The 144,179-nt window shown below is 37.8% G+C and overlaps 5 protein-coding genes and 2 pseudogenes across 11 annotated transcripts in view; 2 read left to right on the forward strand and 5 right to left on the reverse strand.

Moving 5' to 3' along the window:
* The window catches only part of AAE18 (acyl-activating enzyme 18), a 9,812-nt gene extending 1,938 nt beyond the window's left edge, over positions 1 to 7,874 (reverse strand). Inside the window, exons 1-12 of one of the 5 annotated variants that reach the window (XM_088720979.2) lie at positions 7,491 to 7,868; positions 5,636 to 5,832; positions 5,487 to 5,519; positions 5,260 to 5,404; positions 4,880 to 5,081; positions 3,194 to 3,234; positions 2,242 to 2,370; positions 1,027 to 1,103; positions 711 to 931; positions 523 to 617; positions 216 to 432; positions 1 to 117 (exon numbers count right to left, since the gene is read on the reverse strand). The exon at positions 1 to 117 is cut by the window's left edge and continues 9 nt beyond it. In XM_088720979.2, coding sequence (XP_088577105.2) covers positions 1 to 117; positions 216 to 432; positions 523 to 617; positions 711 to 931; positions 1,027 to 1,103; positions 2,242 to 2,370; positions 3,194 to 3,234; positions 4,880 to 5,081; positions 5,260 to 5,404; positions 5,487 to 5,519; positions 5,636 to 5,832; positions 7,491 to 7,765 — 1,749 coding nt within the window. In that variant the 5' untranslated portion in view covers positions 7,766 to 7,868. Of the gene's footprint in view, positions 118 to 215; positions 433 to 522; positions 618 to 710; positions 932 to 1,026; positions 1,104 to 2,241; positions 2,371 to 3,193; positions 3,235 to 4,879; positions 5,082 to 5,259; positions 5,520 to 5,635; positions 5,833 to 7,490 lie in introns of all 5 variants that reach the window. The other 4 variants (XR_015982150.2, XR_015982151.2, XM_008790892.5 and 1 more) reach the window with 4 other exon arrangements.
* An 8,367-nt stretch (positions 7,875 to 16,241) lies between these two features.
* LOC103706713 (O-Glycosyl hydrolases family 17 protein) lies at positions 16,242 to 22,509 on the reverse strand. 2 transcript variants are annotated; one of them, XM_039116215.3, is made up of 5 exons: positions 22,070 to 22,509; positions 20,092 to 20,231; positions 18,010 to 19,266; positions 16,529 to 16,556; positions 16,242 to 16,437 (listed from the first exon to the last, which is right to left on the reverse strand). In XM_039116215.3, exons 2-5 carry the CDS (start codon positions 20,153 to 20,155, stop codon positions 16,311 to 16,313), a joined length of 1,476 nt encoding a protein of 491 aa, XP_038972143.1. In that variant the 5' UTR covers positions 20,156 to 20,231; positions 22,070 to 22,509; the 3' UTR covers positions 16,242 to 16,310. The 2 variants fall into 2 exon arrangements, with proteins under 2 accessions (XP_038972143.1, XP_038972144.1); XM_039116216.3 differs by having other exon boundaries at positions 16,242 to 16,432; positions 22,070 to 22,401.
* A 10,393-nt stretch (positions 22,510 to 32,902) lies between these two features.
* Positions 32,903 to 82,704, forward strand: LOC103706723 (RIBOSOMAL RNA PROCESSING 5). Its single transcript, XM_008790941.6, has 40 exons — positions 32,903 to 33,338; positions 33,443 to 33,654; positions 35,708 to 35,848; positions 36,074 to 36,250; positions 39,723 to 39,819; positions 40,133 to 40,245; positions 40,360 to 40,482; positions 40,579 to 40,650; positions 42,767 to 42,859; positions 43,389 to 43,502; positions 43,621 to 43,743; positions 44,215 to 44,400; positions 44,544 to 44,618; positions 44,806 to 44,942; positions 46,618 to 46,752; positions 47,472 to 47,617; positions 47,705 to 47,770; positions 55,818 to 55,924; positions 56,147 to 56,227; positions 56,314 to 56,388; positions 56,473 to 56,574; positions 59,465 to 59,633; positions 59,725 to 59,858; positions 60,086 to 60,169; positions 60,284 to 60,384; positions 63,949 to 64,102; positions 64,200 to 64,274; positions 64,378 to 64,531; positions 65,217 to 65,862; positions 67,210 to 67,270; positions 75,145 to 75,290; positions 75,373 to 75,556; positions 75,634 to 75,732; positions 75,889 to 76,253; positions 76,351 to 76,527; positions 80,141 to 80,237; positions 80,311 to 80,466; positions 80,531 to 80,761; positions 80,850 to 80,933; positions 82,272 to 82,704. Exons 1-40 carry the CDS (start codon positions 33,170 to 33,172, stop codon positions 82,377 to 82,379), a joined length of 5,769 nt encoding a protein of 1,922 aa, XP_008789163.4. The 5' UTR covers positions 32,903 to 33,169; the 3' UTR covers positions 82,380 to 82,704.
* A 3,364-nt stretch (positions 82,705 to 86,068) lies between these two features.
* On the forward strand, positions 86,069 to 88,741 carry LOC103708106 (UPSTREAM OF FLC protein (DUF966)). The gene is made up of 6 exons (XM_026804202.4): positions 86,069 to 86,213; positions 86,329 to 86,398; positions 86,477 to 86,601; positions 86,690 to 87,212; positions 87,301 to 87,390; positions 88,570 to 88,741. The coding sequence occupies exons 1-6, from the start codon at positions 86,081 to 86,083 to the stop codon at positions 88,739 to 88,741; spliced, it is 1,113 nt and encodes a 370-aa protein (XP_026660003.4). The 5' UTR covers positions 86,069 to 86,080.
* Positions 88,742 to 94,400: 5,659 nt separating this feature from the next.
* Positions 94,401 to 97,520, reverse strand: LOC103706732 (small ribosomal subunit protein eS28). Of its 2 annotated transcripts, XM_088720980.2 has the most exons (3): positions 97,401 to 97,468; positions 96,442 to 96,541; positions 94,401 to 94,779 (listed from the first exon to the last, which is right to left on the reverse strand). In XM_088720980.2, the coding sequence occupies exon 3, from the start codon at positions 94,776 to 94,778 to the stop codon at positions 94,581 to 94,583; it is 198 nt and encodes a 65-aa protein (XP_088577106.1). In that variant the 5' UTR covers position 94,779; positions 96,442 to 96,541; positions 97,401 to 97,468; the 3' UTR covers positions 94,401 to 94,580. The 2 variants fall into 2 exon arrangements, with proteins under 2 accessions (XP_088577106.1, XP_008789172.1); XM_008790950.6 differs by lacking the exon at positions 96,442 to 96,541 and having other exon boundaries at positions 97,401 to 97,520.
* Positions 97,521 to 115,018: 17,498 nt separating this feature from the next.
* LOC103706743 (small ribosomal subunit protein eS28 pseudogene) lies at positions 115,019 to 115,508 on the reverse strand (annotated as a pseudogene).
* A 5,669-nt stretch (positions 115,509 to 121,177) lies between these two features.
* Positions 121,178 to 123,729, reverse strand: LOC149768503 (uncharacterized; annotated as a pseudogene).
* Positions 123,730 to 144,179: the final 20,450 nt, after the last annotated feature.

The raw sequence follows: 144,179 nt of genomic DNA on the forward strand, positions 1-144,179 counted from the left end.
GTAAGTTGGCATTCCATCAAAATAAACCTTCTTGTGATCAGCATTGAGTAACCTATCAGTTGCGCCCATGTATACAGGAAACAAACCCACTTCGCCAACACAAGGTTGATCATCTGGCTGTCATGCATGGTGTAAATTTTTATTTGTCTGACCAAACAAAATGCTTATATACATTATTTGCCAGCAACTCTCACATTAAGAAAAAAGATACTTACATAAGGGATCCCATGTTCATCAAAAATAACAAACCCTGTTGACATTGATGGCGTGCTGAATGCTCCAAAAGCTTGTGGCTGCAACAGGCTTCCTTGAATGTAGGATGACGCAAGTTCAGTCCCACCACAGCATTCAACAATTGGTTTATAAGAAGCTCGTGAAGAAAGCCATAGGTCATCATCCTTATCAGAGGCTTCCCCTGTAGAACCAAATGCCCTGCAAGGATAATATTATGGATTTATTTTCTCTGTTATCAGGGTTCATGTATGACATATTGTACTTAAAGGGCTTGTGATTCTGAATTGCCTGATCTTGGTCCAATCAAGTCCGTCCATGCACTTGCTGTTCTTCCAGGCTTTCACTAGGCTTGGTACTGTTCCTAAGATAGTTACAGCTGCATCCTGAGCGAGATTCATAGAATTATCCATGGTGGTCAAATGAAAAAGATCCCTTGAATGTAGAAGATAGAAAACACAAAAGTTCGCAGCAGCTACCTGCACAAATTTGCCAAAGCCGTGTCCAAGTGGGGAACCATGATAAAGAGCCAGAGTAGCACCAGTTAAAAAACATGAATACAACAGAACTGGTCCCATCACCCACCCCAAATTTGTTGGCCAGCAACAAATATCTCCTGATTGGACATCAATATGTGCCCATGAATCAGCTGCACATCTTATTGGAGAAAGTTGTGTCCATGGAACAGCTTTTGGATCTCCTGTATAGGAAGTCATACACATGGATAATGAGTTGGTTGAGATAAATACAGTGTAGCTGAAGGAAGAAGAAGTATGATGGTGAATTCCAGCTTACCTGTTGTTCCTGAAGAAAAAAGTATATTAGTCACATTCTCCGCTGGCAGATAAATTGGAGAATAATTATATGGCCTGCTGAAGGGAAAACTATTATTACATTTGTATATCCCAACTCATATTACTTTTCATCTGAAGTAAAATGCGAGCATTCAGAAATAGATGCATTTTTTAAGATTCCAGAATGAATTATCAACTAACAAGTAATATAAGCATTCTTTACACTACAATTTTATGCCACATGAGGAACTTTAGCTATTAATATGGCAGGTATCAGACATTTTAACAAGTTTCTACCAAAACAACAATTGCATTCTGCTGATTTTATCATGATAATGAATGAAGAAAGATAATTTTAACTTCAAATTTCAAACACTATACCATTCTGTAAGGCCCAGCATTATAGACCAAAGTATGATCCATGAAAGTAATGTGAAATTCCACAGCCATCTCTTAACCTGATATTGACCCTGTGGGATGGTGCCGAATTTGGGATCAAGGCAACTTGACAGGAGACTGGCCTGCCATTATGCCTGAGACACTAGATGGTAAGAAAGAAGCTCTAGCATACTGGTTCCCTTATTTAAGATCATTCAACCAAGTAGCCAGGACATAGAACCATATATCTATGAATTAAATTCCAACTCTGCTTGCTCTTGCGCTTGTTTTACCATGACACAGAACAATAGTTGTATGGAGAAGGGTCAAACTTAGAGAGGGAGATGTGGACTAACAAATAATAGTAACAAGGAACTTAACAAGTGCCAACACAATATCACTAGGCTATTCAATTTTTTGACTCAGCGGTATCCTTGTCCACAATCATTAACATATTGTTTAAAACGAAATGTAAGAAGCATGATATATTTAGTTAGCATAAAGCTGATTCTAATGGGTATATATCTCCATCATACAAGCATTAGAAAATTTCAAAGCACGGAGAGCAGGATTGCAAGCGAGAGGGCGAGTGTTTCTGGAATTGATGCAGTACCAAAGGCAAAGAGTTTTGCAACTTTGATCTTAGAGTTATCTTTTGGCTCCACTTTTGCATGTAAGTTGAATATGACTATGCATATATTGGCATAACTTCTTGCTCAGGTCTTCATTTGGATGTTTAACACTAGTGTCATATATAAAAACTATTATAATGGCTTATAACAAATTATTTCAAAAATCATAAATAAAACTAAACTAATAGAACTGAACTTGGGGATACCTTGGAAGGCCAGCAGCACGTGATATAAAATCTTTCCATGACAAATCATGACTTCTTAGTTGAACTCCCACATCATTTCCCAGCACAGGTACCACAATAGCTTTACAAGGGGTTCCCTCTCTAACACGGCTGATCAAAAGAAAAAGCAATTAACTTGTTAGATGACTCTCTAACAGAAATGGTTTGGCCATATTCTAAAACAAATAAAAATCAGCCTTTTTATTCATTTATAACATTTCATAAACTAAAGGAGGTCAAAAAAACCATTTGAGGTGAGCCTATCTAGAAATCTCACTTCGACAATGTTTTACTGCATATGCGAAAAGTTAGGAGGGAAAATTTAGAGGACTATAAGTATGAACAATTCAGCTTACTCATGCATATGTGCATAGTTTTAATGCCTAGATTTCAAGCTCCAAATGTTGCACTAATTCTCAAAAGCAATTGCACGGACTAAAAGAAAAGACAAAAGCACTGGATATTGTATATAAATCTCGTGTTTAGATTAAGGAAACAGATGTGAGATAGTCATCTATACTTCCGTTAAAAAAAAGACTTGGAATCTGGCCATACATGGCTGACCTCTGAAGGCTGAAGCCTTCCTTCCGTCACACACCCTGTGCCCAAAAGGAGTAGAGAAAATGTGGGATATATTTCCTATGTGTGTGCCTTGGCCTTTGTGTTTTTTCTTTGTATGCCCTGACCAGCAAAAGAAAGGTGCATTGCACATGCAAGGCACCAGTGCATTAGTAATGTTCATCACTCCAGACATGCCAGTGTTATACTCAGGTAGGAGGTGCTAATGTTTGCACATGGTAAATAATTAAATATGTAGCAAAGTTTGGTGGAAACGGAATGCAACTTCATGTGAAAAAAAGTTCATACTTTAGATAATTTTCAGAAACTTACTGCAGCATTGAAGTGTAAAAATCAAGTTATGAATCAAACTTACCCGTACAGAGGAAATTTTCTCCCTCCTCTAACTATGAAATCCTGAAATGCACAAGCCCAGTGTATCATGTAAGGAATCTTTCTATGGACAAGAGATGTGTCTGAGAAAAAAATAGACATGAGAATTAAATAATATAATTTTCTCTACACCATCATGTCCATTGAAGCATGTTAAATTTTTTTCGTTATACTGGATTGTGGATTGTACTATGAGGTAGTAATTTTTTTGAGTATATTTCTAGAGTCGTCTTTCAGTATCAGAAGCACCATTCTTTCTTTCCACCTTCCTTTCTTTTTTTCTTTGTCAGATGGAACGCAAGCATCTTAAAGCAATTTCCGTACTTCCTTGTAAATCCTATAACTTGAGGACCATGTGTTGGATAAACCTAAATTCATTCTGGCATCAGCCCAAAGACACCAAAATTTATAAGATTCATATCAAATGAGCGTCAACAGACAATTGTGCATATGTGCAGGCTCTATATAGCATATAGCTCAAATGAACTTAGCCAGAGAATGAACAAATAGAGACCGAGTGATAAATGTAAAAGCTGATAGAAGTGACGCAAGGATCAAGATATCACTTAAAGAGGGATAATGGTGTAGTCACAGAGAAGGCAACAATATAAGCAAATCAAATTGCTCTAGGTTCGAGATAAAAACAAAGTTGGAAATCTCACAGTGAACCAGTAATCAAATTCTAGTTGGATTCCATAGGACAGGAAAAAAATAAATATATATGGAGATCAAGTAAATTTCTCAACAATCAACTTATCTTGAAGCTTAGGTCATCAGATTTTCGCATGTTCAGGCTATACTGCAGGTCAACAGTACTAACATGAAGAGGATGAACCAAAGCATAAACCCTGTGGAGGTAACGAGTTATGATTATTTAAATCACTAGTAGTCCTTTTTTTAAAATGAGAAAATTAATAAAAGAATATTTTACCTGCAATCCTACTCTAATCTCCTTGTCTTCCTCAATCACTATTTGAGGGTCTTAAGTCTTAACTGGTAATGGAAGGGCCAAGATATCATGTTACTTGAAGAGCAGAAGTTAGCCAATTGCACAAATGCATACCATTCATTAATGGAGGCAGTACACTACGAATAACACAAGCTCCCCAACAGGTTGAGACATTATGTTTCATTAAAAACAACAAAAGAAGAAGAAGAATAAGAAGTGCATTTATGGATACACATATGAAATTTAACATTTGGAAATAAAAATAATTATAACATCATTAGTCTCCATCACTTTTCAAAACAATAAAACCTTAATCACATCATAGAGGTCAATTAAATAACTTTGATCAAACCCCTTAGGAAAGAGGAAAACCTTGGTGAGAAGAATCACAAACCTCCATCTAATCCTTCCCATTCTAACCTCACCTATCAATACAAATTTTGGTCTCTCAGACATGCATCACATGTGGCCAATAGATGTATACAATGCAAACATGATTGATCAATGTGATAACTTCAATATTTTCCCCCAGTGTCAGATTAATACTTATTTGGCACAAGTCAATCTTCTTTCAGATATCACCATTTGTTCGCTATATAAAATGAAATTCTGTGAGATTTAGATGTTTGAGTTCCTTTACTTTATATCTGAAAAGTTACACTAGACAAGGCAATTCAATTTTAAATTGTAAATGAAGCTAAAAAAATTGAAGATATTCACCTGAGTAAATATTCCTTTTGCTTTAGATATCTTCATCCGAGTGCCAATTTCATTTGCTGTAAAGCTATCAGCTATTGATACAACAACATATCCAGCAAGGATGATTGCAAAATATATGATGACTGCTGTGCATGTCATTGGCATGTCTATGGCAATTGCGTCTCCCTTTCTAAACATTGTATCAAGTGCATTTGCAACTATCCTATGAAGCAAAATTATGGTATATCACCATCCAGATTAAATAGAAGAAAGATATCTAGGATTAGATAATAAATTTCACCATATTTTTAATGTTTGATGATGTATGATGTTATTGCTTCTAGTAGGATTAGATATTAAGGGGGGAAAAGTGAGATGTTAACGATGCAAAATATACATACATAACTTGATTGCGGAGCTCCTTTAGAGACATATAATTAACTGGGGAATCATCGGAACCTTCATTCCGCCACACAATAGCCACACTGTCATCTGTTCTCTTCGGAGAATGCATTGGTAGCAGACAACATTCAGCTATATTTAAAACTGCACCAGGGAACCAATTTCCACCATGCTTAGACTTGTCTGAAGTATCAAGAATAGTTTTCGGAGCTTCATGAAATATTACCGAAAGCTCTTTCACCACAATTGACCAATAGACCTAAGAAAATCATATTAAAAAAAAACTCAGTGCAGAAAACAATGTCTCATAAATAAAATTTCTTAGCATGGATATCCATTGTTGATATAAAGAGAGACACAGCCAACATGTCTGACCGGTGGTCACTGGATGTAATTTGACAAGAACTCTAAATATGCAATCATGAAGGGTATGGCAAGCCACCTCTGGATGATTAGCCGAGAACTTCTGAAAGAGGCCAAAGCTTGAAATGGGATCACGATATGATGATCCTAAAAGCTTAAAGCCATTATTTTCCAACACTCGCCCAATATTTGTATGCTTACAGTAGATCCTGACAAAAATAATCACTTTAGTAGACTAGAAAAAGATTTGCATGCTCACACTTTCATGTTAAAACAGGGAAGGAACAATTTTGTAGTTTAATTTGAAGCCTTAGCAGGTTGCAAACAGAAAAGAAGAATAATCACTATATGAAGGCATGATAAAGAATTTCAGAGTTCTGGTCTCATAACAAGTCAGATGATCCACTTGCAGCTTAAGCTAAAAGCTATCTGTCTACATTCAACGCCTTGTTGCTTCAAAGTTCCAATCCCCATTAACTCTAGAGCTGCTGAATTTGCATTACTTAATTGCATGTTGAATAATTTGATTAGTATTTTATGTTAGTTTTGTTCTATTCCTTTTTCAATCTCACTTGGATGGTTGTTTTGCCTTATTAGTTGTTGAGGGGCTCTTGCTCTAATTAGCTCTTTTGTTCCTTAAATCTTCCACTAAAGTATAAGGAGTTCTGTCTAGAGTGCTTAAGGTTGATCTATTTGGGTTCTCACCTATCCTATACATCTAACTTAATCATATGTTACATTGTTAGTCACCTTGCATGCTCATTGCAATACAATTTGTCTAGAATGATCTAGAGAATCATTTTTTTCGGGGAATGGATAGTTAAATAGCCTGCTCCGCATCACTTTTATTTCTTATTTTTATTTTTAAAATAAAATAACAGGAAAAGAGAAAAACCATGTTTGGTGTTATTATTTTTATTTTTTATTTTCAAAATTACTTTAGTTATTTCTTAAGAAAAAGAAGCTAAGAAACTCTTATGTTAAATATTTTTAAAAACAAGAAATATATACTTTTCGACCATCACCACCAACATCACCTCAACCACCACCGTTGTTGTATCTGCTACGACCACATTCGTGATTCATCGCCCCCACCCTACCATTGTTGTTGCTTTCATCATATGATTGCCATCATCATTGCCGCCGCCGACATATCAATGGCATGCCCACAGCCACCACATCACCAGCATTATCATCATCGCCTCTGTTACATGGTTGGCACCCTTGCCATCACCATCACCACTGCCATCACCACCGCCATCATTGTCTATCACCTCCACCACAAAACCAATGCACTCGGCACCACCACCATCGCCACATCGCCCCCTCTACCATTGTGCCACCTGCCGCCCTAGCCACCATCACCATTTTTATATTTTTAAAAATAATTGATTATACCCAATATGTTTAGAAAAATTTAAAAACAGAAATGAAAATTTTTATTTTTCTGTTTATAAAAATAGAAAAAATAAAAATAATGCGAAAGGGCATCTACAATGTTGAAAATATTTTCAAAGAGGCACGACAATACTAGCCGCGCAATTCAAGCAAATTTGGTCACATCATCTATAGCCAGTTTGTTTACTAAACAACCCAATTTCAGTGCAACCCGACCCGATTTAGACCTGAACCAACCAAATCTCACTCGAGTCTATAATTTCTAGTCCAAAAGTAATGTAAATTTAATTCGGTTAATTCAAGCCCAGTCTGGCCGAGTCGGAAAAAATATGCATCAGATTTGGTTTGGATGAGAACAATACAACTTAGTTATAATAAATGAGATCGGTTAGGTTAGCTTTCGATACCAAACAACTGTTTGTTTGTGTGTGTGAGAGAGAGAAGTTGGGATCGATGTCGGTGGCCTTACGGCGATGGGAACCAATAAGGGGGCGGGCCCCTGGTGGCGGTGTCCCAGGTGGCGTATATCGAGTAGTAGACGAGCTGGTGAAGGGCGTGCGGGTGGTCCGGCCGCAGGACACCTCCCTCCGCCACCGCCCGCCATATTTCCGCCTCGGCGCCCTTCCGCAGATGCGCGTCCGCCGCCCGCCGAAGCGCCGCGTGGAAGGCCCGGGCCTCGCCCGGGGACAGCCCGGCGCGCTCGACATCCTCCACGCCGATCTCCCACACGCTCCCTCTCGCCATGGCCTCCGCTGCTCCTCTCAATCCTTTCCTTTTCTTTCCTTTCTCCCTTCGCGGCGAGTTTAAATTGATTTTAATGTTTGACGGTCGAACCGGGGAGAATGGTTGGTGAGCGAGCCCGAGGAGACGGGGAAGTGGGGTAGTTGGGATGGTCCCAAGAGTGCTATATTTTTTAATAAATTTTATTTTTTATAAATATTAATATAAATATATACAGATAGCTATTTGTTCTGTATTCGAAATTCAATTTTATTTATAATTTTATTTAATTTTATATAAAATTTATAAATATTTAAAAATATATACTTATATTAATATGCTATTAATTTAATTTATCATCTATTTAATAATATTTTATTGTTCAATTTATATTCATAATTTCAATATATAGTTTATATCTGTATTCAGTTAAAATAAATATATATATATAATTTAAATTTATTAAATAAAATAAAATTAGGTAGGAATACACTGGCATCCAATCTAGTTTTAGCTATATTTTAGAATTTTTCTTTGGACCCATTAATTGGGCTGGGCGAGCTGGTCAAACGTGGGCTGATTATAGATTTGGTTCCAGAATCTATCCAGATGCTATTTACAGGAGATTTTCAGATTCTGAGAGTAGTGCAAAGTGCTAACTACCAATCATACAAGGCATCGAATCTCTGATAAAATGTTTTGTTAAAAAATGATTTGATGTGCAACTAATGTTGCCTTGGAGTATGACTATCAGGCATCATGATCTAGTTTGATATTGATAAGCATTAGACCTCTTCCATCTTGGTTGGTCCTCAATGTCTATGATTGGACATAAGATCCATACTGTAGTTATAATTTGACATTTGAAAAAGATTTGACTGCGGATGAGACTTGAAATTTGATGGCTATGCGAAAAATCTTGAAAAAAACTCGAGTAGTTAAAACTAAAGAAAAATTGACCAAAGTAAAGAATGTAATAATGTCAAAATAATTATGTATATTCATAGAAATCCAATGATAAGATGAAAATGATAAATACTGAAATATGTTTGTCGGCTCATAATTTCTTGTACAATACTAGCGCTAAAAAGTATGATAAAGTTTTTGATTAATATAATGGCCATGGTCCCGTCTTGATTTATTATAAAATAAAATAGGTTATAAAATGAACACGAATTTCTACGTTGTATCTTCTTTCTCAACGTTTATCTGATCTTGCATGCTTCTGGTCTTCAATTTATTTTAGTTTATGAGGTGGCTTTGATGACACCCATCTCCTATTTCCTTAAAGAAAACAACTATAATAACTAAAAAAAAAGGTGGCCATGACTATTTTAGTCTTTAGTCTTTAGAAGAATGGTAGTAAGAGGACCCTTTACGTGCCAACTACCAACTTGGAGAGGCCATTAAGCTGAGGCCAGCGACCAATCTTTACAGATGGAAGAGTAGGATCGTATCCATAAATCAGTTTAAATCAGATTTAAAATGAAATCAACCAAAACAAACAAATAAGTTTATAACATGACCAGACCTTGATTGAGTTTAGCTTTTTTTTTTTTTAATTTGATTGGTGGGGGATAAATTGTTCAACCTTGATTAAATTCGTGGTTTCAAGGTCAGTTTAGGCCAGGTCATCTGAATCAGCTCAAATTAGTACCTATAGGTCTTTTGAATTCTGTTGATCATCATATATAGTTCTCGTTGGTAACAATGAGAGTCCAAGCGGGTCAGAGTTGTCCACATGGCTCTTGGCCTTTCAAGATTGAAGCTAGTTTGGCTAGAGTAAGCTTATTCAGTGGGGTTGTAGCTCAATACCCTAGACTAAAGAAACCTAACGGGAGCCCAAGACTTGAAATTTTTAAAAATGCAACGGTAACCTGGAAATTTCTCTAAAAAAAATGTCGCTTGCAGCTCTTCCTCCATTTTATTAAACCAACTCAAAAAGAACAATGGAATTTCAACTCATCAGCAGAGTTAGATTTCTTGGTTACTCAAGCATTTTTTGTAAAATCTGCAATATGTTTGTATATAAAAAATGCAATAGAACGGTCTTAAAAATCGCAAAAATAAAAGATAAGAAAAAAGAGAGAACACACTTTTGTTGTGTTTCTTTTCTTGCATTTTTCTATTACCCAGGCAAGAAATTCAAGTCACAAGAACATGCTGCCAAGCTTGCTTCTTCCATTAGATTTGTAACCTGAAGCTTAAATCCATAGCAAGAATGAGATGAAAGCAATAAGACTAATACTTAAAAAAAAATAGCTATCTATAACTCTTTTGAAATACCAAGTATGCACCACCCATATAATCGTGATCGTGGCTGTAGCTTGAAATAAATCATAAAAGACGTCATCGGAGATGTACTACATCAATAGCTGGACCCCATTTTTCTTCTTCGAGCTACGCTTCACCTTGATCAAGTGGTTCAACACCCTCGAATATCGACTCACCAATCCGGCCATTTTCACTCCTTCGATACCCTCATCTTGCTTTCTTACTATAGGGAGGTTCTTCTCTGCTGGTGTTTCCAAGAGCTTCATACCATCTCGGTTGCTCTCTTTCATCAACTCCTTCAAGGAAACATGATGGAAGCCATTGTTGCTCTTCTTCTGCAGCAACTCATCTTCATCCTGAGAGCTTTTGGTGGTGCTTGTGGTTGTGGGCGACGTTCTTGTTCTTCTGGACATGCTCAGGTCGAATCGACGTTGCTTGGTTGGTTCCCATTCACTCGCCATTATCGTTGATTCAAGAAGACTGCCAAAGCATAGGGTGATTTCCTCCTTCAAGAGGGCAGGTGTTATAAGGCTTCTTTATGGGTAACTTATGCTTAGGTAAGGAGGGGCAGGTTACTTCATAAAAGGTGGAGTATCAGTTTCCATGGTGGAGTTTATTGATGGATCAACATCTCTTTAATGGCTGTTGGTTGGAATTAAGAGTGAGTTTGAAGTATCCTAGAGACTGATGGGAAATACTTCGCTGCGTGAGAAATATTGTGCACTTAAACCATTTGATCTAAGAATTTTATCAAGTCATTTATCACAGCATAGGCTTCAAGCATTTGATTTGCCTTCACCTACAGTTTCATCTAGTCATTTGTCACAACATTTGGAATTTTATCAAGTCACTTACTCCTCCACCTTTCAGATTGTCGCATCTTACTTTCGCCATGACTCTGGACTCTGTTTTGTTTCTACTTTCCCATTCAGATAAGAAAGGAGACTTAAGGCACAATCTTGAATCTGAAAATTCATTTATGATGCTTAAAGAAACGTCATATATTTGAGGGTTTTCCATCAAATGCAATGCCTATTGGGATCCCAACAATAGCCCACATTGACAAGTGGCGTCAATATGGTCTGCGTGGAAAAATGTTGGATCCCATTAAGTTAAGGCCCACATTGACAAGTGTCTCGTGAATTTTATAATTAAATTCTCAACAAGGGCATAAATGTAATTTCAGAGTCATAAAGAGTCATTTTAATGAGGGGTGACTTTTCACGGATGCAACCACCTGAGGCAGTTGGTTTCTAGAAAAAGCTTTAAATAGCCTGTGGGGACCCCTTCTCCAAGGCGCCAATACTGGCTTTTTGACTGTTTTAATTCCTTTGGTGGGAGCGCTAAAGGTGAGGGACAAGCCTGACCCGCATATGCCATTGAGATGGTATTGATGGTGGGTGAAGGGTTTAGTCCTACATGACCCAACCAAGGTTACATCCACTGATTTAAGTAACATGGGCTCTCTCTTCTTTACAGTTTTCATATAATAGTGTCCTCCTTTGAGGGATCTCTATTTTATGGTCACTACATGGCTCTGATGCCAATGATAAAAAATTTTGATGAAAAAAAGATGTTACCTTGAGTCATCCAATCTATAGAAGCCTGTCGCGCTTTGGGATCCGCAAAAAATTCCTTCCAAAAAGAGTCGATTAGAGATTGGCATAAGTTTTTATAAAGAGATAGCTCTGTATGATAACTCTTCACCACTATGAAATTACAATTTATGCCTTCATTGTGATTATCAAAATTTAATTATAAAATTCAAGAGACACTCGCCAATATAGGCCTCAACTTAATGGGATCCAACAATGCCCCCAGCCAACTATCCATCTTGCAAGTCTAAGAATATCACTTCGGATAGATCGCATGGGACAACTGCACCGATTAAGGCTGATGAGAAAATGCAAAAACTTTTCAATATTCTATCAAGGAAACCATTATCAATTCCCATGGCAAGAAAACTTAGTGCAATTGCTCTGGCTGGAAGAAAAAAAAGTGTTTTAAGATGCTAGTGGATTTATTATGCATTTGACTGGTATTTCCTTTTTACATTTTTTCTTGCAGAAAAAGACAGATCTTCCAATAACAAAGTCAAGAAACTGTTCCAGTTTGTAGACAATCAGTGTTCAAGACGCCAACGAATACCATTAAGACAAGTCATATTATGGGAAAATTTGAGGTACTAAGCTAGTCCAAATAGCCGAAGTTGCCAGGTGCCTTTGCACTGCTCATATGCTTGAATTATTGACTATAAGATGTCCATTTACCAGCATTGTAATCAACAAACTTTTAGATTTCTGATAAAGGTCATGGGTTCCTAACGGTGGTCTTCTATCATCCTTTATTATTACAACATATTTGATGACCAGACTATTTAGAAACCACTCTAAAGCAAAGAGTAAATGTTTGAAGCCCCAAAACATGATGCTCATTTCAGAAGTTTGTATGCCTCTTACGAAATGCTTTTACTCACCAAAGGAACAAGTTCGCAACAAAAACAAGACCATTCTGCTACATCTTAATAGCAGATAGAAATTGTTCTTTTGATTCTCCCTCACAGGTCATGCAAAACGACAGAGCTCTTAACTGAAAGAGCAGGGGAACAGACTATTTCCAGCTAAAATCTACGCCAAACAACACGAGCAGAATATAAAGTTAGTTCAGTTCCTTGTCACAGATGTAATGATCATCAGGAGGGCTGTATCTAGCTTCTCAAACTATTGCAGGAAATTTTCTTTCTGCAATTGTAGACCTCACCAATTTATATTCATTAGCTTTCTGGTTGTCTGGAAGCTGAAAACTTCATCTGGAAAAACTCATAGTCCACTGGCGGCAGTTTCATCATATTTAGCTCTATCTGTCAAATAAAAACGAGCAATGCTTGATACCAACGAGGTTGTCACCCTTGGGGCTGGCGGAGCAGTCGGCAGGGAGGGTCGGCGTTGAGCTCCAGCATCTCCTTCTGGATCCTCTTCTTCCTGCCACTTTTAAGTTTGTAGTCAGGATCATTTGGTTGGCAGGGAAAGGAGGGAAGGTGGGTCAACAGAAAAAAAAAGGAGGAATGCTTTTTGTTGGACAGAGTTCTAAAAAAAAAAAAGCTTATTTATTAGAATAAAAATTTCAAATTTCATGAGATATATAAAAAAATTAATTTCTAGAAACTGGTATAATTTTTTTAAAAAAATACCCTTAAGTTTTAGTTAGAATAGAGTAAGATATTTCTTTTTATTAAGGGTATAACAGATATTTTACATAACTTTTCTCGAAAAATAGATGCTCAACCAAAAATAAGCCACTCTAAAATATGCCACTTTTTTATGGTCAATTAAACATCTAAAAACTGCTTTCCTATACATCATATACTCATACATCAGTTTCATAAGAAAAATATTTTAGTAAAGAAAAAAAATTTCGTGAATGAAACGAGTCTTCTGTATATATCGAAGATGAGAATCAGCTCTAGCATTAAAACAATAAAAAAAAACTTATTTATAATTATAATATATTTTAAGTTTAAAATGTATAAATTGCAAATGTTGAATTGAACTAGTGCGGGCTAACGAGCAAGACTCTAATTAAGAGATAGGGAGAAATGTATGAGAATGCAAATACATTGAATTTGAGCTAATCCCGGCATATCGCTTGATGGGGTTGGTTAAAATTTGATTGGAATGGTTCCGCACATGATTGTTATGGTATTTGTCCTCTGGTCATCTTAATATTAGAAAAAGGCCACAAGCAATCTTTAACCATAGGGCATTATGATGCATAAGCAGGGATAAAATTTGAGGGGGGGAGAGAGAGAGAGAGAGGAGAAAAAAAAAGGAAAAGAAAAACATTCATGTAATGTAAGCCTCGAAGGTTGCCATCTAACAAATGTAAGCAGGGATAGAATTTTTTCTTTTCTTTTCTTTTCTTTTTTTAAACTATAGAATGCCTCGTTCACTCACTCACCAGTCACCCTGCCACCTCGGCTTAGGGCAAGGATATAAATGGGGTGGGCCTAAGCCGACAGAGACTAATTCCAGCCCACTTAGCATAAAGTTTGAACTCTTGGGCTTATATATAATTATGGTATATTTTAGGGTTAGAATGTATGAAATGCAAATGTTGAATTGAACTAGCGCCTGCTAGCGGCTTGACAAGAGTAGCATCATGATAGCAGGAACTCCAATTAAGAAACATTATAGGGCGAAATGTGTAAGAATGCAAATATACTGAGTTTGAGCTAATCCCGGTACTTTAATCGACAAGGACCAGTTCAATGTAGCACAAATAACCCTCTATTCGTCTTGGTATTAAGAAAAAGGTTTCTTATCTTACGTATGGTCTGCTTTCTCTACTATAATACTTGGACAACTACAGGTCTTCATTCTTCATCCATGCATTTCATGTCTTGCTCTATGCAAGGGAAAGAAGCATGATAGATGGACCAAATGAAACTGGAAGATTATTTATTGGGTTGCAAAAAGAATGACAACCAGTCTTTAACCAAAATAGTGATTATGACCATCTAAGTTATTCTTTCATTTCCACTGCAAAACGAAAAAGCACATACATCTTGTTCCCTTACTGACGCTAATGCATGCGAGGTTTCTTGTCTCCCTTAGTCTTCATAGAAGTGGCAGTGTAGATTTGCATGTGAACAAGAGGACACTATTGAAAGAGTAGAGCTGAATGCGAATCTGAGGTTCAAATCTCAATGGTAACATTGAAACAGTGGAACTGCCAATTGAACCCATTTCTATGCTTGTTAATTGTCTTTTTGGCCCAAGGTGATGTAAAGCTAGATCTTTGTCCAATCGAATGAGACTCAAACTGCAAATGGATCTAATCATTTCACCAAAAAAAAAATCATATCATTAGATTCTGCTAAAGAAGAATCATATCATTCGCTCTGTTGAAAATTCAAACAAGTACATTGCTAGTCTGCTTTGACTCTTTTAAATGTGGTCAGCATCACTGACCACCGTAAAATGATCAGACAAAATAATTGGTCAAGAGGAGGCTGTGATGAGTAAAACTTCTAAAGACAAATTCTGAGTGTCCTATAGTTTCACCTGGCAAGGCCAGAGGGCATTAGTGTAAGCAAGTACTTGACATACGGACCCAAAATCAAACAAGTGGAAAGCAAAGTCTGTCTGCAGCTGTCACTGATTAAAAATAATTCATTCGAGCTGCATTAGTTATTTTAAACAAGTTTTTGTTTAAGCGTGGAGCAGTTAAGACCTGAAGATCCACTGCATGTGTAACCTGAAAACAGAAGACAAGGAGCGCACTGGCCACCGGGTGGCTCTCCCAGCTAAACTCTGATGGTTCATGTCATGATATCAGTAACAGAGGCAGTGACATTGTTGGTGATCTTACAGAAGACCTCGCAATGCTAAAATTACTCCACATTCAGAAGCCACGGCCTTTTACATGTTATTCAAAAGGTTGGTATAGATTCAGGTTCAGAATTCTAGTCGGCATGTCTTAACTGTACAAGAAAGACATTCTATAAGCAAACAGCTCTGCAACATAGTTATTGAGAATCTTTGGTTCAAAGGTTAGTAAGCCATAAAAAAAATGTGACAGGCTTATTTACTATGAAATTGAAGAGGACTGAAACTTTAAAAACATTAGGAATGGAATCCAGTTAAATTAATGACAGTTTTACGGGGAGCAAAAGCAAGCAAAATTGGGGGAAAATGACAGTTTTCTGATTTCAGTCACCCTAGTGTATATTGGGCCTTTAAAAGAAAATTTCAAATATTTGGATTTGCCTTCAAAATTATTGGGAAGTAGGAACTTAACAATTTTTGGCTCCTTTTTCTATATTTTAAATAATAAGCAAAAAAGCAATGACTGGGACAAAAGCAGAACAAGATTTTGGTTATGAAAAATGGTGAAGCTAAAAAATGCAAAATATGATCTGAACAGTTATTTGGTTCTTTTTCAAAAAGAACGTGTAATAAACACAAAATATACAAATTTAATAAAGAGCACCAAACTATTACAGAAAGGAAAATTTAACTGGTCAGCAGAAATTTAGGGTTAGACAAGGAAGACTACCATCCACACTGCACAACCTATTCGTAGTTTCATTGAGATAGGTGACCTTACCTGTTTTACAAGTCAAACCGGATAAAAGATTTTCAAGACCAACAAATATTGAAGAGAAAAATAACTACTCAACTGAGGCTAACCGCAAACAATCAGACTCTACAAACTCATCATTACATGGGGGGGATAACATAAGCAATTTTTGATTTCTCTGCAAAACTTGGTTGTTGAGTAGAAATGTTACAAGTCAAACCAAAAAAAACAATATTATTGGAATGAGAAAGGTAACACAGAGAATTTGCAGCATTGTAGCACCACTGCTAGGGCTTACAGGTGCGAAAGCTGTACCACCACCCGTGCTGTTCGATCCTGAGCTGCAATTGCGATCAAATTGTCATTTATATGGAACCAAAATAATTTCTATGAATAAGCAAATTAACCTTAAACAATCTTTGAATCACTCACCTTCCTGCAAAGATGCACGATCCATGACCTAAAAGTTTCCGAAATAGGAAAGACATGGCCGACATTAGTGTTTTTAGAATACTAAAAAGGAAGTGGAAGTTTATGTAAGCTGAATTTATAACAAAAAAGACAGGTAATTTCACTTCCATTACTGTCTCATTTACGAAACCTCTATAATATTGCTAACTGACCATGATCAACTAAACAGAATCAATTTCTTGATGTTTTATGTTTTCAACATCCGTAAGTTCCCTTATGAACAAGCAGTAATAACTCTACATGTCAATCACCTTAAGACTTATCCAAGGCTTATATATTGCAGATTCCATACCCGGTTTCAAATCACAGAATCAAGGAACCAAATTATTGTTCCTACAAATAGCACCTCTACAAAAGAAAAGATTTAGTAATGTCAAGCCAACAGCTAGAAAGGAATCGATGGAGAAGGGAAGTGTCAATGTCATCATCAAAAAACCACAAGAAAGCTGTGAAAAGAAAGATATCCTGAATCAGCGTGTCATTATTGTCACAGGATATTTCGACCCCTAATGTAACAGGATCCCGCATAAACAACAGCGGAACCAGCACCACCCCATAATACCATACCACCCAGTCAACTACCACCCTAATCCAAGCTCCATAAAGCCAATTATCATCTTCCCTGCAACCTCACTTAAAGATGTGATAGGATAGAGGAATGGTTCGAAGAGGGATAGTGGAGATGATGGAGGGGCATTGGGGCAAGAAGAGATATGATGGACAACAAATGAAAACAACGATAGGGAAACTACGAATAGATTGTAGCGGTCTAGAGGCGTTATGGTGCATCTTGTATTTCGAAGATCCACCAGTAAAGGGCCTCTCCTTGAGCCCTAGGCCAGTGGCTGAGGCCCACTGTGAGGGCCATAGGTGCCTGTATATGTATATTTTCACCCATCCTAGGGTTTTGAGACAATATCTTTGTTATTGGGGTTTCGAGTGCTGACGAGATTGAGGGCTTTGTATTGGGTTTTCCCCTCATCTTTCTACTCTTCTGATATTAGCAAGCTTTCTTCAATCTTTGTCCCTTGCATATGTTCTCAGTATGCTCAAATAATCTTTGATCTAGATCCTTGGCATAACAAGAGGCAATGCCAGAAGGATGTCCATGGAGGAGGAGGAGAGGTGACCAGCAAAGGACGAAGGTAGGATGGGAAGAGAGGGAGGGTAATGACAACAATAACATAATGAGTGATGCAGAATGGACTGTTGGTGAATAGGTGATAATAGAAGCAAAGCAGTGGGAGCTATAGCCCATTGGTTAAATTAATGTATGATGGCTGATTTACATGAACAAGAGAATCAAGAGGATAGCTTATCCTGATTCTCATCCATGAGCAAGATGAGGATGCTAGCATAGCAGATATCCATATGTAAATTTTATTACATTAAGAAGCAATTGCTGTGTTGTTAAAATTGCAAGAAAGTATTCAAAAACTTACTGGGATCTGTGGTGGTAATCATGGCTGTGTTGTTGAAATTGCAGGTCCCACCATTTGCCTGTGTTCTATGATAATAATCATTGTATGCATAGGAAGCAACATCTACAAGATTGTCAGATTCATAGCATGGCTGCCCGGGCTGGATAGCACTACAGTTTGCTGAACCAGCCCCGCAAGCCCAGTCCAAACCTTCCTTCACTTCATTGAGGTCCGCACTAGAATTTGCTACACAGAAAAGTCCAACCAACCCTGATGAATCTGCACTTGGGTCAGATAAATGCTCAAATGTCAAAGAATATACTGTAGTCCCATTTGGAAAGAATACACCCCAGTTCTTCTCAGAAATAGGCCCAGGCCGGAGGTCCTCATTAAACAACTCATGGATATACGTGTTAACTGGTAAGGTTGGTCGACTTGGTGTTCCAGAACCATTTAGCACATGGCGGATCAGATTGCCATTGTAGGCCAATGCATTGTCAACAGTAGCATCATGCTCCTTTGCCCCACCAAGCCATGGCCACCCAGTTGCCGTCACAATAACAGGAATGTCAGAAAATTTGAGTGCTTCCATGGAGTAATAAGCAGCATCAACCATTGCATCAAACATATTGGTGTAGTAGAAATTTGTATTGGGATCCACAATCTGATTGTTCGGATTGAATGACCGGAATAGTGCATAGTCTAATGGGAAGATACCTTGTCCTTTGGTGTAACCATAGTACGGCTGTGCATTTAGCATGAAGGAAGATCCTGTATTCTTCAAGAACTGGAGATACTGATACATTACTGAGTTCCATGTTGAATTGAAGGTGGCTGTAAAGGGGGGAAATGATTTTGGCATGACATCCATGGATTGGGGGCTTGAAACTTTCACCTGGAAATTAAGGTTTGCAGCCACAAGAGCAGACTGGAGGAATTTCATTGCTGGGACAAGAACAAGAGAAGCATTCGGGATAGTGGAGAGGACCTCATTGCCAACAGCAATATAAGTAATGTTGGTTGCTGGAACAAAGGAAGCAACGTTTTTGTTGATCCAATCAGCTGCCACTGTTCTAGATTGTCCAACACTTAGTAATTGGTCATTGGGAACCCCAACCATAACCTCTATTCCAGTATTTGCAAGAGCATTCAGCATTTGATGGTCCGTATCAAACAACCGTACATGTTTGATGTGCTGAGCTTTAAGAATTGATACTATATCTGATGCTGATGGCAAGTTGGACATATCTGTGCCAATAGTAATCCCGACAAATACACCTAAAATGTTTCGCAGAATTGTCAATTCGAATACACACGGAAAATGGAAGAAAAAGGAACCAGTTAAATAGGAAAATGATATTGCAAAAACAAAACAATACAAGAGTAAAATAAGTTCTTCTAAGAACTGAATAAACAAGGCAAACTAAGAGGAACAAATAACATCAAAATTTTTCAAAAGGTAGACTAAATCTCGAGAAAGTAGCTTCTAACGAGAATGACCACCCAAAGAAGTCAATGGACAGGTTAGACAATCTCAGCATAAACATTATTTTCCTATCAGAGTGCTAACAGAAACATCTACTGAAACATATAACCTCACAGAAATGGTAAATACCATAGCTAAACAATGAAGAATAAATGACCTAAACTAGTACTGAAAGAATAACGTTATATTTTTAACCTAAATAGACATTGGTTCTTGTACCAGGAAAATAGACCATAGTTTGCCATAGTGATTTCAGTCCCCATACTAGTACCATGCTGGTGGTATGGTATCAGTACAGGTCGATTTGTGGTACCAACATTCGATACATCTCCTACTGAGTATTGGTCGGTACCAACACTCGGTACGCCCCTACCAAGTATTGGTTCACCACCAGCACAGTACAGTAACCGCCAAGTATGGATGGTACGGTCCAGACAGCAAATTATGAAATAGATCAATCTCTATTTAACCAAAGTACATTATAATTCTCATTTAAAAGACACATAACCAAAGTGCAAATTCTGCAAGTTAATTAGCAGTCAAGAGAATAGACAAAAATATAGACTAAAATGTTCATTCCTGTGAACAAATTGCAAAGTAAAAATGAAATGCAGTACCTGATACATTTGAGAAAAAAAAGAAAAGCAACAATAAACTTCCATTCCATTTTTCAGGCAACATCTGGCTGAACAGAATTCAGAACTGACACAGTAACAGTTCAATGAATACTTTCTGCTCTTCTGATTATATCAAGCAACTGCAAAATCAAGATTCCTGGAGATTTAGTACATCAAAATTGAGAAAATAAAAACTTTTTACAAAAATTCAATTTAAAGTACATATCAAGTCATTCAAATGAAAAGGAAGATGTCAGAGGAAGAAACAAATATTTCTGTAAATATCATTCACTTTTTTTTCCTTTTCGATCAATACGGTGATAATGTGCCACCACCAGGATTTGAACCCCAAATATGTCATTCACATGTTGAATGACATATTTAAAGTTTTCCACAGCATGCTTATTTGCACAAGGAAACACGAGTGACTATTAGCTTCTGAGGTTGTGTTGTAATGTAGTGGCACAATATTGAGAAGGCATTCCAGACTATTTCAACGAAGATTTATCAAATAATAAGCAAGAAGGCACTTGCTGCTCAAGAGGCAGCAGACACAGCTTGACCCCACCCATTCAAGGAACAACCATCAAAATTTCTGATTCCTCGGGAAATGCAAATAGGTGGTAATGTTCCACCACTAAGTAATGTGCCGCCACTAGGATTCGAACTCCAAATATGTCATTCACATGTTGAATGACAGATTTAAAGTTTTTCACAAAATATTAATTTACACAAGGAAAAAGACAACTTACTATTAATCCAACACAGTAGAGGCTGCAGAATCTTGCATGGTAGAGATAAAGAAGCATGTGTGCCATATAATGGCATTCACTGTAATCTTAAAAACACAAGTCAGGAGTAGCTATGGAAAAGACCATCATCTCTCTCTCTCTCTCTCTCTCTCTCTCTCTCTCTCTCTCACACACACACACACACACACAATCGATCACAATCTAGGAATTGATGTATGATAAACATTGATGCAGTACCTGAAAACTGCCGTTGATGTTCTTCCAGTAAAGAAGAACAACCAGATTGTGTTTGCTCAAATAATTGTCAAACCCATTTCCCAGCTCCAAGACAAATGGCTACCGATAAGTTTCCATACCAGTTTTCATCAAAATGTTCATGATTATAGTCTAAAAAAAGAAAAAAAAAAATCCACTAGTGATCTCTTCAAATGTTGATGAACTCCATATCAATGTATGGTGTTCGCATTCTTTTCCTTCCAACAGTCAACAATATGAATTCACAGAAGCCATGGTTGCAGTTATTATACCATTGCCGTGCTCCTATCTCCATTCCCAAGAGTAGCTGCCGAACTTCACAACATTAAATTTTTCTTTCTTACTCAGAATCCCCTTTCAATTTCACTTTTCAAATTCTTGAATGCGGCTAGAAAGGAAAATTCTTGCAGCATGAGAGTTAGCAGTATTTAACATTTACTGCGAGCCATATACATCAATAGTCCATTTACATATTTTCTCAGATTCAGGCCAGAAAGGATAAGTAACCCAAAATAAGTTGCAGTGTGCTAATAGTCTGCAAATAGCATTCAGTCGAAGTGACCAAACACAAACACATCGAACTTTCCCATGAATACTCTTTTCCTTATTCATACAAACTTTATTACCCGTACTGTATAGAGATTAAAAAAAAAAAAAATCTATGATTCAGAGACTGAGATTTTAAATCGTTGCATCCCCAAATGTAATAGAAGTTAAACTAAATAAACTTAGGCAGAGCATTTCCCATTGACCCACAGCTTTGACTTCACTTCCAGCAAAATAAAAGGACTCAACTACAAATTTTTTGAAGCTATCAACAAATCCCCCCACCTTTAATTTTCAAACATAAGTCCCATACCTGTTCTAAGTGCCAAGCCACATGGTAAAACCCTCAAACAAAGTCACCATAACATCAAAAATCCAAAAAATAGTATTAGGGGGAGAGAGAGAGAGAGAGAGAGAGAGAGTACCTGTGAAGCCCTTTCCGGGGACACTATAAGCAGTGAGCGAGTGCGGCTCGCTGAGAAGCCCTTTCGAGAATAACAGGCTTCAAGCCTTAAAACCTTAAAAAGGGGCAGAATTGATAAAAGAGAGAGAGGAGAGGAGGGAAAGGGAAGTAGAAGACAAGGGGATACGGAGTTCACGAGGTGCGAGCCGGCCCATGGAGAGACGTGGAGGGAATCTCTTGAGGGGCTTTCCAGCAGCAGCGCAGCGAAAAGGGAATGAGCAGTGAGAACCAGAGAGGTTTATGGGGGAATCCAAAGAGCCCTCGCTCTTAGATTGAAAGATTAAATAAACAGCAAATACGTAAGTGGAGATTGACTTCACGTATTCACTATTCATTTGTACATCTGCAATGAGGACGATGAAATCCTAACAACAGGTTTGCATGTCAGGTCTTGAAGCGGCCGCGAGTTTATTAAATTTATATTCCACAATAGGTGCCATTAGAGTGATAAATTTATCGCTATTGTTGTTAAATGCACCCCATGAGAAAGATTAAAAAAAAAAATGGTTTTGATCATCACCACAGCTAACAAGTGCATTCGCAATGCTCAGCGAGTATTACGGGCCGGCTTGATTATATTAAAGGATCTAGAATGTCCGAGCAGTAGTGGGTAGGTCACCCCTGCTTCGAGATATCTGGACGATGGTGAGGAATGAAGTGGTCTTTCAGACCAAGCATGTATTCAAAGAGATTAAAGGGGCCACAAACTGGGTGGCTAATTACATAGCCAGTCACTCTACAGGCACCCTATGGGCTATGGGTTGAGGAGGAGTTGTTTTGGGCATTTCGTGATCTGTTATTTTCTGATTTTGTTGGGTATATCTATACTTGTACTGTATGATATACTCGCTTTAGCAAAAAATAAATAAATAAATAAGTTTGCATGATTGTTGCCATTTTTAATTTAATTATTTTTGTTATATTATATATTATATCTTAAATTCGAGAGATGTATATCAGAGTTATTTTGGAATTTGGAGCATAAGTCCTGCAATCAAGGATTCTTTGTCTAAAATTTGGTTAGACTTAATAGATGTGTTTTTATTTTATTATAATTACTAAAAACACAAAGTATGCAATGTTTGCTTGACTGTTGTCATTTGATAATCTCTTAAACTTCAATTTTTGTTAAGAATAAAAGTGTTCTGGACTGGGAGTGCAGTAATTCAAAAGAAAGACGTGTATCTATCAGTCTCCAATTGGGTAAAAGGCGGTTCGAATTCACTGGGCGGGGTGGGAAAGGGAACATAAAGGGTCTTTCTCGACCACAAAGTAAATCTCAGGACATTTGGATACTAATACCTATGCGGGCCCGGATCCACCGTTGATATTGCCCTCCCGGAAATATGCCAAACTTTCTCGTCCGTTCCTTTACGGAAGATTCCGGAACTCGCATACAGACATTCCCATGGAAGCCACTCCTTAGTGCGAACAGGAGCGCTCGGACCCGCAAAATAAGGAGGCCCGAATCTAAAAGCCGGGTTGTGAGCAAGCACTGGTCTCATTTGCCCATGAGGCGGACCCTGGGAACACTTTGTGGCCCATGGTCAGAAGCTGGCCTTCGGAAATTTCCGAGAAAGCGAGAGCAATGAGCTCGCAAGAGAACTTTGGTCTGCTAAAGTTCTAGCCTTATATTGTGGCGAGCTGTCTCGATCGTATATTAACTCTAGAATTTTGTCAGGTTTCTAGCTCTAGTGCTGCACATGTAATTCTTTTCCTATGATTGCTAAAGCTCATTGGCTGCCTTTTTAAGTTAAAGCTGGGTCTTAGGTTGCGGATACTGTATGTGGGTGCATGCAGCCAACCACCGAGGCGCATTTCCAATAGATTCAACTTATCTTGGTGATTGACCCATAGAAATGCGCATTGGTGATGCATGGCTACGCCCGTGCACGTGGTGCAGACAGACGATACTTTTGGGGGTTTGAGTTGTAACTTTATAATTGAGCTTCTTTTGCATCATCAACCATTAGATTGCATCTCATACGAATTTCAAAGCACTCTAATTTTTTTTTCTGAAACGAATGTATCATACAGTATGGATCGTATAAATACATCCAAAAAAGTCAAAAAATAATAGATTTCAAAATGCACTAGACAACTTTTTATTCAATCTAAAGTATTTTCAAAATGGTTGGCCACCACATATTTCAGCCTGAAGAGGTTTCCAACTCTCCAAGTGAATGTCATGCGATCTAACAGCAAATCAATCTTCGGCGCGAAAGATGCGCCCAGATGGTGAATCGTTCTTTCGTGGGAAAGATACGGCCCGAATTCTTTTTTTGGGTAGTGGGTGCAAAGTGGGCGAGTAAAGCCAGGGGTGAAAGCGGACCCAGAACTTGTCCCTTTCCTTGGCAAATGGGCCGAGGTAAATTTTTTAGCAGCAAAAGAAAAGAGGTAAATTTTTGACATTGAAGGACAAAAGAAGAAAAAAAAAAAAGACAAAAAAGGTAAAATTTTTATGCATTTTTTAGCAGCAAAATATAGGAACGACTCTTCCCAAAAGCCTGCCGACTCCCTGAAACTTGGCTAGCTTGCGAGTGAAAAATGTCATTGGTAGAACCACCAAAAAACTTCAAATAACGTATGTGGTAGGTGGAGAACTAGGTAAGAAATGATAGCCAACAACTTTATAAAAAAAAAAAAAAGGGTGTCGGTACAATTGGTAAGAGATTTAAAAGTTATATCAAATGACTTGAGTTTGAGTCTCACTTTCATCCAAGTCCAGTAGTGATTCCTCCTAACCTACTTTTTCTGGAAACAAACTCTCAATAATAAATGGCAATGGCCACCCAAAGCTCATAGCAACTGCGATATCTTCATTAACTCAGCCTGAAACTAGTAGGAATGCTGAAAAAGAAAGAAAGAAAGAAAAAGGAAACAATTACATGTGTTTTCATATGTACTTAGCATGCAACTGTGGTTTAAAATCATGCATACCCGGTAATTAGAAGCTAGCATGTGATTATGATGATTCTCAATGGAATATGGATGTGATTTTTTCTCTTTAGCATTTTGATCATTGTTTTAACTAGTTTAATGTTTTCTCATTGTGCTAAAGAGAGCATGATAGTCAAGTGCAATTTCTTGTTCGAGAATAACAGATCTGGATCTTGCAATGTCATCACTTTGTTGAAAAACCCGGTTCTCTTTTATTTTCTCCCTATTGTATTCGGGCTGGCTCACTCCAAAACTATTTCTAAATACTTATGAATAGAGGCCTAACTTAGTCCATAATCCTAAGATTTTGCTAGCTGTACTAATCCAATCTACGATCCAATAGAATTTTTGTCTCAATCATCCAAACATGCCTTTGATTGTCACCTAAAATGAATGAGAACTATGGAAACATCTGTTTGTTAATATATCAGGATAATAATATTCATTGTGATTGTTTTTTGCTTCAATTAAGGGTATGTTTGGTTGTTCCTATAAGATTAGGATGAAAATCTTGTAGAATTCATAGATTGAGCGGTCTATTTAAACATAGCCCTATATCAAGCAAACTCTACCCAACTCAAAAATCGTAGGAAGAAAAAAAAAATCATAAATCTTTTTTTTTTTCCTTCAGCCTACAGGCTTGGATTTGAGCTAGGTTTGGATAGGCTTTTAGAAATTGTAAGCTAGATGGGCTAATAAATCCAATTTCTATAAAATTTTTACCATAATCGTATAGAAATATCCAAACAGTCCCTAATTGTTAATTTATCGTACCTTTCTTGCCGCCCCTACCCAACACATCAAATGGATTAGTGTTAAAAAAAATAGATTATGGAATAATTTCTTGCATGTTGCATGTCTCCTCATAATACAACAGTACCTTTACAATACTATGCAAGAGCATTCTATATATTTCCATTAGATGAAGCATGGATGGCGGGATCCCCATTTATTTATTTTGCCTTCACTAAAGAGTATCTCGATGGATACATTTTGATTTCTATAAGAGGAGAGCAAGATGCAATATCTTGTTTAGTCTAGTTTCTAGGCATACATGATGCATGTGAAAGTAAGCATGAAAGATTGTGATTCGATTTTTCTTCATTAGTTACGTGAGCTAATAAATACACTCAGGCTCTGTTTGGGGGAGCTGTTAGTGGTAGAGCTTTTGGAAGTAGAGCTGTCTGAAGCAGAGCATTTATAAAAAGCTGTTTGCTGTTTGGTAACTACATTTCTAAAGTGCTGTGGCACTTTAACATGTGTTTAGTAAACAAACTGAGAAAGTAGTTTTGTGTGACAAAATGACCATAAAGGACATTACTAGTATTATAAAACAGAGCATAATAAAATATAATATGTATTAATGCATAAATATATGATATAGTATAATATTAATGTAATGTAATATAATATTATTATAATATAGTACTATAACATTATGTATTATAGAATAATAATTTAATATAATATTAAATTATTTAACATAACATATCAATGTATTATGATATAATGTAATATAATATTATATTTATAGAATAATACAATAATAAATATATAAAATATTATAATTATTAGTGTAAATTAATTTTTCATCCTTCTAATAACCATTTATCTCTCTAATAAATTTTCTAGCTAGGTGATAAAATTGGTTAAATAATTACTAATATTATTTATTTATTTAGATCAGATTATTTGCCACTCACCCATTATTTTTCTTTTTATTTATTTTATTTATTTTATTTATTTATTTATTATTTTATTTCATTGAAATATAGAGGGGTCGCCGGCCATGGGTGGTGGCTGGCATGGTGGCTGCCACCATGGGCAACCACAAGCTCCCAAAACAAAAAAAAAAGAAAAAAAAAGAAGAGGAAGAAGGAATAGTGACGGCGGCGTTGAGAGGAAGAAGAAGAAAGAGAAGGAGAGGAAGGAGATGGGTGAGAGAGGAAGAGGCGGGATGAGGGTTTTAGGGAAAAAAGTGAGATTTAAATGGGGTATTTTGGTCAAAAAAATAGCTTCCCAACAAAGCTGAAAACAGCATTTTCGGAAAGCTCCAAATTGGAGCTTCTTCTCAAAAGCTGTTTTCAGTTTTCCGCAAAAGCTGAAACAACTTTTCGAAAATTTTACCAAACACCATTTTTTATCTGAAAGTGCTTTTGAAGGGCCAGAAAGTGCTTTTTGGCCCTCCAAAAGCTCCCCCAAATAGGGCCTCATTCTTTTAGGGCTTGTTCGGTTTGCGGAAAGCATTTTTCCTCTTAGAAATATGATTCCTGAAAAGAAGATTTATAGGAAGAGAATGCATGGGAATGTACTTTTAGCATGTTTGGTTAAACATGGAAAAGTGACAGATTTCCAGAGTGTTTATGTTTGGTTGACCATCCACTTTTCTGAAAAGGTTACGTGTAATTCATATTATATCCTTAATAAAAATTAGGTCTTTAATGCCTCTTTAATGCTAAAATGTCTTTTTGGAAAAAAATAAAGATAGAGTGATTTCTGCCTTATGGGAAAGTAACTTTTCTATGTTTCTCATGGAAAAGACTTTTCCATTAAATATGGGAATCATATTTCTATGTGAATACAACTTTTTCATCTCTCCTTTGAAAACAACAACCAAACAAGAGGCATCTCATTACTTTTTCGTAAACCACACTTTCCTCCCTTCTATTCCCGCGAACCAAACGAGCCCTTAGTAGTAGATTCCTCTTATTTCTCTTTTATACAAGAGCAAATAATTAAGTCAAAAAGGTTTTCTTATGGAACCTAATGCATCTACAAATTGCTGTGACAGAGGACGCATGAGGCATTTAATCCTCCAGGAGCTTATTAGTTAAAGTTTAAACTCATAGATTGAACTATTGTGGGCAAATCACTTGGCGAGGATATACTAGCATATGCATTTTAACATAAACCCTCCTTAAAACAAACCCAACCCTTCTTACATCCCGGTCCTTCATTTATTTATTTATTTATTTATTAAGCTGGATATGTTAAAAACAAATGAAGGTGGCCTATATTAGAGACCATGAAGTAATATTTTCACCATTTAAGGATTTATTAGTAAATGGACATACAAAATCTTGCATGCATTTGCCAACAATGCTATGAAGAGTAGGCTAACCCGTTTGATCAAATTGTTGGCCGGTCGAGGTGTGAATGGATCCATCAACTGACGATCCTGATTATATAGGATTTGGATTGGATTGTTTGCACTGGAGAATAATTGATCTTCTTTCACGAGCCAAGTGTCCGATAGCGCCTAGCACTTTAAGATGAATATGGAAAGCTTAGATCCAAAACTTGATGCTTGGCCATATTGAATTTATTTTTCTTTAGACATCCGATCTAATAGCGATGGAAAAAAAAAAATCATCCATCCCCAACGTCCTACGCCCTTCTCCATCCTCCTCCTTCTTTGCCCATAGTCACCCTCCCCTCTGAACAATTGATTTAATATTGAACAATGTACTTTTTTAAAAAATTTTCATAAATGGTGACATTTATCCCTACATAATATTTAGCCTGCAGCTGTACCGGAGTGCATGCAACTCGCAGTTCAGAGGCGTTGCGGTGTGTGGGTTACAGTTCCAGAGGAGACAATGTTTGGGTCATCAGAGCTTTTCATATGGTTTATTTTTTCTATTTATATGTTGCTTCTTTCATAAAGATATAATCTAGGTATAATCTAGGTACACAGCATTTACGTATCAGGCCATTTGTCTATAATGATTTTATTTCGAACCGTATCAGCAACATTGAACATCAGAGCAGTCTCTTATTTTTTCATCATATCAAGCGCATGGTTTCTTGTGATAAGAGAAAAAAGAGCTGTTTCGAAAACTTCGTGAGCTTGTATTTTTTAATTTTATTGGATTTATTCGTACATATATTATATAAAAATCCGTCAAAAAAAAAAAAAAAAAAAAGCAGCGCATGGTTATCCATGAAGCCTATCTAGAAACAGAGAAACCTAAGCTCTCAAATTGCTGAGGATACGCTAAATCCTGATATGATTTTCTTGGGCCAGAATTGTGAGCTGTTTTGGGTTAGCTTTGTTTTGTTCCCATGAAAAAAATTACACCCTGCAGGACTCGGTAGCCGGAGGCATCTTGTCAGTCTTTTGAGGATGGACTTTCAAATTTTATCACCGTACAGCGACCATAAAATTATTTCGTCAGACCAAGACTTTGTTGTTTGGGCTGGAGTGAATTCCCTGCCATTATTCCTGCCCTTCTCCCTCAGTCCTTCTTTCTCTTATGTACGCCATTTGCGTCATTTCATTTATCAATAAAGTATGAGGGGGGCTTGAAAATAGACCACTATTATGTGAACCTCCAAATTTTGTTTTATTGTACATCAAAAAAGTATTTTAGTTACTACATAAAACATAAAAAATAAAATTTGATGAGAGATCCCTCAATTTATATTTTCAATTTTTCATACAGTATTACTATGAAAGATAGAGCCCGTCTGGTAGATCTGTCCGCCTTAGAGTTTTCAAAAATAAAACTTTTTGAGGTAGCAATTTTTTTTTTTTTTGAAGCAGAGCTTTCATAAAAAAAACTATTTATAGTATTATTTTTTTAATATAACATAATAATAAAATATAAAATATTACAATAATTATTATTATATATTAATATTTTATTAATATAATAATTTTAGAAATTAATTTTTTAATTATAATATTTTATTATGAGTATTTTGGTTTAAAAAGAAAAAATTTCAGAAATCAAGATAGGATACATGCTAAAAGTGTTCTTCGAAAAATAATTCATTTTAGAATTTGTTCCAAAAATCTGTTTAGCTTTTTGACAAAACTAAAGCAGCTATTCGATTTTTTTATCAAACACTCCTATTTCATTCAAAAGTATTTTGTGACCCACCGAAAGCTCTGCCAAATGTAGCATTAGAAATTAAATTTGACTATAAGTTCCTTGATTAACATAAGGCTCGGTTCTTATGTTTTGTATGGTGATCAGAAAATGTGGTCATTCTGCAGTCCTCAACCCACATTTGATCGATGTCATTATGCTTGCTCGGCGCTTATTTGTTTCTTAAAATGAAAAAACAGCAAAATAAGGGATTTGCAAGTCAAGGAAGTAGTTGTTTGAAGCACTGCAAGAAATGAGAGATGGAATCGAATTAAAAAAAACCTAAACTTGCAAAATACAAAGTACACCATCCAATTAGTTGGAGAAGGCATGAGATAGCGTGCGATTCCCAGCATCAAGACGACTTCGCCCCCGCTTGGGGGAGCTTTTGGGGGCCCTCCAAAAAATACCTTTTGGTCCTCTAAAAGCACTTTTGGATGAAAAAAAAATGTTTGGTAAAAATTTTGGAAAGCTGTTTTAGCTTTCCCAAAAAGCTGTTTCTCCATTTTGAAGATTTCCAAAAAAGCTGTTTTGAGCTTTGTCGGAAACTATTTTTTCACCAAAATACCCCTATCCAAAAGTTTTTTTCCTCTTAAAATATTCCATCCCTCCGCCTCATCCTCTCCCACCCATCCCCCTCCCTCCTCCTCTTCAATGCCAAAGTAATCCCTCCTCTCCCTCTCCCCCGCTGTCGCCCCCGACGCCCTCCCCCTCTTCTCCCTCATCCTCTGCCACTCCCTCTCCCCCTTTGCAGCTCTCTCTCCCCCGCCGCCGCCCCCCGGTACCCTCTGCCTCTTCTCTCTCCTCCTCTGCCGCTTCCTCAGCTACTCGAAGTCGAAGAGGCCATGGGAGTTGAGAGAAAGGACCGGCTCGCCTGATCCCTTCCAGTATACCTGGATCTCGAAGGGGCCGTGGATGAGGACGGCCTCGAAGCCGTCGGCCAGGTAGAAGAAGGAGGAGGATCTGGTTGCGGGAGAGGAGAGGCGGGGGAGCTGGAGGTGGCGGTTGTCGAGGTCGGCGAGGAGAACGTCGGAGACCTAGAATCGACGGCAGGGGGCGGAGGGGTCCTCGTCAATCTATAGGCGGAGGATGCCACCTGGGTAGATAGATAGACGGAGGAGGAGGGGCGAGGAGGATCACGGTCGGACTTGGGGTCATCGCTAGTGGTGGCCTGGCGGAGGGGCTAGGATGGGAGGAGGCAGGCGGAGATGGCTCCGTTGGAAAGGGAGACGTCGGCGACAGAGAGGGAGGGGATGGAGTGGGGCTTACGACCGCAGGCGCGCTTGCAGAAGGGAGTCTGTTCGCAAGGGAGGAAGAAGGGAGAGGGAAAGAGAAGAAAGAAATCTTCGGAAAGGAAGAAGAAGAAAGAAGAGAAGGAAAAGAAAAGAAAAAGAAGAAAAGAAATTAAAAAGAAAGAAAAAGAAAAAAAAAGGAAAGAAGAAAAATAGAGAAGAATAAATAAACAAACAAAAAAATAAAGAAAAAAATATTAGTAATTATTAATCATATTTTATATCTTTATTATTGTATTATACTATAAATATAATATTATATTAATCATAATATATTGATATGTTATGTTAAATAATTTAATATTATATTAAATTATTATCATATAGTATACAATGTTATAGTACTATATTATAATAATATTATATTTATATTACGATAATATTATATTATATCATATATTTATATATTAATATATATTATATTTTATTATGCTCTGCTATATAATACTATGTAATGTCCTTTATGGTCATTTTGTCACACAAAATTACTTTCTCACTTTGTTTACTAAACACATTAAAGTGCCACAACACTTTAAAAATGTAGTTACCAAACAGTAAACAACTTTTTATAAAAACTCTACTTCCAAAAGCTCTACTAGTAACAGCCCTTCCAAACAAGACCTTCATCATGGTCATGAGTTGTGCTGCACTCGAGACGCAATTCAAATTACATAAAATTGTAATGGATCAAAAAGGTGGGTAGAGATGGAGGAGGATGCCGGGCGGCGGAGATGGAAGAGGGCTGCAGGGAGGGTGGCGATCGATGGGGATGGAGGAGGGTTTCTCTTCCATCACGATTAGATCGGACGCTAAAAAAAAAAATCTAATATGGCTGAGTTCCAAGTTTTGGGTCTGGGCTCTCTCTTTTTTTTTTTTTTTGCTAAAACCGATGATTCATACTATTCGGGTACGAATGCACCTAGAAGAGTCAGCATACAAAATCTCCCGGATAGCACCAGGTAAATCACCCTCACCGACCCATAGTGAGCCGCCTGAGTGGCACACAACAAACGCCGCCACCCAGTCTGCCGCACCATTGGCCTCCCGATATACATGCCCAGCTCGAAAGAGTACCCCCTCCCTCACCATCAACCATATATCCCAGAGCAGTGGGTGAACTGCCCTCTCGCTATACGGGCCCTTCCGGACCCAACTGATCACAGTGGTCGAGTCTCCCTCCAGGATGATGGAGCTCGCTCGAAGAACGGATCGCGCATATCGCAACCCCATCCAAGCTGCCCGCAGCTCTGCCCCCGGAACCGAGATGTCGAAGATCTGATAGCCTCCTGCTGCCACCAAGCAGGAATCCGGGCCCCTGATGACAAACCCAGCACCTCCCCTCCTACCACCATCCTGGACTGAGGCATCAAAATTGACCTTGAGGAAGCTCGGGGGTGGGGGCTCCCAGGTGAAAAACACCACATGAGGAGCTGCCGAAGCAGAGTGGGGGCCCCAGATGTCCCGAGCTATCATAGGTCCAAAGTCTGAGTCTACATGGAGGAACTCCGCTGCCTGTGCCCGAGTCCGCTCCATCACAAACCACGGGGACAGACTGATATCACCAAAAATACGACCATTTCTGGCCAACCAAACCTGGTAAGCTGTACATGCCGCTCTAACGGCCAAATATCGCATCGGTGGGGATCTAGACCAGCCCCGAACCTCCTCCAGGAAGCCGTCCCTCGGTCTGGGCTCTCTTCCCGTACTCATCTGGCGGCGCGAAGCGCTGTCGGACGGCCGGGCTCGCGAAAGAATTCTTTCGCGCAAAAGATACAACCCGAACCCGTTTATTTAAGGCTCCGAAAACCTAAAACCCTGTTTTAGCAAAAGAAAAACCTAAAACCCTGTCACCGCCTCGGCGCCGTTCCAGCACCCAAGCCCGACGCCGAGAGCCAAGAAAGTTCTCCTATTTCCGTCTCTTGTCCTGTCTCGCTTCCTTCCTCGCTCCCCACGAAAATGGTGGCTCTCAGTGAGAAGAAGAAGCCCCAGAAGAAGCGGCCCATCGACGGAACGAAGCCCCACAAGTCCTTCAAGAAGCCGAGGAAGGAGAAGACCCGCCCCCCCGCTCCATCGGAGCTGCCCTCTTCCCTCCTCGTCCAAGACGACGATCCTGATTTCCCTAGAGGTTTTTTCTTGCCCATTCGTTGATCCTATCGTTTCAAAAACTAATCTTGATGCTAAAAGAAAGCCCTTTCTTTGTTCTTGGGTGATTTTTAATTGCGGGATCAGGAGGAACGAGCGTTCTTACTCGGGAGGAGATAGCAGAGGCTCGGGCGGAGGCCGAGGAGGAGTTTGTGAGGGAGTCCAAGAAGAGCAAGGGCGGAAAGAAGAAGAAAGGGACCAAGAAGTCGTTGGCTGAAGCCGTGGATGATTTTGGATCCCTTTTCGGTAATGGCGTCACCGGGAAGCTACCTAGGTTTGCCAACCGCATCTCGTTGAAGGTATTCAGTGCCTTTAATTCTCTCTGCGTTAGATTTGTGAGCTTTTTATTTATACACACGAAAGAAAAAAAATTCATATGCCTTCCCAGATACTATCTGCATCCAACTTATGGGCTGTTGTTGTGTCAATAGATCAATCTTCTCATACACACTCTATGCAGAGTAATCCTTCTTACTTCTGTAATTCTTGTTTCACAGAATTATTATTTGGATTCCTTGAATTTGATAATTAACAAACCTTGATGAATCTTTGCTCATTACGAGCTGTATTGGAGGTACATTCTGTTTGCAAACGTTACATGATGGTCTAACACATGGTTCTTGATACATGTAATAGAGTTATTGGTGTTTGGTGGATTTTGTTGGGTGCACAGTCCATGGGTATATGACGGTTTCTTGTAAAGCTATATAACCCAATCTATCTTTGTAAACAAACCAAGAGTTTATGAATGTTACCCGTCAAGAATTGTAGGACTCCAACAGTTTGTTATTTATTGATTTAAAGTAAAGAGATGGAAATTAAAATATCGTGTAAGGAAATGAGCTCCAGAAATTGCGCTCAACACGTAACAGTGTAACACTGATGCAACAATACTCATGAATGACTATTTCACATGAAGTGGAAAGCAATATATGAAGCACAAGACACTCGATATTCAGTCTTTTATGGAATTATTGGTGATCACACACCAGTGCATAATGTTGATCCATTCACCCTGAACACTGTCATATTAGAAGCGCTTCATGTTCAAACATCTTAAGATTTATGGGGTTAGTAGCAGTCTCCAATTTGATGTTTCTACATGGACAAACATAAGTTACTGCATTATTAACATGCGAAAGCCCGTAATTGGAGCAAGAATTAATGGTAAGTATGGTCTTTCCTTGTCACCCAGTGAATCAATTCCCTGAAGGAAGCTGTGCCAACTGGATTAACAATTTATAAAAATTGACTGTAGATGTGAATAGCATATATTAATAATCTCAATAGAAAACAACTATTACTACTCCTTGTGTAAATCCTTTATTTCATGGGTTTTCTAGGCATAGTCCAGCCCCACCCTGCAGCCCACCCCCCCACCCCCCAAACCAACAATTTCTCTTGGATATGTCTAGATGCTTTGTACCTTTAAAGTATTCGACCTATGTTATATTGTACAAGTTTCTTTCATTTTTCTTTAGAAAACTTGGTCCATGTGGTCCTTCCTTCAATCATATTTCAACTGTTAGTAGACTAATCTGTTAATTCCCTCAAACAAATGCTGGACACTAGGTCCTTCAACAAGGTTTCCAGTGGGTAAAATTTTTGAGGTTATTACATCCCTCTCAGGAGCCTTAGCCATATTGGATTTCTACCAACCGACCATGATCACAGAGTCCTCCATGAACATGACTATGTTGGTATGAGCAGTGGGAAGATGCAGTTCAGATCTTTCCAAAGCAGCATGGATTTCTTCCTTTATATGCATATCTACGTATATGCATACATATATACATTCCCCATGAGATTTTACAAGCAAGCTAGAGTGGTAGTTTCATTTAGTTTAACAGCGAGCAACAAGAGGCTCACTGCCTGCAGCAAATATTTCACCTCCCTCCGATGATGAAGCTTGCATTCTCTTGATTTAATAAATTAATCACATCTTTCATGGTGTTTCATTTGTGGCTATCAGATTAGACTGACGAAGAATTCATAATTATAGATTTACTGAAATAAATTTTCAAGGAGTTCAAACTGCATCGATCATATTGTTATTGATTATATAGATAAATATCTGCTGTATATTGGTACAACAATAATTGCCCCATATGTCGTGTCATGAAGGGATCCCTGTCAATATTAAGAACAATGCATGCTAAAAAAGTATACGAGGATTCGTGTCGTCATCAAGGGCTTGTTGCATACAATGTGGTGTGATAATGAAACCATGAGATATGAAATGTATAATCTCATATTTTTTTTCGCTCCTACACACCATTTCTGATTCTTCAAAATCTGCAACTTGTTTCATAAGTTGCTTAGTAATTGATACCTTTATTACTTTCTGGCCAGAATATTTCACCAAGAATGAAGCTTCTGGGAGTCGTTGTTGAAGTAAACCCAAAAGATCTTGTAATTGGTCTTCCAGGGGGGCTGAGAGGATATGTTCGTGCAGAAGAAGTATCTGACATTATTATAGATGATGGAAACAAGGTATTTATATATAAACACTTCAAATAGAATTTCTTGAGGGCACTAAAATGATATGCTCCTCATGACTGCTTTCTTTCTCTCCTTAAGAACTAGTTTACTACTATTTACTTTGACATCTAAATTATGTCAAATCACTTTAAAGTTACTGTACTTAAACTGAATTTAACATTAGAGACATGCTGTTGAGTTAGTTTAAGACCATTTGTTTTGTTCTTAATTTTGCAGGATTCTAAAAGTAATTTGCTTTGTAGCATATTCCATGTGGGGCAGCTTGTTTCTTGCATAGTGGTACGGGTGGATGTTGATAAGAAAGATGGAAAGGGAAACAGAAGAATTTGGCTGTCACTTCGCCTTAGTTTGCTGCACAAGGGCCTTACGTTGGATGCTGTTCAAGATGGGATGGTACTCAATGACCACTTAAGGGAATAAAAATTGCTAAAAATTCTTTTGTTCTTAGAATGATATAACCGACCCTTGCTTTATCTGTTCTTCTAAATTTTGGTTTTTCGGTCATTAACCTATTACTAGCCTATTACAGATTAGACTTAGTCTATGCATGCGAAATTCTTATCTTGAAACAATTAACTGAAGTAGCAGCATAGAACTTCAGATCCAAAAATGTGCTTCTGTGTTGGTGGGAGGAGATACCACTATTTTGAAATTACACTTAATGATCATGTAGTCTAAGTCCAGAAATTTGTATCCTGTTAAAGCATAGAAAAGCCACTTTTGTTATGGAGAATTGCATCTTTGTTTCAACCTGAGGTAGACATTAGAAACATCTTAGTTGTATAAACAATAATAAATTTTAGAGTTGCGATATATTTAGAGTTGTGATACCATGAATGAGTTTTAGATATATTATTATTCTTTATAATAATCAAATAGAGCTTTGGCTATGCCATTTCTTCCATTATATCAAATAATATACTTTAATGAAGCGCATACGTCTTTCGTGAGGTAACCTTTTGCTACAAGAAATTAAAAAAATGTTATATAGGGTATATTATCAAGATTATTCTAGGTTTATAGCTAATTGACTTCTAGCATGCTGGTCCCTCACTAGCACTGCTATGGCAGGTCGGATGCCCTATGGCTTAGCTGGCCAAGGGATGTTTTTCTCATTTTTTAGATTTGTTTTTTAGACCTTTTATTGGCTAGGCAGACCACATCTGATGCATTAGGTATCAAAAAGAAGTTAATTTGATCCTGGATTCATGCTCTTACTGTATGAATAAAAAAAAAAAGAACCTAACATGTTGCACCCCCTCATGAATTTCCAAAGTACATGATTTTGGTATGCATTTTGACAAAAAAAAACCAAAAGAATTGGGTTATAGAGCCATTACTGAGCTAGCAATGATTAAGTGATTTCTCATTAATTTCTTACTCTATATCGCTTGATTACTACAAATTCTGGTCCAAGCTCCCTCCAGCTGAAAATCTCCCTCCTAATGTTCAAATGAGCACAAGGAAAAAAAGAAGTATTTTCTCATCTTTAATCTCAGTATTATTGGTTCAGAGCAGTTTGCTAACGAATTGGTGTTCAGAGTGCTGGTTGCTTGTTTTTGGTGGTGCATGTACTACATCTGTTGACACCTGCACGAACAAGTGCCACCCCCCACCCCACCCCACCCCCCCCCAAAAAAAACAAAAAAGGGGAAAAATGCTATTTGATGGAACGAGGAGCTATTCTGAAAATGTGAAAACACTATACCCGTTTCCATATGATATTAGGATTAGATTTTAGGTCTCCTCAAGTCATTCTAAGCTTTCAGGTTGATCTCTCTCTCTCTCTCTTAAAACCATGTAAGCACCTATTCCTTAAGCATTTGAAGATCACAAATTAAAATTTGTAAAGACAAGCAACTTATCCTATCCAATATTATTTATGATTTTGGTCTAACAATGTTAATTTAGTAAATGATATTATGGTTTACTCAGGATACTAATAATTATTATTGCCATAATTTAGATATATCTTTCTTGGTGTTCACCTAGTGACCTCTATATGTCCCTGTCAGTTCTATTCAATCTCTTTCTGAATATACTTTTGGTCTCCTAGTCTAAGGACCTAAATAATTTCTTAATCAATTCCTAGTCTTCCATCTTATCTTTTGCTTGTCCCATAACGTTACAATGAGGTCAGTATTTTAATGCTGATCTAGTTGTTTGATTTCATACTTTATTTTATTTTTATAATTTGATGGTTGATTGCATCACTATTTACCAGCATTTGATTGTCATCAAGAATCCATGAAGTTAGCTAGCTGACTATTCCATCTTGCTTTTTCTTGAATTTCATTACTTCTATTTGTATCTTCCTAGTGATAGTAACTTGCTCATGCTAGTTCACGCATTTGCATTTACCTTTTTCCCCTAACACAATGCCTAATCAAGAAAAAATTAGTTATATGGTCAAGAGAGAGGCATCTCCTAACTTAAAGTGGCGAGGACAACATGGTTAACCTTGTTCAAGTATATTTTATGCATTTTAACTACAATTTGTGCATGACCGTGTTGGCGGAACTGAATTGCCCGGTTCTCGTACCGAGCCATACCAGTGGCAGACCGGGATAGTTCCAGCGTACAGAACAAGAAATTGATGAAGGAGGGGGAGAGGGAGAAGGACATAGAGGAAGAGAGAGAGGGGGGGAGCGAGAGGGAGGAAGAGAGGGATGATGGCAGATGGTTGATGGAGGCCGATGAAGGGCCTCTGCAGCCTCTCCTTGGCCCTCTGCAGTCCTTCACTGGCTGTTCGCCACCCTCTATCCCTCTTCCCCCTTCCCCCTTTCTCCCTCTTTGTCTCCCTCTCTCCTCCTCTCTCTTTTTCTCTCTCTTGTTTTTCCTCTCCTTGCCCTCACTACCATGTTGGGCCGCTTTCCACCGGCCTCTACTGGCCTTCTCCCTCCCTTCCTCTCCTCTCTCTTTTCCTCTCTTCCATTCTCCCATTCCCCTGCCTTCTCTGCTGTATCGGTATGAGTCCGATATAGAACGACATTGAGGCATACCGAACTGCGCCACCGGGCAACATGTATGGACCCGGGTACTGGCACACCGATCCTTTGTGTAAGTTATTGAAAAATCCACCAACTCCCCCCCCCCCCCCCCCCCCCAAGCCTTTGGATGTGGATGTTGTGATGCAAAAAATAAGAAGCATGGCTAAACCTGCAATCTCTTATGGTCTGAAATCTATTTTAGATTTGAATTTTTTTATATTTTTTTATGAAATATTACCATATTTCTTACAAAATGTCGTGGGAATAAGTCCAAACCAAAATTGAAAGAATACTCATTTTGGAGGCTGTTGTAGGAAACGAGAATAAAAGTTGAAGAATGAAGGGGATGGGATTATAAAGGACCATAATTTTTCCATAGTTACATCAAAATGCTAAATTCTCAGTATTTTTGCCCTGCTGTATATAGCCCTTTCTTTCTTAGGAATCTTATATGTAATCTAAATCATTGATTTAACTAAATTAACCTTGAACCTCAAACTAAAATTGTGATGAAAGGAAAAGAAATATCACAGTTACAACTTACAACTCTAATTCTGTCACACCTTTAGGTCAAAATAACTTGGTTAAAATGGGCTCTTTGGTGAACCTAACACATCCAATATATGCACCTGATATGGTATCTCCCAAAACCAGTGTAATTTGGTTTACATAGGCTCCAGAATTTCAAGCTACTACCCTTTATGACTGTATTTGCAGCTAATAAGGAAGGTTGAAAACTAATTTTTAATCTGAAGACCCATTTAAACCTAAACTGCCAAGCCTTCGCTGCATCATTTTGTCATTTTGGTGCTGGCTTTTCCTGATGTCCCTTAAATCAGAAATGCTTATCTGTTGAGCATGTTTGTCCATTTCAGGTTCTGACTGCACAAATAAAGAGTATTGAAGACCATGGTTACATTCTTTACTTCGGAGTGTCATCTTTTACTGGTTTTTTGCCAAAGAGTGAACAAGGTAGTGAATGCCAACCTGCCCAACTGTTCCATCATGCTAGTTTATGTACATACACAACTACACATGGAGATGCATGCACAATCTCTCTCTCTCTCTCTCTCTGTGTGTGTGTGTCTCTTTCGCACGCTTGTTTATGTATCTTGTATACTCATCCCTCTCATGCTTTTCCAATTGTTGATCATAATTTGTTCATGGTCCTGTAAGCACTAGTCAATATTATGCACTTTTTTTGGTGGAGCCTGGTAAGGGTGCCAATCAACAAATTACTTTATTAATATACTTCACAATCTTTTTTCCTTTTCTCTTTTGGCAGATGGTGATTTATTTATTAGCGGACAACTTTTACAATGTGTTGTCAAAAGTATAGATAAAGCTCGAGCTGTTGCTATTGTGACTTCTGATGCCGATTTGGTGTCTAAAAGTGCTGTATGTTTTCACTTGTTCCTTTGAGTTCCATCCTTGAAGTGCTATGTCATTTCTAGTTCACTTCTTTCTTCATACATTTTCATTGGATGTCAAATACCTCTATGATTTATGTAGATGAAAGATCTAAAGGGACTCTCAATTGACCTTTTGGTTCCTGGCATGATGGTTAATGCTCGTGTCCACTCTACCCTTGAGAACGGAATTATGCTGTCATTCCTCACTTATTTTACTGGAACGGTGAGTTCTTGACTGCCTTTGTGTTATTGATATATCCACAGCTAAAAGTTGAATAGCAATTCAAATTTGTTCTTTAATTTACTTGTTCCTTTTCAGGTAGATATTTTCCATCTGCAAAACTCCTTCTCCCGTGCAACTTGGAAAGATGACTACAAGCAGAATAAGAAGGTATCTAGAATTCCATCACTTTCTAGGTTATTTACTCCATTGTAGTCTATCATCTTCAAACAAAATAACCTGTAAGTCTTTTTAGTTTTAACTGTTTAGAATCTCTAGATAGTTGTCTTCTTCCCTTCATTTACATTGTCAATGTTAATATTTAATACTCCCTCCCTCAAGCACACACGTGCACACAACACATACTCCGAAAAAACCCTCCACACAGAAAAAAAGGAAGCGCAAACTAACCTGCTCTCCAGTATATTTGTATATGTTAGTGCACATTTAAACACCAAAAAATGAGATTTGTCAACACTTTGAATTGGTATAGGCTTTCAAGGTGTAAACTTTTGAAAGTAATAAAAATTATAAGTTAATCAAGCAACTAAACATCGTCTTTCTAATAATTACAATTATATACAATTAGAATATTTTTCATTGGAAGTTTTACTGAGGAAAGTATTGGCAATTTTGGTAGAACAAACTATATAGTATATAGTATATACTCCTGGCCTCAACTTGCTCTCTTTAAAACAGTACATACACATGTTTGTTTGTGTATCTATACATGTGTGTATATGCCTATATACATATGTATATCTATCTAAGCCCATGAATATGCTTATATGTATGTACTTTTATGTAGATAGATATATTACATATAGTTTTGTATGAGTACATATATATATACATATACATATATGCATATGCATATACGTATATGCGTATACATATATGTTTATAGATACATGTATGTATACATATATGTTTCTAGATACATGTATATATATATGTATGTGTATACATATATATATAAACTACTCACTTCTCTTGTGAAGTCTTGAATTCTGATCAGACTGAAGAAGACAGGGCATGAACTATTCGATCAATTTGGCAAGTTCAAAACTTCTCGCCCTTCTTCCCGTCCTTGCCTTAGAAAAAGCATTCTTTTCAATTCTTGCTGATCAAATAAAATGAGAGATCGGTACCGAGACAGAGGTGTGAGTTCCATATCCTAAGGAAGGGGAGGGGGTTTGGAGGAGGGGACTCCCATCCCCTGATCCCAACGAAAAAATACATCAAAAATTAGGAAACCTTATATCTGCGCAGTGAACTGGTTTTCTTAAAGGTTGGAAGATCTTGCCAAAGAAGTTGATCGCCTTGTTCATTCGTTCCCATGGTTCGATCCTTCCCAGTGGATGCAGCAATTTCCTGACGCATCAGTCAAATACCTTTCCGCGGGCCTTTCAGACCACTCTCCGGCCATTCTCTCCATGCAATCTGCCAATATTCTGCCAAAACCCCACATACATACATACATACATACATACATACATATACATACATTATATGTATGCACATGCATATATGTACATGCATATATGCGTACATAGATATATGCATATATGTATATACATAGATATATGCATGTATATTTTTTGTTACATGTACATATATAAGGACAGACATGCAGACCTGCACACAACACCGACATTTGCATGCGCGCAGGTATATATACATACATATATACATTTCTGTTTGTCTATCTATCGACCTCATTACCTGTGTCAGGCCTTTAGTTATATTGTGTTTTTTTTCCCTTTGAAGGTATGACACACTTGTAATTCTTCCCTTGTTCCTATTATATTCATAGCACTACGGGGAAATGAATAATGAAAACCATAAAAGAAATAAAAAGAACATGGAGAAAGCGATGCTTAAAATTAATCAGCATATCTTTGGATAAATTCACTACTCATAGAATTTGTATGAAAATTTAAATTGCATTGTATATTTGTATGAATTGAGATAGTCTAGAAGAACTTTTGGCCCATCAATTTCTTTTGTCAGTTGCCATATTCCATCACTGTCATCTTGTGATTCTTGATTGTCAATGAAACCTGGCTTCTTAGTTGCAAGATGTGTTGTTATTCTGTATTTGATATATTAACTCTTGAATGCTGTTTTCCTCATTTCGTTTCCATATTACAGTCACTTTGTGTCAAGATATTCTATTATAATTTTAAATATCCTGATCATCATTGTCTATGCTATACATATTCTATCTTTAAACTTTATTCATCTTACAGTTTTGTCTTATGATGTGTACTCATTATTAATCTAGGTGAATGCTCGGATATTATTTATTGATCCATCAACTAGAGCTGTCGGACTGACCTTGAATCCTTACATTGTTCAAAATAAGGCTCCTCCTGCTGTAAGTGGCATAATACTTTTATGTTGTTCTTGTTGTTCTCTTCTTTTCTTTTTCTGGAAAAATGCAGACCAACTACAGTAGTCGGAACTGGTGATTACAGTTTTGTGGTTACTGTCTTACTGAGCTGAAATCTCTCAATTGGAATAACTTTACTAAAAGGAAAGGAGACTTGGCAATGAGGATGTATCAGAAAGCTGGAAAGAAAATAACTATTACTTGGGTTCATATTTTGCAACATCATAATGTGATGCAATATTGGATATTATTTTTTTTTTTTAGTTCTGGCATATTTTATGTATGGAGGTCTGTTGATTCTTAGTAGCCAGAATCTTATACCTAGATAATGCACTCGCTTCGAAAATTTTCCAAATCCCGAACCTCCACTGGCATTTGAAGAGCTTCTTTGCTAAAATTATTTATTGTCTGCTTCACCTGCCCGCATGCCTGCTTCTGATTCTGGCAACTAAGTGCTGGTTATCTTAATTTTTACTTGTTTCTCTTTCTACTAATATCTAACTCTTATCTGTAGATTGTCAGAACTGGAGAAATTTATGATAATTCACTAATTTTAAGGGTTGATAGAGGGATTGGTTTTCTTCTTGAAGTACCGTCTTCTCCGGTTCCTTTACCTGCATATGTCAGTGTAAGTGTATCTTTTAGTAGTTTGATGCTTTCTGGTGCTTTGGTATAGGTTTTTGGGCACTTGTTAACATGAACACACCCCCGCACCCCCACCCCACTCCACTTTTCTGTTTTGGCAGATATCTGATGTTTCTGATGAAAAAGTTACAAAACTAGAAAAAAAGTTCAAGGAAGGAGATTATGTTCGCGTTCGTGTTCTTGGAATGAGGCATTTAGATGGACTAGCAATGGGCACCTTAAAGGTACTACTTAATGCTTTCTTTAACTTCTCTTAAATAAGCCAATAGGACGTGGTCGTTTACAGGCATCGTACTATGCATTCCATTTAGCTATTTTCTGTACCCTGTAGCTTCATCAGTATTATCCTGTTTTAATCTTTTGACTAATGCATCAGATATACTACATAGACCAAAACTAAACAAAAATGTTACAAGGAGGAATTAACCTGAAAGCCTACTATGATTGAATCATGGATAAACTTTTAGTTGCACGTGTTGCTAAATGGTGTACGGTAATCATGATATTCCCTACCTTGGATGGGTTATATCTAAGGTGGGGCAGATTTGTGTTTTAAATTTGTCTAATACATCATTTATTCAGATTTTTAATTTTTAATATTCTTGAAGGTAGCTTGCTTTGTGGTATTTTTTTGCATCACTTTTAGAGAAAAATCTGAATGCAGGACCTTCTCAATCATGTTGGTTTGCTTACAGGCTAGTGCCTTTGAAGGGTCTGTTTTCACTCATTCAGATGTCAAGCCTGGAATGTTGGTCAAAGCTAAGGTCACTGCTGTGGAAAATTTTGGTGCAATTATACAATTTTTTGGTGGTGTAAAAGCTCTTTGCCCCCTTCAACACATGTCAGAGTTGGACATTCTAAAGCCTCCTAAGAAGTTTAAGGTCCTTTCTTTATTTCCATTTTCTTTTTACTGATCCATGAGTCTCGAAAAGTAACGTGCGCCAAATATCCTTACCATCAGAAGCTTAAAGTTGACTGTTCCTCGTCTTTCATATTTTTGTTTTGTTATTCTTTTATCCTGCAGGTTGGGGCTGAGTTGCTGTTTCGCGTGCTAGGTTGCAAATCCAAGAGAATAACTGTCACACACAAGAAAACTCTAGTATGTTTTATTCCACCATAACCATTAGAGCTTTCATACTGTTGGTTCTGATGTCACTATCACTTAAAATTATCATATCATATGGATAAAATTTTATAATGCTTTGATTTTTTAAGTTCATTTATATTTATTTACTTTTTAGCTCTAATAAAACGTCTTATTTTATTTTATTTTTTATTTCTGGCAGGTTAAATCAAAGCTGCCTGTGTTTGCTTCATATGCTGATGCTACTGAAGGATTAATTGTGCATGGATGGATTGCTAAAATTGCAAAGCATGGTTGCTTTGTGAGATTTTATGGTGGAGTTCAGGGTTTTGCACAAAGGCTAGACTCTCTCCCCAAGTTCTGTCTTATAAGTTATTTTTATTTTTGTATATAGTGCTATTACTTGTGGAGATTTGCAGCCTATTAATTTTACTCTCTCAGTGATTATATCTATAGCCCTTTTGTGTGATCTGGTGAGTCCTTGTGGGCTGCACTTTGCCACAATATAGGTATCTTGTGCTGGTTTTGTAGGAAGTCTATGTTCAGCTGCATGTTTTTGCTTGATAGTCACCTGCATACTTCACCTTTTTTTCAAAAGATTTCTTGGTCAATTCAAATTTATAATGTGAAATTGCTGGATTATATTATAGAAGGAAGGTTATTTTTGAAAGTTGCACTTGTTTAGTTGTACGATATTAACAAGGATAAATTGTGGACTCATATCCCATGGTTTTAGACTGATGGGTGTAATATGGTTTACATACCAGATAAATGAGATCTTCATGAGGATATTATGTTCCAATGGAGGTTATGGGCTATCGTGTCCTTTTGCTAGTGATAATGGCAATATGCAAGAATCAGCTGGAGTTTTTTTTTTAATTTTTTTTAAGAAACATTAAGTACAGAATGGAGCTACAAAAGATTATCTTGGATCAAATGTTGCTTAAGTGACACAGCTTTTGAGCAATGTTGACTTTTGTCGAGATCTTCTTCCTTGAGAAATACTTTGGAAAATAATTAATGTAGAGAGAGAGAGAGAGAGAGAGAGAGAGAGAGAGAGAGAGAGCATACAATGTAGTAAAATGGTTGATGGTTTGATGGGTGATGAATAATATGAAATAAATATGTTGGCAGCATTTGACGTGCACGAGCAAATTTGTCGAAGTTGTGGTGAAATTAGCTGCATCATAGGCAGGAAATTGGCTGTGAAATTTGTGTTTGGACCATGTAGATGAACTGGAACGGCTTTCATGCTGAGGATCTCTTAATATTTGTTTTTATATTGGTAGTTTAGTAAGTAATGGTGCTAGGGTCCGAATGCTTGTTTAACTTGCATTGGGTCTTATTGGAGGATTGGGGTCTGAATTATTTATGTGAAATCGAAATACATGGGTGAAAAATTCTGTGAGATGTTAAAACAGATGGCATTTTGTACTACTGGTAAGGAGACATCCAGAGTAACAATCATATATGTTTAAAATTAAGGTACTCTAGAGTAGAATAATACACTGTGACTATGCTAAATTTGGATTGATGGTCATCCAGTGGAAACATACTTTTGGTCTTTAGTGTTATCGCTTCACGTGACAAATTTGTTAGGCTACCATCTATTCATCTTTCAAGATAGGTGATGTAAGCAATGGTTTTATTTTATGCTGAGATGCCTTGGTTCAGGATTGACATTGAAAGATTAGCTAGTTGATGCTCCTCAAGCCCTTGTTCATATCAATGAACAGGAACAAAAGTACCCTTGTGAACAATTCCAAAATTTCAGACTGTGACATTGTGACTTTGTTGTTGGAATCTGCTGTTTAAGTGGAGGGATGAACTTTAAACTGGACCTATATGTGTGGAGTGGATGCTTATTGGCTGTAGTTTCTAATGTACAATTTGATGCTTCATTGGTTTTAGTGTTTCCCCATTCCATTTTATTCAAATTTTAGCATATCATTTTCTGTTACATGAGTGATGCATATGTAATATGTTCTTTTATTTCTCTATACATTTTAACCAGATCAGAGCTTGGATTGGAACCAGGAATTGAGGCAGATGCTGCATATCATGTTGGACAGGTGGTCAAATGTAGGGTAATTAGTTCAGCTCCAGCTTCGCGAAGAATCAACATTAGTTTTGTTATATCTCCGAAAAGGTTTGCAAAACTCTTACCTGATTTCTCTATTTGTGTGTCAAAGAAAAGGAGGATGGAGCGATAATGTTCATTTGGGCGGTCATGTGCATGTGAACATGTACAAACCATCAGATTAGAAAAAGGGTTGTACTGGTTCTTACCAGTTGGGCATACCATATCATATTGAGTAGGGAACCGCTACTTGGTATGATGCTCATATCATCCTGATACACTGTAGTTGGTGTCACCTTCACTGTGCTGGCATCAACTACATTTCCATGTGTATGGTGTGTGCCGATTGCCAACCCTCTTATGGGTACTGGTTGTAGTAGTTAAAGTGGAAAAAGCTTGTTTGAAACTCTTCAGCCAATTAGTTCACTCAGTGTTGCATCAAACAAAGCTTTCCTTCTTCAACATTATTTAAAATGGTTATTTCATTCTTTGTTCGAAGTCAATTTAAGCTAGAAGCTTCTTTTTGCTTTCTGGGTGCATGGCTGTGCATGTAGTTTCATGCTTGAAAATTTACGTGTGTCTGCCTGCAATTTTAGTTTTTCGCATAACCTGCTCAACAATATTATATTATCAGTATTTCGCATAACTGCTGCCTGTCCATCAGTTTCCTTTCAATCATGCTGTGCTTTCTGTTTTAATGCAAATCTTCTGTTTTCAAAATTTCAGCATGCTTGGTGTAGGTATACATATCAAGAAGCTATTCCTATAATTCATTATTTTTGTGGCAGGATTTCTGAGGATGACATTGCGAAGTTGGGCAGTATTGTTTCTGGTGTTGTTGAGCGACTTACTCCTGCAGCAGTTATTATCCATGTGAATGGAAACGCTTATTTGAAAGGGACATTATTTGATGAACATTTAGCAGATCACCAGGGTACTCATTTGATAAAACATGCTTTTGATTTTTATGCTATGACTACTGGCATGATGTGTGACATGTCTCCATTCATATACTATTCAGGGCAAGCCGTTCTGTTGAAATCTTTATTGAGACCTGGATATCAGTTTGATCAGCTTTTGGTGCTAGGTATAAACTGTTTCTTATGGGTTTCCACATTCTGATTGCCGTAGCTCATTTCAATTTCTGCTTCTTTATAATTGTTTTAAGCATGCAGAGAATCCTTCTTTCTTTCTTTTTTAAAAGAAATATAGTCGACAAAATGGTTGAGGACACAACACATTATTATGATGATCTGAAGTTCTGAACTTTTAGTTGCATTTAGATTGTATTTAGTCGCAATCATAACCATCAAATCATGTGAAAAGAACTTGGAAACTTTTCCAAATTCTTTACTGCAACTTCCACCTTTCCTTCTGTAGGCCCACTTGTCTTTTCTGACCTTTTGATGTGGGTTTCAGCTCCTCTCTTTACTTGGGCCTCCTTATAGCTTCTTCATGGATCCTTTATTGCTTTTTCCTTATTTCTTGCAACACCTATGCCTTGTCAGATACACATCCATTAGTTGGTTGACCGTCTTTTCCAGTTTTACCTAACATTTTCTTCTTGTCATCTTTTTTCCTCGGCCCTCTGAAATACTTACCTTGCTGAACAATACCAAATTGTGTGCCTTATTGCTGTTCCACCAATCTGGCTTAAGTTGCCAGATCATTCATTCATCACAGAACAGCCCTAGAGCTCCTTCCTACTTCATTTGCCAAGCTCAAATTATATTAGATATATTTGCATGCATCTCTCCTCTTTTAGTATGCAACTGGTGCATATTATGCTGATACCGCACCCACTAACGTGGAAAATATGCAAGTTTTGCAATAAGATTCGTGATTGGCATTCTATAATTGCTAGATTATATGCGTATGATTTATCATAGATAATTAGATTAGCGAACAAATGAATAACTACATAGAGAAGAGGATTCATATGTGGCCTGGGTAGTGGGGGGTGTGCCTGTAATGTTGTCCTCTAAAGTGCATCGAGATGCCTCTCTAAATTTTGTGACATTTCAGTTGTTTATTTACTCTTGAGGTACAACCAATACTTGCCACTAAATAATCCCTCATGAAGGAAAAAGGAACAATGGTACTTCAGACTGCCTCGTCTCTAAATTCTTTGAATAAAAATTATTTGTAATAAAGAGGAAAAATCTCTGGTTTGTATACGTAATTTTTCATCTCTCTTTTATCTTCCCACCTTTCTCCACAATAAAATTATTTTCATTCTTAATGCATTTAGTTTGTATATAAACCAAGGTTTACCGTAGCGGTCGGTATTATATAGTACTGGTATTGAATTGGCATGAAGTCTTATACTGTATCGTCACTCAATTCACCTCGTTGTTTCTCATCGTACTGTGTAGCAACACTGTAATAGAATAGTATTGGTACGGGGTTTGGTACCAAGACGATAAACCTTGATATAATATGTATTTCTCTTCCTCACAATAGATAATTATAGACATCTCGTTTCCTTCGTTGAAGACTAGTGTTCCATCGTAACTAGCAAGTCAAGCTTAACATTTTTCCATCCTTATCCATTTCATATCAGTATTGATGCTGTAAATTTCTGCCATTTTCTTAATTTGACTTAATTTCCTTGATTACCTCTAATATGTCATTATTTCGATGAGATGTTCCAATGAGATTAGAAGAGAAGATATTGGCGAGGAGCTGGCGAGAAGTGACTAGTTCATAAAGGGATTTGGGTTGGAATACAAACTAATCGATCGAGAGGCAAGAGAGATCTGGTCATTTCTTTGGGTTCTTCTAGCTTTGATCCCGGGAACAAGGGCCATGTGAGGGTCCTAGATCACAGCAAGAGAGACTTGTCTTTTGAAGGGATGGATTGGGTAGAACAACTTGTCTTCGCGATGGTAGGTTGCTCCTCCTAAGAGGCATCAACTTTCCAAGCCAGATCCTTCTAGCCATAAATCCTCTTTCTTGTTTGGTAGTAGAAAGGTGCATTGGCTTTCCAACCTGGAACCTGGATCTTTTTAGCCATAAATCTTCTTTCTCATCTAATAGCAAAAGGTGGACCCCTCAAAGAGGGCTAGTGCTAAAGCATTGAATTACCTAGTTAACCTCACTTGCCTCAACCCGCTCTTTTGTTACAAAGGGATCATGTTTTAGATGCAGGGAGAGGGGACATACTAGAAGTGCTTGTTGAAATAGTTTATTCTATCCTTTTTGTAAAGATTTAAACCACTCCTTTGCAACTTGGAAGTGCCGGCTAGTCTCGCTGAAGACAAGGATGTTCATCCAAGGGAGACTAGATAATCTTTTTGCTTTTATCCCAGTGATAGAGAATTTGCATTGTTAGACTAGCTGTTGTTTATCTATTAGGTCCATATCTTCTTTGAGGAGTGGTAGAGAGTTGATGTGATATCAAGTTGCAAAGGCCCTTAATTAGCTTCTCAACGGTTATGAATGGGAGCCGAAGAAGTTGGATGACCATCGGTACATTGTGGAATCTTCTAAGATCCACTCTCATTGATAGTGGTGCAAAGGAGGTGATTAATACTAGAAACTTTATTTCCCACATTCTCCCGTCTATCATGGAGATGGTTAGCCACATTGGCTCGTTTGTAGGGGTACGTCTTCATCTTTGGAGAGAGCCTATTATTTGTTGGGAGGTGCAAGATTTTCGTCTCGACACCAGACCCCATACCGATACCACCTATTACAGTGTCGGTATGCGATACAGTACGAGATGGTGAAGCGTATTGAGTATCGGTATGGTACGAAGTCTTGTACTGGTTTGGTATCGGTACGGTACAGTATGCTCGGTACAGTACGATACTGACCGGTACAACAAACTTTGGGGAGGTGGAATCTATTAGATCTACTATTGCTAATTTTTTCTTCTTCGTCGGGTTACTCTAACGTTCTTGTAGAAATGGATCATGCCAACCACGAAGTTCTCGCTCTCATTGAAAATCCCACAAGGATTCCATATTCGAGTTTGGGTTACTCATGGAGATGATCAATATCAAGTCTTCGCGGATCTAATCGAAATCTATTCTAGAGATCCCCTCCATTCGCATGCCCCTCTTTCGGATCTTCAGGCTTAGAGCTGGGGTGCTGGTCAAGCCTTGGGGTGACAGCCTACATGGAGGATAATGCTTTCAATCAAGGCCCCTTCCTAGTCAACCGAATGACTCTTAAGGTGTTGGGCCTAGTGCAAGTTGTCGGTGATCTTACTATTAGTAGATGGACTCTGTGTGAGCACCAAAGGAGACGACTAAACAATATGAGGCTTAGATTCTTGACTAATCCTACGATCCTAAACCTGAGACTTCGGGCATGACTTGTAATTTGCCTGGCTTCCCTCCAGTGGTTGCTCGCTCTACTTCAATGTGCATCCCCTTAGTTCTAGCGGTTGCTTGCTTGACTTCGGAGCAGAGCATGGTGGAGCCATACACTCCTCGATAGATCAGTTTGTTTCATCTGTTGGTGCCAAGAAATTCTTAAGACTTGCTAATCATTTCTTAGTTCCTCTCCAGGTTGCAATTTCCAAGGAAATCACCATGACCACCCACGACGTGTTGCCTAGGAGAAGCGTAAACCAGACCACATCTGAAAAAGAGGCCTAGGAGATCTGATAACACTTGATGATGATAGAAACAAGATCCCTTCTAAGATTATGGAGGTTGTAATCTCTGACACTTCCTTAAATAATGATCGGAGTTTGAATTTGGGGCCTATGTTGGTGGCTGAGTCTATTTGGCATGTGGACTTGGTGGGCTTGAGCTAATAGGTTGATAGGTGGACACTCACCTTTTACTCACCTGTTGGAAAAATTGCCATGTCTTTCCCATCACTTGAACCTTAGTTTTCTTCCTCAGATTGGGCCATCCTGTAGACTTGGTCCACTGATGTCATTGCAGAAACCGAGGGTTAAAGGAGATGGAACCAATTAAAGTCTCCTCTAGAGCCCAATTGCATTCTTCTTTTAGACCCCAGGGCGGGCTAAGATGAAGGCTGTCAAAAGAGTGAAAGCTGCAATTACCAAGTTGGTGCCTAGGAAGAAGAAAAAACCTCAACACAAGCTTCCATGTGCTAGAGGAATAAACTCTTCATATCTATGCATGGCATCCTTCTGGATCAACTTTGTGAATGAGGGAGAAAAGTGTGGTTTTTTACTTTTGATGGCAAGTAGGCAGAATTGGTGATCAAGATAGTTTTGGCCCTTGAAAAGGAGAAGGCATATATTAAATCTACTTGATCCTCTCTTTTTTTTTCTCATATTATTTAATTTGCTGCTCATGTATCATTTTTATCTTATCATGTTGCTACTCAGTTTCTATATCTAATAGTGGCCAAGTGGTTTTCTAATTGTTTGCAATGAAAGTATTGTCTTGAAATCTGACAAAGGGGCAATTCATAATTGACTATTGATTGCCCAGAGTTTGTAGGTTTCATTTTAAAACTTATTAATTTGGATCTGAAAGGGTGTGATTTTACCTGGAGCAACTTGAGAACCCACCCACTGGCAAGACTAGACTGGTTCCTCATTTCCTCTAAATGGGATGATAAGCTTCCCCTTACAACCCAAAGGACGATACCAAATATTGGCTCATACCATGTACCGATCATTCTTGAATCTGGACTACCTCTAAAGAAATCCAATATCTTCGTTTTAAAGTCTGGCGGACAGAAGAACCTGATCTTGATGATGTTATCAGAAACAACTGGATTTCTGTGGGGGCTAGTGACTGCATGACAAGAGGCTGGGTAAACAACTTCTAGCATTGGCAATTAACACAAGCGATGTGCAGGGCGGAAAAAAAAACCAAGCCTGTGAAACTGAAAACAAATTGATACTTGAGATTGTTCAATTAGATAAGAAGTGTTTGACCTTGCTGATCAAGAGCTGGCAACTTCTAAAATCCTGAAAGACGAGCTGTGTAGACTTTACTAGAAGGTGATTGAACTGATTACTTTCACAGGGTTGCTTCTGGATGCAAAAGAAGAGACACTGTATTTTCCCTTGTGGAGAATAACATGTAGTACTTACTGATGATGACATAGCCACTCGATTCCTGGAGTATTATATATAGTTATTTTCTTGCACTTCCCTTCATCTTGGAGGAAATCAAAGATGCTGTTTTCTCCTTAGGAAAATAAAAAACACCAGGGTTTAATGGTTTTTCAATGCCATTCGTCCAGCGCCACTAGGATCTCCTTAAGGATGACTTTGCAGTTCTTTTCAAAGAGTTCCCTAAAGGTAATCTCAATCTTCTAAGATCACACTTTGCCTTAGTTGCTCTTATTCTGAATATTGCTTTGCGATAAAAGGTTCTCCTGTGGACAGCTTGGGCCTGTCCCTACGATGGGGACGCACAGGGATATCTCGCTTCCCCGGGGATCCCTTCGTCTATTTGGGTTGTGGTATCTGGCATAGGGAATTGATTTGATGGTTCCATTAGTGTGCTGTTTGGGATTCTGTCGAGTGGAGATTTTAGACCAATTTGTCTGTTGAACAATATGTATAAGATAATTTTGGAAGTATGTCATCTAGGTTATCCAAATTTCTATTTTTGCTCATAAATGACGCTCAGATAGCTTTTACAAAAGGAAGGTCCATGCTAGATAGTTTCTTGGCTACTCAGGAAATCATAGCTAACTACAAGAGATCGAAGGACAAAGCCATAATACACAAACTTGATCTTGGAAAAGCCTTTGACTGGCTAGAGTGGTCCTTCCCCTTTGAACTGCTCAAGGTTAGGGGCTTTCAAATTGAATGGATTAGGTGGTTAAAGTCCCATTAACTACGACTCCAGTTGGGGTGCTTGTGAATGGAATTGTGATAATTGGATCCCTTGTAAACAAGGAGTTAGACAGGGAGACCTCGTCTCCTGGCCTCGTTATTGTTGCTACAGATGTGCTATCCAAGCTCCTACAGCAAGCCGGGAAAGCTGGACTAATCAAGAGGATTACCAACCATGGAATTATGGGCGACATTCGAAGCCTCCAATTTTGCAGATGATTCCATATTACTTTGCAATGGCACAGTGTCAGATCTGATAGCTTGAAATGTGTTATCGATCTCATTTGAAAGTGTCTTAGGGCTGAAGGTGAATATGCACAAAAGTTCCATCATTTGTCTCATAGATATGATAATGAAGCCATCCAATTAGCCCAGTTAATGAACTGCCAGTGGTACTTTTCTGTTCACATTTCTGGGACTGCCTATCTGTGAATAAAGAACCTTCCCAAGAATGCTTGGCTCCCACTGCTAGATTAAGTTGATATCAGGTTGGCTGCTTTGAAGGACAAGTTGCTATCTTATGGAGGTGCACTAACACTTCTGTATGTAGCAGTAACAGCTCTTTGGTATTTTATAGCCATTTACAAGCTCCAGAAATGGGCCACTAACAGGATTTTGATGCAAGAAGTATGGCCTTCTTCTTGAATGGTAAAGAGAAATTGAGGGGATTTAACTATTTGATTAATTGGCTTAATGCATGCAAAATAAAGCAGGTGGGGGAACTCGGCATTATGAAGCCTAAGGATTTTAACTTAGCTCTTCTTGCTAAATATGGTTGGAAATTCTTAACAACGGAAGAAGCAACATGGAGGAGTGGGATAATATACGTTTCTGGGAGGATGACTGGTTGACTAATATGCTGTTGTGCTATTTATTTTCAGCTTTGTATGGATCAATTCCTAAGAGAAATATCTTTGTAGCCTCTCAATGGAATCGGAGGGAAGAAAAGTGGAAGTGAAGACAAGAAGGCCTTTAAACAAGCAGGAGGATAAGGAGATATATGGACTTAATACTCTGCTATTGGAGATTCAACTGGCAAGGATAGTGGATAAACCAATTTGGAAGCTAAGCAAAGTAGGTCCTTCTCTGTAGCCTCTAATTACTTGTTTTTAAACAGAAAATTGTTATGCCCCTGTCAAAGGAATCTTTGGAAGACAACAGCTTCTGAAAAGGCAGAAGTATTTTAATGTGGCTTGCCTTCTGTAAGAGAATTCAATCAAAGATCTATTGTTGAGAAAACGATGGAGTCTAGATTGAACATTCTGTATCTAATGATGCAAGACCTGAAACTGCCAATCACCTATTCATCCATTGTTCTTTTGTTAAGAACATTTGGAGCGTTACTAATAACAGCTTGAACATTAAAGGTAGGATGTCGATCTTGTTGTCATTATAGACCAAGTGGAGAAAGAATAGAGTGAAGAAGAAATGGGGAAAGGCTGCGAACCAGCTTGTTCTTGCAGTGTGCTGGCAGGTGCGGAAAGATTGTAACGGATGTATTTTCCTCCAGAAGCAAGCCTCTTACAAGTCAGTTCTGATGATACCTATCGGATTATTCAAATCCACCGGTGGGTTGGGGGGGGGGGGGGGGTGACCTGTGCTCTCATAAGGATGTGGGAAACCATAGTTTTGTACTTTTGAGCAACTGCCTGTAACCCTAACTACACCTGAATGCATGTAATACTTCACTTTTTTCATTCTTTGATAAATTGCTGGGGTGTTGTTCCCCTTCCTTTTGCTCAAATTTTTTTTTTTTCATTAGATACAGAGTATGACACAGCCACAATTCCTTTGGCAACTCATTTCTATAAACATGCCATTTGATCCTGCGTCCTATGCTATAAAATTTTTGAGTTATAATTTCCTTATATAATTTACAGTATTCCTTCCCATATCTGACTACCTTGCACTTGGTCATTTTGTGGTTCGGTTTTGTTTCTTCTTTCTCGTAGCATAGACATCTACTACTCCTAGTCTTAGTTGTTTGGGTAGGGTATTGGGCTTTCTTCTGGTGTCACCTTATAAATGATCGCATGTTGCCATCTTTTCTTTTAGGAAAAAATGTGTTATCTGCTAAGCGATTTATCCATTCTAAAAGAGTAACAAAGTGCTCGTTTTCTCTTATTTAAATACTTTTGTCATTGCCAGATAAAGGGCAGCTGTGATATCTTGTTTCAAATAATTGATGGCTCTCTAAATAATGATTCCCTGCTTGCCAAGGAGTCCTACTCTGTAGTGTTATCAAAAGAATTATACAACAGCATAGCTTAAAACTGACTTCAGGTTAGCGAATGTCCTGTTGTCTTGCTAACTTATTATTGTTATTTTTTTGTAAATTGCTTGGATGCAGATACTGAAGGCCAAAACTTAATTCTTTCGGCAAAGTACTCTCTTATTAATTATGCTAAAGAGATACCTTCAGATCTTTCACAAATTCATCCTCTGTCTGTGGTCAATGTAAGAATATTCCTTTTTTCTCTGATGCCTGTATTGTTAATGGAATCTTTACTTTTCAATTGATATACCTATACATATAAACAGACACATACATATACGTACGTACATATGTACACATGTAACCTACATGGATACATACATAATAACATTTCTTCACTCATCTTTTGATTCTATGTAACTGTTGATAACACAATTTTGTAATACTTCATTGACTTAAAACAGGGATATGTCTGCAATATAATTGAAAATGGCTGCTTTGTTCGTTTTCTTGGACGTTTGACTGGATTCTCTCCAAAAGATAAAGTAAACATTACCCATGATGTGCATGTCACTTTCTTTCTTTATACTCCCTTGTTTTTCAGCTAATCTTTTCTTGCTTGATTCGAAAGGTTACTGATCAACAAATCGATAATTTATCGGATGCATTCTATGTTGGCCAATCAGTTCGTAGTCACGTCCTAACTGTGAGTAAAAAGTTTGATTGTAGGTTTATTTTGATCTTGCATTGTTGATGTTTTATGTAAACAGTCTGAACTTTCTGCGTGCAGGTTAATGGTGAAACTGGTCGGATTAAACTATCCTTGAAGCAGTCTTTATGTTCCTCATCGGATGTTTCATTTGTTCAAGGATATTTTCTTCTGGAGGAGAAGGTTTGGGTCACAATTATTTCCCCAACATTGCATGTATTGGATTGCATATTGTTGTTTAATGATCTTCATTGAGTATGGTTTGTGTATATTATTTGACATTCTTCAAGTGGAAATTGTCCTGTATAATTTTAGATGGCTTTGGTGGTTCAATTTCTGGGTTTTTGTTTGAATAATACATAATTTGTGAATACTTCATGCTTCAATATATTGTTGCTTGGTCTTCCCTATTAATGCTTGAAGATGCTTATTTGTTGACTTCTCTCTGGTGTTTGCTTGCTTGTTCTTCATTTTAGTGAAATAGTTATATTCCATATCGTCTTCAATAACATGAGGCTAATTTGTTGAAAGTTGAATCCATAATACTTCTACAACTTGGCTAGTTTATATTTATTTCTTTTGTTTCAATCCCTGCTGCCTCCTCTAACTTTATATTTGGCCTAAGCTTTATAATATCAAACTAAGCTTGCTTAGCCAAGTCCCAATCAAATCTCCTAGAAGGTACAATCGGAATATTTCAGGGTGAAATTGCAGTGCCTGAGATTAAATCTCATGGACGGATTGTCATTGAACAACTATAAGATGACGTGTGACATGATTTTCTTAATATGCATCTTTATCCTAAACTTACTGTGTGAAGTTTGCATAATATGAGGTACAAAAATCAAGTCTATCATCATTCTCTTGATATGGTTTATGTTTCTCACTTTCCTATTTTTCAAACTTTTTCGGTTGGAATTGCTGAAACTGGGGTTGAAACCCCCTGAAATCATCATAATCGAACCATGTTTGGCTTTATTGAACCAAAAAAGTGAAACAGATGTTTTTAAATCTGGCAAGTTGGAAGATGGGTTAGCTAAAATGTAAAAGTTGGATTGCTAGATTATGATTTCAATGATATATCAAGAAGAAGGCGAAGGGTAAGTAGATGTCAGGTTAGGATAAAAAGTGCTATGTCGTCAAATATGAGAAAAGATAAAGTTTTGTTACATTAAACCCATAGAGAGGGAGGATAACATGCTCCTCTAGGATTCTTGACCGTTTACATGAGAAAGGTGAGAGTACTAGAGTGTTTCAACATATCCTAATTTGTGGAAGAATGGAGATAAGTCGAAGATAGGGAGCTATGTATTAGTTATTGGATTTCATATCTGTAAAATTTTAATCTAAGCGTTGCCTATGAGGAAAAGGGAAGAGAACAACTCCTATTTCCCTTTAGATAGATGCCTTGGTCCGTATTTAACTGTTTTGCTTTGCCCCAAGTCAACTTTTCAGATATGAAACCCTCTTCCTGCATCATATTGGCAGCATTACCTCCTACTTCTAGAAGTAAATGTTGTAGTACTGAAGGAAGAAAACATTAGCACTCCAAAATCATGCTAGCTGGTTTAATGACACTAGTATATGTGAGGGAGGATGCCACTGTTGGGAGAGCCTTGAGGTCAAAGATGGACATTTAAATTGATAGGACCATGAGACCTGGGGGCCCCTTTGAAAATAGCAAGTTCCATATGACTGAATAATCTTGGTAAGTAGCCAGCGCTAACCTGTTTTATCATCCAAAATTGAGGGCAGAGAGAGGAGAGGGAAGGGGGGGGGGGGGGGTTAGTAGTCTGGATTTTGTATTTGTCTATTCTGTAATGCATAAATCCTAGCAATACCCCAGGGAACCTTATTAAGCTTTCTAGATGAATTAAAATAGAAGATGAGAAAGACTTTCATATACATATTGATCTGTCAGGAAACTACTAAAATTGTGTCCCATTCGTATCAATATCATAATCTTAAAAGGACTACAGGTTGTGTATCCAGTGGAAACATAGTTGCGTTGAAAAACTCATAGATTCCCGATGCCGAGCTACTATTGGTATAGTTTCCAATCCCAACCATGGTGCACGTAAGCTTAGAAAAGCAAGGAGGACGTTGGGGATCTTCTCCTTGACTTGGGATTTCCTTTATTCATAGAGGAGAAATGAACCCTAGGATATTTAAACCTTAGTCTTGACTTCTCTATTAAACCCATAGAGAGGGAGGATAAGATGGTAGACATGAATCACTTGAGGATTATCTTATGCTGTTATCCATAGTTCAAGGTTCTGCTTTTACTTGGATATGTGTAATTGCTTCTATGACTTGCAACTTTGAAACAGAAATAATTAATTGTTTCGTGATGATTTTGTATAATCAGTTGGTGTATGTTAATTTAATCTGTAAAAGTTGATGCAAATTTTCATACTGACATATTGCTAGCTTTGTGTTCGTAAGAATTCTTTACTGCTTACAACTGACTACCGAGAAATGGTTGTCCTCGATTTTAATTGCTGGTGGTGGTCTGAATGCTGGATTGTGATTGAATGGTCACTAATTCTTCTTTTTCTATTTTTTCAGTCCCAGCTTTTGTTTTATGCTGCCTTCCTTATCTTTAGGGCTTTTCTTCACTGTATCATGTATGCATAATCTTGATACTTCTACACTGGTCAGAGATGTGATTGGCCAGCAACAAGGAAGTGTTTCAATTTTCTTTGTTTTTTTAATTCAACCGATCTTTGCTCTTTTCATTAAAATTCTCTTTAATTTTCACTTGAATGTTTTGTTATGCAAGCTAATGCTCTTTTTTTTTTCCAAAAAAACTAGGTTTTTTGCATTGGTGTTGTCTTACAGTGACCAGACAACTTAAATCTCATGTCCTAACTGTTCTTTTATATTTCTTGTGTATCCATGATTATTCATTAACTTTCCATCTAATAATCCTTGGTTATTTATGTACTAGTATCCTCTGTTTTCCTCTTGACCATGTCATTTTGTTCATTCCTTTTTATTTCTTTTGTGTGATCGGTTTAAAAAATTAAATTTAACCTTGGTATGCTTTTAAACATTTTGCTTTGTGGTACAGATAGCAGCATTGCATATATCAGATGCCAATAATCCTGATTCAAGTTGGACGAGAAGCTTCAGTATTGGCAGTTTGGTTGAGGGAGAGATTCAGGACATAAAAGAATTTGGTGTTGTTGTTAACTTCATAGATAATGGTGATGTTGTTGGCTTTGTTCCACATCATCAATGTAAGTCATTTATTTATTTATATATGTTGATTTATATTTTATATATTTTGCCTTCACATAGTGAACACTTGGTTATTTTAATGTTCTACAGTGGGTGGAATTAATGTGGAAGTGGGATCTGTTATTAAAGCTTTAGTTCTGGATATAGCTAAATCAGATGGCCTTGTTGATCTATCCCTTAAATCGGAGCTGGTGACAAGTGCTTGTGTAGATGGAGCTAAGAAGGTTGGGTCTTGGTTAAATTAGCTTTATTTTAATGCATTTTTTATTGGAAAAGATTGAATATGTGATGATGTATACAAATGTATATGAAAATGCTTTCAGCTCTAGATGATCTGGATTTGTGTTGGGTATGAACATTCCATGGTCTTTATCTTTGTCTATTGAGGTGTCAATGCAATCAACTGTAAATAAATTTTTTCCTTAAGTTTTTATCTTTTTCTTTTTCCCAGAAGCGTCGTCGAAGTACATCTACGGACTTGCAGCTGCACCAAACAGTAAATGCTGTGGTGGAGATTGTGAAAGAAAATTATTTGGTAAGAAGATCACTAGAGTTTCTGTAGGTTATCTTTGTTACTAGATTTTGACTTGGAATAGCTTTGCTTTGCTAATATGACGCTCGTCTTAAATCCCATTTCCCCCATTTGAAGGTTCTTTCGATTCCGGAGTATAATTACGCTATAGGATATGCGTCAATGACTGACTATAACATGCAAAAGCTTCCTCACAAGCACTTCTTGAATGGACAAAGGTGAGCATGGTACCTGTTGTCACTAGTTTGTAGTAGTTCTGATTTTTAGCGTGTGCCTTCAACTTTGATATATCGGCAAAGACAATCACTCACTAGTTGCATCAACTTAAATTACATGATAAAGATGATATATTCCCTTTTTTGATCCCTGTTATTACTGTTGGTGCCAGCTTTTCCCTGCCCAATTTAGGTTTCACATGATTTTTTTCCCCGAATAGATGGTTTGCCATGAAGTAAAAACCATGTGAGTTATGGTCCTGAAAATTTTCATGTTCTAGCTGTGAAGTTTGACTTTTAAATTTGTTGTGATGAACGCCTTTTTGCATGTTCTATTCATGCCAGGATCAATACCCTAATCTTAAAAAAAAGATGAACACCTTTTTGTTGCATGGTTATCTGCTGAGTGTGAAGTCTATGAGGGCCACCTTTGATATTTCAATTCCTCATATAAATCAAAGATACAAAGACCCAATGTGCTACAACAATTTTTTCTTCTGCTTTATTATCATTTTTTTTTTCAGTTAAAAAACATTTTGAGTAAGTTTTGTCCCCTATTTTTGTTGCTAGATGCCCTAACAAATTATGTTGATGGGTACATGATTTGAGTATTTAGTAGGGATTAGCAAGTGTTGTTTTGTGAAAGTAGGCATAATTTTGCTATTAATTGTATGGTTATGTTATACTAGAAGGTGATGTATTTGACCCAGGATCGGCGAAACCGTCTCGAAGTGGACGGTTTCGGTCGTTCCGAACCGTACCGGTGGCTCACCGGTATGGTTCCAGCAATGGAAACAAAACCCGTTGCTGGAGCGGAGAGGGAGAAGGAAAGAGAGTGAGTGGGAGAGGGGGGTGGGAGGCCGCGGGAGTGAGGCTGCAGCTGGTTTTTCTGTTTCGAAAGAAACAGGGGTCCGGCTGTGGCATAAAAATTTTGCGATTTTTAAGCGAAGTTGGCAAGCTGGCGTCCACCACCCTCCGCCGGCCTCTCTCCCTTTCCCCCTTCTCTCTCTCTTTTTCTCTCCCTTGGTCTGCGTGTCGTCTCCTCCGTTGGTGCGGGCCTGGCTTGGCACGACCCGTACCGACTCGTGTCGCCGAAGAATCGGTACGGTGCCTGGTACCAATTCCGTCGACCTTAATTTGACCTTTCAGAATCTTGCTGTAAGCATGGATATGCTCCATTTGCTGTAACTTAAATCAAATTGTTCTAGGTCTTCAGCCTATATCTTGGAATCTTGGCTGGTCATCATGTGACATTTAATTTTTCATTCTCACTCTTTGCATTTCCGTGCACCATTTTACTAAATTGCCTATAATAGGTTTCTGTTTCCTATCTGTCATCATGGGTTGTTTGCACCCTCTTTGAATTCCAATAGTTGGTTTTCTCCACTATTTATAAATGACGATAGTTGAAAGTGATGAATGTTGACTATATTGTTGACTGGGTCAGTTTTTGCATTTTCATCCTCTTTCTCCGGTCAAATTCATCAGCATGACTAAACAGTAGTGATTAAGTGTGGAGTTGGAGGTCTATAAGCAGTTGCATATTCCTCTTTTCCCTTGGGACGAAATTTTGGTTTCCTATTTTTGGCACCATGGTTTAGGCCATATCTATCTCTATCTCAAGACTCATTTGGTATCCTAGATTGTATTTTTCCCATTTGTCAAAAACATAAGGTTGCAGGTTTGCGCTTATCTGTGCTTCTTTAGTTGTTTTTCTTGTTGTTTGTTTTTTTAAAAGTTATAGTTTTTAATATTTTTAATTAAAAAAACCTTTTTTATTTTATTTATTCAAATTAAGCTTTTTATTGGCACCTTTTCACTTTCATTTCAGTAGGTGGAGGCTAGCCTCTTGCCTTCTAATTGTGGCTTTGCCATCTTTTTTATTCCTTAAAGTTATCTTTTATTTGAATTGGGCTTACCTTATGTGCCTTTCTTTTGCTTGGATCATAGGAAATGGACTCAGCTGTCTTTTTAAAAATATCATGAATTATTTACAAACCACAATAAAAATGCAACGGAGTTGTTTGATGAATTATTCATTTATTCATAAATGGATTGCAACTAACTGAAAAGTTCATGAATCTTGTGAAAAATCCAAGAGAGGTCAAGGTGCTTGAGCATGTTAAGAGACCAGGTCGCCCTCTCATGGATGGGTGAAAGTGCGGAAGAAAATAGGCTGGTTCTCAGAATTTGGGAAAGTTAAAGATTACCATGAACCCCATCCCACATCCTAATTTTCTCGAGGAGTCAGTGCTCAATCTTGCTCTTATCTTTTTCTGGAAAACTCTTTGCTTGAGTATTTTAACTTCCTTCTATATTTTTGAAACAAAAATGTTTTTTTCTCTTTTCCTTTTATATGCTATTAACACAGAGAATTGGCTAGGAGCTTTCTTTTTTGGTTGTGGCATAAAATTGTAAATCCTTATATAAATCCCAATTCAAACTTTACTATGAAACTGAGGAAGTGACTTTACTATGAAAACATGTTGGCAGTGATGAACTTATATACTTATTATTATTTTTACAAATATTTTTATTTGGATATTTATTATCTATCAATTTAATTCTGAATTTCTCCAGAATTTTATCTGATATGCCAGATTTTTCCATATTCTGAAATTTTCAAGATTGCCAAATAAGTCGCAAACACCAAACTTGTGGCTGTGGCTTGGAATTGTACTTTTTTAGTCATTGATTTGGTCCTAGTAGTCTTCTTGTCTATGTCTCATTTGAAATTCATATTGTTCTACTATGCTGCACTATTTGTAGTATTCTTTTGGATGTTTATGAACAAAGTCAAGAAAAGCTAAGTGATAGTGGTGTGTCGCAAAACCCAATTAAGATCATTTTTTTCATGGTGTGATTACCATGCTTGCCATGGTGGTCTTTCATTTATGGTGGATGCATGCCTTCTATTTTCTTGGTGCAATGCGAGAGAGGTGGGACTGTGAGGTTGCAATGATCTGAATAACATAGGGCTGTTGAATTGGCTTGATTGGAAGAGGAAGTGGGCATGAGTCAATTTGCAAATGATTAGCAAGCAAAATGCATGTGGTCTGAGGATGTGGAAAAATATTTGATCTGAAACTTCAATCAGATGGTTTAGGATTTGAAAACACTAAAGCAGTACTTGTCTTTTAAGAGGAGAAAAGTCAACCTCATACAAATGCATATATATTATTTCCACAATAACAATCACATCTGATGCTATGTCAAGCTAGTAGCTGATAATCATAGATGCGATATTCCAACTGCAGTGCTGCTGATTTGGTTAATGCATGATATTGGATGTTGATCAGTCTTTCTGGAATCTTCCATCTTTTGGTTGCTTTTCATTGCGGTGTCACTTCATTTGGCATTAAAATATTGAAGCTCATATTTGTGTCTAAGACTCTATGAACTGCCTATATTGTGCATATATATGCTTTTTTGTATGCCTTCTGCAGGTTTCTATAGCCTAGTTTTTCTTTAAGGATAATTATCTAATATTCATGTCCTTTACAAATGATCATTGTACAATTTAACATGGCATTGTATTTATTTCTTTTAATGTTCTTGGAACTTTAGTGTCCTTGTGACTGTTGGGGCACTTCCAAGCTCCTGTCCTTCTGGAAGACTATTGCTGCTGCTTAAGTCTACGCGTGAGGTTTCTGAGACTTCTAGGTCTAAAAGGGCTAAAAAAATGTCTAGCTACACAGTGGGCTCACTTGTTGCAGCCGAGGTATAATGCTTTTCTCTTTATGAATTACTAAATGTAGATTGTCCTTTAATTTGCAAATTCAAGCATCACTTGATTAATTCTCATTGCTTTGATCCAGATTATTGACATAAAACCTCTTGAACTTATTTTGAAATTTGGGACCGGGTTTCATGGGAGAATTCATATAACCGAGGTGAATTTTACGTATGATTTTTGTTGATTTACCAAATTTCATGTTATTTCTTTTAACTACGTCTGTTGTTGCTTTAATTTGAATTCAATTTTTGTATGTGTAGGTATTCGACAATAATCATGATATGGAGAATCCTTTCAGTAAATTTAAAATTGGACAATTGCTTGATGCACGGATTGTTGCGAAGCCTGAGCAGTCAGGAAAGAGTGGAAAAGGATATCGATGGGAACTGTCGGTTAGACCCTCACTGCTTACAGGTGCGTTAGGTATCTTTTCTTGGATTTAGTTTCCATTATATCTTGAATATGTAAATTATCTTCCAGCACCTTTTTATTACTTATTTTTATTATAATTATTGTGTAATAGTCAAATCATTTCTTGTTAATAGACAACTCAATATGCATTTTCTTTCTATAAAAAACAATGTTAATTGGTATAGTTTCACAATTTACTACAGAATGCAAAAAATGTAAAGCTCTTTAGTCTCAACCTATCATCTATCAAACTGACAATTATTGCTCTGACTATGAAACAAACAGAATGTCCAACCACACCTCCTCCCCCCCCCCCCCCCCCCCACCACCCCTAAAAAAAAATCATTTTATTTCTCCTTTTCTCTCATCAGTATTCGTTCTTATTGCAATTCACATCTTTCTGAATGCCTTGAACCATCATAAAACGACAAGCAGCTTAAGGTGAAGGTTTACTGAGTGAATATCAGAATAACAAAATTTTTGTACCATGTAGCCAACATTTTGCTTAGATGTTGTATTTATCTTCGTTCCTATTCCTTTGTAGAAACTATATTTTTATGCACCATTCAATGTAATACCCGCTGCTCTTTTTTAATTTGTCTCTGTTTACTTGTTATTTCATCTTCTTAGCAATTTTCAGATAGTTGTCATTCTGAGTTGGAAAAATTCTCGTGTAATTCTTACACAGGAGAATCGACGAAGATTCCCACTGCCGAGGAGTTCAATTTTTCAGTGGGAAGCATTGTCAAGGGATATGTTGTCAAGGTGGATGGTGAGTGGGTCTGGTTAACTGTGTCTCGATACGTCATGGCTCATATTTTTTTCCTTGATAGTTCTTGTGAACCTGGTGAGCTTCAAGAATTTCAGCAACGTTACAGTGTGGGACAAGCTGTCAAAGGCAAAATCGTAAGCGCTAATAAAGAAAAAAAGCTGTTGAGATTGACATCATGCCTATCTTCTTTCGTTTCTGAGTCATCGGTTGATCATGAAATTGTAAAGGTAGACATTCAAGAAAATAGAGTTTCTAATGTGAATTGTGCTGAGCACATTTTACAAGGTAATATTGTTGGTGGTAAAGTCAAGAGAATCCTTCCTGGTGTTAGCGGGCTGCTTGTGCAGATTGGGCCTCATCTTTTTGGAAAGGCTCATTATACTGAACTTGTAGATGCATGGGTTGCTCAACCCCTATCAGGATATCATGAAGGCCAATTTGTCAAATGTAAGATCCTGGAAATAACTCGTTCATCGGAGGGAACTGCACATGTTGATCTGTCTCTACGTTCTTCATTACAAGACATCCAATCAGTTAATTCTACAGCGCTTGACAACAATTTGTAAGTGGCAAAGACTTTGCCGTATCATTATTCTGTCAGTTCAATCATGAAAAATATCATATTTAATTATTGTCATATGTAAGGATACAAATGTAAGGATAAAGCTGAATAAGTGTGGATACAACTAAAGACTGTTTTGGTTGAAATGTTTTATCTGGATTTAAGAGGAATAAGTGAATTAAGGGTTCTCTTCCGGTTTCCTGAAATCCCAAAAATATTCTTCCTCTGACATGCTTTGTCCTGGTTCGCAGAATAAAGCTGAATAAGTGGCTTTTTGTAGGGTTGTTGCTGTTTATTCATGGACCATACAAGGCCCTAATGTTTTATACACAGCTGGAAGTTGCACTGAATATTATCATGTAATCATTTTGTATTCTTGTAAAAATATGTCGCCTAAGCAAAAAAATATATGGGCTGAATGTTATTCGTCTCGGAACCTATTTGGTATTAACATCACTATGAAATATGTTCAGGCTTTTTTTTTCTTGTGCAGTTTAGTCTGTCACCAAATAGATGGGATATGTTCTGTTTGTTATGGCTATGGTCTTTTTGTTTAATTTGGTATATTTTCCTGCCAGCTTATCTCCTTGTGTATACTTTATTCGTCTTATTCAATATTTTGCGGACCTATTTCGTTCTTTTTACCTGCTTATGAAGTGATGCTTCGTAGGATGGGATAAAGGCAGGCAATAGTGATGGATATGAATGAGGGTTTGAATCAATTTAACTAATAAATCCAGCCTTGGGGAATGATTGTCTGTATTCTTAATTAAAAAAATGAGGGGAATAAAATCTATCTAATGTGTCCTATCAGAGTATAGTTCTTGTATATATATCAGATCCATGCAATGTGTGCCTTTACCTGGATATATTTATGATAAAGAATCTTCAGGTCATATCAATACAATTAACGTATATGCACTTCTAGATTTGGCACTTTTGTATGCGCACATTGTATGTCATATACAGAGTATATTTTTTACAACTCTTCATTATATCTCTGCTTATCCTCCCTGGATATTGGCACCATTTCAAAGGCAACTACAAAATTAGACACACTATTTGAGCTTCTTAAATAATTTCAAATGCAGTCTAATACAGCAGTACTCTGTAGTCTGTACAATGCATTGGTAGTGTTAATATTTTCGAAACATGTGTATGAGGATAAAAGAGGTACATGAAATTGTTAGAGCGGTCATATGGTACATAATACTTATTAGTTAAGTAGAAAAGCATAAAAGATGCCTCCTTGGTAAATACCTATTCAATATAACTTTCTTGCATGATTAATTATGTATTCTTTCTTTATGGGAATAAGATTTTAAGAAGGCTTATTATGCATTGTAGGAATACTCACATCAAGCGGTTTGAAAAGATTGAAGATCTTCATCCTAACATGGATGTGCAGGTAGTTCTTTTCTTTTTGTATTGCTTTTGTTTATTTGAACACTGCTTAATTAGTGATATTATGCAGTCATCTTATTGACAATTATCATCAAGAACTGCCAATATTTGTGGAAATTATTTGTTATGACTGTTTATTTGCTTACTCTTAGATTTGAAAGATGTACTGCTTTATGCATTAAATTATGAATTATTTTTATGTCTCATGTGGTGCAATGAGGTGTGATTTATGTGGAACTTTTTTAGCTTTTAGCTTTTAAGAAGAAGTGAATCGTGCTTGTGGTAATCAAGGGCTACCATGGTACATGCACCAATCAACACTTGCTACAAACGGGCATTAGTGCTTTTATTGCAGTTATTTAAGCGACATGATAGCCTTATAATGTGTAGGGTGAGCTCTTTGTGTTGTAGAGAATTCTTTTTGGTTTGAAGCCTTAATCCTTTCAATGCAAATTCAATGATGGAACTTCCCTTTTTTTTCGGGTAGAAAAGACCAGTAGGCAATGGACTACATAATGGGGATAGCCTGGGATTTAAATACCGTTAGTTTTGTATGATAACACATACCATTTAGAGAAAAATGACACCGGTGTGGCTTCAGATGCTGCCTCTCGCTTGAACCGGTCTATATGATCTGTCCTGCTTGTGTATCAACAAATTCATATGGACTACCAATTACTTTTTATACTTGTTGATTCTGATTGTCTTGGTTCATTTGGTACCGGAATCGTACTGGTACCATAGCCTTCTGGGACAAACTGGTACATAAACCTTTGGGGGCAGTCCTCCCCCAAACACCCCAACCCCGCAAACCTTTGGTGTAGGCAGGATTTGAACCCGGGTTTCTTGCCACAGCCAGCAGAGATTTTGCTTGCTTGTTTTGCTGGGGCCTTTCAATCATGGAACTTCTAAATTGAATATCTGCATAGTTCAACATGATGAACCACATCTGAAATGCCTCAAACCTAAATTTGAATAAGTTTTCTAAATTACCTATTTTTTTGTATCAAGTATCATGAAATAGGCTTTTCAGTTTCTGCAAAAGAGTATTTTGATATAGTTTATGGTTTAGAAGCATCCAGATCCGTGTAAATTTCATTTGTCTGGTAGAAACATCCAAATTATCGATGGGCATTATACATTAAGGATCAATACTGTCGATCATTATTAAAAAAAAATCAGATGGTTACCAACAAAACAATGAACATCATATGCCATACAAATTGAGAATCCAAACTAGCAATCATAATCCATACATTTCTGATACACAAAAGAAACAAAAAGTTGAACTGACCTTGGTGCTTCTAAACCATAAATCAAAGAACTATATTTTAATATATTTTGCAGCTGTGTTGGTGGAAAGATGTGGGAAGTCAGAGCAGGAAAAGGAGAAACTGACAGCTCTAATGGAGGACCTGACCAATTGTGAGCTCATCAGATTTTGAATTCATAAAGTTCAGGGATAAAATAAATCCTCAGATTTTAGTATTGTCAATTTGGACACGTCTGGATCAACAGTTTCTCTTAAACCCACAAGTTCGCCCTTCACTACTTTCTCACCTCTTTCCAGTCTGAAAGTTATCAAGCAGATATGGTTGGGCATTGCTTTTATGGCATCTAGGCATTTGGGTGTTGTTTGCTGTGTTTAATGGCATTTCCTTTCAATTTAGATGTTTCATTGTTCATTTTACATTCATAAGATTGAGCCTGCAATCCTCAAAGATGGATTTTAACGCTTCTCATGTATGTGTGCGTGCATGCTTGTTTATACAAAGCACAAACACCACGTACATGGATGGCCGAACCGGACCAAACAACCCGGTTCGGCCCGAACCGAGCCGACCCAGTGGGAAACCAGGTCGGTTCGGCCATCGAAATTGGTTCCAGCCACGAACCGGCCGGAACCGGTTCTGAACTGACCGGAGTCGGCCGGAAAAGGTCCGAACCAGACCGTACTGGCCCGAACCGTTCGGAAACGGACGGTTCCGTTCGAACTCGGTGCGAACCATCTGGCTCGCGCTGAGTTGACTAGGTTCTAAACTAGGCCCTCCTCTCCTTTGTATTGGTGATAAAATGATGTTGGAAAGGCTCGAAGCGGAAAAAATTCTCCTTCCCCTCACAGCGAAATTGACACCGATTCAACATTTTAGAAGGAAGATCCAAGCCTAATAAAGTATGCTTCCTCTCCCCTATCTCATTTCCTCATTTGTTTTTGGGGCTTAATAAAGTAGCTCGAAAATTGCAAAAGAAGAGGTCATGCCAAATTTTTTAATTTGGGCTTGATTTTATTATATGTTGTAGATCTATGGATGATGTACATGATGACATTTAATTTTTGGATTATATATAATTTTGAAAATTAAAAATATATTTTTGAATTAAAAATAAAAAATAATAAAAATATAAAATATAAAATCAGAAACGTATTTAGAGGCATGCAAGCTACTCTCCAGCAAAATTTGGTATCAATTTATTCAAGTTTTGATGTGATCATGCACACATTGGCCTGGGCCTAAATTTGAAAAAAATTGAAAAATAAGTAGCCTTTGATGCAAGCCCACGAGCTTAGAAAAATATATGTAGCATTCATTGTTAGGTTCTAGTATAGATCCTCCAAGCTCGAAAGATATCTACGGTGAGCTTCTAGACATAACAAGGAGCTGGAGAAATTGATTGTCTCATACAAGAGCAAGTGGCCTACATATGAACTGATGGTTGGATTGGTTCTATCAGGTGGAGCATTATCTTTTTGACATATTATGATATGAGAATTTTTTTCACAAGTCGGTTGATGCTTCTGATTAGGTGCACGACGCCGCGTACATCCTCAAACTTATGGAGGTGATTGATTAGGTAGGAGAGGAGAATGTTGTGCAGGTCATTACTGATAATGGGCCAGAATATAAGGCTGCCGGAAAGATCTTGAAGCGATGACCATATATTGTGGACCCAATGTACTGCACATTGTATCGACCTCATGTTGATGGATATTGCGAAGGTTCATAGGGTGTAGCAGATAATGAAGACAACCCAAACCATCACTAGATTTATTTATAACAATGGATTCTTTCACTGATGAGGAGGCATGCAGGGTGAGATCTTGAGACCATGAGTCACGCGATTTGCTACCAACTACGTTGTACTTAATAGCCTTCTTGAGAATACATCAGATGTTTGTCAGTCCTGAGTGGCAGAAAAGTAGATATGCGAGAGCCGACACTGAAGGGAGCATTGTCGAAGACTTGGTGACGAGATAGACATTCTGAAAGCGAGCCACTACGATAGTAAAGGCTATCAGATCATTGTATGAAGTCCTTTGGGTCATGGACAGCGAGAGGTACCTCCAAATGTACTTTTTGTATCACATGATGTTGAGGACAAAGATTCAGATTATGGAGGCAGATCCGACGTATGCCCACGAGTACATCGACATCTTTGAGCGGCGGTGGGACTACCAGATGGGTAGGGACTTGCATCTAGCAGGTAAGCAAGAATATTGAAAATTAGAGTGTTCCTGTACTTGTACAATTTTACTAAGATAATAACGAACTCTATCTGCAGCATACTATCTGAACCCTCGGTTTCAGTATACCATAGCTAGAATTGATATGGATGACGAACTTCTGGTTGCTCTTCGTAATGTGATTTACAAAATGGAGCCTGATCCAGAAGTTGTGTCCTATGTCTCGAAGAGTTAACTTAGGAAACATGTGTAAGTTAACTGGTATCTTTCATTATTAATATAATACAACATGGTTCTTTTTCACAGAACAAAATATTTAAAGAGGGAACCGACAGCTGTCGTAAGTAAAAAAGCATGAATCCATGTATGTTACACATCAGGACATTTACCTGGTGTTAGATGGTTATTAATATGGTGCTATCTTATATGTAATTTTCTTCAATATTTTTGCATCTAAATGGTGGATTAATTTTGGTTTGTCTGCAAAAAATCTTAAGCGGCTAGCTATCCGGATCCTTTTCCAAACGGTCTCCTCGAGTGGCTGTGAGCGCAACTGGTCCACCTTCGCCCTCATCCACAACAACCAGAGAAATCGTTTGACATAGAAGCGCCTCAAGGATTATGTATATATTCACTACAATTTGAGGTTGAGGTTGAAGTGCATTCAGAAGGAAGTGGAGCTAAAGTATATAGATTCGATCCATAGTGCTTTCGTTGATGATGAGGATGATCCTATGATTGGATGGCTTGTGGGCCAGCAGTAGGAGCCGGAGCTTGATTAACGAGGATCGCCTCCACGACCGGTCAACTTCATAGCTAGCAAGGCTAGGGTCGATGCATGGCAATAGGCATAGATCAATATTACATACATCCTTCCAGCTGATCAGCTATGGTCATAAGAGAGCCGGTCACCACATGACTCCTTGTCTGAGACATCCTTAGATATGATCGAAAGATGCTTAGACGAGGCACTACGTTATCCGGTCGACTCGATCAGAAGAGCGATATGCGTCCCAATATAGCTAGACAGAGAGGGGCACGAAGGGTAAGCAGGTAGCGAGTGGCATGAAAGGTAAGAAGGCAATTGCCTAGCACACCAAAAAAAAAATAAAAGGCACCTGCAGCTTTAATGGAGTGTCGAGGAGTCAGTTCACTCAAATTCAGAGACCAGGAGCAGTAGTTCTGTTTGCTAAAGAGGAAGTGGAGGAAATAAGACCATTGTTTATGAGACAGTCGCAGGATGGTCTTCGATTTACTCGTGAATCTCAGTTTATGCATGTTACACAGGACAAGGACCACGGTGCATGATCTAGTGGAGCCTGTCAGGATTCGATTGCATATAGGAGACGAGCTCCTCGAGGTCATTCAGGACACGATGCAGTTGTAGATGATCTTGCATGGAGTAGGATCCATAAATGTATCAGGTTTCAAGTCGTATATTGAATCCTATTGCCCGCAGCCACAGGTAGTCTATGACCATATAGATACGGATATGGATATGTGCATCTGAGGCATCTTCTGGTGGTTACTACCCTATGCAGCTTGGCGTATCTTATGGGTCGGATTTTGCTGTCGGCTTATCCTAATGAGCCACTTTACAACTGTTTTATCAGCCCGAGGACACCGCTTAGAACTAGAGCTTCAGCGAGAAATTCGAGAGTGCTTATAATCCGGAGCGCTTTTCTTATTGGATAAACATACAAGACTACAACGCCACTTGGTTAGAGGGGTGGGTTGATGTGCCTCCTGACTATGCTGTGATCCGGATATTTATGAGTTGATGATCCAAGATTTTATATATCGATACGTATGTTGTACTTTAAATATATGTAATTGATTGTATTATTTTATATTTTTCATCTTACTGCTTTATTTAAGGATATTTCATGTTGCTTCTTGTGGCATGCAACATCTCACCAATCATTTTATGATTTGTATTATTTTAAAACAATAAGATGCATCATTTAAGTTAATTGGGAGTCTAAAAATATAATTTTTTTTTAAAAAAAATCAAATTATACTTAAAATCATTGAAAAAGTTAAAAAACATTGATTACCAATTAAATCAACTTGAAAAACTCTGCCAAAAAAATGGGCGTCCTGGTTCTGAACCGTCACACTCTATCGTACTGTATTGGTACGGTACCGAACCGGTATCGTACCGGCCCGTCCGCTGACCAGTACGGGTCCTGATACCTGTTCGGCGGACCTTGACCACTTATATAGTTTCTATGCAAATGGTACATCAAGATATATATGCATATACATGCACATATTTTGCATGCATCTTATATACGTTAAGTAGTTTGGTTGTAGATTCTTTGATAAATGAACTGTGGATGAGCAAAATTTATTGAAGTTGGATTATTCAGTTGATTCCAAAGCCATTCAAACACCTAAACCCAAGCTGTGACCTCTAGCAAGTTGGATGATCGAGGATGCTCAGGAATCTCTACCGTAAAGCTAGAACAAGAATGATGTCTTTATGTGCTTCATTTAGGTGCAGTAGAGACTTTACTAATCTCAAATATATCTTTAAAACAATTTTTAGTATAAGCATTCTTACAAGGCTTTTACTCTATATAAGATTTGAGGCATGTTAAAATTTTGCTTTCTGGAAACAGTAGAAAATCAAATAGCAGAAAACAAGACGAACAAAATGATGATCGACTTTGTGCCGGGTTGGTTTTTTAGAATAGCCGACATTGACTTTATGTCCGTAAATCCGTGCATACAAAGTCACATTAGAAAAAGCTTCATTTTGATAAATCATGTGAATGGCATTACAGAGAAATCTGCAGAGGTCACTTATTTAGATTTATAGAAGATATAGAGTAGTTATTAAAATTCATTTTCAGTTTTATAGTAATTCCGGATAGATTTTTAGAGCGCATTATTGGTAGGTTTCTAGGCTCTATTTTAAGTAGGATTTATGTGCATCGGTTCTATTCTAGGTATAGGTTGGGTGGGGGAATCTCTTCATGTCGCTAAGATTATGCTTTTTAGGTAGTTTTGATACTTTTCTGCTTGGTTTTGAGGGGAATCCAAAATTTGCATTTCTTGGAAACATTTGATTTTCCTTTCTTTTGGGAAGGTCTTGACTATAAAAAGTCAGTAAAAGGGGAGGTTCACTTCTTTATGCAAAGAGATTTGATGGGAGAAATTAATGAGTTCATTGATTGTTTTCTCTTGTGCTTCGATTTTGCAGTGGACGTGTGGGGTCTAGGTTTCCTTTGGTGTGAGGGCACTAACTGTCTGCTACTTTCCAGCTCTTCTTCTTTTAATGTTGTAAACTGTCTTCTTTTAAAGTTGTAAACTGTCTTCTAATCATGTTATGTTATCTAGGTCTTTTGTGTCATATCAATATCAGTTATTCCCAGAGAATTCCAAGCTAGTTCTTGATTTTGATTACAATGGCAGAAAACTTTAACAACCAAGTTAGGCCCTAGATTAAACCCTAGGTTATATAACAGTCATCTATTACCCACTCTTTTCTAGAACATTAACTTTCTACTTCAACTTTACTGAATATTGAGGTTCAAACCTAAAATTCCTGCAAACAATTAAGACAGCCCTAATGCCGTATGGACCTCATTTCTTCCTTCCCCTAGGCTGTCCTATATCAGAGCACCTCCTTCAGAGTCCCACTATAAGAGTGTTATGATCAAATCTTTAAGATCAATCAAATGAAATTTGAATAGGTTTATTTCATAAAAAAAAAGATTTATTCTGACTATATTTTTGACCTATCCAAGGTAGCAGTACAAGACATTCTTACACTAGGTTGAAGTATTTTTTAAGACATCAGCAGTAAGAGGCATGTCACACCATAAGAATCAGCATCAGATGTGGGTTTTTTGGAGTCGAAGTGTGACTGCTCCTTTGCCACTTCATAATATTCGGTCTAGTAATCAAAAGACTAGCTTACCATAAGACATTTAGGCATTCTTGAAGCAGACATCCTAGTGAAGGCACTAGTGGCTGCAGGTGAAAGAGAAATATTCCCACCATGGAAGTGTCAAGACACTGTACAGAAGGCAAACTGACAACATTGCTTATGCTGGATTGCTTGTATAAGGAGCATACATGTTGATCTGGTAAACCACCTTTAATTGCGTATCACTTACAGGGTATCAGGATTTTTTTCTTCTTTTGGTGCCGCGGTGCCGTTTGGGGGGGGGGGGGGGGGGGTATGTCTTGGACATGTTTAATCTAATTATTCGAGTGAACAGTAACACAATATGTAGATGAAAGTAATCTCTCGAGTAATTATCTTTCTCTGTAATTGCTTTTTCCTTAATTGGATTCTTCCCTCTGGACTGTAATTTGTAACAATGGTTGAAAACAATTATTGTTAATGGTCTCAGTATAAAGGATTTGAGATCACAGGTAGCTCTACTGCTTTGAATGTGCAGGGATATGTCAAGAGTGTAACTTCGAAAGGATGTTTCATTATGCTGTCTCGAATGATTGATGCTAGAATCCTCCTATCAAATTTGTCTGATGGATACATTGAAAATCCTGAAAAAGAGTTTCCAGCCGGAAAACTTGTACATGGCAGGTAACGTATCAAATTATCCACCATAATTTGATTAAGAGAGAGAGATTGTCAGATGCTTCGAGGTAACAAAAGGTTTGTGCAGGGTTTTATCCGTGGATCCTGCATCCAAAAGAGTTGAGGTGACATTGAAGACGGATATGAAGACCGAGGTAGCAAAATCTGATCCAGGTGTTTTCTGTAATCTACATGTCAGTGATATTATTTCTGGGCAGATTAGACGGACTGAGCCATATGGCTTGTTTATAGCAATTGATAACACCAACGTGGTAAATGTCCTTTTACCTAGCCTCCAAGAGGGCATTACTCTGGAATCAGTGATTTGATGTAATTTTTCTTTGAACAGGTTGGTTTATGTCATAAATCAGAACTTTCAGATGAGCCCATTGATAACATTGAAACTAGATATAAAGCAGGTGATAGAGTTGTAGCAACAGTTTTGAAGGTAAGTATATACACGCATTGATAGCCAGCATGCTTCCATCTTGTGAACAATTCCCCTTCATTAGTTTTGAGGGCCTCATGATAATATATCCCAACATATGCTCAGATGTGTTTGTTCATCTAACTGGCTACCTGTGTGCTTACTTTCAATTGCCAGGTTGATGAGGAAAGACATCGAATATCCCTTGGAATGAAGAAATCTTACTTTGGAAATGCCAGCGATGTTCATATCATCTCAAATCATGGTACAGATGATGACAGTGTTGATGGTACATTGCTTGCTTTGCAGCAGAATGACGACCTACCCCATATTGAAAAGATGTTTGGGTGTGATAATGAGGATCCTGCAGTTCTCAAACAAGCGGAAACAAGGGCTTCTGTTCTTCCTCTGCAGGTTGTTCTTGATGACTCGGATGGTTCTGATTTGGATAATGTGACTGTAAGCCAGGAAATTGTCAATGTGACTGATATGGCTGCAAAAAAGAGTGCTCGACGCATGAAGAAAAAAGCCAAGGAGGAAAGGTCTGCTCTCATCTCTCTGTCACTTCTCACTGTTGGGTAAGTCTTCACAATTTCTTCTCTGGACTTACATTTGCTACTATTGCAATCATTTGCATAGGGAGCTAGAAATCAGTGCTTCTGAGGAGAGGAATCTACAGAAGGATATACCAAAGACAGCAGATGAATATGAGAAATTGGTCAGAAGTTCTCCTAACAGTAGTTTTGTCTGGATAAAGTACATGGCTTTCATGTTATCTCTCGCAGACGTTGAAAAAGCACGCTCCATTGCAGAACGGTATGCCTCTGGCAGTAAGATATTCACAGCCCTGAGTAAATAAAAGACTGTTTGTGCATTATTATCATTTTAGTTCTCACAAATGATGAGAAAGGAAATGAAAAGGGAAATCAGGTAATGGTAGAATCCTTTATTACTCTGCCACACATTCAGCACATTTAGTGGGGAATATCGGTCAATAAAGGAGACTTACATTGAAACAAAAATGACAAACATACTTATGGTGTTTAGGTGTAATTTCTTTGATCTCTTGAACGTTTTTTGTGGCCACTGATAAGGTGTGTTGTTGTTGCATAAATTCTCATGCTCAATCGTTTTTTTTTTTTAAAAAAGAAAAGGAAATTAAAAAAAAGAAAAGAAAAGGTATTGTATCTATGATTTAGTACCAGCAAAGATAGCAAAGTACAATAAGCATGTAAAGTTCATAAAATATTGAAATTTGAGGAGATGAATTACGGTAATTACTGCTGGCTTTGACTTGAGGTTGCGGAACCTGTCCATTAAATTAGCCAACTTGATGCCTCACCCTGTATATTTTTTTTCTCATTTAATTTAATGTTTACCTCCTCCTTCTTTGTCTTCTTTGCTATTTTTTCTTTTAAGGTGATACTTATTATTTCTGTTGAAAGGTGGAATATGAGTGAGTTAGAGACACTCTATGATTATAACCATCAGACCTTGTCCCAACCGTAGGTAATGCTAGAATGAAATGAAATAAAATAAAATAAAATAAAATAATGCAGAACGTGCTATTTTGACATTTTCGATATGTTATGCTTTGTGTGCTGTATGAAATAAATCATGGTATTTTGGTTTCCCCAACATCCAACTACAACCCCAGCCTATGTACTTCCCTTTCCTTTCCTCTTTTTTTACTTCTTTTTCCTTCTGTGCCCCAATCCGTGCCAGCTTCTCCCCTGCTTTCTTTCTTCCTTTATCCTTGAAACCCACCTCATCTCCTAGTTTCATAACCTCTGACCCACAACATGCTGCGTACAACCTTCAGGTCAAATCACTTCAGTTTTTTTGAATGTTTGATCAAATATATCACAGGTTCCAAAATTCTAGTTCATGGTTTTATCTCACAAAGTACTTGGTCTGTTCATCATGTTTAATTTGAGGTCTTGATCTAGCTATGGTGGCGATATGCCATCTGGGAAGTTTCTGTTTCGTGAGAGAAAAAATGAGGGTTTCAACTACCTAATAGTTTTCTTTTTCTTTTTGCTTTAGAAATACTGTAGGAAAGAAACCATCTGGATTCTAATCGCATGCCTCTCTCCGGTGCATGCAGTGAGGAAACCAAAGGACCCAAGTCCTATTGACCAGACACCCGCAAGCTCAGAGCCCAACAAATTTTAGTCCATCTCCTTAACCATTCAACATATTAACATGATTGCCTATTTTAAAGAATCTTAAATCTCTCCTTCCATCTAAACATAGAAATTTTATTGGTTCAGATACTCCAGACCATCCTAGAATCATGTTGCTAAACCCAAAGCAAGCAATTCTGACATTCTGTATCTGGAAAATCACCCTTTCTCTCTTGATCATAGACTCTAGAAGGCAATGACTGGTTTTGGCTTATGGTTTTAAGCATATTGTTTAGCCTTGTGGATTACTTCATTGTAGCCATATCAAAAGCATTATGATGGGTTTATTAAACAACCAGCAAATTGCCATGATCATGGAGAAGGTTTGAAAAGAGTGGGCCATGGGAAAAGAGTGGGAGAAGGGTAGACATGGGCAATGGGAAGAAAGAGAGGATGAGAGGTGGGAGGGAGAGTAGCGGATGGAGAAGTGATGGACCGTGGGAGTTGGTGGGTGGTAGCTGGTGATGGGTAATGGGAGGACGAGGCATGGAATGTGGGAACCATAGGTGGTCGGCATAGTTTGTCGTGGTTGGAGGTAGGAGGAAGGAGAGGTGGTATGGTGGTGGGAGAAATAGGTGGCGGGCCTTTGAGCAACATGATGAGAGGAAGAGGGCTTGTGGTGAGTGGAGCAAGAAGAAACTAGAGGAGAAAGGCAAAAAAGTTTCTCAATAAGGTTTTGAGTTTCAATGTATAGGACTAGCCAATTTCTCATGGGCTGTAGGGATATCATGAGATTTTTGACTCTTGGAAATGACCAAACCTATCTGCTCCTTTTTAACTTTAGGAGGGTATTCCTTGTTGTTTTCCATTAGGATTAACCTGGTTGCTCCTTAAAAGAACTAGCGTGCACACATATGCGTATACATACATAAACGTATATACAAACATACATATATACATAGAGAAAGATGGACTTGGCTACACCCAAATAAATCAATTAAATTCAGTCAAGTCTATTGGATGACGGGGGTCCTACATCAATGATCCGAACTGTTGAAAAGGATCTATTACCTTTAAACTGCTTAGACACCAAACTCATATAGATCCCTAGTCCATGTATTTTGACTACTTGATGCATAGGTTAGGAGTCTCCAAATCTTGGAATGTAAGCAATTTAGAGGTAGTAGATCACGCCCGATAGCTCGGATCATCGATGTGAGGCCCCCATCATCCGATCTAGACTTGGCCTGCTTTGAATGGAGATCCACTTAAGTGTAGCCAAGTCCACCTCTCTCTCTCTCTTATACATATACACACATATGTATATACATATACATATACACAAACATATGTGATATATGATACATGCACACACTAGCTCATAACCATGCATAGATACACACACATAGTAGAACTATTGTTTGGCACCCATAAAATAGCACTTGTGAGGTTGGTCTTGACGTTATAATGAGGGCCTACACCAAACAATTGGATGTGATCCACTATCTCTAAATTGCTTATAATAAAAAGATTATGTGAATATAGGGCTGGAAGTGGGCCGGGCCAGGCCGGGCCACACCCCTACCCAAGCCCGGTCTGAAATTATTTTCCGGGCTTCGGGCCTGGCCCGAACAGTTTTACAGAAACTCGGCCCGAGCCCAATTGGGCTAGCCCGATTGGACTAAAGTCCGCCAGGCCCGATCACGAGCCCGGCCCGAGCCTATTTGGTTGCCATAAAGCATTTAATTTAATGTCAAAAATAAATTTTGTCTCATTTACATGTGGTCAACCTATTGGTTCATGGCATACTTTTTTGAAGTTTGGGAACAATTTGCAACAAGCTTCCAACATGCTGTCAACCCTCTATAATTTGTACAAAATGCTTGGGCTCGGGCTTGGGCCGGGCCCGGGCCGGGCCAATGAGATACTTGAGCCCGGCCCGAAATAGAATGGGCTTAATTATTCAGCCCGAGCCCGGCCTGAAATGCATTGGGTCTTGCCCATAGCCCGGCCTGCGGGCATCCCGACCCGATGGGCTTCGGGCCGGCCCGAGCCCACTTCCAGCCCTATGTGAATATATACATACGTGCATGCATGCGTGCATGTGTGCATGTATACATAGTTTATATGAAACTGTTTTATTGTCTTAGAATATTGTGCTGAATTTGTACTGACTATAACACGGCGTATTGACCTAAAAAAAAGCAAAAAATGTTCAATCTGCCAACATACTGTAGTTACTATGTCTACTATATCAGAGCCTTTCTGTTTCTTGACGATTGATTTTATCTTGTGTTTTGAAGGGCTCTGAGAACAATAAACATCAGAGAAGAGGGGGAAAAGCTTAATATTTGGGTAGCATATTTTAATCTAGAAAATGAATATGGAAGTCCACCTGAGGTAAAATGGAGATCTTTTACAGTCTATTCTATCTTTTGTTTAGTGGCACAAACTAATACTGTGCCATTATCAGGAGGCTGTTAAGAAAACCTTCCAGAGAGCATTGCAGTACTGTGATCCCAAAAAATTGCATCTAGCTCTTCTGGGAATGTATGAAAGGACTGAACAACACAAGCTGGCAGATGAGCTTCTGGAGAGAATGACCAAAAAGTTCAAAAACTCATGCAAGGTAAGTGATGGAATTTATCCATCATCCCAAATACGACAAGCTGAAATCCCTTGTGGTATTGTAGGTCTGGCTACACTGTGTTCAAAGCTTCATGAAGCAACGCAAAGATGGAATTCAGCCTATTGTAAACCGTGCTCTTCTGAGTCTGCCACACAACAAGCATATTAAATTCATCTCCCAGACTGCTATCCTAGAATTCAAGTGTGGTGTGCCTGATAGAGGACGGTCTATGTTTGAAGGTATATTGCGGGAGTATCCCAAGAGAACAGACCTTTGGAGCATATACCTCGATCAAGTAAGTACTCTCAGCCCCTCTAATATTCAGGATTCAAGTGTTTGCCTTGTGCTGGAGTTACCTTCCCTGATACATCTCTCTTTGGCAGGAAATTCGCCTGGGTGATGTGGAAGTGATACGTGCATTATTTGAACGGGCAACATCTCTGAGTCTTCCACCAAAAAAAATGAAGGTGCATGCCCCTTTGCAGAGCTATTGTAGACACATTCTCTGTCTCATTCTTTTATAGCGTCCCACAATTAAGAAAATATCAAGCTGTTTAAACCCTTTCTCTTCCAACAAGAATATTGCACATGTATGCGAAGCTTTTTAAAGGGTCATATGAATAACTGAAATCTTAAGCAGTGCATGTTATCTGATGCACTAAATTGGCCTCGCATCAACCAGTGATTATGCTAGCATTATTCAATGTATATGCTTCTTGTTTCTCTCTCTCTATACTAAAAGCATTAAACAGAAAATTATTTGGGTGAGCCATTTAGCTATATGCATTTCAACTTTTTTTATTGCATTCATCAATTGTCTGTCAACTTTGAAACTATGGAGTGGAACTACAAGAAAAGGACGGTCAAGTTCTCATTAACGAAGGTGGTAATGCACTTGGAACCTTAGGTCCGTAGTTCTGTTTTGTTGGTTCACTTGGTTTTGAGTGAGTTGTTCGCAGTTCATTCTTTCCCAATGATCTTTTGCAGTAGGATGAATACCTCTGCCTTTTTTATTTATATTCTAAAATAAGAATTCATATTTAATTTAAAAATAAAATTTGTGTTTATTTACTAGATTATTAATAAAATAGTGTGGATTTATCAAAATATACATGCTAGCTAATTCACAAACATCTGAGAATAAAGTTAGGGCACGTGAATTAAGTGAACTAATCTGCATGCAGAAATTCTAATTCCGTAAGGCCTGTCTGGAACTTCCTGCCATATCCGGCAGGAATGGCTGGAGAGAGTGCATAGAGGGAGGGAGGAGCAAGAGAGCAGGGAAGGGAGAATAGGGTAGCAGGGTAGTGGGGCCTGATCTGTGGGATCAAAAAAATAAAAAAAGATCTCGAGGTGCCTCTGTTTTTTTGGATCCTACAGGGAGTTGGCTGCACGGCCCTCCAGGCTCTCTGTTCCTCTTGTACTGCTCCCTCTCTCCCTTCACCCAGCGGTCCAATCCCGGTCTATCCGACCAGTTCTAGCCAAAAAGGGCACTGGGCTTTTCATGTTAGACCAAACACCATCTTGTGTGGGCGTGGTTATACCAATTTGCAAGTTGGTTGTGATTAGAGCATCAAGTAAACTATACCCTTGAGTTTGTGTTATACCAGACAGTTGATATGATTTCATATTATTATACTTGATTTTTCTAGTAGTCTTTAAATTGCAAAATTGTATCGTCATGGCATAATTTTCTTGAGAATGCATTATCATGGTTTTCTGGAGAACTTTTAGTGCATTGTCTTCAATATTCTTGCTAAATAGCAAATAATGATCTATAACATCGTCTTACTCTATATTTGCAGTTCTTGTTTAAGAAGTATCTAGAGTACGAGAAGGCTCGTGGTGATGACGACAGGATAGAGCACGTCAAAAATAGAGCTTTGGAGTATGTGGAGAGCTTGCTCGCTTGACATTGATCCGTGAGCTGGAATTATGGTGATGGAACATACTCCTTGTTTCTCAAGCTAACCCGCCAGAGTTGATTATCATGTTTAAAAATTCATTCAGACATCATCCATGCACGCATGTTTGAACCCAAGTCGGATTATCAAAGTTGAAGCAGATGCCCTAGCATGGGTGGCTATTGTAAGCAATAGTAGATCATCGAGCAGATTTACTGTATTTTGAGCCTGAAAAATAGCATATTTTTTTATTTGTATATGTCCTAATGTAACAAATCAACTGATACTTGAAGTGGAAATTTTATGATAAAAGAAGTGTTATGCTTGGATATAACTATTTGTAATTTAATTTTGTATATGATGCCTATGTATGATGCACTTAAATACAAGTAAAAGCATCACACATTACCTTTAGTCTGGCAATTGAACAAGCAATAAAATTACACAATGTAATCCAGAAGTATGCGATCAGAACCTGGATTCTCATATCCTTCAGTGATTCTTGTTAAATTTCTCAGTTCAACCTTTACTCCATATATGATATGGATAAAAGATTCTAATGTCCAAATCAAATCTTATAATATAGATTACAGTCGAAAAATAAAAGAAAAATATCTTCTGGAGTATAAAAGCCCACTTAAGGAGTGTTTGTATATGACAGGATTTCCTCCATTTGTTGTTTTGCAGATTGTACAAAAAAGTTGCAGGCGCTTGAATAACACACCATAAATAGGAGATGTTAGCGCTGCGGTACCAATATCCAGTAATAGAAAATGAGTAATTTTTTTATAGATTTACATATTTTAGCGTAAAAACTAGTGAGTAGAACAAAACGTCAGATGACAAGGATCCATTATGGTAATCTCCATCCAGTGTGATATGATGCTGGAGGTTGCTTGCCAGTAGTTTATCCATCGAAGGATCTGTTTCTAAGGTCTGAAAAGAACAGAGAAAAAAGAAGAAGAACAAAGAAAATTCTGTTCCTAGTGACCTGTTCTGCTGCTTCACTGAGGCAAGATGAGAATTAGCTGTCAATAACTAACAACCTTTATGTTCTTTCTTCTTTCTTCTTTCTTTTCATTAGTTAATGAACAAGAGAGAGAGAGATATTAGCATGCTTTACTATGCTTCTCTTCTCCTGAACTGATCATAGGTATTCTGAATTTCGAGATACTTGCATTTTTTGCCATGCATTAAAATTTTAATCCTTAATGCGGTCATGCATAAATAAGGAAAAATATATAGGGATTATAGATTCAAGGTGATGCCTATATGCAAAATTAAATGGGAGAGTATCATTATCAAAGTGGTCTTCTAACATTTTAAGTAATTTGAATTAATTATGTATAGGTTATCTACTCTAGAAAATATACAAACTTCAAATTAACAGCAGAATAAAATACCAAAGTTTTCATCTTCTTGCTTATCGCTTGTGATTCAACAAAGGAATAGGATCTCATTTTCGTATCACTTTCTTGACCCTCAACTCCCACAACAATGCCTCCTTGCTCTTGACTCGATGCAACTTGGTTTGAGTTGGCAAGAACTCAATCTAGCTCAACCGAGTTAAGGTCTTCAGAAATAAAAATTAAGGACATGAAATGTTGTTTTTTATTTGCTAATTCAATTGAGTCATGAGTTGACTCGCCAAGTTTTTCAAATTTGTTCGAATCCAGATGGTATTTATCATCTAATCTTGGTTAGGAAATGGCCCAACATCATGGCAGCTGTGGATTGGGTGGGGGATGGGGTTGGCCTAGCTCAAGTTGCCCCAAGATAGATGATTTGTTATTAAAGCCACAGGAATTTTATAGCCACTGTCCAATGACGTTGTTCCCTTCATCCCAACCAACAAGGCACGCTGCTGTCGTTTTCAAATAAGAACAGAGCTTCTCCTGTTCTTTCATGTCTTCATCCGCTATATTAAAGCTGAGAATCTTCACATCCATCGTCAACCTTTGTGTTAATGGAGTTATCCAGGGAGAGGCATCTTTAGATCATCTGCTACAAGAGTCGCCGGTGAGCTTACCCCTTCAGCCTTTCTGCTTTCATGTGATGTAAAGAATTACAATAACTACAACATTATCATGGCTCCCATTATTATACTTTTAAATGCCAATACTCTAGCCATTTTGATTCCTAATAAATCTTTGACCCTTCCTGTTTGGCTCAAGAAAATTGAATTTACATAAATTTTAGAAAGATTATCGGCTAAAAAAGTAACATCTTAGTATGAATAATTATCGCTATTTTATATTTTAGTATTTAATATTTACCTAAACATACAAAGATGCTAAATCCAAAATAATATCAAAGTGCAAATAACTATCTTGTCAAAAAAAAAAAAATCACCAATTCATTCTTATTATCTGTTATTCTTCATTGGGATGAGCAGCTTAATGAATAAAATAACAGTGTTAGCTAAACCTTGAACGCAGTAAGAGCTTATAAAACAACGATGCCGTTATGCTCACCGATGGTAACCATACCCGGGATCTTTTTTATAGTACCCCCCCTCCTCATTCCTTTGGTTTGTTAGCCTTTCGCTTCCTTTCGGTGCTAACAAACCGCCGAATGATTTCAACGCCCCAACCGTCTTTTATGGCGATAATAACATCTAATTATAGCGTGATAAAACCATACCGTGCGGTCTACCGACCAACCATCTCCGGATTTTGTTGGTCATTACATATACCCACAAGGGTGTTCGAGTCATTGCAAAATAATAAATTATGGTTATAGAATAGAACAGTTAGCCTATTAGCAGTATTGAACATTTTAAATAAAAGTTTTGATGGATTTTTTTTATTTTTTTATCACGATCAAAAAGGTTATTTTTGTTTATTTATCTTTAAAAAATGATAAACTTTAATGGTCTAAAAGTATTTGGGCGTTGAAATACAATGATCTAATAAAATTTATGAAAGACGCTATGAGGTGTCTATTAGTATATACAAAAAGTTTCTTAAATCCACAAAGGAGAATTTTTTCCATATGCACGAAACAAAATCCCATAACATTATTAATAAAAAAAAAGGTCTGCTTTGCAAAATAAAAATAAACTATTTTTCTCTTGTAAATTAATCTAAATAAAATTGATAGTTTGATACCCACCGGAGGTTGAGCTGACCTAAATACCCTCCAAACTTCATCGTCTCTTTCTCGCTACACGGGAAGAAAGAAAAGGTGGTTGCGTTTCTATAATTTGAAAAAACCGCGGGAAACTCTCTCCCGGTTCTCAAGCGCGCCTCCGTATATAAACTGCGATCGTTCTAATCTAAATTTTTCTCACTAAAAAGAAGGAAGATAAAGGTATAAAAAAAAAAAGAGGAAAGGAACAAGTCCGAGCGCTCTCTCGATCCGCGATTATTCGTTTCCAATTCCACGAGGTTGGTTCTTTAATCCATTCTTTTTTCTACCATCCTTGCATTTTAGAAATACTCGAACACAAGATTATAATATAGGAATTGCCAGGCCTGCCATATCTTCTTTCGGATTAAAAAATGGATAAGAAATTAATACCTGGTTAAAATGGTGGGCCTCGCCATGGAATTGTTTTGAATTCTTTCCCTATCCGGGATTTTTGCTTCCTCGGGGAAGCCGGCAGTCCCCCCATCCTACGTTATATTTATTTACTTTGGGAGGTTGGAAAGCATCGATATGTGTGAAGTATATTGATGTTGGAGCGATCCCTTGGCAGTAGCGGCTGCATGGAGAGTTCCAAAGGAGGAGGAGAGGTGAGAAGACTCAACATCGTCTACTTCCTAAGCCGGAATGGCAGAGTCGAACACCCTCACCTTATTCGGGTTCACCACCTTCATCGTAATGGCGTTCGACTTCGCGGTAAACATACGAGATCATTATTCTTTACATTTTTTTCTTCTTTTTTTTTCGCTTTGTTCTCGTCCTTTTATTCTAGTTCATATATTATATTGCGATTGCGGAAATATATTTGTAGATGTCAAGAGATGGTTATCAGAGTTGAGGGGGAAGGAGATGCCGGAGTCCTTCGCTTGGTCATATAAGAGGTAATGGAGGAAGGAGAAAATAGATAGAAAAGAGATTCTTCTTTTGCTTTTTGAATGCTTATGAATCTGGTCTTGCAGGAGATACAAGACGGGGTACGTGTGGCAGGATTTAATGGATGATGATCTTATCACACCGATCTCCGACAATGAATACGTCCTCAAAGGCTCCGAATTTTCTGATGCTCCAACTTTCCAATCTTTCAGTAATCTCTTGTCATTCTCTATTTACCTTTAATTCTATTAGCTAGCTTTGCGACGAGTTTTATAAGTACGGATAATTATGTGGGGCAGATGAGCAGTCTTGTGGTGATGGGAAGAAACCAAAAGCAGTGGAAGAAGAAGAAGAAGAAGAAGAAGAAGGAGAAGGGACGAAGAAGGTGGCGCCCGAGAAAACCGCCGCTGACACGCTCCAAATCGAGCCCGACGACGACGGCGTCTCTCCGAAGCCACCGCCGTGCTTGGACCAGGACTCGCCGCCCGGTCAGCCGCAGGGCTCGGATGCATCGGATGAGCCGATCCGAAGAGCCGCTTTGTTTAAGTTGGATTTGTCGAGGGAGCTCGAGAAGGAGAAGGAGAAGAAGGGAGAGGAACGGCAAGGAGCTTCTCCGGCGATGGCATGTCATAGTATCAATCACAGCAACAGGAGCAAGAACAATAAAAACAATTACTCTAGCAGGGCTTCGCACGTGATTAGGAACATTCTCACGTGTGGGCAAGTGGAGACGAATGACTCTGCCTTAAGGACCATCGTGCGGAGGAACGGTGGTGATGGATCCCAATCATGCCATCAGGGGGACAAGTCCAATAATTCCAGGTATTGGTTTGATAGTTGATATATTTCCAATGCTACAAAAAAGATTTTATTTATTATTTTTTGAAATTTACTGTTGAAATTTGAGTAGAAAAGGACGGTCAACGAGTGGAGCGAAGACAAGGCCGGGAGAGAAGGCAGTCCCAGCGGCCTACAAGCCGGCAGCAGCGCCCAATTGCTCGTGAGTACTAACGTCTTCTCGACCAGGTCTCATCATTCCTCTCCGCACTTCCACCAAGTGCATTTAAGCCGCTTGCTCACAAAATAAGGAACTGATATTAATATATCTATATTTATCTTAATTTTAATTACTAAATATAGATATAAATATAAATATTAAATTAACTATAAAAATTTATATTTATATTATTTTAAATATATGTGAATATAAAAGTATAGTTAGAAATACAAATATAAATTGATTAATTAAACTTTATAACTACAGGATTAAAGGTATTATTAACTACATGATAAATCAAGCCAGTAAAATTGCTATATAAAATTAAATGAAATTATAAATAAATTTAAATATTTGAATATGAAATAGATAGTTGTCCATCTATACGTATATTTGTTTTTTTTTTTATGGATATGAATATGGATACGGATATTAGTTGGATCCATTTTGATCTCTAGTAGTTGCACTGTAACATGAAAGTTATTTCCCCCTAATGGCTGATAACAAAGACGCAATCCATTAGCATCGGCAACTGGGTGTTTTACTGCTGCAATAGACCCACATGAATCCCATCTCTCGCCCACATTGCACTGTACTCGTTTAGCTTGTCCTTATATGACACGCCTGTTGTTGCTACTATTCCGGACCATATTGTTTAGGTGAATTCATCGCTTGACAAGCGCCCGTTTAGACTGGCATCAGTTGTAGTCATCACTGCACTCACTATAATGGATCCCAAAAAGCAGAACCATCTTGTGCTCGAGCAAGATTGATTCAGAGTCAATGCACAAAATTTAATTTGTTTAACTAGGAGGCTTAGGATGCAGCATTCTAACCACACACCATAACCCGCTGTAAATTCGACACCGACCATAAAGTTGGTAGGAAATGAATTAAATTCTAATTCAGTCACAAATGTAGGCCACCTGACTGCCTGATTTGAGAAGAAACCATCTAATTCTAAATTCAATTTAGCTGTAGGATTAAGTCATGGGCAGACAAACCCAAGGCTAACCTAAATCAATGCAAAGGCCTGTTTTGCACATTGAATGGATAGGCACTTTCTTCATTCTGAAAATTTGACGTCTCACCGGCAAACGGTGCTGGAACTTGGCCTATGTCCAGTCTGAGACTTCAAATCTGGAAACGTATCATCATTCCTCTTGCTCATAAAATTTGCAGGCAATGTGGAAAGGCATTCAAGCCAGAGAAACTGCATTCGCATATGAAATCATGTAAAGCTCTAAGAGTGCGAGGAAGAAGCATGGACTCAGAGAGGATGCCATTAAGAACAGAGTCTCTACGGGAGGACTTTTCTACAGAGTCAGACCAGGGTTTTCTATTGACGCATTAGTTCTATAATCCTCTGCCTCTGTATAAAGCTAGAAATGTACAAGTCATCCATGTCAGTTTATTGAAAAATGATTGGTGCCTCAGATAATATTTCAAATATCAAATTTGAATAGTTCAAAAACCTGATTTTAATTTCCCTTTTTTTTGAGGGGTGGGGGAGGGAGAGAGGGAGAGACTTGGATGGAGATTATATGATCATATGACAATGTTATTGATTGATATAAAGCACTACTAACTTTGGTGCTATTTTGGTTGACATATTGTTATAGCTAAACAAAAAAAGAAAAAAAAAAGCAGAAAAACTAAGGGGGCGTTTGGTAATCCCAACAGGATCACCACGGTGATCCGAATGCTGGGGTGATTTGATCCCCAGTGATCTAAGATCAATTTGTTTGGTAGGCCATGGTCCAGTGATTAAAAATTTCCGGATATCCATAAGTAACTTATTTGGCATGGTACGTAGATTCAAAATCACCGACCACATAATACCACAAATACCCTTGATATATTTTAGATGGATTTTTTTATATGTTTTTAATTCTCATAAATCAAAAATGTAAGTCAATATGCTAATTCTTATAATAACTCTATAATTTTGTCCATATTCTACTTTTAGTAGCTCTTATCATACATTTATTAATTATATAAAATATATTATAATAAAATAGTAATATATTTATCAATATAGTAATTATTAATATATTCTATAAAAATATATTTATTGCTCCTATAAATTATTAATCTTATAAAAATATGTTATTTTTCATTATAGAATTAATATTTTTATTTATACTTATAATAGATTTTTTAATACTAATAGTTATTTTGATTAGAAAAATAAGGTAAATAGGAGTAATATATTAAATATTTTCATTATATAAATATAAAATATAATAATATATTTCTACTATAATTTAAAAGTATCCTTCAATAATAATATGATTACTAATATATTATAATATAATATATATCATTAATATAATATATAATATCAACATAATATTATATATATATATATAATATTGACATAATATATTGATGGTATATTGATATATCAATTTTTTTTGCTAAATTGAGGGGTATTTTTGTCTTTAACTTTCAACCCAGGATCACTACCCTAGGGATCTTGAATTCTCGACCTTAAGGACGGGTATCCCATCATTGGATTGGGTGGTGATTTGAGAAGTGGAGGTGATTTAGGATCACTGCCACGTAGGATCACTATGGTGCAACCAAACGCGTTGGTCTCATCACCTCCACCTACATCACCCTTGATCCTCGGACGATCATCCCATACCAAACGGCTCCTAAAAGTAGTAACAAAGCAACAAGATTTGAAGACAAAAAAAGGAAAACAAAACAAAAAAAAACATCTGACTCCATTATTTGCTTCGCTTTATTTTTTCCGCACACTTATTTCCACAAATAAATTTGAAGAGGGCTTAAAGCAACATTTAGTTACGGACTCCATAGTCTCCGCTGATATAGTAGCAAAAACTAATTAAATTCTTGTAAATATCAACGATCAACATCAACTTGAGCAGCATACATATCTAGATTTGTAACTGCAGTTTTTTGTGGATGTCTAACTAGACATTTCGTGGATTTGAAACCATTTATCATTATTTAAGACATTAAACTGCTAAAATCTTTTATTTTTTCTATGGAAAGAGGTTAACAGACAATGGTGTGAGGGCCCTGTCTATTGACAGGCTCGCATTTGGTTGGGCCAGTGGACCAGCCCAATGTGGCCGGCCCAAGGCCACGTGCCATGGCACGATACAATAAAGAAGAAGAAGACTCCGATTGGAGTCTTTTTCTTCCTTCAAATCTGGCAGAAATTGAGGACTCCTTAGGCAATCTAAGTTCATCTAGAACTCGGGGCGAACTCGGGGCTCCATCCTACTAACCGGAAATCAGGATTGACTTCGCCTCTTTAGCTTCCTTCTTCCTCCTTAGATTTCCTCCACAGAAAACGCCAAAGATCGCTGCCAATTTCAAGCTTCTTCTCTGAGCCTTCTTCCTCGTTTTCTCGTCGGAAAGAGCTGCTGGAGGCTTCGCCGGACCAAGGTAACTGCCCAATGCCTCCTTCTCTTTTGTGGTTTTAGAGTTGATTCCATGATGATTTGGGCCGGTGAATTGCTGGATTACCTTCCGAAACAGGATCCCCTGTTTCGGCTTCTTCCTCCCGTGCTCGCCGCCACCAGCCGCCGGGATTAGTCAAGCTCTGCCACCTCCCGAGACCTTTGAGAGCATGTGGTTGCCGGTTAGGGAGTTAGCCATAGTTTATGCCGAGTTTGATCAGTTTTTTTATAGTCTTCTTCTTCTTCTTCTGTCCTTCTTGTGCCGGCCGGTCACCGTCATTGGTGGTGTCGTGGCCGAAGGGCTACCAAGGCCATCGTCGTCGAGGGTTGGGCCACCTTGGCCAGCCACCCTCTTTTCCCTTCTCTTTAGCTAAGAAAGAAAAAAGAAGAAAAGAAGAAGAAGAAGAGGAGATTAGACAACCATCCCTCTTTTTCTCTCCCAGGTTTCCTCACTCCTCTCTCTAATTTCTCTCTCCTCTCCACTTTCTCTTTTTAAAATGACCAAGGAACTTGGAGTCGAATCATGTCGACTTGATCTACGAACTCGAGTTGATCCTTGTAAAGGGTCCTAGTTCCGTCCTGGTGCCCGGACTGCCTACTGGCCCGATCACCCCCATCCTATTGAATGTCCTTGAACCTTCACTGATGAACCATGTTGATTAACCTTAGCCCTGATCAAGTACATGCCTATGATTTATTTATTGAATCGCTCAGGTCATACTCACCTGAAACCGTCGAACATTGTCACCCGACCAACCATCTTATTTCCTATTTATTTAAATTCGAATAGAAATTAATCTCGCTTTTAATGTTTTTAATATGGTTAATTGAATCGCCCAGTAAAGTTTGACGGTTTAAGACCAAAGAAGTAAGTAAATTTAAGCTCTTTACTAGTTTTCAATTTCCACTTATATTTTAGTATTATGAAAATATAAAAATAGTGTTAAATATTGATGATATTATGTTTTTTAAAAATTAAAGACAAGCATATGATATTATGAAATTTATGATCTATTGTGAATTAATGGATTCATGATTGCTTTACCGTTAGACACTATTTGTGAATTATGAACTTTATATTTATGAAATTGTATTTTTGTTATGAAAAAAAATAATTTATTATTAAATGCTTATTTATTGGTTATAAACTCTATAAAGTCGTTTAATGTTTTAATCATATATGATTCAAAGAATATGATTTAAGAAAAAATATCTTGATGATTATGGAAAAAAAGGTTTTGAGATAGCTGCAATGTATGTCTCCTAAAAGTGGGGTAGATCGACATTCAGTTTTATATGACCTCGCCAGTAGGTAATAGCAGTTGGCATACGACCCTGCCCGTGGATAATAACAGTTGACATACAACCTTCCCAGCGGATAATAACAGTTGGCATACGATCCTACCAACAGATAATAGTAGTTGGTATTTGTCGATTACAACCCTATCACGGATATAATATTGACCATAGCATCTAGTGTGAGAGAAGTAATTTGAGCAATAATAAATAATATATGATTTTATGTTATACACCATGAACCGTATTTTATGAATGATTTATACATACATGATTGGCTTTATGAGTTGTTTTAATGTACTGTACTGTGAAATACTTATTTTGGAATAATTATTATTTTTTTAAATGATGTATTGGTATAGAAAAACTTATGCTTGATACAGTACGATAGTGAAAGGTTTACTTACTGAGCTGTCGCTTATATACCTCTATTTTTATTTTTCTCTCCAGACGAATAAGATCAGTAGGTACAAAAGTTGGTGGCTTGAAGTTCGCACTAGCAAGCTTGGCAATTTTGTAGAAGACTTTTAGTATTTTAAATTTACTATAAATTTGTAGTCAGTAATTTTTTAAATATTGAGAATTATGGGTTTGATTTTTATGTTTGAATCTAGACACTCTGAACCAACATAGTTTGATTTAATAAATAATAAAATTAGATTCCTATTTATTTATTTATATTTAAAATGGATTTGAAAATTATATGAAACGTTCGGCTTCATGTTATGATGGCCCGTACCCTTCGGTAGCACAACCAGATCATACTCCGAATCTAGGGCACAATAAATCATGCTCTGAATCTGGGCCATGACAAATGGGCAATACAACATAAGAAAAACCACCCCCCGTCAACCACCAACACCGCAGCTCAAACTTCTCCAAGACAGCTGAAATTTTTAATTCCACAGAATTCGATATCTTTAATTTTAAGTAAGAAATCATTTCGTTCCCGTTATAATTGTTCTGTCCATTTATTCAAAGGTCAAGCACGTTTCTTTGATGTCAAAACGATTAATAAGCTAATTCACGCATTCGCATTGGTAATGCTGATGTCTAAGGTTTTGATCTCAGTTATTTCATAAAAAAATAAAATAAAACTTTCTCAAGGAGATCAATCAGTGGGTGTCTTGAAGGGAAAGTTCAATGTTTACTCCTATATTCAAGTCCAGTGAGTAGCAATACAAGGTCTTCTATTGCTATCCTGGGGAACAATGATAGTTCAATATTACAATATATCATCCATCCATCATCACCAGTAAAAACACCAGTGAAATTCATCAGATCATCAATCAATAATTGTCCATATTTCCCCCAAGGAACATGAAAGTCTAACCTGGAGAATATAAACTTTGCTCAATAACACTGCTAGGTTCAGGAAAGGAAGGCTAAAATGGAGCAGAACTTTAAGCTTTGATACAATCCATGGGAAAAACACTTTTCTTGAAATCACTATTCCCGCAAACAAAGGAATGGTAATCTAACGGACTTATCATCCCAATCCACCAAAGATAAACGATATTCTTGAAACAAAATATAAAATGAGAATGAATAGCGTGTTATACATGAGCAAAACTTATGGCATGTAACAAAAAAGAATTATTTCATTGCAATATAACACAATATCATTAAATTTTGTTTATATTACATGATCAAGTATATATTCCAAAAAAAAATGTAAATTAATTTAAACCTAAAATATATATAACCCAATAAAACATTATAAATAACATAAGAAATTCCCTTCTCACAAACTTCTTTGTTTCAGGTCCAAACAATAGAATAAGAATGTCAATTGCTGCTCCTTTTGTTAATTCGCACTCCATTCTTATTTCTAGTTTGATTATTTTTAATCCTATAAACCATACATCTCGAAAGAAACCATATATCTTGAAAGATTTCTCAATGACATCTGCAGATTGCAGAACCAAAAATAAAAATAAATCATGTTATAACCATTTCTTATGCGCTTGGAAATATTCCTCTCTAAACACTGTATGAAGAATGAAACCAGGGATAAAACGATCCAACCGGCAATTCAACACCAAAATATAATCACGAAATCCCACAAAAGATATCATATAATTATGAATAGCAAGGGGAGGGATAACATTTTACATAAGAACCTCTTTAAATAAACAACTATTCGAGAAGCTGTTGATCTGCCTCCAGAAAGACTCATAAATTGAGGTATCCAAATAGGAAACCAGCATATTTGAGGACTTCAGAAAACTTCAAAAAAAAAATAGAGAAAAATCTAAAACATTATGACAATGGAAGAGGTTCTAAACAAGAAACAAAATTAACCATGCTGCACTTTGTCTAGCTTTTTAGCAACGTCACACAAACTTTAGAACACTCCAAAAGGCATAATTCAAAACCAAGTACTAATACTGAAAGGAAAAAATGACAAAGGCATCAAGATACTACATATTAGAAACATCCTATGTAGACATGATCAGATCAGCGCAGCCTCCTAGCTTCCCTTTCGGATTCAAGCAGGGTAAGGACATCACCTTCCCTAACCGGGCCCTTCACATTCCGCATGATAAGTCTATTCTGATCATCCAAAAACTTGACCCTGACCTGGGTCACCTGACCTCTTGATCCAGTTCGGCCCATCACTTTAACCACGACAGCAAGCTTAACTTGAGTATCCATGCTGCATACAGAGATAACATGGAACACAGTCAAAAATAATTAAAAAGGATAAGTTTTTTTAAGGTTTTATGGACAAACATGATAAAGGAACTCCAATGATAATCAAGAATAAATTAAGAAAGGAGAGAAGAACAAATCTGAACACGAGTCCAAGTGGAAAATACTTTCAGTGACAACATGTTTTTGAAAGCTTGAAAGAAATAGATTAAGCAGTAGAAGTGGATTTTTCTTAAGATATAACTGGCAATGCACTATCAGATCTGATGGCGCTTGCATGATCGCTACTAATCACTATGGGCTGCAGCAGAAGACAATGTTATGCATGCTTTGGTATATATACATGCACATACATGGATGGGATCTGCTTGCTGGTTACAGAATTGGGACATATGATTAATCCTACATGTCTACACAATGTCTTAACACTAGTTTTCTATCACTTAAATGCAAGATAAAACAAAATTTGCCTGTACCCTTTAAAAATCAGTTGATTTAAAGGGTTTAAATATCTTGAAAAGCAAGCACAGCAATATAAAAATAATTAGGTTATTATAAGGCATTACTATAATTATCTCAAGCACGAGATCATTGGGAGAATGTTTCACACTGTTTTGCATCTAATATCATCTAGCAATTCTAAAATAAAGATTACAAATATTATCAGCCTCTAAGGAAAAGCAGAAGCAACAAGAGGACAGGAGCGAAAAAAGGAACACTCGAATGTCTATTCCATTGTCCTAGAGAATAATAGCTGATGTTCTAAAACATGTCACTTTTCCAAAAGACATATTTCAATGTGTATTAAAAAATATACAAGTAGAATTGTCGGATTCAGGATTCATACATAGCCACCCTCAATTCCATCCTGAGGCTGTCCGGTGAGGTAGAAATAAAGCAAACTTTTGGATGCCATAAGAATTCTAAAAAATTCTAATTCTTAGACTAGACAACTTGTTGCTGCTTAAAATTTAGTCACATTTTGTAAGATACATAAAGCTTGAAAACACCAGCAGAATGCACGAAAAGGAGAGTTTGCAGCACTAGAAATCCTTTAAATAGTCAAAATCAACAATCATTAAACACTTCTAAATATAACTATCAAATAACATAAATACATCAGGATGAAACAATCCACATGTGTCACAAAGTATAAAACCCAACTAAGTCACCATTCCAAAAGAAGTGGAAAAGGGGGGCAAAAAAGAAAACTGAGAGACACACATACTTTTGGTTAACAGAACATACACCAAGTCTTGATGTCTACAAGCAAAGAGTGCAAGGGTAGTGTGGAGCCAACAAGCAGGAAACATGATGTTAGCCGGCATTCAGAGAATTGCAAATTTGCAAACAGAGAGAAATAAAAAAAAAAGCAAAGAGCATGGTTCAAATTGATCTAATCAATCTTTAAAAAAAAAAAGCCAATGAAAATAATCATACTATGTGAAAAATTACATATGACAACAAGCAAAAGTTCTAGATACCATAATTGTGTACATAACAGCTTGTTTCTTATTACATTAACTTTTATTTGTTTGGTATTACAATTAAGATGTTTCTTAATCATATAAAAAAAACATGAGACACCATATGTAAAAGCACATGCATAGAGCCAAAATTAAGGATGCTACTGAAAAGAACTTGTTTATTCTTAACATGTAAATACCTATAAATATAGTGAAAGAACAATCGTTGAAGCTAAAATTTATTATACAGCAATCAGTTCCCTGCATCTCCCACTTTAGAGGTGAACCCGCATTTTCTGCCTGCGCAAAGCCATAAGTTACACTGTTTGGGAGAACTCTTTACATATCTCTATTTTATCATTTAGTTATCCCAGCCACTCAATATTGAAACAGGCAAAGAGAGGATAAGTGAAAGAACATTTCTACCTCCTATTGAGTCAATAAGCTTAATAGGGGTCGGAAAGTGGGATAAAAAATTTAAATTGAACAAGATGGAACAAGCCGAATAGCATCGTATGTCCCCACCAGCAAGCAATTGGGATAAAAAGGAAGAATAGGCCAAACTAGTAGGTGGAGAATCCTTTGTAAAATAGGGATGGAGTACAAAATAGAAATAAATGTCTTTTGAGCCTATTAACTTTTGATCATATTTTCTTGGAATAACCTTTACTCCCAGCTGACAAAAAAAATAATCAGAGTTTCGACAACAGGCATCGAGCAGTATTTAGAAATCCTTACGGCATATATTAGCGGGAAATCCACAAACATTAGCACAGACATAGAAATTTGGCAACAATATTTGTTGATCCAAATTTATCGCAAAAAAATAAATAAGATGTAATATGCCATCAACGTCGACCATGAGGCTAATTGATTTGTAGCCAAGAAACAGGCTATAACTCGCAAGCGGGAAAGTAACAAGAAAATATTGGCGGAAAGTCATAAGCCCAACTATAAGATAAACCATCGATCTATGCGAACACCAAATCATTAAAAATCTGCCAATATATCGATGCAGTTAAAGAGAAAGCCATAAGAGTAGTGAAGAAATCTAGAATCAAGAGATATTCCCAACCTTAATCAAAAAAACGCAAGCAAAAGATCGAGTTTTGAGAACAAATCCGAGGATTTATTAGGGTTTGGGACGGGATTCACCAACCTCTCTGAAAGCGAGGAGACGCTCGAAGCAGCGGGACGTGGGAGATGGAGGCGGCTGCGAGCGAGTGGGCAAAACCCTAGTTCTGGGGGCTTATATAGGCCGGTTTCGGCGAATTCACAGTCTTGCCCCCACGGTGGCACGGACGCGGGCACCCGGCACGTGCTGGGCAACATTTAGGGCATAGCCGCAATGACGGCGTTATAACGGACCCAACCAATATATTTTTGCCCCATTAAATACTTTTTATTTATGTTTAGTGCTAAAATAATTACCGCTACAGCAACTCTTCGAGCAGTAATGATAGAAAATAATGACATTTTTTTCCAATGACCATTTTTTTAATTAAAAATATTTTTCATGCTGTATAATCTTTTCTGGGCAAAACAATTTAAATTCTAAAAATATTTTATTAGAAAAATTGTACAGATAAAAATAATGGCTATTATATACATTGTAACAAACCATAATAATGCTCACCTAACTTGTTATAAGGAATGTTATTATTTTTTTTGGTGACCATATAAAACATATAACATAGTAGAGGGGCTTGAATTCATTTCTTGAAAATTTGGGCTTATAACTTTTATAATGATCGTTCTATCAAATCTTACTTGGAGGACCAGAGGTAGGGTGGGAGATGTTGTGTGGATCCTACAGCAGAATTACGAGGCAGGGTCTGATTATGCTTGGGTCTATTGGCTAGGGCTACACCCGAGATTGTTTTTGTTTCTATGGAAGGTAGTCTGGAACTGCCTTCCGACGAGATTGCTGCTGAGTAGATGTGGAGCGAGTATCCCCCACTGGACGATGTGTGGGGATGACGAGACGGTCGATCATGTGTTGTTTTAGTGCATGTGGGCGAGGAGATCCTGGCGTCTTTCAGAATTTCCACAAGATGCCTGGGGTATGCAGGACCAGTTTTTACAGGTTATTCAACACTGCTCGAGTAGCCCCCAGCGGCGCCCTATGGTTATTGGAGCTACCTGTGTTGCTTACCAGATCTGGTTGGCTAGGAACGCTCAGATCTTTGGTGAACGTAGCTTATCTCCGAGATTTGCGGTGGAGCAGGCACGAGTATAGACAATGGAGTGTATTCATGGTACCTATTCAGGTGGACCTTCGACAGTTCGGGATACCTGGGGCTCCTTTTTAGCTTAGGTAGCGCATCGTACAATGTTCTTCACCTGGGAGCCCCCACCTCCGAACTTTCTCAAGGTCAATTTCGATAGGTCGGTAGTGGATGGAGGGCGTCGAGGAGGCGTGGGGTTTGTCATCAGGGACCCAGGTTTGAGGGTGGTGGCGGCTGGTGGTTGTCAGATAGCTGATACCTCGGTTTCTGGTGCTGAGTTGCGAGCTGCATGGGTGGGTCTTCGATTTGCGCGATGCGTCCTATAGGCCAGCTCTATCACTTTGGAAGGTGACTTGGCCATAGTGATAGGTTGGATACAGGGGGCCCGAGTGGGATGGGGGGACCACCCTCTGATTCGAGATATCTGGGCAATGGGGACGGATGGCGAAACCTTCCAAGCCCGATATGTATTCAGGAAGGCCAACAGAGCCGTGGGTTGGGTGGCAGCTTATGTGGCTAACCATTCGGACCGTACTCTATGGACCCAAGAGGGGGAGCTGTCTAGGGCACTCTGTAATGTTTTGTTTTCAGATTTTATTGGGTGTATTCGTACTCATGCAGTATGATGTGCCCGCTCTAACAAAAAAAAAAAAAAAAATTTAGGATGTGCATCACTGCACTCACCTTAATGGATCCCAAAGAGCAGAACCATCTTGTGCCCGAGCAAGATCGATTCAGAGCCAATGCACAAAATTTAATTTGTTTAACTAGGAGGCTTAGGATGCAGCATTCTAACCACACACCATAACCCGCTGTAAATTCGACACCGACCATAAAGTTAGTAGGGTACAATTACAAAGGAAATGAATTAAATCCTAGTTCAGTCACAAATGTAGGCCACCTGACTGCCTGATTTGAGAAGAAACCATCTAATTCTAAATTCAATTTAGCTGTAGGATTAAGTCATGAGCAGACAAACCCAAGGCTAACCTAAATCAATGCAAAGGCCTATTTTGCACATTGAATGGATAGGCACTTTCTTCATTCTGAAAATTTGACGTCTCACCGGCAAACGGTGCTGGAACTTAGCCTATGTCCAGTCTGAGACTTCAAATCTGGAAACGTATCATTAATCCTCTTGCTCATAAAATTTGCAGGCAATGTGGGAAGGCATTCAAGCCAGAGAAACTGCATTCGCATATGAAATCATGTAAAGGTCTAAGAGTGCGAGGAAGAAGGATGGACTCAGAGAGGATGCCATTAAAAACAGAGTATCTACGGGAGGACTTTTCTACGGAGTCAGACCAGGGCTTTCTATTGAGCATTAGTTCTATAATCCTCTGCCTCTGTATAAAGCTAGCAATGTACAAGTCATCCATGTCAGTTTATTGAAAATGATTGGTGCCTCAGATAATATTTAAAATATCATATTTGAATAGTTCAAAAACCTGATTTTAATTTCCCTTTTTTTTTGAGGGGTGGGGGAGGGAGAGAGGGAGAGACTTGGATGGAGATCATATGATCATATGACAATGTTATTGATTGATATAAAGCACTACTAACTTTGGTGCTATATTGGTTGACATATTGTTATAGTTAAAGAAAAAAAGAAAAAAAAAGCAGAAAAACTAAAAGTAGTAACAAAGCAACAAGATTTGAAGACACAAAAAAAGGAAAACAAAACAAAAAAACATCTAACGCTATTGTTTGTTTCGCTTTTTTTTTCCACACACTTATTTCCACAAATAAATTTGAAGAGGGCTTAAAGCAACATTTAGTTAGAGACTCCATAGTCTCTGCTGATATAGTAGGTAAAACTAATTAAATTCTTGAAAATATCAACGATCAACATCAACTTGAGTAGCACACATATGTAGATTTGCAACTGGAGTTTTTTTGTGGATGTCTAACTAGACATTTTGAATCATGTGGATTTGAAACCATTCATCTTTCTTTATGATATTGAACTGCTAAAATCTTTTCTTTTTCCTATGGAAAGAGGTTAACAGACAATGGTGTGAGGGCTCGATCCATTGACTTGCCCGCACTTGGTTGGGCCAGTGGGCCGGCCCAAAGTGGCCAGCCCAAGGCCATCGTGCCATGGCACGATACAGCAAAGAAGAAGAAGACTCTGCGATTGGAATCTTCTTCCTCCAAATCCGGCAGAGATTGAGGACTCTTAGGACAATCTAAGTTCATCTAGGACTCGGGGACCGCCTATTTAATTTTCCTCTTCCTCCTTAGATTTCCTCGACTGGAAATGCCAAAGATCACCGCCGATTTCAAGCTTCTTGTCTGAGCCTTCTTCCTCGTTTCCTCATCGGAAAGAGCCGTCGGAGGCTTCGCCGAACCAAGGTAACTGCCCAACGCCTCCTTCACTTTCTTGGTTTTAGAGTTCATTCCATGATGATTTGGGCCGGTGAATCGCTAGATTACCTTCCGAAACGAGGTGCCCTATTTCGGCTTCTTCCCCCTGTGCTTGCTGCCACTGGCTGCCGGGATTAGTCGAGCTCTACCATCTCCCGAGAGCTCCGAGAGCATATGGCTACCGGTTAGGGAGTTAGCCATAGTTTGAGGATGATAGTGTTATTTTGATGATTAACAAGCAATTATCTAGAGTATGTTATAAGTTAAATCGATACTTCATTTATAAGTTTATTACTCTCAGTATATTTTGTATTAATTGATATAGATACATTTCATTGTTCATTTGAATGAATCTAACCTTGAGATGCAGCAAAGTGTGGATTGAGTCGACCCAAAGGATGATTGGGTCGACCCCGGCACATCAAGAAAACATTTGGCACACTTCTGCAAAAATGGCAAAGATGAACAGTGAGTTGGGTCGACCCAAAGAAAGCATGAGTCGACCCAAGGATCAAGATCCTCAAAACAAGACAGAAAAATGGTTCTCTGGATTTACTGAGAGGGTCGACCCAAGAAGTAGTTGAGTCGACCCAAGCTTGAGTCGACCCAAACCCTGAGAGGGTCGACCCAAAGGCAAGACAGAACAGAAGACAGAAAAGGTTCTCTGGAAACCCTGTTAGGGTCGACCCAAGAAGAAGTTGAGTCGACCCAACTGAACCTTGAGTCGACCTAACGAAAGGTTGGGTCGACCCAAGTGAAGGAAGGCTGAATTTCAAGTTTCTGTGGATTCTGAGAGGGTCGACCCAAGGAATGTTTGAGTCGACCCAAGTGAAAGTTGGGTCGACCCAAGGACAGGTTGAGCCGACCCAAACATGGGCAGAAGCATAACGGCTAGTTCTGCAGATGTACTTTTTGTCCTTCCAACAGTGAGTAACGGCTAGTTTTTGAATTCTAACCATTGGGGGCTTGTCCAATGGAGGTAGAAAACTATTTAAAGGGGCACTATTCATCAGATAGAACAACCTTTCCAAAGAATATAAAAGAGTACACGAGAAAGAGAAAGTGCCCTAATCTTCTTCATCCAAGTGCTTCATTCAAGAATCAAAGAAAGGGGTTGAGCAGATTCAAAGAGTCATCTAGAGCTCCATCCTCCCTTGAAGAGTGAAGCATCCTTGATAAAGAAGAGAGAAGTCACTACAAGCGATAAATACTTTCTAAACTCTTCTTTGTAGTTTATATTGTTTCATTTGCTCATTTAGGAGTTTAAATCTTCTTTCTTTGTTTATTAAACTACTTGTAAAGGTTGGTTGGTTAGCCCGCAAAACCAACGGAATAGGTTGATTGGTGAACCCGGAAAACCAATTGTAAAGGTTCGTTGGTGAGCCCGTAAAACCAACAAAGGTTCGTTGGTGAGCCCGTAAAACCAACATAGATTTTTGGTGAACCCGGAAAACCAAAGTGTAAAGGTTTTTGGATTGTGAGCCCGAAAAACAATCCAACTGTAATCCGCAGGATTATAGTGAATTCCCAAGGGGTCGCTTGGGGAGTGGACGTAGGTGCTAAGGAGAGCACCGAACCACTATACTTTGTGTTGTTTGTATTGTGATTTGTTTTAGCTTACTAATCATTCATTTAACTTAAGTAAGTTAGTTAAATTTAAAAAGAAACCAATTCACCCCCCCCTCTTGGCTTGTCACCTTGGGCAACAAGTGGTATCAGAGCAAGGTGCTCTAATAGTACTCATTGATCTCACAATCAAGAGTTAAAGATCATGACAACCCAAGTGGGATGTTCTATGAGTGAGGGGCAATCCACAAATAGGCCACCTCTATTTAATGGCACAAACTACACATATTGGAAAGCTAGGATGAGGATATTCATTCAAGCTTCCGACTATGAACTATGGTACATCATCACTAGAGGACCTCACACACCCACACTTAATATAGAGGGCACTATCATACCCAAACCAGAAATGGATTGGAATGAAAGTGATAGAAGATTAGCACAGTTAAATGCAAAAGCTATAAATGTACTTTACTGCTCATTAGATGTAAGTGAATTTAATAGAATATCTACTTGCACTACTGCCAAAGAAATTTGGGACAAACTTGAGATCACCCATGAAGGGACCAATCAAGTTAAAGAGTCAAAGATAAACATATTAGTACACAAGTATGAATTGTTTAAAATGGAATCTACTGAGTCCATAACTGATATGTTTACTCGTTTTACTGACATTATAAATGGGCTTAAGAGTTTAGGAAAGTCTTACTCTAACTCTGATTTGGTGCGAAAAATTCTCAGGTCTCTACCAAGAATTTGGAAGGCCAAGGTAACCGCAGTTCAAGAAGCTAAGGACCTCAACACACTGCAATTAGAGGAGCTTCTAGGATCACTCATGACCCATGAGTTGACAATGAGGCAAAATTCAGAAGATGAGGTCAAGAGAAGAAAGCCCATTGCCCTAAAGACTACCACCCCTAAACAACAAACTGAATCGGAAGATTCAGATGATGATGAAGAAATTGATGAAGAAGGGATGGCTATGCTTGGGAGAAAATTCAGAAAATTTATGAGAGGTAAGAATAGATTCTATAGAAAGAAACCCTTCATCAAAGGTAACTCAAGCAAAGAAAAGGGTAAGGACAAAGAAAAGGAAAAAGAAACTCCCATTTGCTATGAGTGTAACAAACCCGGGCATTATAAGATAGATTGCCCAGATTTGAAATGGATGGCAAGAAAACTGAAAAAGAAGAACGTCATGGCTGAATGGAGTGAAAGTGAGGAATCAAGTTCGGAAGAGGAAGATCATCAAGAGACGGCCCAAATGTGTCATATGGCCAATGACGATGAGGTGTGTCTTACAGCTGATAAAGTGGAAAAATGATGGTATCTAGATAGTGGCTGTTCAAGACACATGACCGGTGACGTAGATCAATTTGTCACCTTGGAATCAAAGAAGGGTGGAGTAGTAACTTATGGAGACAATGGTAAAGGGCATATCATTGAAAATGGTAAAATTTTCATTACGCCATCTATTTTCATAGAAAATGTCTTATTAGTTAAGGGTTTGAAACATAACCTTCTTAGCATAAGTCAATTTTGTGATAAAGGGCTTAAAGTCACGTTTGAAGCATCTGTATGCATAATCACAAATCCTAAAGATAATAGCATTATACTTGTAGGACAAAGGCAAAGAAATATTTACTTAGTAGATCTTCATGAGTTAGGCAAGAAAAATGGATTATGCTTAATTAATAATGAAGAAAAGAAAAATGAAACTAGTTGGCTTTGGCATCGAAGACTAGGACATGCTAGTATGGAATTAATATCAAAACTAGTCAAGAAGGAATTAATAAAAGATGTGCCAAAATTGATCTTTGAAAAGGACAAAATATGTTGACCATGTTCATTGGGAAAACAAACTAAATCATCTTTCAAATCGAAGAATATAGTATCAACAACTAGACCATTTGAACTCATACACATGGATTTATTTGGACCTACTAGAACTACAAGTCTAGGAGGGAAGAAATATGGACTAGTTATTGTTGATGATTTTTCAAGATATACATGGGTTTCATTTTTGGCACATAAGAATGAAGCATTTTCAGAATTCTTGAAACTATATAATAATATCATAAATGAAAAGAAACTCACCTTAGTAGCAATTCGAAGTGATCATGGTACCGAATTTGAAAATCAACACTTTGAAGAATTTTGTACTAAAAATGGTATATCACATCAATTTTCAGCACCTAGAACGCCTCAACAAAATGGGGTTGTTGAAAGAAAAAATAGGACATTGGCAGAAATGGCACGCACAATATTGTGTGAGTCAAATCTTCCAAAGTATTTTTGGGCTGAAGCTATAAGCACTGCTTGCCATATTCTAAATCGAGTTTTAATACGACCAATAACCAAGAAAACTCCTTATGAACTTTGGAAGAATAAGAAACCAACTGCTAAATATCTTAAAGTTTTTGGATGTAGATGTTTCATCTTAAACAATGGCAAGAAGGATCTAAGTAAATTTGATGCCAAGTCAGATGAAGGTATCTTCTTAGGATACTCCACATCTAGCAGGGCATACAGAGTATTCAATAAAAGAACTTTAGTAGTGGAAGAGTCAGTCAATATTATATTTGATGAGTCTGATAGTGAGTCGGCTAGAAAAGAAAATATTGTTGATGATGATACAGGAATTATCGACTTTGAAAAGTTGAATATTGATGACGTGCCAAATCAAGATAAGGGAGATGATTGCGTGCCACCTCAATCCCAAAACTTGCCAAAGGAATGGAGATGCATATGGACACCCTAAAGACTTAATCATTGGTGATCCATCTCAAGGGGTAAGAACTCGATCATCTCTTAGAAATTTAAATGATTATCTTGCTTTTGTTTCACAATTAGAACCTAAGACTTATGAAGAAGCTGAAAAAGATACTAATTGGATAAATGCCATGCAAGAAGAATTGAATCAATTTAAAAGAAGTAATGTATGGACATTAATTGAAAGACCAAAGCATAACTCAGTAATTGGAACAAAATGGATATTTAGAAATAAATTAGATGAAAATGGATTAGTCATAAGAAATAAGGCTAGACTTGTAGCTAAGGGATACAATCAAGAAGAAGGAATAGATTTTGATGAAACATTTGCTCCTGTAGCTAGATTAGAGGCTATTAGATTACTTCTAGCATTTGCATGTTTCATGGATTTCAAATTATATCAAATGGATGTGAAGAGTGCTTTCTTAAATGGTTTTATTGAGGAGGAAGTATATGTAGAACAACCTCCTGATTTTGAGAATCATGAATTGCCAAATCATGTGTTTAAACTACATAAGGCTTTATATGGATTAAAGCAAGCACCAAGGGCTTGGTATGATCGATTAAGCAAATTTCTGCTTAATAATGACTTTAGTAGAGGAAATGTAGATAAAACTCTATTTCTCAAAAGAAAGGACAAAAATCTATTAGTGGTACAAATATATGTAGATGACATAATCTTTGGTGCCACAAATGATACTCTTTGCAAAGAATTTGCTGATTTAATGCATGGAGAATTTGAAATGAGTTTGATGGGAGAACTAAGCTTCTTTCTAGGATTACAAATCAAACAAACTAAAGAAGGCATTTTCATTCATCAAACTAAGTATACAAAGGAAATACTAAAGAAGTTTGGGAATGAAAATCATAAAGGAGTAGGCACTCCAATGAATCCTACTAGTAAGCTAGACAAAGATGAAAAAGGGAAGAGTATTGATAATAAGCTCTATAGAGGACTAATTGGATCCTTGCTCTACCTTACTGCTAGTAGACCCGACATCGTATTTAGTGTAGGAATATGTGCTAGATACCAATCGGATCCTAAGGAGTCACATTTAAGTGCTGTTAAAAGAATCCTTAGATATTTAAGAGGAACTACCAATATAGGATTATGGTACTCAAGAGACTCCTGTCTAGATTTGCTTGCATATTCAGATGCGGATTTTGCCGGATGCAAATTAGATAGGAAGAGCACAAGTGGCACATGTCAATTCTTAGGAAATAACTTAGTATCATGGTTTAGCAAAAAGCAGAATTCAGTGGCACTGTCCACAGCTGAAGCTGAATATATAGCTGCTGGTAGTTGTTGTGCTCAAGTATTATGGCTTAAGCAACAACTAGAGGACTATGGAGTTAAGCTAGATAATATTCCTATTAAATGTGATAATACTAGTGCCATCAATCTTACTAAAAATCCAGTTCAGCATTCTAAAGCCAAACACATAGAGATAAGGTATCATTTTATTAGGGATCATGTGCAAAATGGAAACATATATATTGAGCATATATGCACTGAAAAACAATTAGCCGACATATTTATAAAACCATTGAGTGAAGATAGATTCTGCATGCTAAGGAGGGAATTAGGCATATGTGATCCTTTTTATTGAAGAAATATAAAAGGGAGCTAGTAGTTTCATGATACATTCCTCCAATTTCTAAAAATCCATGAAACATGAGTCAAACTTGTTATTTATAGATTCCTTACTCATGTATCATTGTCCCAGAAAGAATTTATAAGGATTGGAAGCAAGGAAAATTTTTAGACGCAAAAAGGAAGAGAAAAGAAAAATTCTGCACTTGGGTCGACCCAACCCAGAATAGGGTCGACCCAACGTTGAGTCGACCCAAGAAAATTCTTGAGTCGACCCAACGTCGGGACCCCACTGTTAAAAGGGGGACCCGAGAGCAATGTTAGGGCACTGTTTGCCCTTGTCCTCTTCTGAATACTCTAATCCCCACTCTCCAAACTCCTCCAAACTCCTCCAAACAGTAGATTACCTTAAGATCTTGGAGAAATGGGACCCAAAAGAGCCGTAGCCAAAAGATCCGGAAGAGTCACACGGATCCAACGTGAGAAAAGGCAACCTACGGAGCCATCTACCGTGTCTCCACAACGTGAGGCACGTGCGGAGCCACCTCCTCCTCCTTCCCCCTCTACTATACTTGCAAGATTTGCGGGGAGACCGGTTACAACGGGGAGAAGGATCCATTCCGAGTTCTTTGATCAAGAAGGGTTTCGGTTGAGGGAATGGATCCAAAGGCAAGGTTGGGAGTATCTTTGCTCCCTAGATGTGTTGATCTACCCCGGATTGGTTCAAGAGTTCTATGCCTTCCTTAAAACTGGTATGGGAGGGCTTGTTTCGGAAGTTCGAGGGGTTCGAGTTCGAGTTTCCGAGGAGAGCTTGAGTGGGCTACTTCATCTACCCTGCGTAGGAGCCACTCCGGAAAGGCCAGAAGATAAACTGAGAGCCCTACAGTTGATCATGGAAAATGAGAACTTCAACTTTTCCAAGAAGGTAATAGCTAGTTCTCTTTCTGCTGAAATGAGATTACTGCTCAGTATAATAAACAGAATTTTATTTCCAAAGACCGGGAGATTCGATCTCATCACAGAGCGAGATCTAGCAGTGATGGAGTGTATGATTCAGGGGATTCCCCTAAATCTTCCGGCCATGATACTGAGACAGATGAGGAAAGTGATCTGCAACTCTAGGGTATCACTACCTTATGGTATGATACTCACTTTGATTTTTCGGCAGCATGGTATATCTGTTGAGGGGGAGGCATCCAAGAGTCTGCTTCATACTGACACATACACTGCACGGACACTTATACGCATGGGATATGAGAAAGTGAACGGACAGTGGATTAACACTGGCGCAGGCATTCAGGGTGAGGCACCAGAGGGAGATGCACCAGAGGCTGAGGATGAGGAGCATATGGATCATCCTACTGCACCATCAGAGGTTGGACCATCGTCATCCGTTCCTCCGAGAGATACGGATGAGTTCTGGAGCAGGATGACTGAGCTCATGTCAGCTCAGGCGAGGACTATCACTGACGGGCTGATGAGCCGATTGGACGTCCGATTGGACGTCATGTCTGCTGAGATCAGTGATCTGAGGCAGCAGATAGGAGCACTCCGGAGAGAGAGAGAGACCCATGGACCATCTGTGCCACAGGCTGCTGAGTCAGAGATTTCGGCACAGAGTCATCCAGCTCGTCGTGCTCCACGCCAGACACAGTCTCACCAAGCACGACCTCCCCTCGCCACGTACACTAGGAGGATGAGGACTAGATCCCAGCCATTAGATTCTCCCTAGGCTGATATTAGCATTTCTGTTTAGAGCCTAGGCTAGATATCTAGTTCTCATATGTATCTTGCTTTTATCATGTATCTTTAAATCTTGATTAAGGAACATTGTATCTGTTTTTGTTTTTGGACATGAATGTACTCAAATATTCCTATTTTGATCAATGAAGTTTGAATGGTTGTTATTTATTGCATCTTTTCCCATGTACCTATTTGATGATAACAAAAAGGGGGAGAAGTAAAGAAAGAGTAAATAGGGGAGAAGTAAAGATAAAAGTAAATAGAGTAACAAAAAGGGGGAGAAGTAAAGAAAGAGTAATAAGGAGAGAAGTAAAGAAAGAAAGTAAAATAATTTGTAAAACAAATTGAAAATCATATAGAAAAGCATATACATCCAAGGGGGAGCAATTTGCAACAATGAAAATGTTCAACTCAACAATTTATATCAAATTTCAGAATTTGGCACGCACCTTTCACACCTCGGTACATAACCTGAAACTCATGTTTTATCTCAAATTTTTGGAGTTTCATCTTTAATGAATTATAAATGGAAGGGGGAGTAACACAAAAAGTCAAATTGGCAACATTTAAATGATATAGGGGGAGACTTCACTCTTATATATGAAAAGCTGAAATTCAGCAAGTTAAACCCTTTCAAAAACTGAATTTAAGATAAGTATCAATAGGCTCATACTCTTTATTTTGTAATCATCAAAAAGGGGGAGATTGAGGATGATAGTGTTATTTTGATGATTAACAAGCAATTATCTAGAGTATGTTATAAGTTAAATCGATACTTTATTTATAAGTTTATTACTCTCAGTATATTTTGTATTAATTGATATAGATACATTTCATTGTTCATTTGAATGAATCTAACCTTGAGATGCAGCAAAGTGTGGATTGAGTCGACCCAAAGGATGATTGGGTCGACCCCGGCACATCAAGAAAACATTTGGCACACTTCTGCAAAAATGGCAAAGATGAACAGTGAGTTGGGTCGACCCAAAGAAAGCATGAGTCGACCCAAGGATCAAGATCCTCAAAACAAGACAGAAAAATGGTTCTCTGGATTTACTGAGAGGGTCGACCCAAGAAGTAGTTGAGTCGACCCAAGCTTGAGTCGACCCAAACCCTGAGAGGGTCGACCCAAAGGCAAGACAGAACAGAAGACAGAAAAGGTTCTCTGGAAATCCTGTTAGGGTCGACCCAAGAAGAAGTTGAGTCGACCCAACTGAACCTTGAGTCGACCCAACGAAAGGTTGGGTCGACCCAAGTGAAGGAAGGCTGAATTTCAAGTTTCTGTGGATTCTGAGAGGGTCGACCCAAGGAATGTTTGAGTCGACCAAGTGAAAGTTGGGTCGACCCAAGGACAGGTTGAGCCGACCCAAACACGGGCAGAAGCATAACGGCTAGTTCTGCAGATGTACTTTTTGTCCTTCCAACAGTGAGTAACGGCTAGTTTTTGAATTCTAACCATTGGGGGCTTGTCCAATGGAGGTAGAAAACTATTTAAAGGGGCACTATTCATCAGATAGAACAACCTTTCCAAAGAATATAAAAGAGTACACAAGAAAGAGAAAGTGCCCTAATCTTCTTCATCCAAGTGCTTCATTCAAGAATCAAAGAAAGGGGTTGAGCAGATTCAAAGAGTCATCTAGAGCTCCATCCTCCCTTGAAGAGTGAAGCATTCTTGACAAAGAAGAGAGAAGTCACTACAAGCGATAAATACTTTCTAAACTCTTCTTTGTAGTTTATATTGTTTCATTTGCTCATTTAGGAGTTTAAATCTTCTTTCTTTGTTTATTAAACTACTTGTAAAGGTTGGTTGGTTAGCCCGCAAAACCAACGGAATAGGTTGATTGGTGAACCCGGAAAACCAATTGTAAAGGTTCGTTGGTGAGCCCGTAAAACCAACAAAGGTTCGTTGGTGAGCCCGTAAAACCAACATAGGTTTTTGGTGAACCCGGAAAACCAAAGTGTAAAGGTTTTTGGATTGTGAGCCCGGAAAACAATCCAACTGTAATCCGCGGGATTATAGTGAATTCCCAAGGGGTCGCTTGGGGAGTGGACGTAGGTGCTAAGGAGAGCACCGAACCACTATACTTTGTGTTGTTTGTATTGTGATTTGTTTTAGCTTACTAATCATTCATTTAACTTAAGTAAGTTAGTTAAATTTAAAAAGAAACCAATTCACCCCCCCTCTTGGCTTGTCACCTTGGGCAACATAGTTCATGCCAAGTTTGATCAGTTTTTTTTACGATCTTCTTTCGCTTCTTCCCTTCTTGTGCCGGCCGGCCACCATTGCCGATAGTGCTGCGGCCGAAGGGCCACCAAGGCCGTCATCGCCGAGGGTCAGGCCACCTTGCTCGGCCACTCCCTTTTGCCTTCTCTTTTGCTAAGAAAGAAGAAAGAAGAAAAGAAGAAAGAAGAAAAGAGAGACAAGCATTCCTCTCTTTCTCTCTCATGTTTCTCCACTCTCTCTCCTCTCTCCACTTTCTCTCTCCTCTCTCCACTTTATCTCTCCACTTTCTCTACTTTCTCTTTCCTCTCTCCACTTTCTCTACTTTCTCTCTCTTTTCTCCACTTTCTCTCTTTAGAATGACCAAGGAACTCGGAGTCGGTCATGTCGACTTGATCTACAAACTTGAGTTGATCCCTGTAAAGGGCCTTAGTTCCATCTTGGTACCCAGACCGCCTACTGGACGGATCACCCCGACCTTATCGAATGTTCTTAAATCTTCATTGATGAACCATATTGATTAACCTTGGCCCTGGTCAAGTACATGCCCTATCATTTATTTATCGAATCGCTCAGGCCTTACCCACCTGAAACCGTCGAACACTGTTACTCGACCAACCATCTCATTTTCTATTTATTTTAATTCGAATAGAAATTAATCTTGCTTTTATTTTTTTTTAATATGGTTAATTGAATCGCCTAGTGACGTTTGATGGTTTAAGACGAAAGAGGTAAATAAATTTTATGCTCCTTATTGGTTTTCAAATTTATACTTATTTTTTAGTATTATGAAAATATAAAAAAAGTGTTAAATATTGATGATATTATGTTTTCTTAAAATTAAGGATCAAGCATATGATATTATGAAATTTATGATTTATTGCGAATTAATGGATCCATAATTGTTTTACCATTAGACACTATTTATGAATTATGAACTCCATATTTATGAAATTATATTTTTGTTATGAAAAGAATGATTTCATAATTATTTTACTATTAAATGCTTATTTATGGGTTATAAACTCTACAAAGCCATTTAATATTTTAATCACGTATGATTCAAAAAATATGATTTAAGGAAAATTGTCTTAATGACTGTGGGAAAAAGGCTCTTAAATAGCTATGTATGGCCCCTAAAAGTGGGGTAGATCGACATTTAGTTTTATACGACCCCGCCAGCGGATAATAACAGTTGGCATACGACCTTGTTGGTGGGTAATAGCGGTTGCCATACGATCCTGCCAGCGGGTAATAGCAATTGGCATATGATCCTCCCAGCGGATAACAGTAATTGGTATACGACCCTCCCAGCGGATAATAGTAGTTGGCATACAACCCTACAAATGGGTAATAGTAGCTGGTATTTGTCAATTACAGCCCTTTACATATATAATATTGACCTTAGCATCCACTTTGAGAGAAGTAATTTGAGTAATGATAACTAATTTATTATTTTATGCTATACACCAGGAACTATATTTTATGAATAATTTATGCATGCATGATTGGCTATATAACTTGTTTTAATATACTGTATTATGAAATACTTATTTTGAAATAACTATTATTTTTCTTAAACAATGCATTGGCATAAAAAACTTATACTTGATCCGGTAAGGTAGTAAAAAGTTTGCTTACTGAACTGTGTTGCTTATACACCTCTATTATTATTTTTCTCTCTCCAGACGAATAGGATCAGTAGGAACAAAAGTTGGTGGCTTGGAGCTCGCACTAGCAAGCTTGGCAATTTTGTAGAAAATTTTAATATTTTAAATTCACTATAAATTTGTAGCTAGTAATTGTTTGAATATTGAGAATTATGAGTTTGATTTTTATGTTTGAATCTAGACACTCTGAACCAACATAGTTTTTTTTAATAAATAATAAAATTAGATTCCTATTTATTTAATTTTATTTGGGATGAATTTGAAAATTAAATAAAACATTTGGCCTCATGTTATCATGGGCCATGCCCTTTGGTAGCACGACTAGATCATACTCCAGATCTGGGACACAATAAATCATGCTCTAAATCTAGGCCATGACAAATGAGCTACATAACATAAGATAAACCACCCTCAACCACCAACACCGCAGGTCAAACTTCTCCAAGACGCAGCTGGAATTTTTAGTTCTACTGAATTCAATATCTTTAATTTCAAGTAAGAAATCATTTCGTTCCAGTTATAATTGTTGTGTCCATTTATTCAAAGGTCAAGCACGTTTCTTTGATGTCAAAACGATTAACAAGCTAATTCACGCATTCGCATTGGTAATGCTGATATCTAAGGTTTTGATCTCAGTTTTTTTATCAAAAAAATAAAAATAAAATAAAACTTTCTCAAAGAGATCAATCAGTGGGTGTCTTGAAGGGAAAGTTCAATATTTATTCCTATATTCAAGTCCTGTGAGTAGCAATACAAGGCCTTCCATTGCTATCCTGGGGAACAATGATAGTTCAATATTACAATATATCATCCATCCATCCATCATCACCAGTAAAAACCAATTCATCAGATCATCAATCAATGATTGTTCATATTTCCCCCAAGGAACATGAAAGTCTAACCTGGAGAATATAAACTTTGCTCAATAACACTGCTAGGTTCAGGAAAGGAAGGCTAAAATGGAGCAGAACTTTAAGCTTTGATACAATCCATGGGAAAAACACTTTTCTTGAAATCACTATTCCCGCAAACAAAGGAATGGTAATCTAACGGACTTATCATCCCAATCCACAAAAGATAAACGATATTCTTGAAACAAAATATAAAATGAGAATGAATAGCGTGTTATACATGAGCAAAACTTATGGCATGTAACAAAAAAGAATTATTTCATTGCAATATAACACAATATCATTAAATTTTGTTTATATTACATGATCAAGTATTGTTGCTGGAAATTGGACCCGGGGGCGGTCGTCGGTCGAGGAGGGGGAGCGGCAGGTGGACACAGGAGAGTGGCGGTCCGTCGGCGGGCGGCGTCCTCCGTCGAGGTGCCTGCAGAAAAGCCGGTGGTCGGGTTTTCCAGCGCCGGCCATCCGATGCTTAAGTCAGAGGGGGGAGGGGCAATCTGTGTTTAAAGGAGAAAGAGAAGAACAGTATCTTTTGAGTTTTCTGTCTCCAACCCCCCTTTGAGAAGCAAGGGTTTCCTTTTATAGGGGGGTCGGTTTACCTGCGATGTGATGGGGCGAGACCGTCGTACGGCTCGGCATGTTGCTTGGACTGGCACACGATCGGGTGAATCATTGCATTGATGTTGGAGATGAGGCCGTCGTACGACCCGAGTTAGCACGCGCTCAGGTGAATTATTGCATTGATGTCGGGGGTAAGGCCGAGATCAGAGACTTATCACGGTTGACTGGACTCTGCTGAGCTGATTTGCCGTGGAGAGCCGTGGATCCGTAGATGATAGGAGCCATGCGCATTAATTGTTGAGTAGGCCGGAGATTCGCATTAATTGTTGAGTGAACCGGGGATTCGCATTAATTGTTGAGTGAACCGGGGGTTTGCAGAGGTCATGCGCAATAAATACTGGGGCAGTGGCAGGATATGACCCTCGGCCGGGCCTTGGAGGGGTACGGTCGTAGTAGGTGGTCGACAAGGACAGACCTCTGGGGTCGGAAATTCTCCAGGTCGGAGGTTCTGAGGTCGGACGTTCCGAGGTCGGACGCCGACTTCGGTTGTCCAAGGTCGGCGGCTATGCGGCTTCTTAGAGGCGGGGTTACTATATTGCTGGGGGAAAACCGTATTCCCCCAACAAGTATATATTCCAAAAAAAATGTAAATTAATTTAAACCTAAAATATATTTAACCCAATAAAACATTATAAATAAAATAAGAAATTCCCTTCTCACGCACTTCTTTGTTTCAGGTCCAAACAATAGAATAAGAATGTGAATTGCTGCTCCTTTTGTTAATTTGCACTCCATTCTTATTTCTAGTTTGATTATTTTTAATCCTATAAACCATATATCTCGAAAGAAACCATGTATCTTGAAAGATTTCTCAATGACAACTGCAGATTGCAGCATCAAAAATAAAAATAAATCATGTTGTAACCATTTCTTATGCGCTTAGAAATATTCCTCTCTAAACACTGTTTGAAGAATGAAACCAGGGATAAACCGATCCAAACGGCAATTCAACACCAAAACATAATCACGAAATCCCACAAAAAATATCATATAATTATGAATAGCAAGGGGAGGGATAACATTTTACATAAGAACCTCTTTAAATAAACAACTATTCGCGAAGCAGTCGATCTGCCTCCAGAAAGACTCATAAATTGAGGCATCCAAATAGGAAACCAGCATATTTGAGGACTTCAGAAAACTTCATAAAAAAAACAGAGATAAATCTAAAACATTATGACAATGGAAGAGGTTCTAAACAAGAAACAAAATTAACCATTCTGCGCTTTGTCTAGCTTTTTAGCAACGTCACACAAACTTTAGAACACTCCAAAAGGCATAATTCAAAACCAAGTACTAATACTGAAAGGAAAAAATGACAAAGGCATCAAGATACTACATATTAGAAACATCCTATGTATGTAGACATGATCAGATCAGTGCAGCCTCCCAGCTTCCCTTTCGGATTCAAGCAGGGTAAGGACATCACCTTCCTTAACTGGGCCCTTCACATTCCGCATGATAAGTCTATTCTGATCATCCAAAAACTTGACCCTGACCTGGGTCACCTGACCTCTTGATCCAGTTCAGCCCATCACTTTAACCACAACAGCAAGCTTAACTTAAGTATCCATGCTGCATACAAAGATAACATGGAACACAGTCAAAAATAATTAAAAGGGATAAGTTTTTTTAAGGTTTTATGGACAAACATGATAAAGGAACCCCAATGATAATCAAGAATAAATTAAGAAAGGAGAGGAACAAATCCGAACACGAGTCCAAGTGGAAAATACTTTCAGTGACAACATGTTTTTGAAAGCTTGAAGGAAATAGATTAAGCATTAGAAGTGGATTTTTCTTAAGATATAACTGGCAGTGCACTATCAGATCTGATGACGCTGGCATGATCACTACTAATCACTATGGGCTTCAGCAGAAGACAATGTTATGCATGCTTTGGTACATATAAATGCACATACATGGATGGGATCTGCTTGCTGGTTACAGAATTGGGACATATGATTTATCCTACATGTCTACACAATGTCTTAACACTAGTTTTCTATCACTTAAATGCAAGATAAAACAAAATTTGCCTGTACCCTTTAAAAATCTGTTGATTTAAAGGGTTTAAATATCTTGAAAAGCAAGCACAGCAATATAAAAATAATTAGGTTATTATAAGGCATTACTATAGTTATCTCAAGCACGAGATCATTGGGAGAATGTTTCACACTGTTTTGCATCTAATATCATCTAGCAATTCTAAAATAAAGATTACAAATATTATCAGTCTCTAAGAAAAAGCAGAAGCAACAAGAGGGCAGGAGTGAAAAAAGGAACACTTGAATGTCTATTCCATTCTCCTAGAGAATAATAGCTGATGTTCTAAAACATGTCACTTTTACAAAAGACATATTTCAATGTGTATTAAAAAATATACAAGTAAAATTGTCGGATTCAGGATTCATACATAGCCACCCTCAATTCCATCCTGAGGCTGTCCGGTGAGGTAGAAATAAAGCAAACTTCTGGATGCCATAAGAATTCTAAAAATTCTAATTCTTAGACTAGACAACTTGTTGCTGCTTAAAATTTAGTCACATTTTGTTGGATACATAAAGCTTGAGAACACCAGCAGAATGCACGAAAAGGAGAGTTTGCAGCACTAGAAAACCTTTAAATAGTCAAAATCAACAATCATTAAACGCTTCTAAATATAACTATCAAATAACATAAATACATCTGGATGAAACAATCCACATGTGTCTCAAAGTATAAAACCCAAGTAAGTCACCATTCCAAAAGAAATGGAAAAGGGGGGCAAAAAAGAAAACTGAGAGACACACATACTTTAGGTTAACAGAACATACACCAGGTCTTGATGTCTACAAGCAAAGAGTGCAAAGGTAGTGTGAAGCCAGCAAGCAGGAAACATGATGTTAGCCAGCATTCAGAGAATTGCAAATTTGCAAACAGAGAGAAATAAAAAAACAAGCAAAGAGCATGGTTCAAATTGATCTAATCAATCTTTAACAAAAAAAGGCGATGAAAATAATCATACTATGTGAAAAATTACATATGACAAGAAGCAAAAGTTCTATATACCATAATTGTACACATAACAGCTTGTTTCTTATTACATTAACTTTTATTTGTTTGGTATTACAATTAAGATGTTTATTATTCATATAAAAAAAACATGAGACACCATATGTAAAAGCACATGCATAGAGCCAAAATTAAGGATGCTACTGAAAAGACCTTGTTTATTCTTAACATGTAAATACCTATAAATATAGTGAAAGAACAATCGTTGAAGCTAAAATTTATTATACAGATCTCAATTCCCTGCATCTCCCACCTTAGAGGTGAACCCGTATTTTCTGCCTGCGCAAAGCCATAAGTTACACTGTTTGGGAGAACTCTTTGCATATCTCTATTTTATCCTTTCGTTAGCCCAGCCACTCAATATAGAAACAGGGAAAGAGAGGACAAGTGAAAGAACATCTCTACCTCCTATTGAATCAATAAGCGTAATGGGGGTCGGAAAGTGGGATAAAAAATTTAAATTGAACAAGATGGAACAAGTTAAAATTTTATGAAATCGCACACTAACTCCGTCGGCCGAATAGCATCGTATGTCCCCACGAGCAAGCAATTTGGATAAAAAGGAAGAATAGGCCAAACTAGTAGTTGGAGAATCCTTTGTAAAATAGGGATGGAGTACAAAATAGAAATAAATGTCTTTTGAGCCTATTAACTTTTGATGATATTTTCTTGGAATAACCTTTACTCCCAGCTGACAAAAAAAATTAATCAAGAGTTTCGACAACAGGCGTCGAACAGTATTTAGAAATCCTTACGACATATATTAGCGGGAAATCCACAAACATTAGCACAGACATAGAAATTTGGCAACAATATTTGTTGATCCAAATTTTTTGCAAGAAAATAAATAAGATTTAATATGCCATCAATGTCGACCATGAGGCTAATTGATTTGTAGCCAAGAAACAGGCTATATCTCGCAAGCAGGAAAGTAACAAGAAAATATTGGCGGAAAGTCATAAGCCCGACTATAAGATAAACCATCGATCTATACGAACACCAAATCATTAAAAATCTGCCAATATGTCGATGCAGTTAAAGAGAAAGCCATAAGAGTAGTGAAGAAATCTAGAAGCAAGGGATATTCCCAACCTTAATCAAAAAACCGCAAGCAAAAGATCGAGTTTTGAAAAGCAGTGCTTTTTTTTCTTTGTTATTGACCACCGCAAATGTGTACTGAAGGATTTTTTTTTTGGTGATTTCATTTGCTATGTATTGTCCTAAAACTCTTCAATTAATCGACTACCATGTTCTATGTCTTGGATTTTGTTAGATCCAATAGTTTCGCGATATGTGATATTTCTACATCTGTACAATTTCTGTTCAGCAATCCATTATATCATATTTCATTTTTGGGTGCTTGACGCAATCTATATTTCATTGTAATTTGCCTAACAGTTTGATCTGCACAAGGTACTTCTTTAGTGCATGACAGCATTGATTCTTGAGGAAAAATTACTGCTCAAATTGTATTTTCTGTACCTCAAGTATTTGGAGGTTTTTATTCAGTAGTATCTTTTGGGTGTCCTTCTAGATGCTATGTATTGTTATTTTAGAAATATGAAAAGCAACATGTGAGTTTCTGTATTTCTTTTGTCTTTATGTGCTTAAAGTGTGGGACATATGGAGCTTTTCATCCCAAGCTCATTTGTGTTTTGTGATGCATTATCCAATGTTGGCTAAAGCCATTGCTGAAGTAGCGCAGTTCCTTGACAGTAGTTGCCCGCTTGGTCTCATAATTATAAGATGCACTTGAAAAGAGACCAAGGATGCTATTCATGTGCTTATCTTGGATGAAATGTGTGTCCTCTTTTGCTTGAAACCATAAAATCATTAGAAATAAAAATGTGGGAACCAAAGCTGCTTGAGAAACTTTCTTCTATGTATATGCTAATTATTTTGTAGCTTCCAGCAGGGAGGTGATTCCAGCAGGGAAAAGGAGATTTTTTACTGCAATAGCTTCTATCTTGCACAGTGTTAAGGGCTCAGAAGATGTGGTTGATGGTGCAAAGTCAAAAGTAGGTGATTTTTAGATCACTTAATGCCTAAACTTTTTACTGTCATGTCAGTTTTCTTTAGTTCAGAAGAATCAATCTATATTCATGATGACAATTTCATCTTCATGGTTTGCTGCTAGATAATTTGATGGCAAGTTTGGTGCCAAATTTGCAGATGTTACATGCTATATGTGATCTTGGCCTTTCAATTGCAAAGACATTGGTCCCAGACCAGACAGATATTTCAGTGATCAGCACTGTTCCCCTGCCACCTATGTTATACAAGCCTGTCGGGAAAAACAACGATGTAAGCTCTGTGGTGAGTATTTTTAACATAAGCATATAACAAATTTCAATTCCAGGTGAATGTCAAAAAAGAAGATTGACAGTTCCATGTTATGATCAGTCATCTTGCTATTGTTACAAACTTATGTTTTTGTCACGAATATCACAGCTGCATTTTCTAGGGTGTCTTTGATATCATCATGGGTTAACAATTATATCTAATTTAGGATAAACTTTGAGTTATTACTCAAAATGTATGTCACTCGTCAGGGATTTGACCAAATATTTTGACAAGTTAATGGTTAATAATACTACTTTTGCATATCTTTGACATCACAGCCAACAAGGTCTCTAGCAATAAAAATATAAAAAAAATGTTATAATAGTTTCTTTTAGCAGATATGCAGTTGCGGTTACTTGAGGTAGTTTTTTTATATAATAACTATAGGAAATAATATATATCAATATTGTTTTTGTTATTCTGTATGGGGGCGTTTGGTAACCCCAACAGGATCACCACGGTGATTTAAGATCCCCGATGATCCGAATACTGTTGGAAGTTGATAAACTTAATTATGCTGAAGAATTCAAAGGGTCATATGAAGTATCCAAAGGGTCATATGAAGTATCCAAAGGGTCATATGGATAATCTAAAAGGTCTCATTATGATGTACTTATTAGGGGAGTTAAAAGGTCACTTCTAGTGCCTATAAATATGTGGCTATCATGAAGAAGAATGCATGGAAGAAAAAAGAAAGGAGTGGTAGATAGAGAGGGCTTGAAAGAAAAATTGTATTCCTCTTGTACTACTCCATTATCTTATATAAAGTATTTTCTTTCCATGTTCTTGTGTTTCCACCACCATTGCATATTCTATCAAATACTTGGGTGATTTGATCCCCAGTGATCTAAGATTACTGTGTTTGGTTGGCCATGGTCCAGTGATTAAAAATTCCTGGGTATTCATGAGTAACTTATTTGGTATGGTACGGCGATCCAAGATCACCGACCACATAATACCACAAATACCCCTGATAAATCTTAGTTAGATTATTTATATGTTTTTAATTCTCATAAATTAAAAATGTAAGTTAATATGCTAATTCCTATAATAGCTCCATAATTTTGTCATATATTCTACTTTTAATAGCTCTTAATAAGTTTCTTTTGCTTATTCCCCTATAAATTTTTTTTTTTTGATTCTTTGACGACCATTCATGCTAATAAAATTTACTATAGAGACAATGACCAAGCGATCTAGCGAAATGCCACATATTTCCAATGTGACCAATTATCCTTAATGCAATATGCCGCCAATTTTGGTACTGCAAAAGTCCAAGATGAGCTATTGCAGCACATAATTTCCATTTGATCATGAGAAAAGAGAGGGGAATGGTTCAATGTCATGGATATAATTTAGATAGAAAAGGCAAAACATCAGCATATATACTGATAACACTAAGAATGCAGAATTGGCAATGACCAAAAGAGACAAATTACTTACGGACAATCAGTAATGTCCAAGCGATCTAGCGAAATGCCACATATTTCGAGTGTGACCAATTATCCTTAATGCAATATGCCGCCAATTTTGGTACTGCAAAATTCCAAGATGAGCTGTTGCATCACATAATTTTCATTTGATCATGAGAAAAGAGAGGAGAATGGTTCAATATCCTGGATATAATTTAGATAGAAAAGTCAAAACAGCAACATATATACTGATAACACTAAGAATTGTAACACCCGAATCAATAAAAAGCCATAAACATCAAAACTCCACCAAATCCACAAACATCTAAAGTATAAATGTGAGGAGGTCTAGGTAGCATCACACTGGATCACAGTCAAATGAGGGTCTATATGGACCGCCCTCTAACTGCTTTAGCACATATCTTTCTCTTGAACTATTGAGATAGGGTAAAAAAGAAGTCAATTTTGGACTTATCTTTGTTAATGACCTCGCCAGTAATCAACATATCATCCTCACTCAAATCTTCAATCTTCATAATCTCCTCAAACAAAACCATACGCCTCTCATCACTTTGCCCCTTCTTCTCAAAAAAGTTTGCAATTTTCTTGAAGTCTTCCTTACTCCCTTCACATGCACTGCTTATCTTTCCCATCTCAGTGACCAAGTTCTCTATGATAGTATCATTGTGCTTTCTCTTTTTACTTACTAAGCCTCCTTTTTTCTTGCCAATTGTTGTGGTACTAGTACCAATGCCTGTAGGTTGGCAAATAGATGATGGTGAATCTATTGCATTCGGAGAACCTTCCTTAGCATCCATATCATCTCCCAAACTTATAGTATCACCTAAAGCTTCCTCCTCTTTCTCAATTTGTTCACAAGCATCAGCTGGATCCTCTGCACCCTCCCCATTTGCTCTATCCTTACCAAACATAATTGACAAGTCTTCATAATAAGGGAAAGGCTTGTTTCTCAGGCCAGTTGCATGGGGATGACTCTGTCAACACAAAACAAAAATTATTAAACAATTTTAGAAATACAAAAAAGTGAAAAATTATATTGGAAAGGCGTAAGTTGAAAGCAAACTTAGAAAGCATATATTTATGTAATACCTTCACCCATAGGTCATAAACATCTTTGTCTGCCACCACACATTTCTCTCTATCATTCCATCCAAATCCCAAGCAGTTTGGTCCTAATATTTCTGCAATTGCATTGTATTGCTTTTTTAGTAACTTCACATAATTTTCAATGTGTGGATTTCCTCTTAGTCCACAACCAGGAAGCTTTTTTTCCATCATTCTCTCCAAATGCTGGTGAAATCCTGGCCTAAATGTGCCATTATCACCCTTCCAACCACTAGCATTCACTACCTCAATAAGGCACTCAACCAGCTTTGCATCTTCAGTCTTTGTCCAAATTCTTTTCAAGGAAGTAGTTTTGTCTGCCCTTGAGTTTGGTTTTTTATTTCCTTGAAAAAGTTGTTTTCCATCCTAAAAATTAGACAGAAAGAATAATATATTGCACACATTGGACACAAGTAATTGTACATATTTAATTGAATAAAAGAAGTGACAAATAAATCATTGAATATTATATAGCAAACATAATTAATAAAACAACAGCAAAATAGATGACGACATTACAAAAATAATAGAAAAAATTGTTCAAGTACAAATAAGAATTTTATTAAACATATTAGGCTATGCATTTCGATTATTCATCCATTGCTCGAACATATCATTTGCCAAATTCTCCCTGAAAGCAGCCCAAGCATCACTTGTCTCTACATAGGTTATTCTATCACTAACTTCTTCCTCTTGTGAGCTAGTGACATCCTCAACAACCTCGATGTCCATTGGGTCAATAGGTATTTCTTCTCTGATAAAGTTGTGAAGAAGACAACAAGCACTTATGATTCCATATTGGGTTTTTACAGAGTAAAATGACTTAGACCTTAGAATTGCCCATCTTCGTTTTAGCAACCCAAAGCACCTCTCTATAACATTCCTAGCCCGAGAGTGCTTCATGTTAAAGAACTCATGAGCATTTGTGGGTTGTTGACTCTGTCTCCACTCATTCAAATGGTATCTTTGTCCTCTATAAGGAGCCAAAAAGCCTTCAGCATTTGCGTATCCAGCATCACATAGATAATAGTAACCTGTATATTGTAAAATACGATAATTACTTTCAAAATAAGTACTGCATCACTTGGTATGAGAATTTGGCTATTCTATTTATCATTTTTTTACTTATCTTGGGGCACTTTTAAGCCATTTCTCCTCAAAATGGCATCTCGAAGCACTCGAGAATCAGTAGCTGATCCCTCCCACCCAGGCAATACATAAATGAATTGCATGTCTCGAGTGCAAACACCATGGACATTAGTAGCAATCTCACCCTTGCAGCTTCGATATCTAGGCTTGTCGACCTCTCTACATTGACCCTTATGTATGTTCCATCAAGTGCTCCGAGGCAGCTCTACATTTATAAGATAGTTTATTTAGTTTAGTAGTATAATTTAATTGATACAACTAAAAGTAGTGGTAAAGAGTACCTTGAACCACTTCCACCTCTCATCTGTACAATTCTCCGTCACAACTTCAGGTTTCCGTAACAACATGGAATGGAGACATAGCACAGAGTTGAGAATAGCATGAAATTGTCTACTTATTGTCTCGCTAGAACGGACGACTTGTCTCTTAATTATCCTATTCTTCACATCATGTAAAATTATATGTAAAAATATGGCAACCATTTCCTCTACATCCATATTTTTAGAGGATTTGAGTCTTCCTTGTGTTTTTAGTAAATGACATAATTTGTGAAAGGCTCTCCTATCCATTCGTATATTTTCAACAGAGGCTAAGTTACTATCAAACACAATTTTATCCAAATTCGTAGACCTTATGTACTGCCTACTAACTAAATCCATTTTCCATCTTAATCTCAAATTAGATTGATTCTTAAATATGAGAGTAGTAAGCAATTGTATGCTGAAGTATATGTGCTCCATCATTTACACCAAGTAACTGTAAATGCCTTGACCTTGAAAATCGAGCCATTATTGCAAACAATTTAATTTTACATGGCAAGCTTTTTTTTAATCTCAAAAGAAAACCACATAAGGAACTTATCTATGAACTTATCTTTACCATGTCAAGCAAGACCAAAATAGGAATAGGTTATCCCATGGCACTTCATGGTCAGGGTGAAGGAAAGAATTCATGTAGAAAGGGACAAATTCGCTGGTAAGGGCATTATGAGAAATTCACTCCATCTAACTAATAAAAATCTCATCCCACTAAGCCTCTTCGAGTACCCAAGCAGCAACTGCAACATCACAGAACAGCCACCATTCAACCCCTCTACAGGCCAGGAAATGTTAGCAATATATCTCCTAACTAAATAAATAAATCTATAAATTCAATTAATAAAAAAAAATCTTAAAGGAAATAATATACATGCATATCATTCGGCATCCAAATAATTCTATTTTAATACAAAATAAATCTATTCTAGCACAAAATAAATCTATGCATTTAATAAGTTTATATCATAGAATATCAAATCCTACCAATCTACTAATATTAAATTAAAAATAAAGGTAGAAGAAAGTAGCCTGATTGAAAGCAGGTCGAAGCGCGTAGATGCTGTCCCAAAGAAGTATTTGCCCCCACGTACGGGTCACCCGGCAATCCTTCTCCGAGATACGACGACCCTACAACCTCTTCTTCGGCACGTCTCGGAAGAAGTCAAAACGAACCCGATCGGACTTGCAGATCCAGCAAAGAGCAGTATGAAAAGAATAAAATAAAACTGAATAAAAATGTAAAAATGAAAATCGGAAGTGGCTAAGGGGAAGAAGAATTTCTCCAGAGTTTATCCACTATTTTTCTATAATTTTTTCGTGTCCTTACAGAGATGAAATAGAGGGGTTTATATAGGGATTTAATCGGGGGCAATATGGTCTTTTCGGCAGACGCGTCCGCGCCTTCCGTGGACGCGTCCGCGTTCTTCTCGCGAACGTGGGCAACGTACGCCAACGGGCGCACGCGTCCCATTTAATGCAAACGAAAACGCCAACGGGCGTTTTCGTTTTCAAACGAGCACACGGCCGCGGCCGTTTCCAAAATCAAATGTGTAACGCCCGCTGGGCGTTACCCTTTTTTTTTTTCTCTCAAACGCGCACGCGGCCAAATTTCGGGCCGCGTGCGCATTTAAATTTTTCCTAACAATCCCCCACAAAAATTTAAATAATTTTAAAATCAAAATAAAATGCTGGATATCTTATATTATGTAATAGGTGTAGGTACCTTTCGGTTTGAACCTTCACTTAGTGACAATTGATTACATCTGTGGAGCTAAGGTGATCTTAACCTTGAACTCGGTCCATGGCTCAGATTAAATCAACAGCACACATAATATAGCCCGATCTGGGTTCTAAGCGGGTTGCGCTATTATGGCCATGCGCAGGTATCTTTCATGTGCTTTTTAGGGAATCGCCCATTTTCCATAATCGCGGCCTCACGACTGCACATATAGGTGAGTCCTAATAAGGAAGCTAGCAAGGAAGCTCCTGCCTCTTGGGTCTCGGACTCATTAAGAGTTATACAAACGAACTCATCCTACCGCTTGCTTTTATGAGCACTAGCGCCATAGGGATGAGGAAAACATGAAATAGTGCTCCTCTTAGTCACACTCCGGTTTGTTTCTACCCATTGAACCTTTTAAGGTTGGGTTCCCACCGTGGTGATCTATCTTTATGGGCTAAGCCCCATCCCCCTCGACGACTCTAGAACTACTGTTCTAGACAAGCCTTTAGTAAGCTGATCAGCCAAGTTATTTTCTGATTTAACAAAATTTAAGGCAATAACATTATTTTTCAATTTATATCTTAATGATTTATGACGCACTTTTAAGTGCCTGTTCATTTTTACATTGGCATTTTCTTGGTTGCACTTATCTATTGCAGATTTACAGTCACAATGTAAGGAGACAGGTGGTAAAGGTGACTCATCTACAGGAAGGTCTATTAGTAGATCTCTAAGCCACTCAGCCTCAGTGCTTGTGGTGTCTAAAGCTATCAGTTCAGACTCCATGGTACTCCTATATATCAAGGTTTGTTTGGTAGATTTCCAAGATACAGCAGCACCTCCTAGGAGAAAGACATATCCTGTGGTGGATTTGACATCTAAGTTATCGCTGATCCAGTTGGCATCACTATAACCTTCTAGAACAGCAGGAAACCCACTAAAGTGCAAACTATAGGAGTTGGTACCCTTAAGATACCTAAGGATCCTTTCTAATGCTGTCCAATGATCTCTATTTGGATTAACAGTATATCTACTAAGTCTATTTACAGCATATGCTATGTCTGGCCTAGTGTAGTTTGTTAGGAATCCTAGTGAGCCTATGATTTGAGCATATAGGCTTTGAAGGATAGGAGTTCCTAAGTTCTTCTTAAGATGTGTAGAGGGATCAAAGGGAGTAGAGACAGGCTGACAATCGGAATAATTAAATTTATTGAGTATCTTGTCAACATAATGACTTTGGGATAACTCAATTCCATTTGCACTTCTAATTATTTTGGTATTCAAAATTAAGTCAGCTTGTCCTAAGTCTTTTATATCAAACTTATGCCTTAAGAATTGTTTTACTTCATCAATTATCTGAAGATCTGTCCCAAAGATCAGTATATCATCTACATAGAGGCATAAAATCACAAATTTGTGTCCAACTCTCTTATGATATACACATTCGTCTGTGCTATTGATTTCAAATCCAAATGTCATTATGGTTTCATCAAATTTCAAGTGCCATTGCTTGGGTGCTTGTTTAAGACCATAAAGAGATCTGACTAGTCTACAAACTTTATTTTCTTGGCCTGGAGTTTTAAATCCCTCTGGCTGATCCATATAAATTTCTTCATTTAAGTCTCCATTTAGAAAAGCTGTCTTAACATCCATCTGATGAATCACTAATTTATGAATGGAGGCTAATGCTATAAGGACCCTAATAGTAGTAATCCTAGCTACAGGTGCATAAACATCAAAGAAATCTACACCAGGTCTCTGAGTAAAACCCTTGGCAACTAATCTAGCCTTAAATTTATCTACAGAGCCATCAGGCCTAAGTTTCTTCTTAAAGATCCATTTGCATCCTATTGTTTTACAACCAGGAGGAAGATCAGTCAATTCCCAAGTATGGTTTTGGATAATTGATTGCATCTCATTGTCCACAGCTTCTCTCCAAAAAGGTGAATCCAAAGATTTCATTGCGTCCTCAAAGGTAGTTGGAGAGTCTTCTATTAGGAAGGTATAAAAATCATCTCCAAATGTTTTCTCTACCCTAGATCTTTTACTCCTCCTAGGTTCTGCTTCTGCTTCTATTTCTCTTGTCCTTATTCTACTAGAGCTACTAGCTATACCGCTATCTACTCTAGTCTTAAGTGGAAAGGTGTCTTCAAAATATGTTGCATCTCTGGCTTCTATGATAGTGTTGTTACTAATATCATTTACTTCTGAACTTATCACTAGAAATCTATTGGCATTACTATTGGCTGCATAACCTATGAATATGGCATCCACTGTTTTAGGGCCTATTTTCTTTCTCTTAAAATCAGGTATTTTTACTTTTGCCAAGCACCCCCACACTTTTAAATAGCTAAGATTAGGTTTTCTATATTTCCAAACTTCATATGGGGTTAGATCATTATTTTTAGAGGGAATCCTATTAAGGATATAACAGGCTGAAACAAGAGCTTCCCCCCACAAATTTTCTGGCACTCCTGAGCTTATAAGCATGGAGTTCACCATATCCATTAAAGTCCTATTCTTCCTTTCTGCTACTCCATTTGACTGGGGAGAACATGAATGATTCCATGATCTTCACAAAATTGAGTTATATCATTGGATGTATATTCACCTCCTCGATCTGATCTAAGAATTTTAATTTTCTTTTTTTGTTGGTTCTCAGCTTCGATCTTAAATATTTTAAATTTGCTGAGCACCTCATCCTTGATTTTAATTAGATAGATATAACAGAATTTGGATAGATCATCTATGAAGGTCACAAAATATTTGTTACCTCCTCTAGAAGTTCTACCAGAGTCACAAACATCACCATGGATCAACTCTAATAGATCTAAATCCCTATTAACGGATTTAAAAGGCTTTCTAGGGAGTTTAGCTTCTACACAAATTTGACATTTCTCATGGTTCTTAAGATCACTTTTTGGTATTAGATTTAGGTTCATAAGTTGCTTAATTGAATTATAATTTACATGACCTAATCTACCATGCCAAATAGAAGGAGGCTCTATATTCATAATCAAAGGATTTTCATTTATTGAAGGAGCTATTACATTCAATTTGAACAATCCTTCACTAAGGAATTCTTTTCCAATAAACATAACACCATGAGAAATTACAACCTTATTGGACTCAAAAACAAGACGAAAGCCTTGCTGGACAAGCAAAGAACCACTAATGAAGTTTCTCCTAACAACTGGAACATGTTGGACGCCGTGCAGTGACAGGACTTTTCCAGAGGTAAGCTTTAAGTCCACACGTCCTACTCCTAACACACGTGCCTCCGAGCTGTTTGCCATGATCACAGCTGTTCGTCCTTTCCTGTCTACCTAAAAATATGCTAGACAGATCGTTGTTAGAACCGACGAACAAAAGTTAATTTAAATTTTACTCTTACCTTTCCTACTCGAAGAATAGCGGTTGTAAGAGGTCGATCCACAGGGAGGCGATTGGAGTTGCATAAAAATCAGAACGTTCACTCGGATTTGAAATCAATTTTTGAATGATTAAAGAAAAACATTATTTTGAGGATGTTGATGGATTCTCTAGTCTACCGGAGAATATTTTTTAATTGAAATTAACTAAAAGATAGGTATTTAAATTCGAAAAGTATTTATATATTTAACTAATCAAAGAAAAGCTTTAGCATAAATTAAAATGGATGAAAACAAGAAGATTGAAGTGAACACAATTTGCATAAAGGAAGATTTAATGTATTGCATAAAACGAACAATTAAAAGATTTCATAAAAAGAAAACAGAAATTAACTTGAATCTAGAACAGGGATTGCATGAAAGAAAATTGATGGATTTCATAAAAAGAAAAACAGATTACAAATAAAAATGGAGATTAGAGGCCTAATACTCCTTCTACTTTGCAAATAAAATAAAGAAAATAAAACAAAAACAAATCTCCTCTCTCTCTCTTCTTCCCAAAGAAACAGAGTACTCCCACTCCCCTGTTTCTTCTTCTCTCTTGGACCAGCCGGCCACCACCCGCCTCCCAGCTGCTTTCCTCCTCTCGTTCTCCCCTATTTATAGATCGCCAAGCATGGAGAGGAGGAGAAACGGGCGAGCGTGATCTGTGGGGATGGATCCGTGGAGATCGGATGCGGACGGCTGGAGACGCGGGCTGAGGCGGAGGAGATGGATGCTAATCCGGAAGCTTTGGAAGAGGAGGAGAACGTTGGATCCGGGCGCTGGGGGGAGGACGAACGGCTGGACGTGATGCTTGGATCACGCTTGCAGTCGGACGGGCACAGGAGGAGCCGATTATGGCCACGGTTGAGGCTGGAATTCCGGAAGAGGGTAGAGCTGCGCCGGTAAACTGTTGCTGTGGCTGGAAGAAGAGGAGATGGGAGGAGGCGATGGGCGTGATGCTGGGATTCGGATCACGGAAGGAAGGAGACGCGTTGAAGACGCTGGGACGGTGCGGGATCCGTGGGGCACTGTAGATCATTTGGAGGCTGCCGCGGTGGATGATGGGAAATTGCTGGGACTCAGGGAGGAGAATCAATGGGCGCGTGATCCTTGGATGCGGGGCTGGAGCAGCTCCTTGATGGCGAGAAGACGCCGCGGGACCACTGCTAGCATCACGGGAGGGAAGAGCTGGCTCGGGTGCTTGGCTTGGCTGAAAATGGGTCATGTGCCAGTTTCTGCAATGGAATTGGATTTGGAGGAAGGTCTGGGAGATACCATTTCCATCCAATTAGTCATATGAATAAAATAATGTGATATGAAATTTGGCTTGTAGACAGACGGACTAAGTTCGTCACGGGTCATCTGTTCTGACTAGAGGTCAGTTGCAAGTCTTTCAAGTCATGGGTCACCCAGCACCTTATAGTTATGACATGGCCAATTTAGATTTGCCCAAAATTATTTTCCAAGAGCACAAAAGAAATGGACCCGATTCGGACCCGAACCCGACTCGGACCCGAACCCGACTCGGACCCGATTTGAAGTCAAATTTGTACTCAATGTGCATTTTATCTCTAATTTATACTAATCTATGTTAAACCCAAATATAATATTAATCTAGTGAATTTATCATTATTAGTTAGCAATAACACTAATTTTAGTAACATGTAGGTCGCACTTTTGTGCTCTCATCACACCCCCCAACTAGCTTATTGCTAGTCTCTAGCAATTCAGTGCGAAAATGATAAAATGAGAGAGCAAAAGTGTTATTTATTATATAAATATCCTAAGATAAATACTCACTTTCGTAGAGCATTACGATTGCACTTAGCATGTGCAACAAGCCGTTAAACCCCTAGGTTACCCTAGCGGACGAGTGTTGTCTCGTGAGGATTTGCAGTGAAGTTACCCACAAACTTCATCAGTCAAGAATTTCCAAATTTTAACTCGAAATTTGAACAAGTATTACTGTATGAAACTAGAATTGCAAGGACAATAGAGACTTGTTGTTATCATATTTAAACAGACTCTAACTCAAGTTTCATTACACCCCATCTATCTGCTAACAAGTCAAGAATGTAGTGAGGTGCAAGATAGTATCATATAAATGAGTGGCTTTCACTTACTTCCAACATGATCACTCCAATTTTCAAGACTTTCTAGAGTTAAATGGTAATGAACACCCCGGATTTATTTATTCATTTTTTTTCAGACTGAGTGCTAAGAAGAATGACTTGTGCAATATCTAGCCTTATTAAGCTTTCTAGCTAACCCATGTAGCGAGTGTTAGGCCAATGACTCCCGATCCAGATGGCTCAGGGCACTAGGTGTAGAGACACCCTAACAGGCTTAATAACTCAGGTTAACTAGGCTTCAAGGCCAAATTAGTCACTCAGAGTTTAATCTCAATCATCCTCACCTTTTTATGCGAACACTCGCTGCTTGCCAGGCAGGAGGCCCGGTTACTCAGTGAGAAGACTTAAATTAAACTTATTATTTTATTTTATTTCTTCTTTTTTTTTTTTTGTTAGGTTAGGGTGTTCATCACACATATAACTCTAAATTATCCCAAAAATTAAAAGTATTCATATTAGTCGTAAGTTTACATACCCCACTATTCATGTGCTTACGTGTAGGTGCTAACTCATCTTGTATCATGTTAGCAGAAGATAGGTGGGATGAAAACTTAAGCTAGAACTGCTATCATATTTCTTAACTCAAAACTATTGTCAGAGCAATTCCTAGTTTGTACAGCCAAAAAGATTAGAGTTTGAGTTAAAAATTTGAAATCCCCTTTTTTATTATTTTTTTTAAAATTTTAATAAATTTTTTTTTTAATTTTTTTTAATTGCATAAAAAAAATCAAAAATATTCTCTCCCTTTTTTTGAAGAAAAATCAAAAATATTCTCACCCCCATACCTAAATCTAACATTGTCCTCAATGTTAAAGAAAATTTAAAGCAGTAAGAGGACAGAGGAGAAGGTACCTGATATGGGCGGGTAAATTGGGGCAAAATACCCCCAAACCTACATTTTTTTTTTTGAGAATATTTACATGTTGGGTTGCCTCCCAAGAGCGCTAAGTTTTATGTCTTCAGCCAGACAAAATGTAAATCCCCATTTTTTTCAACCATTATCTAAGAATGGTTTTGGAAGAGTCCAAGGAAGAACAGTTGGCTGGTGACGATCTATGCTTATAAGAGGAACAGAACTAGGGGGTGCATGCTCGACCACTTCCTCAGAATGGGTAAGGTAAGCTTCTAAAGGGTCCTTATTATAAGTTTGTAAGAAAGTCTCCTGAACCAGACTTTCAATCATGTCGACTTCATTGATTTCTTTGTCGTCTGATGGTTGTTTACTTATATTAAAGACATTAAGTTCGACTTTCATATTGCCAAAAGATAACTTCAGCATCCCATTCCGACAATTGATCACAGCATTTGCTGTGGCTAAGAAGGGTCTACCTAAAATTATAGGTGTGTGATTGTCTGGATGTATTACAGGTTCGGTCTCAAGGATAACGAAGTCTACAGGATAGTAAAACTCGTTTACCTTCACTATTACATCCTCTACAATCCCTTTGGGGTACTTCATCGTCCTATCTGCTAAGAAAAGGGTAATATTTGTGGGCTTTAATTTCTCCAAACCTAACTTTTGGTACACATAGTAGGGAAGTAGGTTCACACTGGCTCCTAAATCTAATAGGGCTCTCTGGATGATCGTCTCTCCTATTTTTATTTCAATGGTGGGGCAACCAGGATCTTTGAATTTCGGGGCAATCTGTTGTTGAATGAGAGATGAGGCTTGTGCAGCCATAACAGCTTGCCTAGGAATGCTGGTTTTTCTTTTAACCGTGGTAAGATCTTTCAAGAATTTTGTATAGGAGGGAATTTGTCTTATGGCATCGAGAAAAGGTATATTTATTTGAACAGTTTTAAAGACTTCCATTATTTCATCAAAGTTAGATTGTTTCTTTGAGTCCTGAAGTCTACTAGGAAAGGGAGCCTTGGGTGTGTATGTCTCTATTGGTTTCTCCTCTATTCCTTGTGTTTTCTGTTCTTGTGCCTTTTTCTGAGTGGGATTCGGTTCATGCTTTTCTTCTTTTTCTTGTATAGGAAGTTGAACCTTATTGTCCACTTGCTTGCCAGACCGTAAAGTAGTAATTGCTTGGACTTCATGGTTCTGGTTTCCATTAGAATCAATCTGAAATTGGCCTCTCAGCCCTTGATTCTGTTGCCTACTAGGGTTAGGTACTGGCTGACTTGGCAGTTCACCTCTCTTCCTATCTCCTAGAGAGTTAGCTATTTGGCTCAGACTAACCTCAAGTTTTGCAATTGCTTGCGCATGAAATTGGTTAGTCTGGGCTTGGGCTGTATTGGTCTGTTGTTGTTGCTTGATAAAATCTTGTTGTTGTTTCATCATATTAGCCATCATGGTTTCTAGTGGTGAAGGTTGCTGTGGGATAGGGGCATTATACGGAGGTACAGATGGAACCAAGGGTTGGTTCATTTGTGATGGACCTATCCTGGGGTAGTTGTTCTGAAAACCTGGTAGACCACCTTGATGCTGAATAGGTTCATTTTGCTTGTATGAGAAATTTGGATGGAACCTATTATCAGGGTGGTAGACTGGGCTGAATGAATTGGGAGTGGGCTTCTTGAAGGCACTATATGAGTTTAGAGCATTTGCCTGCTCAGCCTTAATGTTGGGTAAACTAGGACAACACTCCACTAGATGCTCAGAACTGTTACACAAGATACATAAACTTTGTAACTCGTGATCCACTTTCATGATGGGATTTAACTCTTTGTATGAACTTGAGCTAGTGGAAACAGTGAAAGCATCAAACTTTTTGCTTAAGTTGTTCATTCCAGTCACCAGATTGGACATGACATTTTTAAGATCTGGATCTGCTTTTATTTCATAATTGCTTGATTTTCTAGACCCGAACTCATCTCTATTTATTTCCTCACCATAGCTACTCCAATTTTGGGCATTTTCAGCTAAGTCAACAAGAAATTCATAGGCCTGATCTGGGGTTTGGTTCATGAACCTACCCTTGTGCATGGATTCAATCATATTTCTATGTGCCGGAGTTAGTCCTTTATAAAAGAAGTGGACCAGATCAGCCTTATCAAGCCCATGGTGTGGGCATTTGACCAACAAGTCATGGAACCGTTCCCAAGTTTGGGAAAATTCCTCCTCAGATTTTCCTCTAAAAGTTCTGATGGCATCCTTAATTTTTTCAGTTTTTACCATGGGATAGAACTTAGCCATGAACTTCCTAGATAGTTGTTCCCATGATGTGATGGAATTCGAAGCTAGGGAATACAACCATGCAGCAGCACGATCCTCTAAAGTCATGGGAAACAACCTTAATTTAATACCCTCTTCATCTAAGTTTTGATTTCTAAACGTTTGACAGATTGTCAAAAATTTGTTTAGATGAATGTAGGGTTGTTCACTCTCGAACCCATGAAACTTGGGTAACATGTTTATTGTTGCAGCCCGAATCTCGAATTGGGTTGCATTATTTATTGGCAATAATATACATGTAGGTGGACTAGCGGATGCAGGAGCGAATAATTCATTCAGGGTTCTAATATGTTCACCCATTGTAGAGATCGACGGTTGGTTTACAGTTCGCAGGTTATGATGAAAAGTTCTGTCAATCTCAAGATCAAATGGGGTTAACTTATCCCTTAATGACCTTCTACCATGCATACATTTTCCACAACTTAATTAGACTCATTTTTTTTTTTTAACGAAATCCTAAAAGATAAGAAAAGGGCTAGACACAGATGACCACAACCAACACCACACAACAATTTGACCCTATTAGTCTTAGAGCTAAGTGAGGTTTAGTAGCTTCTTAAATCTAGTTGCACAGAGACTTATCAGGTTAAAAAAGTTCCTGAAATTCTCTCTAGATTAGACAGCTCCTAATCTCCCTTTCAGATTAAGCTTGAGCTTACCAGTTAAGTGATCCAGTAACCAGTGACCAGAAAAGTCCCGGGGTGTGCGGTGGTGCCAGAAGGGATACACCGATACCACAATACCCGTAACAGTTCTCACTGTTGTAAAACTTTCCTAGACATCACCAATTACTAAATCCTCACTGGAGTGGCTTTCAGCCGCTTCTTTCCAAGAGCCTAATTGAGCTCGAAAACCCTAAGGCCAACGTCTAATTTGATTTTAATTTAATTTGGCTTAGGATAAGTATGCAAGGTGGTGATTTTTGGGCTAAGGACAGGTAATGACTTCCCGACCTTATCTTTTTAATGGGTTTTGCCCTTAATTACTTTATGCAAATGCTTAATACTAAATGCAGCAAATAATCAATGTTTTTTTTAAAGTTTATGCAATGTCATTAGGTTGTACTGATTAAATGAGCAAGCAATTTTTTTTTATTTTTTTTATTTTTCTTAATTTTTAATTTTAATTTTATGTTGTTTTTTTTATTTTTAATATAGGAATAACTTGAATGTAAACTAAAACTAATCCTTATGCGTCAGTCAATCTCCGAATGCCCGTTGAATAAGCTCTGGAGATTACTCCGTGAGGAGTCCCAATAGAGGTATGATCACCTCGAGGGATTGCACCCTATCAATTACTAGCAAAAATAATATTTTTTTTGAATTTAATTATTTTTTTTTACTTTTTTTTAAAAATTTAAATTTCAAATTTCGAATCACAGAATTCAAATTTTGAATTTAAATTTTTGAATTCTTGAAATTTTTTTTTTACTTTCTTTTTTAGAAAACTTTAATTACGAATTTCAAATTTCAGAATTTAATAACTACGAAATTACTAACTAAAATAATCAAAATAAAAAAAATTAATAAAAATAAAAACTTACTACCGGAGTGCGTTCACTCCGGGCATCCAAAATTCGATTTGATCTTCGTGATCGTTCTTGCTTCTCGATTTGCCTCCCCGGCAATGGCGCCAAAATTCTGTTCGTCCTTTCCTGTCTACCTAAAAATATGCTAGACAGATCGTTGTTAGAACCGACGAACAAAAGTTAATTTAAATTTTACTCTTATCTTTCCTACTCGAAGAATAGCGGTTGTAAGAGGTCGATCCACAGGGAGGCGATTGGAGTTGCATAAAAATCAGAACGTTCACTCGGATTTGAAATCGATTTTTGAATGATTAAAGAAAAACATTATTTTGAGGATGTTGATGGATTCTCTAGTCTACCGGAGAATGTTTTTTAATTGAAATTAACTAAAAGATAGGTATTTAAATTCGAAAAGCATTTATATATTTAACTAATCAAAGAAAAGCTTTAGCATAAATTAAAATGGATGAAAACAAGAAGATTGAAGTGAACACAATTTGCATAAAGGAAGATTTAATGTATTGCATAAAAAGAACAATTAAAAGATTTCATAAAAAGAAAACAGAAATTAACTTGAATCTAGAACAGGGATTGCATGAAAGAAAATTGATGGATTTCATAAAAAGAAAAACAGATTACAAATAAAAATGGAGATTAGAGGCCTAATACTCCTTCTACTTTGCAAATAAAATAAAGAAAATAAAACAAAAACAAATCTCCTCTCTCTCTCTTCTTCCCAAAGAAACAGAGTACTCCCACTCCCCTGTTTCTTCTTCTCTCTTGGACCAGCCGGCCACCACCCGCCTCCCAGCTGCTTTCCTCCTCTCGTTCTCCCCTATTTATAGATCGCCAAGCATGGAGAGGAGGAGAAACGGGCGAGCGTGATCTGTGGGGATGGATCCGTGGAGATCGGATGCGGACGGCTGGAGACGCGGGCTGAGGCGGAGGAGATGGATGCTAATCCGGAAGCTTTGGAAGAGGAGGAGAACGTTGGATCCGGGCGCTGGGGGGAGGACGAACGGCTGGACGTGATGCTTGGATCACGCTTGCAGTCGGACGGGCACAGGAGGAGCCGATTATGGCCACGGTTGAGGCTGGAATTCTGGAAGAGGGTAGAGCTGCGCCGGTAAACTGTTGCTGTGGCTGGAAGAAGAGGAGATGGGAGGAGGCGATGGGCGTGATGCTGGGATTCGGATCGCGGAAGGAAGGAGACGCGTTGAAGACGCTGGGACGGTGCGGGATCCGTGGGGCACTGTAGATCATTTGGAGGCTGCCGCGGTGGATGATGGGAAATTGCTGGGACTCAGGGAGGAGAATCAATGGGCGCGTGATCCTTGGATGCGGGGCTGGAGCAGCTCCTTGATGGCGAGAAGACGCCGCGGGACCACTGCTAGCATCACGGGAGGGAAGAGCTGGCTCGGGTGCTTGGCTTGGCTGAAAATGGGTCATGTGCCAGTTTCTGCAATGGAATTGGATTTGGAGGAAGGTCTGGGAGATACCATTTCCATCCAATTAGTCATATGAATAAAATAATGTGATATGAAATTTGGCTTGTAGACAGACGGACTAAGTTCGTCACGGGTCATCTGTTCTGACTAGAGGTCAGTTGCAAGTCTTTCAAGTCATGGGTCACCCAGCACCTTATAGTTATGACATGGCCAATTTAGATTTGCCCAAAATTATTTTCCAAGAGCACAAAAGAAATGGACCCGATTCGGACCCGAACCCGACTCGGACCCGAACCCGACTCGGACCCGATTTGAAGTCAAATTTGTACTCAATGTGCATTTTATCTCTAATTTATACTAATCTATGTTAAACCCAAATATAATATTAATCTAGTGAATTTATCATTATTAGTTAGCAATAACACTAATTTTAGTAACATGTAGGTCGCACTTTTGTGCTCTCATCAACAGCTCCTCCACTTGAGATCTGGTAAGAAGAAAACCAGGAACGATCCGAACAAATATGAATACCAGCTCCGGTATCAATCCACCAATCTAGTGATTGTAAAGTCATGTTAACTTCAGGAGTGAAGGAAACAGACCTGAAAGCTGTCTCAGAAGAGCCAGCGCCGGAAGTCACCATGTTGACTTGAGCACTGGATGTGTGTGGACCCTTCTTCTTAGATTGAAGAGGTGCAGTCTTCTTATAGAAGCACTGTGGAGACAAATGGTTGGTCCGACCACACACATAACAGAAACGAGCACCACCTTCCTCTTTCTTCTTCTTCTGCTCCTGGGATTGAATAGGCTTCTCATTGTAGTGGTGGTTAGGATTTCTAGGGTTGTAGGGTTTCTTCTTGTAATTCTTACGGAAGGGTCGGTTCTGATTTTTCTTAGGAGGAGCTTCTACATTATATGCATTATTTTTGGGTCCAGTAGAGGTATTATTTCTGAGCCTATGCTGCTCTTCAATCCTAATGGAGTTTAAGACTTGGGTTAGGGTGAGAACTCCTTGGGTATGGCTCAGGGTCTTGGCAAAATCAGACCAGGAAGTAGGTAGTTTATCTATCAGACAGGCTACCTGGAATGATTCATCCAAATTGGTTCCATTAGCCCTAAGCTGGTGGATCAGGATTTCAAATTCATGAATTTGGTCATTCATAGGCTTTGAGTCCACCATCCTAAACTTATTGAAATCGGAGGCCTTGAACCTCTTTACCCCAGCATCATCAAGACCATATTTGCTATCTAGGGTGTCCCAGAGTTCTTTGGCACTCTTGGCTGTGTAATAGATATCATACAGCCTCTCAGAAAGAGCACCTAGGATTCTATGGATACAATGATAATCTATCTCATCAGGTGTCCTAGAGGGTGTGCTAGTGGAGGCAGAATGTTCAGTGTTGGAAGAGGTAGTTGGGTTGGACCCGTTATCAACTTCGGTCGTACTTTCACCTATGGCTGAGATTAACCCTAATGTGGTGAGCCAGAACCGCATTTGGTTCTGCCACCTCCGAAAGTTATGGCTATCAAATTTTTCAGGTTTGGCACTAAGATGGTCACTAGTATTTGAGGCCATAGGATCAGGGTTACAGAATAGTGACAGAAACCTGATTGAAAGCAAAAAATCTATGTCAAAAGATTGCACTAATATTTATATTGAACTTTGGATGTCTAATTGATATATCCAAAAAACTAATAGCCAGATCAGCTCCAGATCGGTGGTGGAGCACTAGGCTCACTTAAGTACCAGCCTTTCTTAGACACGTATGCCTTTTTGACAAGCTTTTCTTAGACACTATTAGTTAGTGGATATAATCACTAGAAATCACACAAATTCAATATTTAAAATAACCTAAATGCAAATTTAAACGAATTAACTAATTTTTGAATTTTTCGTTTGACCTTTCCGAATTAGTAACAATTGATTACTAAATTTAATTCTAGCAAACAATTATTGTAATTAAAATCTAATTTATCAATTCAATGAATTATATATATTAGAGTTGATTTATTTGCTTATTAGAATAATTGATTAGTAATCTTGTGGTAGCAAATCAGTTATTGTAATTAAGATGTCAATTCAATGAATTAAAAGATTTATTTCTTTATTAGAATAATTGATTGAGATCTAATAAGTCAATTTAATGAATTATAAGATTTATTCTTTTATTAGAATAATTGATTGAGATCTAATAAGTCAATTCAATAGATTAATTATTATGTATCAACCAATTTCCGAATTTTCCGTTTGAATGGGATCTGGAAATTACTCCTTGAGGAGTCCAAATGGAGGTATAATAAACCTCTTGGAGGTTAACCAAATTATTAACTCTTTAGAATAATTTATTATTAATGATGTGCTAGCAAAAATAGTTATTGCAATTAAAATCTAATATGCCACAATTGTAATAAAGAATTTAATTAATTATATATTACTAACAAAAAAAACAAATACTTCTTTGGATTGTTAGCAATATATCTCCTAACTAAATAAATAAATCTATAAATTCAATTAATAAAAAAAAATCTTAAAGGAAATAATATACATGCATATCATTCGGCATCCAAATAATTCTATTTTAATACAAAATAAATCTATTCTAGCACAAAATAAATCTATGCATTTAATAAGTTTATATCATATAATTTCAAATCCTACCAATCTACTAATATTAAATTAAAAATAAAGGTAGAAGAAAGTAGCCTGATTGAAAGCAGGTCGAAGCGCGTAGACGCTGTCCCAAAGAAGTATTTGCCCCCACGTACGGGTCACCCGGCAATCCTTCTCGGAGATACGACGACCCTACAACCTCTTCTTCGGCACGTCTCGGAAGAAGTCAAAACGAACCCGATCGGACTTGCAGATCCAGCAAAAAGCAGTATGAAAAGAATAAAATAAAACTGAATAAAAATGTAAAAATGAAAATCGGAAGTGGCTAAGGGGAAGAAGAATTTCTCCAGAGTTTATCCACTATTTTTCTATAATTTTTTCGTGTCCTTACAGAGATGAAATAGAGGGGTTTATATAGGGATTTAATCGGGGGCAATATGGTCTTTTCGGCGGACGCGTCCGCGCCTTCCGTGGACGCGTCCGCGTTCTTCTCGCGAACGTGGGCAACGTGCGCCAACGGGCGCACGCGTCCCATTTAATGCAAACGAAAACGCCAATGGGCGTTTTCGTTTTCAAACGAGCACGCGGCCGCGGCCGTTTCCAAAATCAAATGCGTAACGCCCGCTGGGCGTTACCCTTTTTTTTTTTCCTCTCAAACGCGCACGCGGCCAAATTTCGGGCCGCGTGCGCATTTAAATTTTTCCTAACAGGAAACTCTCCACCTCCCTTCCATCAAGGGGGAAGACTTGTAGCCAGCTCCTGTTCCCATTTTATATGGGGCCTTTGCTTCCTTTTGGTCAGGTAAGGAGCCCCCCCTCCCCTCTGCAGGCCAGGAAACTCTCCACCTCCCTTCCATCAAGGGGGAAGACTCTTAGCCAGCTCCTGTTCCCGTTTTATATGGGGCCTTTACTTCCTTTTGGTCAGGCAAGGTTATTCCCTCTCCTCCCCCCCTCCCCTCTGCAGGCTAGGAAACTCCCCACCTCCCTTCCCTCAAGGGGGAAGACTCCTAGCCAGCTCCTGTTCTTGTTTTATATGGGGCCTTTGCTTCCTTTTGGTCAGGCAAGGTTATTCCCTCTCCTCCCCCCTTCCCCTCTGCAGGCTAGGAGACTCTCCACCTCCCTTCCATCAAGGGGGAAGACTCGTAGCCAGCTCCTGTTCCCATTATATATGGGGCGTTTGCTTCCTTTTGGTTAGGCAAGGAGCCTCCCTCTCCTCTCTTTCCCCTCTCCCCTCCGCAGGCCAGGAAACTCTCCACCTCCCTTCCATCAAGGGGGAGCTTCCTTTCTTTTTTACAGATTAATTCAGTCAGAAAAAAACAAGAACGCGATGGAGAGTAGAGAGTACATGCCTGAATCTTTGAAGCCTCTCGGATCTCCGCTGGAAGTCGCCGCCGAATGCCTCAGACTCCTTTTGTGCTCGCTGGAAAGGAGAGCAGAGAGATGGGAGAGATCAGAGCAAAGATAGGAAAGAGGTAACGACTCAAGATAAAAAATGGTTGAGGGGTATTTTGGTCTATAATTTTCAACTTAGGATCACTGCCATAGGGTGATCTTAGATTTTCGGTCTCAAGGATGGGTATCCCATCACCGGGTTGGAGGGTAATTTGAGGAGTGGAGGTGATTTAGGATCATCGCCACGTAGGATCACCATGGTGCAACCAAACACGGTGATTTCATCACCTCTACCCCCATCACCCTTGATCCTGGGCCGATCACCCCATACCTAATGCCCCCTATATGTTTGGACCAGTATCACAGGTTGTAGACTATTCTTCTCTCTCGAGAGAAGAGGGTATTTTTTCCTCTTAGATCCAAAAATAATAATCAAGCACCAAAATCAAAGATCCACATCTTTGATTATGATCTACATTATTGAAAAAGGTCTAAACACCAACGTTCATATATTTTTTTGGTCTCTAACCTATGCATTAAGTAGATATAAATATAAATATTTAAAAATAATAAAAGATCATGTTTTGCTCTGATTTTAAGTAAAAAGATTTTCAAGCTATACATCTTTTAGTACATATAGATATGATTGCTAGGATGTGCTTTTAATTTAAAAACTTCATTATATATTTTAGTGTACTAGTTCAACTAACAACATTTTTTTTATTTACTTGATATAGGTTATAGACTGCCAAAATATATTTTTTTTTATCAATTTTTATATATTTTTAGTCATATATATCATGATCAACGGTGTGAATCTTTGACTTGATCAACGATTATTAATTTTAAATTTGAGGGAAATAGTTGCCCTCTTCTTTTAAAAAATGTATAGCCAAGGTCCGCTGTACCGACCGTACCGACGTACCGGTGGGCACAGGTACCTGTACGGTACCGGTACCATACTGAACCAAATCGGTATCGTACCGGTTCGGGCCAAAAGCTAAAAAAATTTGAGGTCGGTACGGGCCGGTACCGGTTCGATACGGGTCGGTACGGGCCGGTACCAACCAGTACGGGTTGCGAATAGTCAGAACCGAAAAATATAGCTGTACCGTACCAGTTCCGCCCGGTACCGATACGTACCGGTCCTTACCGATCGGTACGGCAGACCATGTGTATAGCCATCCCTACATATCTTAGTCGTCGTACATCACCATTCACAACATTAATAGATTGTGAAAGTCCATGGACAAGAATTTCTCCTTTGTAACGAGAAGAGATTGACTCCTGGAAACAAGAGGCCAAAAAATGAACAACTTTTGCTAAATAAACCCTACTACAGCAGTAACATACCAATACAAGTTGGATATCCTCAACGTCAACGTCAGCCACTAAAATGCTTCTGTTTGCATTTCCAACACTTATGCAAAGTAAATTAGAGATCTATTGAATTGACAGCAGACTACCCTAAGGTCTAAGAGCAAATTGTCCACCAACTGTTATAAGTTCCAACACCTCCATGAATGGCAGCTGCAAAATGAACTTGGAATCAATCGTCTCATCACATCCCTTCTAACCTACAAACTGTGCACAACATAAGTTGCAGTCTTCTACCAAAGGTAGCATGCAATATTATAAGTAACAATAAGAAGTGGAAGTGTAATTGTTGCCCAAATATGCAGCCCAAGAGGGGGGTGAATTGGGTTTTAAAACTTTTTAACTAAATGCAGCGGATAATCTATAGTTTCAATTTGAAAGCTAAAGGTGTTGAAGCAAAGAATGAATGATGGCAGAAGCAGAAATAAAAAGAGACAGCACACACACAAACACTGAAAATTTATAGTAGTTCGGTGCAACCCACACCTATATCTACTCCTGAAGATTTTAGAAATTTTTACTACAACCTTTCTGATTACAGTGCGCTCGTTTTTCGAGCTCACAACCCAACTCGTTATTTTTCTGGGATCACAACGAACCCAGTCGGTTTTCATAGGATCACCAATCAAAATCTTAACCCATTTGTTTTTCGGGATCACAAACAATCCAGCTGGTTTTCATAGGCTCACCAACCAAAACCTCAACCCTTGTTGAATCCCTTGATTCAACAACTTCTAATTCAAGTTTGGAAGAATCTTTATCAGTTTTAGAGCAAATAAAACTGTTACAACAGAGTTAAAGAGTATGTAATAAATGCCGCAACTAAGTAAACAAAGCTTCAAAGTAAATGAAATAATAAATATGGATCAAAAGCTTTGAAGATGGTCGTTGGATGCAGCCGAAGGTCTTGATTGCACAGCAGCAACTTCTCCGTTGAATATTTCAACTGATTTTCTCACAATATGGTTTTTCTGGAAAGCTCTTTTGTGAGGAATTGATCTTTAGAAGCTCGGTTTTTGAGTGTTTTGATTTTCTCACTTGTTCCTCTCTTTTTTATCTTTTTTTTCTTGGCACTCCTTTGAATTTATAGGCTACAATCTGACCAGGAAGTACCAGTTAGCCGTTAGAGCAAAAAACTATCTGCTGGCACCCAGCAAAAATACTGTTGAAAAATAGCCGTTGGAGCTATCAGGATAAATGGGGTTGTCCCTTCAAGTTCAGGAGTCGTCTCATGTGTTGAAGGGGACGGCTTACTAAGTATAGGAGTCGGCTCTTTCTTTCAATCGATACAAAATTTCTATGCTAGCCTCAAAGGGTCGACTCTTCAATGTTGGGGGTTGACTCATGTAGATAGCAGGTCAGCTCTTTAAACACAAGGATCGGCTCATTACTTCAGTTGATATAAATTTTTTGCGCTGGCCTCAAGGGTCGACTCTTCAATGTCGGGGGTCGACTCCTTAAGCACAAGGGTCGGCTCATCTAGTTGGTCTCAGGCAGTGATTCTTCTCTGTTTCTTTTGAACTTCACAAGAATCGACTTCTTAAACATAACGGTCGGCTCACTCAGTTTACAGACAGAATTTTTAGGGTTCTTGATTTTGTTTTTCTTGATTTTTTGAAGTTTATAGGTGCAATTTTCGTCTTGAGATTTAACCCTTCACATTTAAGCCAAAATCATTAGAGTACATATTTAACTCAATTATTTTTGTGATCATCAAAATCAATCTTTTAGGGTCAACAATCTCTCCCTTTTTGATGATAACAAAACTATTGAGTCTAAAAGAATTTTGCAAAAATATTCAGAGTAATTTTGCAATAAGATTCAGAGTAAAACAAAAAGAGCATTCAAAGTATACAATAAAATTCAGAATGAGACCACTTTTGTAATAAGGTTTAGAGCAAAAAAAAAATATTCAGAACATGTGCATTATTGAGTCTTTAAAACTTTCAATATGTAAATTTATATGTTTATGATAAAATCTTTATATTATGATCAAACAAATTGTGCTTCTCCCCCTTTTTATTATAAGAAATTAAGT

This window comes from Phoenix dactylifera, chromosome 1, assembly GCF_051530095.1.
Source record: "Phoenix dactylifera cultivar Ajwa chromosome 1, Ajwa_hap1_PhDact_Kaust_v1.1, whole genome shotgun sequence".
Classification (NCBI taxonomy): Eukaryota; Viridiplantae; Streptophyta; class Magnoliopsida; order Arecales; family Arecaceae; genus Phoenix; species Phoenix dactylifera.

Bases quoted from the DNA above. Each gene is read 5' to 3' on its own strand.
- LOC103706732 (XM_008790950.6), bottom strand. From the start codon at position 94,778: ATGGATACTCAAGTTAAGCTTGCTGTCGTGGTTAAAGTGATGGGCCGA.
- LOC103706713 (XM_039116215.3), bottom strand. From the start codon at position 20,155: ATGTTGCCTGAAAAATGGAATGGAAGTTTATTGTTGCTTTTCTTTTTT. The intron at 19,267-20,091 runs GTACTGCATTTC...GAAACATTTTAG, and splicing joins TTTTTTCTCAAATGTATCAG to GTGTATTTGTCGGGATTACT. The intron at 16,438-16,528 runs GTGAGTGATTCA...TCGCAATTGCAG, and splicing joins TCGTGCATCTTTGCAGGAAG to CTCAGGATCGAACAGCACGG.
- LOC103708106 (XM_026804202.4), top strand. From the start codon at position 86,081: ATGGAGAGTTCCAAAGGAGGAGGAGAGGTGAGAAGACTCAACATCGTC. The intron at 86,214-86,328 runs GTAAACATACGA...ATATATTTGTAG, and splicing joins TAATGGCGTTCGACTTCGCG to ATGTCAAGAGATGGTTATCA. The intron at 86,602-86,689 runs GTAATCTCTTGT...TATGTGGGGCAG, and splicing joins TCCAACTTTCCAATCTTTCA to ATGAGCAGTCTTGTGGTGAT.
- LOC103706723 (XM_008790941.6), top strand. From the start codon at position 33,170: ATGGTGGCTCTCAGTGAGAAGAAGAAGCCCCAGAAGAAGCGGCCCATC. The intron at 36,251-39,722 runs GTACTCAATGAC...TGTCCATTTCAG, and splicing joins ATGCTGTTCAAGATGGGATG to GTTCTGACTGCACAAATAAA. The intron at 76,528-80,140 runs GTATGCCTCTGG...TGTGTTTTGAAG, and splicing joins GCACGCTCCATTGCAGAACG to GGCTCTGAGAACAATAAACA.